Raw genomic sequence first — 144,179 nt, 5'->3', positions numbered from 1 at the left:
CTGAGTTCCACTCCATTTGTCACAATGATATACAGGACATATTTACTGTATGAAGAACTGTTTTAGCTCAAAAGATACTATATGTTCACCTCAGGGCTTTGTAGGCCTTTATGTCCAGACTACATGAGCCTTATGCATATTTTCTTGCATTCTTAAACCTATTCTTTTGAGGTCTCCATTACCTAATAAGTTACCTCTAATAAGAAAGAAAAAAAACAAAAGGTTTCCCCAGTGTGAACAATCTGCATGACTTGTCCATTCTTGCCCGTAATGTAAAAACCTCATTCAAGTCTGACAAGGCTCATTCTTGTTATGTTACCAATGGCAGTTCTAGTTACTGTAGAAAGTTTTTACAAGCAATGAATGTGTGCTTAAATGATTACTATGCTGACTACAAATTTATGTTTCTTTTTATATAGCACTTTTTTGTTGCACAAAGTAATTTAAATGGCCACAGACCATCCCTCAGCCGAGCTTCATAACTGCATATAATTTATCCCTTTATTTACTGCATGCATATGTTATAATGATGAAGGGTACACAGATTTAAAAATAACAACAAACTAAAGTAGGATGGAGGAGTGTGAATGCTCTCTATGATTAGGCTGGGCCTTCTGAGGATCTGGGGTCTATTTTGGGCCAACATTCTTGGGCAAGCCAATTGGTGCAAGTATGTTGGGGATAGAAATAGAAGCAAAACTAAAAGCTGCTGCCCAGCTGGGCCTACCTACATAACAGCTGCACCCTTGTCCAAATGGATGTATGGGCTCACCTACTTTCCCACCTATCAAATACCAGAAAGTATCCATTTTACCCACTTATGTCATTCCCTTATGGTTATTGGCCTCTTCCTCCCATCTGTAACAGCTTCTTCTTTGCTCACTTAATGACTCAAAGGTCCAAAAAGAGCTTCAAAACTTTTCCATGGGTAACTCCTTTTCAAGCCCTTTCATTACTTGTAAGGTCAGGTACACCAGACTAGAGCTCCCTTTACAGTACCTGTTTCAAGTGTCTCTATACCCCACAGTTGCAGTAGCCTTTAAAAGGGTCAGGAATCCAAGGCAGTTCCTCAAGTGGTCAATCCTTTAAAGGAACAACTGCATACCTCCATCCCCCTTGTATGCCTTCTTTCCAATTTTGCCTAAAGTTACCCATAAATAGCAAACCAGGCTGCAGGATCCCCAGCTAGGGATTCTGAGCTAAAGACGTCTTTTTGCAAATCCATTTTGAGAGTCTTTTCAATCCTTTGCAGTCTTGCTCTCTCCTTGAAGATAGGCTACCACTGGCACCTCAATACATTTTCACAGAGGCCAGCCCACTGGGGTACCACATTTTATATACCACATACTGGAGGTCCCCACCTTCTTACACAATCATATACAGGACTCCTCCATGTTCCATTATGGTTCACTCATTAGGTGCTTTCCAACTGAAGGAACTGTTTGTTTTCATGACCCTCTGAGCTACTGTACAATGAAGGTCCTGTGTCACGTGTGGTTGCTGGCCACTTTCATGTTCTGTGTTCCCACGGCACAACGGAAACTGTAACCTTTAGGCAAATTATGCGGTGCAAAGTGAGGTGCGTTTGGGACTTCACTGGGGACAAACCCCACAATCCAGATCTCCACCATTTATTGCCTAGATGCAGAAAATGCTGTGTTCCATTTACCTTGGAACTTGGAGCTGAGAATGATGTCAAAACCGAGCTGCACTGCTTTCCAGTTAAACATTCAGAAAATCAATATGGATGCGTCCAGGAAAACCTTTGTTATACTTGCTCTATCACAGTAAATTGCAGTTCATAACAAAGCAATATGCGGCATTTTGCATATTCAAACACAGCATCAACATGTCTACAGAAGTTGGATAGTACTGACTGATTTACTGAGACACAAAAAGACAGAAGTGCCAATAAACAATACAATACTAATACAGTGTATGTTGGCATTATTTGATTCATGTCATAATCCGAAGTCAGAAAACCTTGGGTTTGACAGACCAGCCCTTAGTATCCGACTTATGGGAACATTCCATTTGAAAATTCTGACTATTTCTCAGGACATCCTTCTACTACCTACAGAACACTGCTACAGTCTGACCCAAACATTGCTCTTGCGAAACAGAACACACGGTCACATTTTTGTATGAAATTGTGCCTTCACTGGTTTCAATATGGCCACTCTGCCCATGCGTATATACATATTTCAGGCCTTATAAAGGGAAAAGACAACTCTGGAATGCTCACCATAGAGGCAGTGTTTCAAAGGAAAACCTGTATCTGTGTCTGGGCAATAAAAAGAAAAGATTAAAATGGGCAAAAGATTTAAATCACACACAAATCCACAGCACAAAGTCTGAGTTCCTTAGCCCATGTTAACCTTTTCTTCTCTGTTGCAAATGATAATACTTTTAATTATTTAGGTGATGCATTTATCCAAGGTGACTTAAAACATTTATGACACAATTGATTATATTTCTTTTTGGTTTTCCAATTGGAGCACAGGCAGGTCAAGTGACTTCCTCATGGTCACACAGTGTCAGTAGCAGGATCTGATCCCACACCCTCAGGGTTTGAAGTCCAAAGCCTTAACTACTACACCACACTGGTCACTACTTGGTACATACTATTTAAGGTGTAGAAGCCATCTGAGAACCTGTAAGACATTTGTTTCTCACCCTACAGATTCTGATGTCCTTGCCCCCTTAACGTAGTTAGTTGTGCATCTAGGCTTTCCCAGTCTTTTTCTTTTTTGGTTAGATCCAGTATGTCCTCTTCCCCCAAGAAAGTAAAGAAACCTTTGTATGAAATCTTCAGTTTATTTGCAGTCTGTCAGCCTTCATTCTACAAAATACAAAATCAACAGACCGATGTGTTTCTGGGGAAAGAGGTTTTATTTTGGCCATTTGCAACATTAGCAATGTCTTTGCTATATGCCACTCCAGTGTTATCTTGGCTGTATGTTTTGAGTCACTGTCAAGTTAAACAGTGAACCACCTCCCCCGTATGAGTTCACATGCATTTTGAAGCAGATGTTCTTCAAGGATCTCTTTGTATTTGGCTGTATTCATTCTGTCCTTCAATCGTGACCAGGCAACTGAGAAGCAACACACAGCATGATACTGCTACCACCATAGGAATGATATTAGGCAGGTGATGAGCAGTGCCTGGTCTTCCTCAGACATAGTGCTGCCCAAAAAAGTTGAGTTTTTGTCTCAACAGAAAATCTTTTAAACAAACTCAAATCAGGCTGTCTTATGGTTTTTATTAAAGAGTCGCTCCCATCTAGCCATTCTAACAAACACCTGATTAATGGAGTGCTGCCTCAGATGGATGTCCATCAGACAGGTTCTTCCATTTCAGCAGAGGCCTTCTGAAGTTCTGTTAGAGTGACAATTGGGTTCTTGGACTCCAAGACCAGGGGTGGGCAAAGTCATTCCTGGAGGGCTACAGTGGCCACAGGCTTTTGTTCCAACCCAGCTGCCTAATTAGAAAACAATCCTTGCCAATAATTTAATTTCATGGCTTGTTAGTGCTTTAAATCTGCCATGTCAGGTCATTCTCATATTCTAGATTTTTTTATTCCTTTCTGAGGATATCAAACAAATGATTTGAAGTATAAAACGGATGAGTAATTTTCTCAGTCCTTTACTTTTTTCTCTTCACTTTCTTTCCAAGTATTTAATTAAATCAAACAGGTGTAAATGGAAACAAACAAAATGGAGAAATGCTGGTTGTTTTTGCCATTTGCATCGTATTGCTAATAATTAAAAAACAAAATACAGTTGTTTAAGACTAAAATAAGCAATAAGGGTTCAAAATCTTAACAAGCGAGACAACTAAAGCGAAGGAGAAGTGTTACTTGAGCAATAAGTGTTTCTTATTAAGCAACTGGGTTGGAACAGACCTGCAGCCATTGTGGCCCTCCAGGAACGACTTTGCCCACCCGTGTTCTAGACCAAGGCCCTTCTTATCCTGGTGCTTCCAAACTTCTTCCATGTCACAATTATTGAGACTGTTGTGTGCCTAAAACACTCTACCCTTGCCCTAATCTATGCCTCACCAGTTTGATCATGAAGGTCTACAGAGAGTTCCTCAAACTTCATGGCTTGGTTTTATCTTGACAATGTGCAGTGTGAATTGTGGGACCTTATATACACAGGCATGTGCCTTTCTAAATGATGTCCAGTCAATTCAGTTTGTCACAGGTGGATTCCTGTCAAGTTCTACACACTTCACAAGGTGAAATAAAGCAAATAGGAGGCATTTGATCATAAGTTGGAATCCAATACAAATGGTCTGAATACTTATATAAATGAAAGATTTCAGTTTTGGATTTTTAATAAATCTGCAGAATTTTCTGAAAGTGTTTTTTTCACTTTGTCTTTATGGGTTATGGAGTCTAAATTGATGGACAATGCCCCTTGTCACCACTGCTATTTCCAATCACCATTGAACCACTGGCGGTTCACTGTCAAAATGCTGAGAAGGGACTGGAACAGAAAATTTCTCTATATGCAGATGATATGGTACTGTATATATCAGAACCACAAAATTCAGTGCCTGCAGTCTTAACAGCACTCACAGAATTTCAGAAGATCTCTGGTCTCAGAATTAATCTGAATAAAAGTGTACTCTTTCCAGTGAATTCTCAAGCATATGATATTAGATTAGACACCCTACCTTTTATCGTTGCAGAACAGTTTAAATACCTCGGGGTAAACATCACAAGTAAACACAAAGCTCTTTATCAACAAAATTTTGCCATCTGCATGGAAAAAATTAAGCAAGACTTGCATAGATGGTCAACCCTTCATCTCACTCTAGCTGGAAGAATTAACACTGTTAAGATGAATATTCTTCCCAAGCTTCTTTTTTTATTTCAAAACATTCCAATATATATATCAATAAATCATTTTTTAAGCAATTAGATTCAACAATAATCTAATTTATTTGGAACTTAAAACATCCATGCATCCAAAGAGCAACCCTACAAAGACAAAAGGCAGAAGGTGGCATGGCTCTACCTAACTTCCAGTTTTATTACTGGGCAGCAAACATACAACCTTTAAAAACCTGGACACAAACAGATGAACATACACAGGCCTGGTCCGCAATAGAAATAAAATCCTGCAGTACTTCTTTATATTCCCTGCTTTGTGCCCCAATAAATACAAGTTATTGGCAATATACTCATAACCCAATTGTGCTTCACTCACTCAGAATATGGAACCAATGTAGAAAGCATTTTAAGATGGAGAAGTTTTTATCTGTGGCACCTCTGTAAGAGAACCACCTCTTTCAACCTTCACAAATATATGCAGTTTTTAATATCTGGAAAAAAATTGGGATTAACTTGCTTAGAGATCTTTATATAGACACGTCTTTGCATCCTATGAACAATTACATTCCAAATTTAACTTTCCAGCTACACATTTCTTTCACTATCTTCAAATTAGGAACTTTGTTAAACAGAACCTGCCGGATATTCCTCATCTTGCACCCTCATCCATGCTGGAAAAAATATTGCTCAATTTCAAGGACTTAGACACCATTTCTGCAATATATAAAAATTACTAGCCAACCCGCAGCACACCATACGCCGCATAATCAGGCCAGTTTTTTTAATGATTTTTAAGCACAGGGAGAAAATTAACATTTGAAAAATCGGTAATGTGATAAATCAGCAAGAAAAGCAACCTTGTAACAATGCACGGAACGAACCCAAACACAAACAATCGTCCGTGACTGAAAACTGGTGGACCGCAATCGCGCCTTCTCTTGCCAGAAGGAGGGATGGGGGTGCACGGCGCAGAGTGTGGAACGGGAGGAGAGGAGAAGGACGTCCATTCAGCTCCCTCCGTCATGCTAGTCTCCTGAATTCTTGTTCAGTATGTACTGCCCGCTCATGTGCCCACCTCCAACTCGTCACTTGAGTCGTTGGCTGCTTTTCTATATATAATCCAACAAGACACCCGACCACGGTAGTAGCGAGGTGGGAGAGGGGTGTGCATAAAGGGTAGGGACGCAACCAGTGGGAGCGTATGAGTCGCACTGAGTCGGTTTGCAACTCGAATGGGGTTCAACGGCTTACCCATGCCTCTCTGCGCCGGGTAGACACACGCTCAATCTCATGCATATTTATTGAATGCTAAACACTTCTGGAAAGATATGGTTGTCTAAAACTTGTTGGTGTGAGAATACAACAGTAAGTGAATGAAAAGATGGAACTCTAGAGAGAGCAAAATACAACACAATAGTGAACCCGCGGAATAACAAACGCCACATAATTATTTATTGATGATTGAACACTTCTGGAAAGACACAGTTGTCTAAAAAGGGAGGGTTTGAGGATACAACAGAAAGTGAATGAAAAGATGGAACTCTGGAGAGAGCAACATATAATTGTCCGTGAGTGAAGAAGACGCATGTTTGTCACGGATGTGAATTGCTGTATGTAGCGTGTAAAACAGTTTGCTATGGTGCACGCGGTTGTACATCGTAACCGAAAACTCGGTTTTTAAAGACTGCTTACTTCATTGTGTTTTAACCTCAGTTGTAAAGGATTGTTTTAAGGATCCCATGGGATACCCCTCGCAAACTGTTTTACATGCTGCATATGGCAACTCACCTCCGCGAGAAATATGCCTCTATGAACAGTCAAGGTGGCTCGGAGGTACATGAGGCCTCTACGACAGACGAACATAAATGACGCCGTTCTTTCTGTGTCATCGCAACCGAGTTGGTGGGCGTGGCTCTGCGAGTTGGCGTCGTATCCAATGGTCTTGGAGTTGGTGGGCGTTGCTCTCCTGCATGCCTATAGGTATCTTACTTGTCGGCGCTTAGTGAATCCACGCCCCTTCCGGCGTGCTTTCCATGGGTGTCTTGCCTTAGTGAATTATATATATATATTTTACAGTCCCTCCCTTTCAAAGATCCAAGAGGACACTGGGAAAAAGATCTCTTAATCAATATATCAGAAAAGGAGTGGAAAATAGCAATGCAGAGAATTCATTCAAGCTCCATATGCGCAAAGCATACAATTATTCAACTCAAAATTATACATCGAGCACATCTGTCTCACCTAAAACTCTCCAAAATGTTTCCAGGGCAGGATCCAACCTGTGAACGCTGCAATCAAGTCCCAGCCTCACTGGGTCACATGTTCTGGGCCAGCACCAAATTAACATCATTCTGGACCAAAGTTTTTAATTACCGTTCAGACAGCCATGGTGTCACAATCCCTCCTTAACCCATTAACAGCTGTGTTCTTGGGTTCTTCCAGATGGGTTTAAAGTGAAGAAGGACAAACAAACTGTGATTGCATTCACTACACTCTTAGCACGCAGACTTATTTTGCTGCCAAAGACATGCAAGTTAGGTGGATTGGCGATTCTAAATTGGCCCTAGTGTGTGCTTGGTGTTTGTGTGTGTCCTGCGGTGGGTTGGCACCCTGCCCAGGACTGGTTCCTGCCTTGTGCCCTGTGTTGGCTGGGATTGGCTCCAGCAGACCCCCGTGACCCTGTATTTGGATTCAGCGGGTTAGAAAATGGATGGATGGAAGAATCCTAACCCTCCTTGTTTTTTTAAGTCAGTGGGAAGCTGATGTGTTTTACTATTTGAAATTGGAAAAAATCAAATACTCAGAGGATCTGTACAGATTTTTTTCAAAACATGGCAGGATCTAATCAGTAATATTTTAGAATAAGGTCTCAAAGCACCGAGGAAGCAATTATTTCTGCATTTCTTTTTCTTCTCCATTCATCTCTATTGGCTTATCAAACTTATCAATTTAGGTATGTTTACAAGCCTTAAGTTTTACCCCGTTGGCTATGCTCTCTCTCAGGGGTAGGGGTCGACTTGTTCTCAATCCTATTTTTTGTAAAAATTTATCGATGTGTATGGAATGATTACAATAAAATTAATTAAAAAGAACTGATAGACAAAAATTTGGACATGATTGTCAGGCTTTGGGCCCTAGGAACAAAGTTCCCTGAACTATTCTATAAAAAGTCAGTAATTATTTACAGCTCTGGTGCTGATGTTTCTGATCATAAAACAAGTCATTATGATAGTAATTGACAAGAAGAATCCATAATTGCAGAATTATGGTATTTGAAGTTTCCTCTAGACTACCTCTTTTTCTTGGATGATTTGGGTCAAAAACTAATCAGCACATCGTCATCTCATACCAGGCTTAAGTTTGGAGTTTGGTATTTTTCCGTCCCGCTGTTTTAGGTGTAGATCTTCCTCAGGAAACTCTGAAACACAGACATACACACACACAGAGACAACAACACACCCAATTGAGACACCAATGTTTTCAGTATCAGGGGACCCTAAAACATTGAGATCTGTCAAAAAACACAGATTGAAATTTTTGACAAATCTTAAGCTTTCACTCTTCCCCCACAGACGATACGTTAGGGTTTGAGAGGGCACAAATGTGAATGATGTGAATCATGATGTGAATTTCCCCTTAGGATTAATAAAGTATCTATCTATCAAAGCAAATTAGGCAAATGTATCCAATTAAAATTAAGTCTACAACACAATAAAATGTGCAGAAAGTGAAGGGGTCTGAATACGTTCTGAATCCACTGTACTATGAATGAAAAACTGGTAAGATAAACACAGAAGATACTGCTATAACATAAGCAAAAAAACATCACGCAAGTGATACCAAATGTGAAAAATTATCCATTGTACTTTTTAAATCCAGATTCCAGCTGTGCTTAGTCACCTGCATTCTAAAATCAATTGCCCCACAGGCAAAGAAGTACCATTTCAAATGAATGCAGGTCTTGTGAAAACAGGTCTACCATTTGTGACTGTTCATCCATTCCATACCAGTGCCACCAGGAAATGAAACCATTTACTAAAATTAACATGTAATAAAAAAATGTTATTCTATCTTATTTAGCATTAGCTGCAAATCTGAACAAGTTGTTTGTTATATGTTTATCAAAATCCATCAATTTACTGAACCCATCAAATACAATTCAGGACACTTACTAACATTTTGACAAGCCACCTGTCCATTGCAAGGCATGCCCAAAGTTAATTTTAGTTTGCCTGATTTGCACATTTGGGTGTAGGGTCGTACAAAGGGCAAAACAGTGTGACCAGGCTCTAATTCAGACCCAGTCTCCTGAAAGTGTAAGGCAACAGCACTAACCCCTGTGCCACAGTGCCAACCATTTCTACCCAAATCCTTTCTGAATGTGAGTGGACTTTTAAAACTTTTTCAGATCCCCACTGACCAATTCAAGGTTGCAGAGGAGTAGTTACAGTGCTGATGCCTGCAGTCAAGGACCGGAAATCTGATGGAGATCATGATGCCCATTCAAAAGGCGTCAGCATTTTATGACCAAAAAGGATTACGGCTACCAGGAATTACAATCAAGTGCGGATGGCTACTTTTGAACCTTCTTAATTCAGAAAAGTCTTTGCCTTACTACTTGTTTCTTGCATTCATGCCAACCGTGCACTTATCTGAGCACCACACCCTCCATCTGTCTCTTGAATTAGACGACTGGTCTCTCAGCATTTCACTACTGACTACGAAAAAAACAATTATTAATTAAATATTATGGAAGATACAAATATAACAAATCAGTTTCGAAAAGGCGCAACCTCAATTCCTGATACGCTGCATCTTAAAGTATTGTATATAATACTGTCTACAATGACTGCCTCTTGCTCCTAAAGCAAACTGCCAAAAACGTCGCCTAACTTGCACACTTTCGTCAAACACACCCATGCAATTTGAGTGTCCGATTACTCCACACGGGTGCTCACACGTGCTTGGGCGCTGGCGGCTTCTCGAGGCTCCCTCTGGAGCGTCGTAATCTACACGTCGCAGCCGCTAGTCTGCCGCAGGCGGGTGGAGCGTCAGGGGACAGATAACGCGTTGATCTATGGGCCGCAGCACTGCCTGCTTGAATTATTTAGTTAGTTGTAAAGACTGCCACGATCTGGGAAAGGAAATGTATCTGATCCGCGCCCCCACTGTCCCAAGTCAGCCAAACGGGTTCGGCAAACCTTGACGTGGCGGTGCCTCCTATTTAAATGTACCTCAGAGTCAGACCGGTGGCCAAGTTTTGGGCATTCCGTCAGTTTGTAAGATGTAACTTTTTTTACGCCGAGCGTGTGTGTGTAAAACGTAAATTTTTTACATTTCTCAGCCTTGCCCCTTTGACTCATTAAATGCCCAAGTTACAACTAAGCCGCTGCCGAAATCATACGTCATAGACACGCCTACCTCAGGCCGAAGGCTAGTAGTTGAAAGGGAGCCCCGCCCTTACAAAAAATAAGTGAGTAGATACGCCCAACTAGTACGTGTTACAGAAAACTACGCTCACCTCTACTCGAAAATGTGCAAGGGGGGATTTCAATCACAGAGATCTTCCAACGGGCGAGGTTTTTCTGATGCGTATTAGGAGGAAGGATATTCAGTCTAAGCTCTTCCGACGAGGGAAGTAAGTTTGTAATGTGTGACAGAAGGAGACAAGACTTTATAGATGAAAGGTGGCATTAAAGCGCCTTGAGACAATATCATCCACTTGCAGGACCGTACCATCAAACATCCCCCCCCGGCATGTTGCTCCATGTGGTGCCTTTGGATTTATCACAAAGTGGACACTAAATTAAAAGATCAAGGTCGGCTTGCATCAGTTTCTTCTGGTTAATTTCCTGAAAGTGCTGTTGGCAAATGAAACGTAAAAAACCGGAATCCACAGTGAAGCCAAGGTTTTGCGCGTGTAACCAATGTTATTTTTTAATGCACGGGTCCTAAGTGTTAGTCATGGAGGGCGTGGCTACGGGCCCACCCAATGAAAAATCGCTTCAACTAACTTTAAGCTTATTTTGGTATTTAGTTGTGCTCCCTGCAAATCTACATGCCCACCCCGGGATGACGTTCTGTTTTTCAGTTCAATCAGTTTCTTAAAAAACTATCTGCGTTTAGGCTTAATTTTAGGATTCAAGATTTTTGTCACATACAGTCATAGACGTACAACGTACAGTGAAATGTCAACCCATCTCGCTACTCTGATTACGTAAAAGAGATTAGAAAGATAAGAAATGCGGAGAAGTACAAAAGTAAAGAACACTAAATTGAACAACTTACATTTTAATTACTATATAATACGGCTAAATAGAAACAAGTTAAACGATAAATGTAAACAATATAAAAGGTGTAACATAGAGTGGTAAATGACAGCATTATGTAAATTATTATATTATGATATTGTTTATACATCGTGCAAGGCAAAAGCATATCTATACAAGAAAACACACAGTCTTCTTCTGAATATCTATCAATCTATATATAGTACCATTACATATCTATTATATAGTAAATTTACATATCTAGCTATCTATTATATAGTACCTTTACATATCTATCTATTATATAGTGCCTTCCCCTATCTATCTATCTATCTATCTATCTATCAATCTATCTATCTATCTATCTAGAACCGTGAAATCATAAAAATGATGATTATAATATGATGAACTGATTGCCAATTCAGAAAATATGCATAGTAAAACAACCTGATGCATACTAAAAGAACCTGGAAAGCATCCTGACAGATGTTACAATAAATATAAAATTGAGCTATATATACTGTATTTAGTGGAGCTATGATATAAGATTGCAAAACAGGGTATAAAGTAATAGTGAAAGACAATGTAACATACAGTAAGAGTAACATAAGATTATATACGGCTCAGTCACAGCTCCTGGGCACAAAGTAACAGAACGGGCTAAGGGAGAGCTTTCACATCAAGTAGACCATGATGATATTGTATAGTAGGGTAGTGACAGTAGCATCACTTTGAATAGCAGGAACCAACAGGGACAGCAGTTAAAAAGCCAGGGAGAACAGGCAAATGTTCTGTCTGCGAGTGAATGGTGAAACAGATGGGAGCCAGCAAAAGAATTCCAGAAAATACGAATCTCAAAAAGTGCGAGTGCCTGCTGACTGTAAGAAGGCCAATATCAGAAATCTCTACTGAGTCAAGGTTTATATGATCTAAGCAACAAATTAAAAGTATTCTGAGGTTTTGGAACAGTTTTATATGTCAGTAAAATCCCTATGACGTGAGGTTAGCATAAGGTCACCATCCCTCCTATGTGTCGTAAAATGTGATTAAAGGATGATGGCATCAGGAAGGCCATCTGGCTGTAACAAATTATACTCCTGTACCCCCTCTGAGTAAGGCAACTGGGGTGAACCCAGAAAATGTCTGTTAAAGTGGAAGAGACAGAGAGAGAGACTTATATTAAGGCCTTTAATGTTTTTGTTTTTTGCACTGTGTAAAAAGAATGTATTTATTATAAAAAAAAAAAAAATCAATAATAGAGTTTTGAAGGTGAGACTATTTCCCCTCAGGGGTTAATAAAGTATATCAAATAAAAATATTTGATGGGAGAAGAGTGAAGAGTAAAATGAAGAGTAATGCACTTACAGCATTTTGTTTGTGTTAAGACACATACCGCAGCCTTCTGAGTCTGTTGCTATTTCTATCATGAAGACAATTAAAAAGAGAACTACAGTCCTACTAAGAGGTTATATGCCAAATAACAAACTGATTATTCTGTCCAGAGAACTAAGACTAAAACAGACTATGTTGATGCTTGATCCATCCATTTTCCATCCTGCAGGGTTATGGGGACGTTGGAGCCTATCCCAGCAAGCACGGGGTACAAGGCAGGAACAACCCCTGGACTGAGTGCCAGTCCATTACAGGGTGAACACACACACGCCAGTTTAGCATCACCAGTTCACCCATCCTGCATGTCTTTGGGCTGTGGGAGGAAACAGGAGCACCCAGTAAAAATCCACACAGAGAAGGCAAGAACATGCAAACTTTACACAGGGAGGACCAGGATGGGAATCTTGGTCTCCTTACTATGAGACAGCAACACTGCCAAAGTGCCATCCCAGTGATGATTTATAAGTAACAAAATGAAAACTTCCCTGAAGGATATAAATGAGATAATTTAGTAAAAGTTAGCCCTTCTGGGGGAATGGGGGTCTTTGGAGAAGTAATTTAGTTTTGTATCTACTTTAGAAACATTTGCAGATATCCTGACACTAAGGTCATTGAGGCAGGGAGCTATTTCATGGCTGACGTATACCCGGAGGAGATTTTCAAATCGTGCTGGTTGTTGTCAGCATAAACGTAGCACTTGAGATCACGCCGGCCAACCTAGTAGTCTCTTGGCAGCATATAGACATAAAAAAGTGCAGAAGATGGAGGGCAGCCACAGTAGAGAGCAACCAAGTTCATCATTGAAGACATTATCATATCCACACCCAAGGAGAGGAGACAAAATCCATGAGTAACAGGTTCTAGTCAGTCCCACATATAGGCAATTTTACAAATGTTCATTAAAACACAAGCAATAGACATCTGAGGATAAAAAAATGTGAATAAAAATGGCCAGGTTTGGCACATCTATGACAAGGGTCTAAGTAAAAGAGTGAATCTCACTCCCTGCTTCATATTGATGGCACTACATGGCCTTGAGAAAACAGAAAGACAGAGTAACATTTTATTTACATTTATGATTAGCAGGGCTGGCATTGCCTCCTCTTTAAACTTGACATGACCTATGAGCCCGAGGCCTTATTCAATAGCACATCAGCCCTGCATGAGCTTGACTCAGCTTGTGCTGGGCCTTGTGCTCCCTGTATCCTTAACTTCCAAGTTGATTTCTGTCACTCTTTCCTTTTCCCTTCCTCTTTTACCTCCAATATTTGTCCCCTCTTCTGAAGTTCCAATTTACGTAACTCTGGCTTGCCATTTTAAACTAAATCAGAAGTTCACTAACTGACTTCTGCTCAGGCTTACTTATTGGTTCATGGCCAACCCTTCAAAACTCTGGTAGCAGAGTCTCATCAGCCCTGAGCCCAGATACAGTCATATGAAAAAGTTTGGGAACCCCTCTTAATTCTTTGGATTTTTGTTTATCATTAGCTTAGCTTTCAAAGTAGTAACTTTCTTTTAATATATGACATGCCTTATGGAAACAGTAGTATTTCAGCAGTGACATTAAGTTTATTGGATTAACAGAAAATATGCAATATGCATCATAACAAAATTAGATAGGTGCATACATTTGGGCACCCCAACAGAGATATTACATCAATACTTAGTTGAGCCTCCTTTTGCAAATATAACAGCTTCAAGACACCTCCTATAGCCTTTGATGAGTGCCTGGATTCTGTATTGAGGTATTTCTCACCATTCTTCCATACAAAATCTCTCCAGTTCAGTTAAATCTGATGGCTGCCGAGCATGGACAGCCTGCTTTAAATCATCCCATAGATTTTCGATGATATTCAAGTCAGGGAACATGTGACGGCCATTCCAGAACATAGTACTTCTCCCTCTGCATGAATGCCTTTGTAGTTTTTGAACTGTGTTTTGGGTCATTGTCTTGTTAGAATATCCAACCCCTGTGTAGCTTCAACTTTGTGACTGATGCTTGAACATTATCCTAAAGAATTTGTTGATATTAGGTTGAATTCATCTGACGCTCGACTTTAACAAGGGCCCAGTCCCTGAACTAGCCACACAGCCCCACAGCATGATGGAACCTCCACCAAATTTAACAGTAGGTAGGTGTTTTTCTTGGAATGTGGTGATCTTCTTCCACCATGCAAAGCGCTTTTTGTTATGACCAAATAACCCAATTTTTGTCTCATCAGTCCAAAGCACTTTGTTTAAAAATGAATCTGGCTTGTCTAAATGAGCATTTGCATACAACAAGCGACTCTGTTTGTGACATGAGTGCAGAAAGGGCTTCTTTCTGCTTCTTTACCCTGCCATACAGATGTTCTTTGTGCAAATGGCACTGAATTTTAGAACGATGTACAGATACACCATCTGCAACAAGATGTTCCTGCAGGTCTTTGGAGGTGATCTGTTGGTTGTCTGTATCCATTCTCATAATCCTTTGCATATGCCACTCCTGTATTTTTCTTGGCCTGCCACACTTGGGTTTAACAGCAACTGTGCCTGTGGCCTTCCATTTCCTGATTTCATTCCTTACAGTTGAAACGTGACAGTTTAATTCTCTGAGACAGCTTTTTGTAGCCTTACCCTAAACCATGATACTGAACAATCTTTGTTTTCAGATTTTTTTAGAGTTGCTTTGCTCTCTTCAGAGGAGAGTCAAAGGAAAGCACAACTTGCAATTGACCACCTTAAATACCTTTTCTTATGATTGGACACATCTGTCTATGAAGTTCAAGGCTTAACGAGCTAATCCAACCAATTTGGTGTTGCAAGTAATCAGTATTGAGCAGTTACATGCATTCAAATCAGCAAAATAACAAGAGGACCCAAATTTTTGCACATCCAGTTTTTCACATTTGATTTAATTTCATACAACTAAATACTGCTTCACTAAAAATCTTTGTTCACAAAACACCCCAGTACTCAGATGTTCCTAGGAAATGAAAGACATACCACTGTTTATTTTTTGTTGAAAGTAGAGTAAATTATTATGCAGGCAGAGAGGGATTCCCAAACTTTTTCATATGACTGTATTCTCTAATCCTGGGCTGCATCTCCTCTTCAGTAAGCAGCAGGTCATCAATAGCTTACCCCTCAGTATATTGAACCCTAAGCTTCAAGCAATTATGTCTGGAGCATAGATGGGATGACTGTGACTACTGGACCATAATGAAATAGTCATCAGACCACATACTGGGGATCTCCCCCAATGGTGTCTTTTTCCTTCTTTCAGACCTGAAGTGTTCTGTCAGCGAAGTTAATATTGTGACTGGTCAACCAGTATAGGTGGGTGCAAAGGAAGGGCTGCATGGGGCCCTTTGAGGATAAGGTCCATGAAGAGCCAGAGGAGGGCACCTCCTTTCTTATTACCACTGACTGAAATACATCACTGTGTGGCAAGAAAACTAATCTTGCCTGCCAACTTCAAGGCAGCTTGTTGTGCCCCTGTATACAGTATGCATATAAAGATACAGGAGGGCATTAGCAAAGGCCTCATTCATCCTGGATAATATACCAAAAAGACTTACAAAATCTTAAAATGAGTAAAGTTAATTCTGTATAAATGATAAGGGGCATTGGGAGGGTTCAAAGCATGTAAAAACAAAACAGCAAAAGAACAGTTTGCTGCTCCACTTTGAAGCATTGTTGTCTGTAAGGTGGGTGGCATCTCCACTTTTCCTTATTCCCTTTGCCCTGGCTCTGAGGCTAGAGATCAGTGCCTTTAGTCAGAAGTTTGAAGTGATTCTACTTTGTTGGGCCCTTGCGCAAGGCCCTTAACCTGCAATTGCTTTGTCCTGGTTATGACGTTAATATGCATCCAGTCCTGCAAGCGGGTCCTTCCAACTTGCATGGAAAACTTGGAGGTTGGTGGCAGGATTGGCATTCCAGCCATTGCAGAAACCTCACACTGTTCTAGTGGGGTGCTAAGGTGTCACCCACTGCACTCGGGTCCCAATTCAGGTGGTTCAGCATGCGGTGGTAGTGGCAACGCGCTATCACCGCATGCTTCCCAACCTCACTTTCTCTCAAAGAAGCACAATCTCACCGCTTTCTTTATTTTGCTTCACTAAACTATATATACATTAACAATTGTAAGCTATGCCGTTGACACTAACTAGTTAACCAGTTCAATTTGAACTGAGAGGAAAGTTATGTTCAATGGGATGTGAAGCCATCTTAGGGCATTCCATCACAGCCACACTTCCTAGAAACCACAGTCTGCAAAGCCCAATGACCAACATTGCTTTATCACCATGTTTAACCATGTGTCAATGTTTGACACTTCCACAAGAATTTCATTTTCTTCTGCTTCTGTAGCAAATTTAATGATGGTTGGAAACCAACTTAAAGTTGGACTGTGATCAACTGGACTAGAGTGTTGTGCAAAGCTGTTGGGCAACAAGAGGGGTTAGGGGTCGTTTTATCTATGGGTCTATAAAAACTACTTAACATTTTATTGTTATACAACGCTCAATCACAAAGGATTTAGCTTGACTTTTTTGACTTTGAGAAACAGCAAAAGACTCTTTAATGTCAAAGTGAAAGAAATTCTGTGCAAAGTAGTCTAAGATAAATTACAAGTATAAAACCTCAAAATAGCTGATCAATTTGTGCACTAGAAGAAAGTAGCAGCTCTCCATCCTTCACTTTTTTCTGTTTCTTTCCATATATTTTACAATAACAGCTACTTCATGATGAACACGCAGGGGTACACAACTTATATGGTGAACTGCTGGGTCCTTTGCCATTTGCCTCTCATTGTTATTTTACTGAATAAAACAGGAAGCAATTAAACATTAGCATTCAGTTTGCCATTCAACCCCCATTAAGGGTTGAGAATCTTAACAAGCGAATCAACTAAAATGAAGAGCAAAAAATTTAGCTTGAACAGCTATAACTGGCTTCTAATTTTAAAACTGTGTTGGAACAAAAACCTGCACCCCAGTTCTGCGTCTCTGTTGTTGGGGAAGCCCTGCTTCAGGCTGAGCTTTCCTGGGAACTGAATCAGCTAAAAAGAACTGCAACAGCGCCATCTTGTGGCTTAACGTGGAATTCAAGTTCTTTTCATTTAATCCTCATGCTGCATACACATTTGCCAGGATTTGCTTAGCTGTAATTTGGAGTTCTGTAGCGTCAGCATCATTTTAAATATGTAGCACTGGATTAGATTTTGCAAGATCATCTTAATTCTACAACTGCAGGTGATGCATGTGGATGTGATGTTTTAAAGAAAAGCTACCTAATTCATGAATTTTACATTCCTTTTTCCCCTCCCGAATAGAAAGCAGTAACCATCCCAGGTTGGAAAACCAGTCCATATTAGGGAGAATCTGCACCAGGCTAGCTGAGAGTTTTCAGCTGAGGAATGTGTGGGGGGCTGAAGCTCACCCCTACTGCACTGGGCACAAGGCAGGAAACGGCCCTGGACAAGAACGTAAACTCTTATCTATAAACATAAAATAATACATAAAATGTATTCCTGTTGATTCAGACCCTTTACTTTGTGTAAAATTTATTGTGTTGTAGATTTAATTTTAAATAGATACATTTGCCATTTTTGCCCAATAAACTACACTCAAAAACCGATAATGACAAAGTGAAACCATATTTTCAGAAAGTTTTGAAAATTTTTTACAAATCAAAGACTGAAATGTATCATTATATACAGCTTCAAGTCTTCTTGGATAAGTCTTTACAAGCTTTGCACACCCAGATTTGGGAAGTTCATCCTGTTCTTCCTGGCAGATCTTTACAAGCTCAGTTAGATTGGATGGATGTCCTATTGTGATTTGCCCTGGGCTTTGGTTGGGCCACTCAAGTAGAGTCACAGACCTATCCTGAAGTCACTCAAACATTGTCTTGGCTATATGCTTTGTGTCATTGTCATAGTGAAAGAGGAACTGTCACTCCAGTCTGAGGTGACATGAACTCTGGAGCAGGTTTACTTCAGTGACCTCACTGTATCTGACTACATTCATTCTTCCCTCAGTTTTGACCAGTCTCTCTGTCCCACCACTGAGAAGGACCTCCATAGCAAGATTCTGACACCACTATGCTTCACCTTACAGATGATATTAGGAAGATGATGTGCAGTGCCTAGATCTTGACAGACATAGTGCTTAGAATTCTGCCAAAAGAGTTTCGGGTCTTGTTCAGAAAGCGGACACCATCTCCTTCTTGTTGTTTGTTTTAGACTGGCCTACCCCTACTACAAACCCTGAACTTAAGGTTCATGGGGGTAAGGCCAGGTACAACAGGGTTCCTAATCTTAATAATTTAGAGTAGGTGCCTAATCTTAAAAACAACTGGTGTCCACTTTTGGCTAAGTGGCGTCTGCTTTCTGAACAAAAGGCAGAGTTTCATTTTTGTCTCATCAGAATAGACACCTTTAAATGTTGTTTGGCAAACTTCATGGGGGAACATTCATATACCTTTACCTCAGGTGTGGCTTCTGTCTAGCCAGTCTACCATAAATGTTTGATTGATGGATTTGTGCTGAGAAGGTTTATCTCCTAACAGGTTCTTCTAATTCAGTAGAGGACTTCTGAAGTTCTGTTAGATTAACCATTGGGTTCCTGATCACCTCCCTGTTCAAGATTCTTCTTGTACTTCTGAATGGCAAACTCTGGGAAGAGTCATGGTTGTCCCAAACTTCTTCCATTTCACAATTAGCAAGGTTACTGTGCTTGTGGGAACATTAAAAACTTTGAAAATGGTTGAGTACCCTTGACCTGATCTGATCTGATTTCTGCCTAACCACAACCTGATCATGAAGGTCTACAGAGAGTTCCTTGGCCTTCATGACTTGGTTTTTGTCCTAACATGCAGTGTGAGTTGTGCAACCTTCTTTACACAGGTGTGTGCCTTTCCAAACAATGGCCAATCACATCAGTTTCCCACAAGTGGACTCCAATCAAGTTATAGAAACATCTCAAGGAGAATTAAACCAAACCAGAGGCACTTGACCACAATTTGGAAAAGGGTTTGAATACGTATAGGCATGAGAGACGTCAGTGTTTGATTTTTAAAAAATCTACACACCTTTCTGAAACATGCTTTCATTTTAGCATTATGTGTTATTGATTGTAAAGTGGGAAAAATGTCAAATGTATCATCAAATGTATCAATTTAAAATGAAATCTACAGCACAATAAAGTGTGCAGAACATGAAGGGGTCTGAAAACTTTCCGAATCCACTGTATGTTTTAAGATGCAAATGTTGCTCTACACTTCAGTAGCCATCTTTAGGAAGCTCTTAACAGAAACCGCTGTATTTTCTATTGATTCTTTATATTATCATTCTCTAACACACATTTGTTCTTTTAAAGATTTTTAGTCAAAACACATCTTTAAAAATATACTTTTTCCAATGGAAAGAACAAAGTAGCTGATATGATTAGGAGCCTCATTTAAGTAAACAATCTTATGAATGGAACAGATTTCTAAAAACAATCTCTAGTAAACATTTTTAAAACACATTTATAAAAATAATATCTAAAAATAAATATTTATGCAAGTAAGCACAAATATACAGTACATGAACATGCAATCTAGCATTTATGTGAAAGGTACTATATATTACATAAAACAGATTGACAGATGTGAAAGGCACTTCAATTACTATGCACAATAAAATAGATAGATAAACCGATATGAAAGGCACTATATACACACAGTATATGAGACAGATTTGTCTTCTTCATGCTGTATCTACAGAGCTTCATTGCCATAAGTTGAGTCAAATCATTTTATACACGATTTTACATTCACTATTCAGTATGAAACCTGAAGTTGTGTTGTCAATGAACTTACGCTGGTCTGTCTCTGCCAAATAAGCAAAAATAACTGCAGTATAATATTTTACAGTTCTACACACACATTTGTGTTTTGCCAAAACCATCGATATGGAATCAGTTAGTTCTGTGGTTGAATTTTGATTATGTGTTCTGCATAATTGAAATATTTAATTAATGGTTCAGATTAAATCAGAATTATTTAATGCAGTATAAAATATAAAACATGAATAAAAATTACAGAATGGTGACTGGTTTTATGCCAGAAGGGAACCACATTTTTAAAATAGGATTACATGTTTATTTTAATATATAGTATGTGCTACCATATAAATAAGCAAATATGGCGTTACAGATCATCTTAATTTTATGCAAACATTCTGATCTCAGAGCGCATGTTACCAATGACTGCATGATCAGTCAACTTTTATAAAGCATTTATTTTTTAATAATGTAACCACACCCATGTAATGTACACCATTGTTATTTAAAGAAGTAAAAGCTGAAATAAAGCAGTGTCTTAAATGTTTACGTCATGGTCCAAAATATCAAGTATTTCAGTAATCATTTCAACAACAATGTGCACCCCTGCAGCACAGAATAACCAGCCCTTCGTGTTTCTGTTGGCCATGCTAAGTTCAGCCCAGTGTGAGGTTTGCTGTGTCATTCGACAGAGACTGCTCTCCTGTCAGCTGCAGGGGCTTTTGGCTCTGCTGCAGCTGCTCACCTCTTCTGTGTCCTCCTCCATGCTAATCTTTCATCAGCTCTGGTACAGAATTTCTCCTTGCTTATCTCTTTCTTCTATAAACTTTGACTCGAGGGTTTAAAGCTGGAGTGGTTTAAGTCAAGGCTTTCTGAATGTTCCTTCTGTGTTTGATGACATACCTTTCCGTGCTCATCTTGAAAGCTCTCCCATGGTGTGGTGGAGATATTTTTGTATTTCTGTGTAGAACCAAGGGCTTCCTATAGCCTGCACTATTATCCAACATTATAATGGGGCAGGTATTTATTTACTCTTCTGAATTCCATTTGACAATAGGAATGTCAATCAAGATGACATCTACATAGTCCTAATTAATAAATATACAGTAGCCACACTAATTAATTATACTATTAGAAAGAAGTGTTAAGTTTTAATTAATCTACATTTTACACTGAGTCTTTTGCATAAAGTAATAACACAAGTAGAAATAAATGCATATAGTTTATTGCCATGTGCACTTAGCATAATGCAATTCTTACTTGTTATCTCAGAGCACTGACAATAATACAATACCAACAAAGACACACACACATAAAAAAGTATACACAGCAGGCAACATATGCCATATACAATATATGTCTATACATTCATTTGATATCTCACTACTTGGTCATTACTGAGTAAACCCCTTTTTGTTTGTTATTTCCCTATCAGCATAAGTCATGTCACTTTATTTTATTTTACTTTGACAATAAATCGCTTTAGTATTTGTCACTTTGATAATATGTGCCACCTGTCACTTAGGCAGTAGTATTATTTGCACCATTCTTGCTTCATTGCCATTATTGTACGTACCATCTTGTATATATACATATATATAAACCATTTCAGGTGACTACCTGTGGAAGCTCATCGAGAGAATGCCAAGAGTGTGCAAAGCAGTAATCTGATTAAAGGGTGGCTATTTTGAAGAAACTAGAATATAAAACATACTTTCAGTTATTTCACCTTTTTTTGTTAAGTACATAACTCCACATGCATTCATTCATAGTTTTGATGGCTTCAGTGAGAATCTACCAATGTAAATGGTCATGAAAATAAAGAAAACACATTGAATGAGGAGGTGTGTCCAAACTTTTGGCCTGTACTGTATGTATATATACATATATACATATATACATATATACATATATACATATATACATATATACATACACATATATTGTGGAGCCGACCTGGACACAGACAGGCGGACATGTTGTTTTTCACCACCACACGTATTTATTATAAACAATATTTACATATAATACTCCTCCTTGAACCGTCACCTTATCGTGGTGGAGGTGTTTGCGTGTCCCAATGATCCTAGGAGCTATGTTGTCCGGGGCTTTATGCCCCTGGTAGGGCCACCCAAGGCAAACTGGTCCTAGGTGAGGGATGAGACAAAGAGCGGTTCAATAAACCTCCAATGAAAATAAAACTTGGACGACGCTTTCCCTTGCCCGACGCTGGTCACCGGGCCCCCTCTGGAGCCAGGCCTGGAGGTGGGGCTCATGGCGCGCCTGGTGGCCGGGCCTGCACCCATGGGCTGCCGGGCACAGCCCAAGAGGTAACGGGGTCCTCCTCCCCATGGGCTCACCACCTATGGGAGGGGCCAAGGAGGTTGGGTGCAGTGTGAGTTGGGTGGTGGCCGAAGGCGGGGACCTTGGCGGTCTGATCCTCGGATACAGAAGCTGGCTCTTGGAACGTGGAATGTCACCTCTCTGAAGGGGAAGGAGCCTGAGCTAGTGCGAGGTCGAGAGGTTCCGCTAGATATAGTCGGACTCACCTCGACGCACAGCTTGGACTCTGGAACCAATCTCCTTGAGAGGGGCTGGACTCTCTACCACTCTGGAGTTGCCCCGTGAGAGGCCGAGCAGGTGTGGCCATACTTATTGCCCCCCGACTCGGAGCCTGTGCATTGGGGTTTACCCCGGTGGACGAGAGGGTGGCCTCCCTCCACCTTCGGGTGGGGAAGGGTCCTGACTGTTGTTTGTGCATATGCCAACAGCAGTTTGGAGTATCCACCCTTTTGGAGTCTCTGAGGGGTTGCTAGAGGGCATACCTTCTGGGATTCCCTCGTTTTGCTGGGAGACTTCAATGCTCACGGGCAATGACAGTGAGACCTGGAAGGGCGTGATTGGGAGGAATGGCCCCGATCTGAACCCGAGCGTGTTTTGTTATTGGACTTCTGTGCTCGCCACGGATTGTCCATAACAACACCATGTTCAAGCATAAGGGTGTTCATATGTGCACTTGGCACCAGGACACCCTAGGCCTCAGGTCGATGATCGACTTTGTGGTGTGTCGCCGGACTTGCGCCATATGTCTTGGACACTCGGGTGAAGAGAGGGGCGGAGCTGTCAACTGATCACCACCTGGTGGTGAGTTGGCTTCGATGGTGGGGGAAGATGCCGGTCAGACCTGGTAGGCCCAAACGTGTTGTGAGGGTCTGCTGGGAACGGCTGGCAGAGTCCCCTGTCAGAAGTAGCTTCAACTCCCACCTCCGCAGAACTTCAACCACGCCCCGAGGGAGGTGGGGACATTGAGTCCAATGGGCCATGTTCCGCGCCTCTATTGTTGAGGCGGCTGACCGGAGCTGTGGCCGCAAGGTGGTCGGTGCCTGTCGTGGCGGCAATCCCCAACCGCTGGTGGACACCGCGTGAGGGATGCCGCAAGCTGAAGAAGGAGTCCTATAGGACTTTTTGTCCTGTGGGTCTCTGGAGGCAGCTGATAGGTACCGCAGGCCAAGCGAACGCTGCTTCGTTGTTGCTGAGGCAAAACTCGGGCATGGGAGGAGTTTGGAGAGGCCATGGAGAACACTTTCGGACGGCTTCGAGGAGATTCTGGTCCACCGTCCGCGCCTCAGGAGGGGAAGCAGTGCAGTGTCAACACCGTATATAGTGGGATGGTGCGCTGCTGACCTCACTCGACGCTAGGGTCGGTGGGAGGAGTACTTCAAGACCTCCTCAATCCCACTAACATGCCTTCCACGAGGAAGCAGAGCCTGGGGACTCTGAGGTGGGCTCTCCCATCTCTGGGACTGAAGTCACCGAGGTGGTCAAAAACTCCTTGGTGGCAGGGCCCCGGGTGGATGAGATACCGAGTTCCTTAAGGCTCTGGATGTTGTAGGACTGTCTTGGTTGACACGCCTCTGCAACATCGCATGGACATCGGGACAGTGCCTCTGGATTGGCAGACGGGGTGGTGGTCCCCTCTTTAAAAGGGGACCGGAGGGTGTGTTCCAACTATAGAGGGATCACACTCCTCAGCCTCCCTGGAAAAGTCTATTCGGGGTTCTGGAGAGGAGGGTCCGCCGGATAGTCGAACCTCGGATTCAGGAGGAACAGTGTGGTTTTCGCCCTGGTCGCTGAACAGTGGACCAGCTCTTCACCCTTAGCAGAGTCCTGAGGGTGCATGGGAGTTTGCCCGACCGGTCTACATGTGTTTTGTGGACTTGGAAAAGGCATTGACCGTGTCCCTCGGGAATCCTGTGGGGTGCTCGGGAGTATGGGGTACCGGACCCCTGATAAGAGCTGTCTCTGTACAACCGTGTCAGAGCTTGGTCCGCATTGCCGCAGTAAGTCGAGCCCGCTTCCAGTGAGAGTTGGACTCGCCAGGGCTGCCCTTTGTCACCGATTCTGTTCATAACTTTTATGGACAGAATTTCTAGGCGCAGCCAGGGTGTTGAAGGGGTCCGGTTTGGTGGACTCAGGATTGGGTCACTGCTTTTTGCAGATGATGTTGTCCTGTTTGCTTCTCTCTCTGGATCGGTTCGCAGCTGAGTGTGAAGCGGCTGGGATGAGAATCCGCACCTTCAAATCCGAGAGCATGGTCCTCAGCTGGAAAAGGGTGGAGTGCCCTCTCAGGGTTGGGGGAGAGATCCTGCCCCAAGTGGAGGAGTTCAAGTATCTCGGGGTCTTGTTCACGAGTGAGGGAAGAATGGAGCGTGAGATCGACAGGCGGATCGGTGTGGCATCCGCAGTGATGCGGCTCTGCATCGGTCTGTCGTGGTGAAAAGGAGCTGAGCCGTAAGGCAAAGCTCTCAATTTACCAGTCGATCTACGCCCTACCCTCACCTATGGTCATGAGCTATGGGTAGTCACCGAAAGAACGAGATCGTGAATACAAGCGGCTGAAATGAGTTTCCTCCGCAGGGTGTCTTGGCTTTCCCTTAAAGATAGGGTGAGAAGCTCAGTCATCCGGGAGGGGCTCAGAGTAGAGCCGCTGCTCCTCCGCATCGAGAGGAGTCAGATGAGGTGGCTCGGCATCTGATCAGGATGCCTCCTGGACGCCTCCCTGGTGAGGTGTTCCGGCACGCCCAACCGGGAGGAGGCCCGGGAAGACCCAGGACACGCTGGAGGGACTATGTCTCCCGGCTGGCCTGGGAACGCCTTTGGGATTCTCCCGAAGAGCTGGAAGAAGTGGCCGGGAGAGGGAAGTCTGGGCCTCTGCTTGTTGCTGCCCCGCGACCCGACCTCGGATAAGCGGAAGAGGATGGATGGATGGATGGATGGATGGATGGATGGATATTTACAATAATGGTCACTCAGACCCAGTCCAAAATCAGTGCACAAACCCCAAACATACACAGTCCTGGCCAGAATATGCCTTTCTTCGGGCCGCCTCCACTCTCTTCTCTTGCCTTGTCCTGCCTCCACCGACTCCAGCGCTGAATGAATGGAGACGGCCCCTTTTATACAGTCCCCGGATGAGCCCCAGGTGTTCCCTGCATTCCTCCCTTGGCAACGCCCCAGCGTGGCGGAAGTGCCGGCTGTCCTCCCGGCAGCTCTCCGGGTGCCGTCCTAAATCTTCACCCCAGCACTTCCTGGTGTGGCGGAAGTGCTGGGGTAACAGGTCCCGAAGGCATTGGGGCGCCTCCTGGCAGTGACCACGGGCCCCTACAGGGTGGAGCTTCCATGCCCTGTACCCATGGCCCCCAGAGCAACCAGGAAGGCAGCCCCCACGTGATCCAGGGTGGGTGGGTCCCGGCCGGGTCGCTGCCCCTGGCATCCCTGACATATATATATATATATATATATATATATATATATATATATATATATATATATAGTCACAATAACGAGACATGAATAGATAAAGGTTTGGGGCAGTCACCCATGTAATATGGTATCCCGGCTGCAAAAGTCATTTTAGTCACAATAACCAGCACTGAAGTGCATACAACAAAGTCCAAAACAAGACTGAGGGAAAAGGGAAAAGGGGCAGGTTTTTAAAGGGGAAGACAGGAAGTGAGGTCATAAGGATCGAGCACGTGGTCTTCAACCATTGGATCACAGCCGGACGTGACATCAGAGGGGCCGGAGCTAGTGAGGTCGACTTCCATTGGCTCAGTCCCGGAAGTGATGTCAAGAGAGCCAGGTGGACTCCCCCGGGAATGGTCTACAGGCAAGGAAGAAAAAGAGTCAGTGTACTCTGCCACATCCCGGCATGCCTCCGAACTGCCTTCACTCAAGCCCTTTAGCTGCCTCCCATGCACACATGTGTGACAATATATATATATACACACACACACACACACACACACACATATATTGTGAAGGGAAGGGGACAGCAGAGAGTCCCTAACACCAAACACGAATATACCAAGACAGTCCCGAGTTCAAATGAATGGGTGGTTTAATATATAATATCTTGTATAAAGAAGCAGAAACGCAAGTTGTCCTGCTTTTTTTTCAATGACACCTGGTCCGTGGTGATTATTTTCCCTTTTGATGATTTCGAGAATGCAATCTTTACTTTCTTTTTTTTTTATACTTTCTAGTTTTCCTGCTTTCATATTCTTTAACTTTCTCTGCATTTGTATCGTGCCAACGTTTTTTTTGAGCCTTTCAAATTCCACTGCTTTCATAATCTCTAACTTGCTCTGCATGTGTATAGCACCAAAGTTTTTGAACGTTTTTATGAAGTTCTACTTTGTCTTTGTTCTACTTTGAAGTTCTACTTCGATATTTCATCTATAATGTATTGTCCTTATATGCTTTATATGCGCTGAGAGCCCTGGATCTGTGTGTGCTCAAAGCCTTTACATGACTGAGTGTTTTGCTGCCCGTGGTCTTATTTGATATTGGTTGTAAGTCGGGTGTGTCTTGCAAGAATCTCATGTTCTACGTCTTGCGAGAAGGTCCTGAGTCAATCTCTTGGCACAAAATCTCATGTTTAAGGTCCCAGCGAGACGCTCTGTGGCCAATTCGTCACGCGGGTCTTTTAAGTGTCTTCCGTGATATTCACGTGAAGATCATGTCTCGTCTTCCTAGTCTTTCTCTACCAGGATTTTTTTTTATAATAGAGTGATTTGTTTTGATTGACTGTTCAGTATCCTTATGGTTTGGGGACAGAAACTATTCCTGAGTCTATTGGTGCAAGGGCCAATGGTCATGTACCATTTGCCAGAAAGAAGCAATGAGGAAAGCAGCTATGAGGGATGGGAGAGATCTTTAATGATCCTGTTTATCTTAATTACACAACAGTGAATGTTGTGTATGTCCTGAACAGAAGACAACTCTGTGCTAATAATATTCAGTGCCACCTTCACCACATTCTACAGTGTTTTTCTTATATTGAACTGAGCTGGATGGACTCTGAGGTGCACCTATTTATGTTTTTTGAGATCAAATGGAGAAATTTGTGCTTTCCACAAAATGTCTGAAGAAGTTACGTTATTGGCAAGTCTTATAGACAAGAGCCAAAATATGCTGTGCCCACTTCAGTTCATCAGTGACAGTCGCTTCAAGAAATGTAATGCTGCTCACCCTTTCAACATTATCGCCTCGATTTAGATGGGAGTGTGGTTTGTCTTCAGCTTCGTGAAGGCTATGACTAGGTGAACAAGGAGTACAGAAGGGGGCTCAGCACATTCCCTTATGAAGTGTCTGTTTTGGGGGTGGAAGATGAGATGCTGCTACTTTGCACATGCTGTGGTCTGTTGGTTAGGAATTCCAAAATTTGATTGCACAAAGTGTTAAATGCTGAGCTGCAATCTACTGTATTATTGAAATATGGCAAGATGGTATGAAGTGCAAGGGATATGGCATTCTCTGTGGACCAGTTGTGATGACCTACAAACTGTTGGTAATCATGACTATCTGGCATTTTATTGAATGTTTTGATATGTCCTGGCACTAGTTTCTTAAGGACCTTCATCACAATTGGAATGAGTTACACACCAAATGAGGGACACGTCATGAAATTCCGGACTAGATGCCTTTAGAGGATTAATTCATCCATGCAAGACCTGCCCAGACCTCTGCATGTCAACTGTACACGCACACACGATTGTGAACACAGAGGACACAGAGGATGCACATAGCACAGGGTGTGTATCCTCTGTTATTGACCACATCCACAGGTGTCTGCGTCCGTTTAGTTTAAGAGTACAGTGGAACCTCGATTCACGACCATAATTCGTTCCAAAACTCTGGTCGTAAACCGATTTGGTCGTGAACCGAAGTAATTTCCCCCATAGGATTGTATGTAAATACAATGAATCCATTCCAGACTGTACGAACTGTATGTAAATATTTTTTTTTAAAGATGTTTAAGCACAAATATAGTTAATTATACCATAGAATGCACAGCGTAATAGTAAACTAAATGTAAAAACATTGAATAACACTGCATAGCGCTATGAACTGCTCGCTAAAAACACTTTTTTTTAATGAGTTTTAAGCACAGGGAAAAAAATGAACATTTGAAAAATCCGTAATTTAATAAACCACCAAGAAAAGTAACATTGCAACAATGCAGGCAATGAACCGATCGCTGTAAACAGAAGTAAAGTGGAGGTTAAAATCCAATAGAAAAAAGTGTTCATTAAATACAACGAGGGTAAAACAATGATCGGATCTATCTCTTTTCTACAATCGATCGCCTACTAAACCCAGGTAACTCAAAGGAATGCCTCCTAAGTACTTCCAGTAAAACCTGTGAGGCTATCGCTGTATTTTTTAATCAAAAAATTAATATTAGAAATAACATAATATATCCCTCCAACACTAAGGATCCTCCTAAACCCCAGCATTCTGTTATAAACAAATTAAACTCTTTCACTAGGATAGATTTACAAAAAATAATATCTCAATTAAAATCCTCCACCTGCATCCTTGATCCAATTCCAACAATGTTTTTCAAAGAAGTATCAGGCGTGCTAATTGACAATATTCTTGACATAGTAAATTTGTCATTAGATACGGGGGTCTTTCCAGACTGTCTTAAGACTGCTGTAGTTAAACCCCTTCTTAAGAAACATAATCTTCACCCCTCGGCTCTTGAAAATTTTAGACCCATCTCTAACCTGCCTTTCTTAAGTAAAGTTCTAGAGAAGGCAGTCATTAAGCAATTAAATGACCGCCTCAATAAACATGCTATTCTTGATAAATTTCAGTCGGGTTTTAGAACAAATCACAGCACAGAAACTGCACTCGTTAAAGTAGTAAATGACTTGTGAGTGAATGCAGACAGAGGCCATTTATCTGTTCTCATCCTCTTAGATCTGAGTGCTGCATTTGACACCATTGATCACAACATTCTTAGAAATCGCCTTAGTCAGTGGGTGGGCCTCTCTGGCAGTGTCTTAAATTGGTTTGAATCCTACCTGACAGGGAGAACATTTTTTGTTAGTTGTGGTAACTACAACGCGAAGACACATGATATCCGATATAGTGTTCCACAAGGCTCTATCCTGGGTCCGCTGTTATTCTCAATCTACATGCTTCCGTTAGGTCAGATTATCTCAGAGCACAACGTGAGCTACCACAGCTATGCTGATGACACACAGCTGTATTTATCAATAGCACCTGATGAGCCCGATTATCTTGATTCACTAACACAATGTCTGACATGTATCTCAGAATGGATGAATAGTAACTTTCTCAAGTTAAATAAAGAGAAAACTTACTGATTGGCAATAATGGATACAATGAGGCTATTAGAAATAAACTGGATACATTAGGATTAAAAGTCAAGACGGAGGTAAAAAGCTTAGGGGTAATTGTTGACTGTAACCTGAATTTTAAATCACATATTAATCAGATCACTAGGACAGCATTTTTTCACTTAAGAAACATAAGTAAAGTTAGACCTCTTATATCACTGAAAGATGCTGAGAAATTAGTTCACGCGTTTGTTTTCAGTCGACTAGATTACTGTAATGCACTCCTCTCTGGACTACCCAAAAAAGACATAAATCACTTGCAACGAGTGCAGAATGCAGCTGCTAGAATCCTAACTAGGAAAAGAAAATCCGAACACATTACTCCAGTTTTGATGTCACTACACTGGTTACCTGTGTCATTCAGGATTGACTTTAAAATTCTGCTTATGGTTTATAAAGCCTTAAATAATCTCGCCCCATCTTATATATCGGAATGTCTGACACCTTATATTCCAAATCGTAACCTCAGATCCTCAAATGAGTGTCTCCTTAGAATTCCAAGAACAAAGCTTAAAAGAAGTGGTGAGGCGGCCTTCTGCTGCTATGCACCTAAAATCTGGAATAGCCTGCCAATAGGAATTTGCCAGGCTGATACAGTAGAGCAGTTTAAAACACTGCTGAAAACATATTACTTTAACATGGCCTTTCTATAACTTCAATTTAATTTAATTTAACTTAATCCTGATACTCTGTATGTTCAATTTCCTTATAATAACTACTCATGGTGGCTCTAAAATCTGTACTGACCCCTACTCTCTTTTCTGTTTTTTTTTCCGGTTTCTTTGTGGTGGTGGCCTACCCCACCTCCACCTACTCAAAGCTTCATGATGCTCCAACAACGATGGATGGATTAAAAAGCAGAAGTCTACGTGACCATCATCATCATCAAGCCCTTCCGTGAGAACCCTAAATCCAAAGAGGACTGTTTCATTTATGTTAGGTAGAATGCCCAGAGGGGACTGGGCGGTCTCATGGTCTGGAATCCCTACAGATTTTATTTTTCTCCAGCCGTCTGGAGTTTTTGTTTTTCTGTCCCCCCTGGCCATTGGACCTTACTCTTATTCGATGTTAATTAATGTTGATTTATTTTGTTTTCTTATTGTGTCTTTTATTTTTCTATTCTTTATTATGTAAGGCACTTTGAGCTACTGTTTGTATGAAAATGTGCTATATAAATAAATGTTGTTGTTGTTTAAAAACAAGCCTGGTGCATTCTTTAACTGCCTTCTCGGCCTTATGCGTCCAGCTGTCTCTGTCACGCACACCCTTGTGTGTGTCTCTCTCATACGCGTGCGTGTGTGTGTGTGTGTGTGTCTCTCTCTCTCACTGCAAAGGGAATGCACAGGGAGAGACTGAACACGTGTGGAAATCATCGGTGCACACAAACCGAAAGGGAAATTGGCTTGTTCATATACCGAGTCTGTGGTCGTGAACAGATGCAAAAGTTTGGCAAACTTTTTGTTCGTAAACCGATTTGTATGTTTTCCGAGACGTTTGTGAACCGAGGTTCCACTGTATAAACATTCCTTTATGTTTTACTTTGTAATTTTCAAGAATTTCAAGCCCCTGCTTAAGTCTGTAAAAATTAGTACAGCGACTATACGGGACTGCTCATCTACTCTTGCACAGATGTTTATCTGTTTTGATTGCAGGTCTGAGTTCATTTCTGCGTATCAGTTTTGAAATGTGCTGCTGTAAACCTTTAGTAAATTCCTGATGTCATCAGTGATTTGTGGTTTCTTATTAGTAAATATGAGGATTGCTTTTGTAAGTACACAACCACCCACACATTTTTTGATGAATCCTGCTAGGAAGTTTGCATATTTATCCACATCTAATGAGGGGTCTTTAAACAACCTAAAAAATCAAAGCAGTTCTGTAGTTTTTCCTCAGTTTCTTTAATCCAACGCTGAAGTACTTTTTTATCTGCTTGTCAGTTGGCAACAGGAATATTGAAGGGTGATTGGACCACCTGAGGATGGGATGCAGTAGCATTTTTATGAAGGTGTAGCAGTGATGCAGAGTATTTACACCTTTCATGGGGCAGGCAACACACTGGTGATATATATATATACATTCTCTTTCCATAATACTATTATCATTAAATAATTCACTTTATTTGGAAAAGTATATCCATGTACAATATTGTACAGTATATTGCGTACTGTATATTGTACAAGTAAATCTTAAAATAAGAAAATTCGATAAATTGAAGGCAGCCTTTGATATGTGTACTGAATTGGATTGGCTTATGTTTCAACTGTTTTTCAATCTGTTGTTCTTCATAACGTAGACTGACATACTGTAGATTGTCATTTACCGAGTACATGAAATTTTATGTTTTTTGACAAAAAGGAATATTTGCTAAACTGGAAAATAAATGAATTGTATATGTCCTTAATGTTGTTTTGAGAATATAAAATAATGCCAAGTTTCCAGTCCTTAGGGATTTTTCTTGTTTATTAAAAAGTATTTAAAATTTTTGTTTATATTGTATTAATATTGTATTTTTAGTATCTAGGTTAAACGTCTTCTGCTTCCTAGTTATTTGTTATAAGCAATTATAATGTTTGCATCACCAAATATTCTATGTATTTACTAAGAGGGTGCTTACATCTTAAATGATAAAACTAAAATATATATATATTTGTTATTTTTTTGTGTGGGGTCATGGGTTCCAGTCCTGACCAAGTCTATGTCTGTGTGGATTTATTACTTTTTCCTAACATCTATGTGGGTTTGGCTGAAGTACTAGAACTTCCTTCCAAATCCCAAACATGTGCAGGTCAGACCAAAAAGCAGCTCTGATGCTGAGCGTGTGTGTTTGAGTTAATATACTTAGTTATTGACTAGTCCTTTGACTCAGTGCTCTCAAAAATGGCAAAGGTGTGAAACTTCCAGAACACATGCCAGAAAGCTAACTGGTCAGCTCAAAAATAAGTCTTACCTCAGGGAACTCTAACCATGGGAAACTGGGAGGCCTTGGACTACTATGCCCCAGATAAGGAGAGCTTACAAAGTCCTTAGAAATCTCCCAAAATGTAAAAATATCTTTTTATAGATAGAAAAACTTTAAAAGAAAAAACACTCTGGATATAAGACAGATCCAAAACAAGGTTCTTTATAACAGGTTTCTTTAGTAAAAGATATATAATAAAACAGATCAAAAGATCAAGAGGGGTTGCCAACAAGGCGAGCTGAAAGCAAACAAATTTCAAAAAAATTCTTAATTAAAATTCCTTAACAGAGGCAAAAAGAGCTCACAAAACCAGTAATCCAAAGAAACAAAGTAATACTCACAGACAATATTCAACACTCCACCAAAGCGCTTTAAATGAACTACAAGGATCCCACTGTGCCAGCTTGATTTTAAATGCTGAGGGCAGTTTTTTGAGGTGAGGTATTGGTGGTTCTGACTCTGGGGGCACATACAGAAACTAAATAATTGATAAATACAATAATACTGACATAGAATACAGAATTAGCCAACAAATAAATATTATTAACAAAAACAATTGCAATCACAGATTCAAAAGTTAACAAAAATACATAAGACAAAAGAAATTTAAACATAAACCACAGGCTTTTTTCCTGCCTTACATCAGGTGCTATGGTACATAAAGGCATTAATCCCTGAAACGCTGTACAGAAATAAGCAGGTTTGGGAAAAGAACTAATGATGTTATTTTTCTTATTAGTAAATTGTAATTTCTCAATGCTGTTCTTAATATATTTCGGTTCTTCCTTCATTATTCTCTTACTGCTTTAACACTTGATAAAACCGTTTACTGTCAGCTTCTGAAATAATATCTTTCTGATACATTTTGCCATTTATAATTTTGCTTTTAACTGTTGATCTAATTTAATTTAAAAAAGTAATTTTTTTAAACAAGTATAGTAATGAGTTGCCAGGCAACAATAGACAAAGAACAGGACATAACAACACCGTAACAAACTGAAAGAAGTGCATGCTGAGGTGTGGTAGGCCCCCAGATGTGATGTACAAGAGGACATCCAGGAGGGACAGTATGAGATGTAGCCTGGGATTGAAGCATGCAATATTCTACAGGAAATTAGAGGGCAAGCAACCAGCAGTTCCCAAGAATATCTTACTTTGTTTTAAAATAAAGAGTAAGACCACAGAGGCATCTGGTTGGTTCTGCTTTAGACTGGTTCAAGTCCTATGTTTCAGACTAATCTTTCATCTCCACATGTGTGTTTCAAGGATCAGTTTGTATGTACTAAAACTTGCTTTGTAAGTCATCTTTGATAAAGACATCTGCTAAATAAACAACAACAACAATAATAATAAATAAGTAGAATAAAGATGGCTGAAAGAGGCTGGAAGGCCAAAGACCAAGATGATCCTTTAACAGGGCAGGTAGCAGTAGGGCCGCCTTTTAGTCATGGCCTTTAAAAAGTAGATAGTGGAGCCCCAACCCAGTGTTACTGTAGGAAAAACAAAGCATCTCCTCACCCCAAAATTAATTCCAGGGCTTAGAGTGAACTCGATGCCAGGATGGGATTTAAAGTGAACTCAAAACTACAGCTTCTATGAGCCAGGAGTTAAACTGGGGCAAGGCCTCTCTGGCAGATGAGATAAAGACCTAATATTTCAAGGTAATCTGCAGAAAGTTATTGGGGAAGGAATGAAAAATTCCAGATGCCCCAGAGTCTATTTGGCTACATGAAAAAATACAACTGGTTCTAAAGACCCATCTCTTTTGGCAACACCCAAAAAACAGATAGATAGATAGATAGATAGATAGATAGATAGATAGATAGATAGATAGATAGATAGATAGATAGATAGATAGATAGATAGTTTTCTTTAAACTGCTGTACACTTGTTCAACAACATATCTGGTTAAAGTTTTTTGAAATGTCTCTGGATCATCAAAAAGGCAATAAACTGGCAAGTGCATCTTCACAATACTTATTATTTTAACATTTCAATAAAATATAAACATATTTTGTTAAAACTGTTTCTGGAAAAACGTAAGATTTTTTTCCACGACAACTTACTGTCAAAATGATTCAATTTATTAGGTCAGGAGAATTAATTTAAGTCAAGATATCATTCCACTGAGGAAAGAGGCTTCTTTACAATCCATTAGCCATCAAGTATTCCACTCTGTCTTAATCTCATTTCCATTTCAGCACTGGCCATTTAAAAGCATATTGACAACAGATGCTGGTAATGTTTCAGTTTCTGTGGTCTAAGCGGTTGCTGTATTTTAATGGAGGAATGATATTTAGCAAATCTGTCCCACACAGTTGGAGTCTGAAGTTAAAATAAAGCAACTGGAATGTTCATGTTTTCCTCATGTTTATGCAGCTTCTTCAGAAGATCATGTTTAGCTCAACTGACCATTAAAATCCTCACAGTTTTATCAAAAGAAAAAAGTACTGTACCATTAAAATACTGGTTTGGACATTATAATGTCCAGTCCCATTATTGACTAACTACAAAACCCAAGGCAATTTCTGTATACTGGTACACCAGTTGTTGAAGTATGAAATAATTCACATTTAATTTGTAAAATTCTTTGGATTATAGTTTGATACCAGGCAATACCTTTTCATTTTATAGATGTTTTTATTCCACAGAAGCTCAATGGTTTCCATCCCTGTCTTACATCCCAGGGATAGTGGGTTTGAATTCCAGCCCAATCAGTGTCTGTGTAGAGTTTTCACGTTCTCTCCATGTCTGTGTGTTTTTACTTTGGACACTCTGGTTTATTCTCTCAATCCAAAGAAGTGTTTTTGTAGGTTGATATGCACCTTTATACTGGTAGAGTATGAGTGAGAGTGATGGTGTTCAGGTCTGGTTACTGCCTTTTGCTGTATTGTACTGTGCATACCTGAATTGGAGTTTTTGGGCTCAGAAAAATCAGTTAAGGTAAAGTCTTTTCTTATGCAAATCTCTGCCAGAAATTGCATAAACTTGGCGACCCCTGCTAGAGGTTAGTGAGTATGTACTGTAATGGGATGATTAATTAAATATTGCACTTAGATTATAACAGTATTAAAGAACTGTACATTTTTAGATTTCGAGCTAGACATTTTATCTTAAAATAACTAAACATTACAATTTACAGCCTATCCTTACAGTAGAGCTTATTACAGCAATACCTGCATCCTAAAATCAAATAGCAGAAGATGTTAGTCATCTCTGGAATGGATTTTAAATCACAACAGGACACAATCATGAACAAATCTTTGAAATGTTGAGGAAAACTGAGAACACCTGAAGAAAACTAAAGCAGACTGGAGAGAACAAGTAGCTCCACAGAGAATAAGGTCTCTGGAGCTGTGAGGAGGTGGGAAGTACCATGTTGCCCTTAGTAGCATTCTGCGAAAGAAATTTTAAAAAATGTGGATAGAAATACTTTTCAAAGATTTAATAATTTATTGCAACCTCAATTAAATATTTTGTTGAATATTCAAGACAGATTCAGGAATTCCTCTAAATATGGTGATTGAGCACAGCATGTTTGTCTACTTTACTTTAGTACCTGATGACCCTGATGCTCTGGCCTCTCTGATCCAATGTCTTCCTAGTATTTCTGAACGGATGAGTAGTAAATTTCTCTAGCTAAATAAAGAAAACCCAGAAATCCTAGTGATAGGCAAAAATGGATTTAATGAGGGTATTAGAAGTAAACTTGATGCCATAGCATTACAAGTCAAGGTGGAGGTGAAGAATTTAGGTGCAATCATGAATTCTGACCTAAGCTTTACTTAAGAAACTTTGCAAATATTAGACCACTTAAAACACTGCAAGACGCTCAGAAATTAATTTGCACTTTTCATTTTAGTCAACTAGATTACTGTGATGCACTCCTAACAGGGCTATCTAAGAAAGACATCTTTCAGCAAGAACCTTAACCAGAAAAAGAAAACCACAGCACATCTCACCAGTCTTAGCATTGTTACATTTGTTACCCATGTCCTTTAAAATTGACTTTAAAAAACTACTAATTGTATATAAAACTTTAAATAATTTTGCTCCTTCCTATATTTTGGAATATACTTGTCCCCCTACATTCCAAGTCATAACCATATATTTTCCAATAAAGTTCTGCTTATTAATCCAAGTGCTAAGGATAAAAGAAGTGGTGAGGTGTCCTTTTCCAGTATTGCACCAAAAATCTGAAAAAAAAACTCCCAAAAAACACTTTTAAATTGGCTTTTTGTAGCTACGTTTTAGCTGTACTTCTAATAGAATATACAGTACAGGCATAGAATTATCATATTATTCATGAATTTACAATCATTACTAATCTATATTTATTTTATCTCTGTTAATCTCTATGCTTTCTTTTCAGTTTCTCAGTGGTGGCATTTTGTTTCCACATCCACCTGATCGAAGCACTGTGCAGCCACCAGTAATGCTTGAATGAAGCTGAGTGCTCCAGATCTCCACGAGGCCCACTGCCTCATATCTTCTGGGACAAAGCCTGTAAACAATGAGAACAACTTAAGGACATTTATGCTAGGTTGAATACCCAGTTGGGGCGGCACGGTGGCGCAGTGGTAGCGGTGCTGCCTCGCAGTTAGGAGACCCGGGTTCGCTACCCGGGTTTGCTTCCCGGGTCCTCCCTGCGTGGAGTTTGCATGTTCTCCCCGTGTCTGTGTGGGTTTCCTCCCACAATCCAAAGACATGCAGGTTAGGTGGATTGGCGATTCTAAATTGGCCCTAGTGTGTGCTTGGTGTGTGGGTGTGTTTGTGTGTGTCCTGCGGTGGGTTGGCACCCTGCCCAGGATTGGTTCCTGCCTTGTGCCCTGTGTTGGCTGGGATTGGCTCCAGCAGACCCCCGTGACCCTGTATTCGGATTCAGCGGGTTAGAAAATGGATGGATGGATGGATGAATACCCAGTTGGGGATGGCTGGTCTTGTGACCTTGGAAAACCTGCAAATTTTGATTTTTTTTGTCCTCCTGGCCATCTGACCTTATCATTGTACTCAACATTGGAGCCTTTCAATATAATGTTATATTTAGATTCTATTCTAACCCTAACCCTAACCCTAAATTAACTTGTTTTCTTTTCTTGTGGCTATTTCTTTGACATCTTTAAAAAAATTTGAGCTACTTTCTGTATATGAAAAATTCCTATAGTAATAAATGTTATTGTTGTTGTCTTGAATTAGATGATAGAATTTAATTTAAGTTGTCACAATCAACCACAGTAACAGGCGACAGTAATCACTAACTTGCTCTTCTGTCACTCCTGCAAACCAAAGGACGATTCCCAGGATGGACTGTGACATCACTTGCGGTATAACCTTCGATGTCCTGCGTCTCTCACCCCACGACCAATTTATAGAATGAATCCATGACAGAGAAGTGTGTTTCTAGATGGAAAACACACAGGAGAAAAGACATCCATCTTATCTAGAACCTTTTTTCATTTTATCTCATTCCTTCAATTAAACTGGTCCCCAACCATTTTTCACTTTTTGTTCTCATTTACTGTATTAATAGAATTACAGCATATGTAAAGGCAATTATTACAATAAATGACAGAGGTCACTGTATTAAAATGAAAAATATTACTCTGTTAAAACAAAACAAAAAATCCTGGCTAAAGAGAAGAAGTTTTGCTAGTTGATTTTGTATACTGTATATACAGTAAGCAGCAAATAATAATAAAGGACATCAAGGTATTGATGATTGTTAATTAATTAGTTTGAATCATAAAATGCTAGAACATATCCAGCAGCAACTTGTGGAATTAAGAATTACATTTAAAAAATTAAAAGTACAGAAAACGCACTTGAAATTAGAGACAGTTATATGCAAAGGTCCTATGTTTCAGCAGCAAACATAATACATACAGAACTGTGTAGCACACAGAATATGACTTATGCACTAGTATCAAGAAGAATTAGTGACTGATCACCGTATTTGGCGTAAAAATAAAGAAGCTCTATAGTTCTATTGTTGCACAAAGCAATGTAAAGGGTCATAATAAAAATATTAATTATAAAAAACATATTAATTATCACTCCATCAGTTCTTTAATTCAGATCAAATTCTCATGTTCAGGCAGACCATCAAAAATAAACAAAATTGAGGTTTTTTTTCCTACATCTTTTAGATTGCCAGGTGAGAGGCGAGTTGGGACAAAAGTTCAACTGGCATGGAGGTAATACAGCCAGAGTGGAAAGAGTGTGGCAGGTAATTAGAAAACATTTGGTGCCTGAGGCTGTATTTTGAATGGTGAGAAAGTTGGATATGCAACAGCATCTTATAGTTAGGAGCTGGATCATATTTAGTTAGAGAAAGGGAGAGAGAGTTGTTTTCTTCTATGTATTTCATTGGTGTTTTGCCTTTATCATTTGAACATTTCACCCTTGTGTGTTTTGGTTCAATATGTCATCAGTTAATGATATCAGTCTGGATTTGGAATCAGCTCATCACTACCACCACGCCCCCATGTTTAATACATGCTTTAATGTATTTCATCATGAAAATTATATCAAGTATACATCTTAGTATTCCAAAATGTTCAGAGAACTGAATGTAATGTATTCTGTGTGGCGGTCAATGCCTACACGCTCCTGTCAGCATAAGGGAAAGCTCGTTTAAGAAGCAGGTAGTGATTCACACACATAGAATTCAAAGCATTTAACATGCTACTTTAGTTATGATGTGATTTGAGAAATTCTAGTAAATTAAACGGGCGGCACGGTGGCGCAGTGGTAGCGCTGCTGCCTCGCAGTTAGGAGACCCGGGTTCGCTTCCCGGGTCCTCCCTGCGTGGAGTTTGCATGTTCTCCCGTGTCTGCGTGGGTTTCCTCCGGGCGCTCGGTTTCCTCCCACAATCCAAAGACATGCAGGTTAGGTGGATTGGCAATTCTAAATTGGCCCTAGTGTGTGCTTGGTGTGTGGGTGTGGGTGTGTTTGTGTGTGTCCTGTGGTGGGTTGGCACCCTGCCCTGGATTGGTTCCTGCCTTGTGCCCTGTGTTGGCTGGGATTGGCTCCAGCAGACCCCCGTGACCCTGTATTCGGATTCAGCGGGTTAGAAAATGGATGGATGGATAGTAAATTAAACATCAATTTTAAGATGAAGTTTTCAACATTCTATTTTTATGACAAATTATGAGATTAAAGTGGACATTTCAAGAGAAAAGTTGACATTTTGACCTTTGTTCTTCACTGTGTCCCTCTTTTTTTTTTTCTTTTCTCTGTGCCCTAATACACTTCCGCATGACTTTTTCATGTCAACTTGTTTTTTTTTTTTTTTCCAGGCACTGTGTGACTTTCTGAACTTGAAATTTTGAGTGTAATTCCATCAAATTCCTTTTGTGGCTCATACCATTGCCTAAGCTACCAAAACATATGTTTTTCCTTGCCTCCACTCCACTGAGTAGGAGCTCCACTTTGCATTTGGTGAAATTGTTCTTTTTTTATACCTGCTTTTGCCATTGTCTTTTAACAAAACACTCAACTGATAGGGCTATTTATATTGATTCACATATTCAAATATGTGAAATTCTGGGAGGAGACAGAGTGGGGTGGCAGGAATTTATGGAGCTGAAGTGTGTGGAAATTGGTTTACACAAGATTTTGTGCATCTGATTTTTTTTTTTTTGTGCGTACGCACATTTACATTTTTCTCTGTATGCCATGTTTTAGTGTGACTTCTATGCACAGCATTATACATGAGGTCCCAGAAATGCAAATATCCAGATGCAGTCTCACTAGTCAATTTATTTTCAACAGTTCTAACATTTTATTTGCCTTTTTTTTTTTTAATTGCTTCTGCATTCTGTTTTGATGCAAATGTTGCATCGACATAAATCCCCAAATCCTTTTCAAAGGTTGCTTCTTTTAAAGCACCGTTTCCTATCTTGTATTTATAATTGATGTTCCTTTTACCCATATGTAGCACTTAGTACTTTTCTTCATTCAACTATATTTTCCAAGTGTTTGCCCACTTCTGTAGCTTGTCCAAGTCTTCAGTTGTTTTTGCCACCTTTGTGGCGTCTGCTATTCCTCCAATTGTTATAAATTTCACAAGTTTACCAACTATGCTTAAATCTATGTCAGTCTATAAACCAGAAAAAGCACCAGCCCCAGGACTGACCTCTGAGGGACTGCTCTGATGGCTTTACTCCACTGATGACCACATTCTCCTCTCACCTGTGCTCTTTCTCTTGCCGGTTAACTAACTTGAAATACCTATTTTGCAGATCACCTCTGATGCTTTTGGTGTGGGACTTTTCGAAATTCTAAATTGTATGCTTTGCTTTTGTCAACTATTGCAGTTGCCTGTTCAACAAAATTTCAAAGTTTGGTTTCAGAAAATCTTCTTCCTCTCTCAAACTCATGTTGGCTATTATTTAGTGTATTATCTTCATATCTAAAGAGCACTAGTGTTGCCATAGACGTGAATAGGCAAAAATAAAACATTCTCAATTCTTCCAACAAAAATTTACTTGAAAATCTGCATGCCATGTTGCTGAACAGTTCAACTAAAACAAAAAGTCTTCACAATTGAAAATGCTGTTTACAGGTTTGTAAACATGTATTATGTCACAGGGAGCCAAAGGCCATAACGTTTGCTGTTTTTTATCAGCATGTTTTGTGCAAGTCATAGTGTACTGAAAGAGACTGTGCAGGTACAAACACTTTTATACTTAGTAAATCATTCAACTGGCAGCTAAATTTATGGAACAAATGCAAAAGTGCCTTGAAACTGCACTTTGAGCTACACAACAAATAAATCTATTAAATCCTTTCATTGCACTTCAAACCCAGTTTAGTGAATGAACTTCTTTTGTATTTAAAGATCTGAGATTTCAGTGGTTAACACCCTCTTCCCTCCTCCTAGGTACTTGCCCATCTCGGGCAAAGCAAGTTTCACTGCTTATTAGACAGACTGACGACAGAGCGTGAGTAGCAAATATTTGCCAACTGAATTTACGAAACACTCATGTCAAAAATATCTGCATTAACGCTTTATCAGTGCTGAAAGGTACACTTGCTAATGTGTTGAACCTCTGCTAACTTTTTGGACGCCTGATTTACTTTGAGTGGTAGATTCATAAAAAATCTTTTTTGCTTTAACTGACTTGTATCTCTGCCATTGTAATGCAGAACAGAAACAGAAAAGTAGTTAAAGAAAAACATAACACTTTGTGATAGAAATGGTTTAAAGCTTTTATTTACTATCTAAAATTTCATGCCTATGGTTTGATTGTAAGAAGAAATGATCCAAGTCAAAGATTGCGCCAGAGGGTGTGGCATGTCGTCTATCATTCTCTGCTTTTGCTTATGTTTTTGTTGTTCTTTTTGTGTGTGTCATGCAAAATGTCAACTCACTAATGATGTATGATCGCCAAACACTTCTGGATCTTCGCTTGTCTGCTGTAAAACGTATGCAGTCCGTAAATGGAGGACGAGATTATCCTGTTCCCCAGCTCCTATCTGGAATACCGGCATTCCTTTACCTCGCTGGAGGAAGCGCCACAAACGCCGAGGTAAACGCGGCGGGCGGTTAGTGAAGTTAAGGACCTGTTTGGCTCGATCTCCCAAAGCCTTTCTAGCTCAACATTGATCGGCTCCTCACCTTTTTGCGTCATGGTGTTCTCGGGACCGTGTGGACTCCTGGCTTGTACCTATTTTTGGTTCGGATCAGGCGATGTCACCGTCGCGGCCCTGCCAACTTCACTTGCGCTGGCAAGGAGTGAATGTCCAGAATTTGCGGCCTCTGCCGCGCGCTCCGCTCGCTATTGCGGCTTCGGACTCGGCTCCTATCAAGATGGGTCCAGTGAATGCTAGATCTGTAACGAACAAAACTTTTATCATAAAGGATTTCCTCTGTATTACTGAAACCTGGTTGTCTCCCGGTGAGTCCAGCGTCTTCTGTGAATTGTTGCCGTGTGGCTGCTCGTATTTTAATTCCCCGCGGCTCTCGGGTCGTGGTGGAGGTTTAACGACTGCCTTCAAATCCAATTTCAATTGTAAACAGCGGTTTCTAGCTGTTTCTTTCTCCGGCTTTGAATTGAGTCTTTTTGAGTTGGGTCGTTCTCCTATGCTGCTTTGCGCGGTGGTTTATCGTCCACCAAAGTATAATAAGGATTTCATAAGTGACTTTTCTGACTTCTTGGCAGAATTTATGCCAAAATAGGACCAAGTTTTAATTGTTGGGGGGATTTTAATATTCATGTCTGTTGTACTGAGAAGCCTTTGGTGAAAGACTTTTTAGAGTTAATGGATTCTTTTTGTCTAATTCAGTCCAACAGGTCCCATTCAGGAATGTGGGCATATGCTGGATCGTGTCTTTTCTCACGGTGCCTGTTCTTACTCTATTGGTGATGCAGTATTTTCAAACCATATGTCCGTTTTATTTGATTTTGTTCTTGTCTGTCAATTTGCTAAACCGTATGCACCTGTTCGGCGTTGCCGTGTTCTTAAACCTTCCACTCCTGCTCAGTTTTCTGCTGTTTTTAATTACGAAGTGACCTCACAGCCCTCGGTGTCTTCCAATACTGAGGAGCTAACACTTCAGTTTAATTCTGCTTGCCAAACTGCGCTGGACTCTGTGGCACCATTAAAAAGCGGTCAATTAAAGCCCTGCTCCGAGCCGTGCTTAAATGCTAATACCCGTGCATATAGACGGGAGTGCAGGAGAGCTGAGCGGAGGTGGAAAAAGGACAGGTTGCAAGTTTCTTTTGAAATATTGAGAGAAAGTTGGTTATGTTATCAGAAAGTTTTGAAAGCTGCAAGATCAAAATTTTTTTCTGAAGTTATTGGCGCCAACTCTCACAACCCCCGTGTACTTTTTAACGCATTGAGATCTGTACTTAATGTTCGGGAACCTGTCTTTCTGGAAGCCTCTAGGGAATCTTGCTACAAATTTCTTTACTTTTTTTTTGGAGAAGGTTGTAAGCACTAGGGCCCTCACTTCACCACCTTCTCGTGATCCATCCATTTTAATACCGTTTGGCTGTGTTTGACCATTTTGAGCCTGTCACTCTCCCCTTTGTACAGCAGCTCGTTTTCAGTATGAAGCCGTCTGGCACCCCCCTTGATGTTGTCCCTTCTCGACTTCTTAAGGAGGTCTTTTCTACTTTGGGTCCTTCTATTCATACAATTATTAATAGTAGTTTAACCTCTAGTGTGGTGCCTAAAAATTTTAAACATGCTGTTGTGCAACCACTGCTGAAAAAAAACGGGTCTGGACCATTCGGTTATGTCTAACTTTAGGCCTATTTCCAAACTACCTTTTTTGTCCAAACTCTTGGAAAAGGTCATCTACACCCAACTGAAGTCCTTTCTGGACGAACATGCAATTCTGGTAGTGTTCCAGTCTGGGTTTAAAACTCGCCACAGCACTGAGTCCTCTCTGTTAAGGGTTTTTAATGATATTCTTTTAACCGTGCACTCTGGTGACTGTGTACTACTTATGCTTTTGGATTTAACAGTTCTGTCCAGCCGCTGCTTGACTGCCTTATTAACATAAGGAGTTGGATGGCATTAAATTTTCTAAATTTTAATGAGAACAAAACAGAAGTCATGCTATTTAGACCCAATAGCACCAGCGGGACCCCCTGCATCGACCTGGCTCAATTTGAGAAAACCATGATCACAAATTTAGGTGTGAAAATGGATCCGACTTTAAAACTTGATAGCAATGTGAACGCAGTGGTAAAATCTTGCTGTTTCTAGTTGAGGCAACTGTCAAAAATCAAGCCTGTCTTGTCTAACCGCAACCTTGAAACAGTGATACATGCTTTTATAACATCTCGTCTAGATTACTGCAATGCACTTCTTTTTGGAATTAGTCTGGCCTCCATTGCTTGCCTACAGTTGGTACAAAACGCTACTGCTTGATTTTTAAGTGGCACAAGAAAGCATGAGCATGTTAGCCCAATTTTGGCTTCCCTTCACTGGCTTCCAATTTGTTTTCGAATTCATTTTAAGATCCTTGTATTTGATTTTTAAATCCTGTAATGGTTGTGCCCCTCTTTATTTGTCAGAACTGCTGTACCCTAATGTGCTGTCTCGTTCTCTCAAGTCAGCAGACCAGATGCTTTTATGTGTTCCCAAGGCATGATGCGAACTCCGAGGTGATCGAGCTTTTTCAGTTGCAGCCCCAAAACTCTGGAACAATTTGCCATTGCACGTTAGGCAGGCTCCTTCGCTAGCTGCATTTAAATCGTTTTTAAAAACACATTTTTACTCTCTGGCTTTTAACCGAGTATGAGATGTTGGCTAACTGTATACTTTTAATTAAGAATCTCTTCAGTGCTTGTGTTTATGTGTTTCTGTTTCATTTACCCTTTGGTTTTGTGTGTCTGATATGCTGGGTTTTTATTGTACAGAACTTTGTTCAGCCTTGATGTTGTTTTTAAAGTGCTTTATAAATAAATAAATAAATGTTGAAAATGCTGTATGTTGCCTTGAATGAAGACGTTAGTTAAGTAATAATATTCTCTTACTCTTGAATATACTATACACAATTCTACAGGAGTAAAACATTACTGCATTAGGTTCATTTTTACTTTTCCACGCGACTTGGCTTTTGTTGATGGTCAAAGTGCATTCTTTTTCAATTAAAAGGGTAATCACTAGGAATAACTGCGTATATCTGCGTATATTACCCATATTAGATGTGAGCGATATTTATATATTTTTTTTAAGTTGTTACTTAAATATTTCTTTTGGTGTTTCTTGTCCGAGATATGTGGACCCTTTGATGTTCACAAATGCTAATGTATATGGTAAGAATATCAGTGAGTGGGGGAGAGTGGAGAATCCTTATTCAAGGGAAGCAGACATTCATGTAAATGTAAACCAGTTCAGAAGGTGGAATCGGGGTAAGGGTGCCAACCATCCAAAAATTTACTGACACTCAACAAACAATATGTAAAATTGAAGCCTGTTTGTAATTCCGTAAATGCATTTGACTGCCTGTATAAAAATTTAGTTAAAGACAAACGCCACAAATCGGTCTCCATGTATATTACACATTAGAGCAAACCATGCATGGCCTAGATGTAAGTATATATGTTGCTGTTCACATTATAAAAAATTGGATTAAAAGAACAGAGCAGTACATGATGAACAAAGGGGAAGACCATCAACCACATAAAATCCAGTATTGCTCTCTGATAACAGCTTCGACTAAAGAGTTAAGAGTTTTTTGAATTGGATACAGACAAATAAAAAAGTGGGACAAATACATATCGTTTGTGGTGCAAAACCTTTTTTAATTTTTTTTTTTTTTTTGGGGGTTACGGATGTAGAGTCATGCTAGTGGCGTGAAGCATGGTGATATTGCTGAAGCTACAGGACACATTAGTGGAGTAGGCCGAGTGTAAAACCTTTTTTATATGTTGCTTCACCAAGTATAAAACGTTTTGTACATGTTGATTTAAGAGTGTTAGTAAAATAAAGTATATGTCGGTAAAAAAATGCCAGAGCTTCAAAAAGTGTTGTCTGGGAAAAGCAGAGCAAGGAAGGATGCCATTTGTGGTGGCTCCCTTTTATATTCTGTAGCTGCGAATATATATTTCAATGAAGTAGCTCGTGGTAGACCTATTAAATTTAAATAGAGCCAGATTGTGTTGGATCCGAAAACCCCGCTTTCTCTTCTGCTTCTCCATAACTTGCTTTTTACTTCTACCAGTGCAGCACCAAAATTGACAACCATCTCACCCTGATTCTGTCACTCAGCTTTCTCACACTCTGATGTCACAAAGTGCTTTCCTCCCAAGACTCCATTCTGCCCACAGCCCATGCAGTATTGAGACACATCACAATATCAACTCATGTACAGTGTATCCGGAAAGTATTCACAGCGCATCACTTTTTCCACATTTTGTTATGTTACCGCCTTATTCCAAAATGGATTCAATTCATTTTTTTTCCTCAGAATTCTACACACAACACCCCATAATGACAATGTGAAAAATGTTTACTTGAGGTTTTTGCAAATTTGTTAAAAAATAAAAAATCATATGCATCATATTCAAAAAGACTTGAGGCTGTAATTGCTGCCAAAGGTGCATTGACAAAGTATTGAGCAAAGGCTGTGAATACTTTTGTACATGTGATTTCTCCGTTTTTTTATCATCCTCTTTAATAAAACCCCTGTGTGCGTCCAGGTGTCCGTGTGTGTGTGCCGTCTGGTGAAGTGCGCATGCGCGGGGCCGTGCCGTGCCGTGCATCGCACCGTGCCCCGCCCATGTGCACGGCACCGTGGACACACACACACTGTAAGCTGGGCACACAGTGAATGGCCTAGCCACGGCCGCGCATGATAAGAAATAAAGGACACCATTGCTGGGGAGAGTGCTGATTGGGTAGTCACGGCCGCGCACATAAAATCCGTTACTGGGGAGATGCCACACATACAATAATCAGCTGCACGCCAGCACAGATTAAAATATTTGATGGGAAACTAGACAGTACTTGCTGGGGAGACACCACGGGCACGATTATCAGCTACACACCACACATTACATCATTTGCTCGGGACACTCTGCTGATTGCCCACTGTTGTGACAGAAAATTAAAGTCATATTACGGACATCAAAGCCAGAATTACTGTAAGAGAAAATTACAGGCATTTTATGGAAATACAAACCAGTATTACTGCAAGAGAAAATTAAAGACACACAATACAGTGACGCATATTACAGCCACATACAAGCCAGTATTGCTGTAACAGAAAATGTAAGAAAAATTTATATAGGCAGGTGATGACAGCTTTTAATAATTACGAACATTAATTTCCTAGATCCTCATCATGATATGTAGGCACCTCCTGAATTTTTCCCTTTTTGGACTTCCCTGCTGCAAGCTTCCTAAAATGCGGCACACCTGGACCTTATCTTTCCCAGACAGTGTTATCAGAGGTTTCATCATTTTGATTTTGACCTGATTTTAACTTGTGCATTCTTACTTTTTTAAATACAGTATTGTTTGAATGTTTTATTTCAAAAAAATAATTAAAATTGAAATATTTTTTACAGCTAATGTTTAATGTTTTTAATAATTCTCATTACTACTAGTCACATCCATATTGTATTCATACTACATAAGATTTGTTCAATATGGTTTCTCGAATTGTTTCACTGTATAAATGGAAAATTCCCATTTTTTCTTCAATATTTGTCCTTTTTTTGTTTTCCTTGTTTGTTAGTAATAAATGTTTTCATGTTTACCTTCACATTTTTATTTCACAGAGTCTTGATTTTTCCTTTCATATGTCCTTCTTTAGTTAATTTGACCATTTTAGGTCAGTCCCTTGAATGGTCACTATAAGCAGGTTTTACTGTATGTACCTCTTTCTCTCTCTAATAATGTGTTGTGACAGAAAGGCACTATATGGGCACTGACCCAACACAGACAGACAAGGGAGGCACACTTATAAAACAAAGTATTTATTTTCTTCGTCTGTGGGCTATGCCTTCCCCGTACCCACAGACACAACAGTCCCCACAAGCACGACACAAAAGCAAAACACAAATCAAATCTTCTTTCCTCCAATCCTCCTGGCAGCTTTGTCTCCCTCCTCCCAACTCTGGGTCCCAGAGTAGTGGCTGCTGGCTCCTTTTATAATGCACCTGGAAGTGCTCCAGGTGCTTGATTACTCATTTCCGGCAGCACTTCCAGGTGTGGAGGAAGGACTGCCCATAAGAGCTCAGCAACAAAAGCTGCAGCACCTACTGGCGGTGCCTGCGGATCCCAACAGGGCTGCAACAAACTCCAACTCCCATGAGGCCCTGCGGGAATCCAAAGCACCGCTGAAGCCCAGGGGGGTTGCCATCCAGCGTCCCGGGGAAGGTAACGCACTGGCCACGCTTGTTCCCCTGGTCCTCTCAGCGTGGCTACACTGCCCCTCCCTCAGCTGAACCATGTGGGGCGAATTGGCCCGTCCAACGCTGTTGGGTCCAGGGCTCCTCCCTGTAACAAAATCAGACAAGTATGGGGAGGTACCTACAGATGTGGCCCCGATAATATACACACAACCCCCCATGCCCCAGATTTTAGACTTTATATGTTAGAGGATTGACTTATGGTTGTGGCCAAGTGGCTTTCCTACGTGCTGGTGCAGCAAGTGTCTTGAAATCTTATTGGGGCAAAAAAGCTTCACAGGTATTCTGCAGCATAAATATGACAAGAGATTTCAGTTTGTGTTTCTTGCTTTTCCACTTTCTTATTCAGTACTAATCAGCCTTTATGCATTCCTGTCAACTGGAGTTAGACAACTAGTCTTAGTGTGTAATGTGGATGAGTACTTAATTTAAAAAATGATAATGCTTACAAAATGTGTGTTTCCGTTATTTTTTTTTTTATTGCTGTAACGCTGAAAAACAAACTGAACCCAAACACATAATTTAAGTGTACACACAGAAATTGTCACAGTATGTGAATCAGTGGCAGCAAACCATTTGCTCGCTAAATATCAATTAATTGCTTTTCATTTGTTGTGGGGTGCAAAATCTGTAAATTTTGTTCTGTATTTTCATTATATTTTGCTCATGACAACATATGAATTAAATTCGGGACACATCAAAGGATATCATCTTCCCAGTTGTACCTCACTTTTAAAAAGAAAGGAAGACCTGCTGGTGCCTAAGGCTATTAATTAGTTTAAAACCTTGGCATCTGGGACAACAAGTAGATAAATTAGTTTACAGCCTGGAAAAGGAAGACCTGCCAGTAGTACTAAGCAACATCAAATGTTTTATTGGTTGTGAAAAACGGATGTACTCAAGATTAAAGAATCTGAGCAAAATTGATCCATATTGACAGCTAGCCAATCAGGTGTATGCAACAATCATGTGTTGTGAAATCCCTGACATGAAATCTTACAATAAATATGCCTCATCTGAGGAGCGACATCAGAAGAAGGGACGAAGACGTCAGGAAAAGGGAACAAAACAACATCAGAAGTGGGCACCGGCAACGTGTAGCCGTTTCCATCTGATTGTCAGAAAAGCATCTCATGAACAACTACGAGTGCTAGATCACAAGTCATCTGCGACATTCATCCTTGTCATTTTTAACTATACGTAAGCTTTTTCTAAAGAGTATATATATCCAGACTTTACTATCAGTACTATTTTCTATTCTTTATTCTATTGGTATTATTATTCCTGTAATAAATCTCATGCTGCTTTTAACTTTCTATGCTTTGTCTTAATGTCTAGAGTGATTGGAGTAATAAGGTAGATTTCTTTGAGCACCTGGTGCAGCTGGAGATTTGCCATTACCTCTGTGCAGCAAGGTTTATTAAGACTGCTGGTGACAGCTCCACCCAAAAGTAGGGCACAGTACGTAAAGTAAGGCACTCTTAGTTGATAAATGGCCTTTAGTCAAGGATGCTGAGACTTTGTATGTTTAAATGTATTCTTGGAGACCAAAAGTAATATTTAGGTCTGAGATATCTTTAAAACATCGTATTTTGTTCGTGCTGATAATAAGTAAGTCTCTTGAAGTGCTGAGGGAGTGACAGGTTGTGTTATTCCTAAAGCACTTGTGTGGTTTTAAAGTGCTAGAGGTTAACCAGTTATGTGTGTGTCATTCATAGGGCACTGTTGAGTTTCTGTGTGTATGCGTATAACTATGTATGTGTGTGTTAAGTGCAACAGTAGACGAACCCGGTAACGCATCTGAGCACACTTACCCCTAGGAAAAGGCCACATAGAGGGCAATACCGTGATAATACAGCATTTAAATTCTGCAAGATGAATTCCACCGTGATGCCTGCTGAGTTACTGCATGTTGGTCACTGGTTTGTGGAGAGTATGGTCAATGCATTCCAAGCGCCTCGTTGGTATTTCATCTTCTGCAGGTAGCTGGTTAGTCCTCTGCCTTAGCCTCTTGCTGATCGTGTTTGTCCAGTATATTGTGGTGTTATGGGTCCACAGCTCACTGAGCAAAGGCCGTTTTTAAATCACCGCACCCGAGGCGGCTTCGTGAGGGGGGGCGATGTTTTAGCGAGCCGCGGGGCAGTCGTCGATGTGGGCGTTTCTCACCGTGTGCACAGGTGAGGAACTGCCCACATTTGTGATTGCTCCCGTGGCTAATGCTACAGCTGTGATGGCCCCTCACGTTTTAAAAAGAAGTGCGAGTCGGTTGGGTGGAGGGGTAAAAAAATGGAGAGAGGAGAAAAAAAGAGGACGGAGGTTACAGGGAGCGAGGAAGCATGCGGTGCAGGAGAGACAGACACGCGGTGTGTGCGTGTGGTGAGCGCGCGATCGAGCGCTCTAGGGCAGCTGTAAGGAAGCTGGGTGTTGGGCCAACACCCAGACGTTTCAGTTGGATGTTGCTCCTGCTGAGCGATCAGGTAGTGGGAGTGACCAGGGAAGGCGATTGGCCGCAGAGAGGCCATGGAAAGGCAGCGGAAGTCGGGAGACTTGGTGGTTGGAATCCCCAACGTGGGCGACCTGGCCGTTGGTGGAAACCAAGTTCTCCGAGGCTGGGATGAATGCCAGACCGAAGCCAGGGTTCGGGAGGTCTCCAGTCTCATGCGTGTGTTTCAGGAGGGCAGCTGCAGAGAGTGTCTTGCCTGCTGCTTGGCCCAAACGGGATAGGCAGGTGAGACGCTAACAGAGACGTTACACCGGATTTATTGTTTTAAAGACAGCTTCCATAAGAAGATTTTAACCTCTGGTTTTAAAGGATTGTTTTTTCTTAATATTTTAACCTCCACGTTTTACCTTTTTATTGGATTATTTAATGAAGAACTTTTGGAGCACTGCACTTTACATGAACACTGTTTATTTTGTTGACTGTTTTTAATAAAAGCACTGTTGCACCTTTTGTATACCTTCCCCTTGCTCAGTAATTTGCCTCCATTGACTAGCTCACTCTGTTTCATTATCGACGGTGTTGGGTTCAAGGGTTCCCAAACAGCCATGGGAGCGTGGAGCCAGAACCCATATCGTCACATATATCCATAGCATCTTCCTTAGGCAGCTGTTATTGAAACCTTGCACTCTCCTGACTAAAGCTGCTGTAATTCTTCAAGTCTCTGTGCTATACAATAGCACCACCTTAACATCAGAGTTAAACAGACTAACTTTAGTTTGGACTAAGAGAGTGCCTGTGATTTCCATATGTTCTTTAATTGCACAAATGCTGTTCTTGCTTTACCAGTTCTTGCTCTTACTTCTGCATTTATCCCACCTTCTTTGTTATGTTTCCAGTTCTTCCAAAGATTCCCCTTCCAGTATCACCTGGTTCAGGTTGCTTGTATTGATCTTCAGCATCTTGGTCTTCCTTCTGTGTATATTGGGCCCTACTTGTGCTGAGGTAGCTGCTACCTGGTTCGTTTTCTCCTGGATCTGCTGCTGTGTGTGCGATAGTAGTGGCAGATTTTCAGTGTAATCCATATCTTACAGTTGATCCAGGGTGTGTCCTGAATTCCTGTTTGCCTCGGTGCTGTTCATGTCCTCATAATCCAATCCATTGCCAACAGAAAGAGAAATGGTGATTGCAGGCTCCTTTGCCTTACCCCAGTTCTCATTTTGAAAGCCTCCGTAGGCTGCCCACCGCAGCAATATAATATACTGTTTGAGTATATTGGTTGGGAAAAACAGTCTGCCAGGGGTTTGCCTACACCTTTTAAATGATTAAGGATTGCAGCCCCTGGGGTCACTAGAAGAAGCAATAGGAGAGCAGCTCCAGGGATAACAGAACCTGACCTCAGAAGTGACCCAAGGGATGGGCCTTGAAGTCACTCCAGGGTTATAGGATTATAGATCTTGGAGTTGGGTGGTCAGTCAGTCACGTTGTTTATCCTGCCTTATTTATTCATTTATTTTTTGTTTAATAAACTTTATATCTTTTGATCTCCTTGATGTTGGATTCAGGAAATGCTACAAGAATGCCCCCTATCTTTCACAAGAAGCTTGGAGTACTTGTTTACTAATAGGGTACTTTTCAAGTGATTCAGACTATTTTAAAATAGTGGAATATCTCCTAGAATTTGGCAAAATTACAATTAAATGCAAAATTTTATTGGGGGTGTAAGAGAAATATAACCTTGCATATTCACTGAAAAAAGTTTTGATGAGATACAATTCCATACACATCTGGTAATTCTTGTTCACCTGACAGGTCCCCTAGGTGCTGGTATACTGCTAGGCAACCAAGTGCTTTACCTGTACATTGCAGCTTAATGTCAGAGTTATCTGAGCACTGAGATTTTCATTACACAAGGCTCGGCTGGAGCAAATGCTTATTTCAGTTAAGGACCATGGGCTTTTACAGGCAAATTATGGTTAATCTGGAACTCTCTCAGTGGCTCTAACTTTTGTCCCTCTTTGTTCTTCACCCTCTCAGATCATTTAATTTGAACTTATTTTTCTAATACTACTTCAACCAAAGGGCATGGCCTCCATTTACTTTTTATTCCACTGGTGTGGTGCTGATTCTGGCAGTCCCTGTGAGATTAGATGAAAGAGTTGTCTCAAGCTGCTGCATTTGTTGAGTGATTACAGGTTATCACTGCACAAGTGGTCCTCCTCTAAGGTGTTTACTGCTTTAAGAGTGCTTTACATTTCTTGTCCTCTACCTACCAGATGTTTTGATTTGCTTGTTGTTCACATTGTTATTGTTTTTGAACAGCTGGAATTTTTGGAGATATTGTCTTGTTTGTTAAAATGTTTTGGTTTGTCTTCTTGAGTTCTGATTTTGTATTTGCTTCGTTTTGTTCCTCTTTTGTATTTATTGTAATAATTTTCAGATGAATACTTGCTTTGTTTATAATTCTATTTCTTTAATTCGTTATTTGATTTGTTTGTAATTTTTTTTTTTTTTTTAGGCAATTTTAGTCCTTGTGGGTATGGCCATATTATACCAATTCTGATATACAGTGGTCCATAATCAGGATTATAAAAATAGAGGCATAAATTTGTGTCAATTGGCAGAAGAGGTGACACTTTATTTGAAATTTATTTTTAGAACTGTTTTTTAATAATACTGTATGTTTTTTATAGATAAATGGAAATGGCCCTGACAGGGAAAGTTGCCCTCGTAACTGGAGCTGCACAAGGACTGGGAAGAGCCTTTTCAGAAATTCTGCTAAATAATGGGGCAAAGGTATTGTAACTATTTTTTATTAACATGCAGCTTGTCTCCTGTGGCAGTGGGACATATGCACCTAATGGATAGTATGCGATCTGGAGCTTTGTGCTCTTGGTAGGGTGTCCCTTGGCGAAAACAGGTTTCAGGTTTGGCCTGAAAGGTCAGACAAAGAATGGTTCACAATGACCCTCATGATAGAACAAATCACAAAAACCGTGTACCCTGCCCAGCACAGGGTTGCAGAGACCCAGCCTGGGATTGCCCGATAGTTGGGCAACTCATGTAACGTGGCCAGGCTCAGCCCAAAATGGCAATGTGGGGCCATTTTGTGGGCTCATCAACTGCAAGATGAAGAGTGAGGGTCAAGTGCAATGCCAGTTTAGTGCCAGGCAAAGGCAGAAAAGACCTACACTGACTAGGTCCTGGCAATGAAGCCTTGCTTTGGGTACTTGGAACATTACCTGTTGTGGAAATTACAAAAGTACCAGCTGGATATATAGTAGTTCGTATCACATCCATACTAAGTATGGATTCAGGAACTGAACTTCTTGATCAGGGGTGACCTTTTTTCTACCCTGGAGCTACAATGTGGGTGGTGAAGAAGCAGCCGAGTCTAATGAGAAAACTCTGTTTACCGTTCAATATACAGTATATTCCTGTTCTCAACTATCATCATGAGCTGTGGTTAATGACTGAAAGATTAAAAGCTTTGCAGAGCCACTGGGCTGACACTCTGTGACAGGATTAAAACTCGGTAGTTTGTGAAAACCTCAGTTGCTGCTCCTCCAAATTCAGAGGAGTCAGTTTAGGTGGTTTGGGCATGTTTATTGCATAACACTGCATGCTAAAAGCCTAAATGCATCCAACCATTTTGTGCACTCTATAAAAATACCTTGCAGTATCTAGGGTTGTTGAAGTCTCTCCAGTGTACTTTTTGTTGTGTTCTTCGGTTCAAAGTAAGGCCAAAGACTAACTTCACAACATCTTCAGCCAACAACAATAGCTCATGCCTGCAGTTGGGCCACTTCAGTATCTTGCCTTGGTGACACATGGCAATGAATTAAATACTACTGTCCTGCTGAGCCATATTTTGATAGGCAAAATCTGTCCAGAAAAAGGTACAAGTAGTCACACATTGCTAATTGAAAAAACAATGATTATGTATATTTTGTTTTCTCACTATGAATACCTGTATGAAACAAATATATGATTTCATTTTTCCAATTGTTCTTCAGGTGTGCCTTCTGGATATCAATGTTTCAAAAGGGAATGACGTTAAATCTTTCTTTGACAAAACATATGGCAGTGAATCAACTACATTCATTCCATGTGATGTGTCTTCAGAGACTATGCTCAAGGGTACAGTAACAGTGATTTTTGTTTTATAAAAATATATCAATTTTTACTAAAATGTAATTAGTGCTACGTGAATCCTATTCGTTCAATCACCTTTCATATGACAGGCTATAAAATTCTCAGGCCAAGTGCATTTGTGAATAAAACCAAAGAAAGTGAATTTATCAGTTTACCCTGGTTAAGACTTAGAATAATTCCAAGGAATGTCCTGGGTTACCAACATTTCATAGCTCATGTCCACAGATGTTGGACACTGGACAATTTCTGGATACCTTTTAGAATCCTACTGACTGTAGGATTTTGTTTTTGCATTCACAAAGAATGTATTGTAACCTGTAACAGTTTGGTCTCCCTTTCTTTCATTATAATTTCAAATATTTTATTATGCAATCATTTGATTTTCTGAACCTGTTAATCCAGCCTTTGGGTCATGGGTAAGCAGAACCCAGCAGCATCAGACACAAGGCAGGAACCAACTGTTTACCTGGACCAGCTCCATGGGAGGCCAAAAGAGGACATCTCCATCTCAATGTAACTGTTTCCACTCTGTTTTTTTAATGAGTTTGCATGCTTGCACCATGTGAATTGAGCAGAGTCACATTGACTCTGATTAAATTCCCATTCAACACTGAAATAGAAGATGAAATAGCAGTTTTTGTAGAATATGCAGGGTGAACATAGCCATGGAGATTGCAGCAGCATGAAAGTAGCTGTGCTGAAGCGAGTGATAAGTTGGACTGGAAAATAATACAAAGAAAGTGAAGAGCACTCTGGAGATGGCAGTCCCTTTGAGGAGTTTAAAGTACCTCACAGGGTGTCTGCTCTGGCCAGCAGTACAAATTATGCAGGGTACCCGCCACAAAAGATCTAATCAATGGTCTTTCAAGGACTTGTGTCTGTGTGTCAGTCCTTTCTCCACTATATCTAAAGCTGTTCCAGTGTGTTGAATCTGTCAAGGTAAAAATGTTTTCTCTAAACAAAGAACATTTAATAGCATAATGAAATATCAGTTAACTAATCTGACTCATTTTATAATACAGTATCAATGACATCTGTTGCTGGTCATGAGATGTAGATGGCCAGATGTATCAGTGACTGAATGTCCCCCACAGTGAACTGGTGTTCCATCCTGTGCTAGTTAGTTCCTGCATTGCTCTCATGCTGCTGGTCCTCTTTCTTCGACTTTTAATAGAGACGAAATGGGTACAGATAATGGCAGGATTAATGACATTGAAAAAGTACTACAGACTTTATGAAGAGCTCAAACTTAACTTAATGTCTTCCATTTGTATTTCAGATGCCTTTAATAAAGTAAAAGAGACTTACGGAAGGTTGGACATCATGTGCAATAATGCAGGGATAATAAATGAGAGTGACTGGGAAAAAACTGTCGCCTTGAACTTGGTACTATGAAATTTGCTCATTTTAGGCACTGGCTTTTAACTTTAGTCACAACATGTAATGTAAATGATAGCCTGCCATGTTACACAAAGATCACTTGCATAATGAATTTCCTTTTGAAACATTTCTGTTTTTGTTCTGACTGACAAAATGCTCTACCCAGGAACAGAATTCACAAAAATACTTGGTTGACTGATTCAAAAAAATAGATGCACAATAGGCATGAAACAACATTTCAATATATTGAATTTTAAGATACAAAAAACTGCTAGAAGAAAAACTGGGCACCTGTATTGTGTATTTCTGACATTACCACGTGACTAAAATCAAACACTAAGGCAAACAAAAATGTCTTTTGTCAAAAGTAGGGGATTTAAAAATCTGATTGAAAAACTAGAACTATATAAAATACCATTCTGATTGCACTTTAGTAAATTCACTGTCTGTATAATGTGACGGTAAAAGTTGTTGGTGCATAACATAGACATAACCATTGCCATAGATGGCTGGGCCCTTGTCCGGCCAGGACACCTCTACTATGGAGGGACCAGGGCAGCCAATGTGTACAGAAAAGTACTTCTCCCGAAACACAAGATGACACCCCCCCGGGTGGCACCCGTACCTCGTACTCCTGCAAGGTTTCATGGGAGATGGAGTCTGATAGTCCTGTTGGGATGCGGTGGCACCGCCAGGGGTCACTGTAGCTGTTCCTGAGCCCGTGTGGGCCTTATATATGGGACCAGTGGACAATACTCTGTGAGCCAGAGTCAGGTGGAATGTGGACAGTGGACAAAGCATGCCGAGGAGGAGTGGAGGAGTAAAAGAGAAGAAGAATTATAAGTATTGTGTGCTTTTGTGTTTGTGGGACTGAGTTGTGCCCGTGAGAAACGGCAAAGGCGTTTCCCACCTGGTGGAGAAAATAAAAGTATCTTTTCTTTTAAAAGTGTGCCTCTAGTGTCTGCCTGTGTTGGGTTGGGTGGCTGGCACACCTACTAGAGTTGTTACACCATACTGTATGTGAAAGTGGGCTGAGACCACAAGCTAAGTGTTTTGCACACAATTTAGTTAGTTGTATTCGCAACATTTGCTTCACAGATGCACCACTGCATCCACAGGCTTGTTTTCAAATTGGTTGGGACTGTCAAAGCCCAAACCTATCATACTGGAACAACTCTCATGGTATACTTAAACACTATTAGGAGCAGCAAGCTCTAGTTACTGTGGCTGTTGTAAGCCACAGAATGTATTCTTGAGACATTGATTTGCCTTTTACTGATACTGATTCAGAAATAGGGGTACATTACAGCAAGGAGGAATTTATACAAGAGTGAATCTTGCATTGTTCTCAATAGCTGGCTTCTAGCATGTTTAAGAAAGAAAGCCGCCAAATTCTCAATGCTTGCCTTTCCAGACAATTCACATGTGTGTCCTTGCTACATCTGTACCCAGTGAGTGTTCTGGACTTGCAGTCCCAAAACACCTAAATAGCAATAAGCTCTAAAAACACTTTCAAAAATCCACAATAGATGGGGGTGAACAGCCCAGCCCTGGCTAGCATAAGGGCAAGAACAGTCTTTATAAATAAAGAAAGATGTATTTATCAAAATGTTCTGTGACAAAAGCCACTTAACCAAAACATAAAAGGCAAAAAGGAGTTGCCTAAAAAACTAGGTAATCCAAGTAAACACTATCCCAATACAGAATCAAAAGACATAATCAAATGGAACAGAGCAGAAGATCAAAAAATCTTTAAATCACAACAAAACACAATCAAACACAAGTAAACTCGCCACTCCCAGACATTATTCAAAATGAACTGCCAGGAACTGTGGGAGACCCTCTGGGTTTATTGGGCGAAGGGCAATTCCTGGCAGTAATTGACAGGTGGCCCCCACAACTTGGGGGACCACCCACAAAACACACTGAACAGAACAGAGGCGACTTACATAAACAAAATTGCACCTAAAGAATAATGCACATACACAACATAAATCAAAAATGAATAAAAGAGACATAAAACTTGAAAATGGAACCCTAGGTGAGATATGACAATGAGTAAGTGTTGTCAAGTGCCTGGGATATTGTGGAGAGGTCTCATAATCATGCATAGTGATGATATTCATATCTTTCTTTTTTTTTTTGGAAATCTTAAATTATATATATTCATCATAGATCTAATAAGGAACCACAGTTGACAGATTTATAAGGAAGTCCAGCAGGAGTTAAAAGAGCAGCCATTTGTGGAGTAATATTTGATGTTAACTCAGAAAACAAAGATTCCTTTATATATGAATAGTTTTGCACTGCAGTAACTTTATAGGGTTATTATCACATTTGCAATCTGCAGTGAAAGTCTTACTTGCCTGCACTAATCAACATGCCTCATGTTACTACAGTGCAAATATTTATTTTAATATTTAAGAATGTTCTATTTTAATAAAAAATAAAATGTTTATAAAAACTGGTTTAAAACTTTTGCAGTGATTTGATTTAAACGTGCCTCATAACACTAAACACTCCAGTACATTCCTGTACAAGTACATTTATAAAAAAAAATGATATCATGGGCTAAGTGTATTGTCTCATGCCTAATAGAGAATATATAAACACTAAATACTGTAATATTTAAACTAAACAATACTGACAAAAAAAATTAAAATAGTGATTAAAAGACAATAAAAATTACAATCACAGGAAAATATACTTAAGGGACCAGATCTGGGCTGAAACATAACTCGACTTTCACCTTTTATTGGAAGGAAAGTAGAAGGAACTGAGAATGTACCTTTTTAACTAGTCCTCCTTATATGCTTTGCTCTGTGCAGCAGTCATCACTAATTATTGTGAATGTACAAGCAATAGGATTCTGCTTTACTTTTCTAAAATAAGGGCGGTACGGTGGCACAGTGGTAGCGCTGCTGCCTTGCAGTAAGGTCCCCGTGTCTGCGTGGGTTTCCTCCGGGTGCTCCGGTTTGGTGCATTGGTGATTCTAAATTGTCCCTAGTGTGTGTGTGTGCGTGTGCCCTGTGGTGGGGTGGCGCCCTGCCTGGGGTTGGTTCCTGCCTTGCGCCCTGTGTTGGCTGGGATTGACTCCAGCAGACTGCCGTGACCCTGTGTTAGGAAATTGCGGGATGGACAATGACTTACTGACTGTCTAAAATAAGGAACAAATGAAGAGAACAATTTAGAGAAGGCACTGCTATCTGCTACTCCATTACAGGATCATTTTCTATTTGAGCCCCTTCGTAATTTCCTGTCTTAAGTTTATAAAAGTTATGTATCTTGACCTGCAAAGATCATATTTTATTAATAATATGGCTGCATATTTTGATCAACCCTTATAAACTTGAGATTCTCACAATACACTTGTAACAAATTTCTGACTTGTAAATAATAGAATCTGCCGAATTTCCCTAATCATCGATTAATGTTTATACTTAAATGCAATAGCTAATAATGAGAATATAAGTACTTCCAGACTTAACAAGTAATGTCATGTTGCTCACTGATGATAATATTAGGCAACACAAAAAAAGGGACCTTTCTATTAATATCTCCGGAAAGGATCAGAATTTACTTATTTACAACATTCATTCTTTTTCAATCTGTGCAAGACAAACTGCAGTTTATCTCACAATTGACACCAGATACATCACTCCAGAATAAAAGATTGGACCTTAACGATTAGCAGTGCCATGTGGCTCGTTATGTTTAGACTGTCCCAAATGAATACCTTTCTAGGTGAAGATATGTGCTTACTGTATCTATCAGATAGCGTCAGATTCACAATCATCCTAAATCCTTTCACAGAAGTGTTAACAGTAATACCAGATGAGACTGGACTGTCTAGTAATAAACCCGCTATGATTTTTCTACACTACATTACTAGGGTGTTGACAGATCTTGCTCAGCTGGAAGAAACTTAATGCACTATGTATAGGTCAGCAGGAAAAATGATATCTTAAATAAATGTCATTTTTTTTGTTTGGAACTGAGCAGAGCTTCTTTAGAATCTGGCAAGAATTCAATAATGTTACTCTAGAAGGAATCTGCTTGGCTCCTGCCAACAGTTCTGTTTAACCTTTGTAGTTTTAATCAGCAGAAGTAGGTATGACAGAATGTTCTGTTCATTACTAATTATCTCTCTGTATTGGATACGAGTAGGGTTTTTGGTGTTCTTTAAAATAAATTAATCCTAATTCATTCTGTGATTTACTAGATTGATCGTTGGACTGGATGACATGGCCTATAAATAATTTTGCAATATATATATTTTTTTATTTCACAATACATGATATATCTCAGTATTTTAAAATATCCTCTAAAGTGCTTTATAAATGCTTGATTTAAGCCTTTGATTCATATAACCACACCAATATGATGATTAAAATAATTCCTGAAGGCTGCAGCATATGTCTGCATTAAATCATTCTTGTTTATGTTCATTAGTGGTTTCAATTACAATTTTAAACTTGTACACAAAACAGGGGGAAGTCTCAACCAAGTTAAATTTAACAAAACATTATTTATTCAAACAAGGTAACTGAACGCAACAAACATTTCAAAACAATACAGATTAAAGTGCACTTTTTGTGGAACATGTCATTTCACTGTGACAAACCACTCTACAGAACAATAATAGTCACATTAATGGTAATATGATAAGCCACAATGTTAGAACAGTGGATTGATACTATAGAACAGGGGTGCCCAATACGACGATTGCGATCGACTGGTAGATCAGTAAGGTAGATTGCGCTGCATTCAAAAAAAAAATTTTTTTTGAAATGTTAGTCTATCATATATCCTCTCTATGGCATTTGCCACTTGAGTGACATACAGGGCGGCCAGTCTGAGATCTCTTTTCTTCTAACACACTGGTCATCCCGCACGCACAATCAAACGCGCGAGCTACTGCAAAACTCCAGCTATCTAAGTGATCTAGTTAGCCTTCCAGTTTATATCGACTAAAGAAGGGATTAAAAAAAAATTGTTGGTTATGGGCTGGATGTGGAATTGGAAGAGGATTTTTTTTCTCACAATGTCACAATCGAAGTGTGTTTGTCTGATCTGTCAATCTATCATTGCTACTCCAAAGAAAGAAAATGTGGAAAGGCACTTTCGAACTGTTCATAAAAACTATATATATAGCATTTTTAATGTAGGTAGATCATTTTGACCTGGTCATTTTAAAAGTAGCTCGCAAGCCGAAAAAGTGTGGGCACCCCTGCTATAAATCAAGCTGTATCACTTTCAGTCTCGCAGTTTTCATCATTTTCTACAGTGCATTATATAAGGACCTAACACTAAAACTGCACCTTAGAGTAATATGCTTCTCATCAATTTTTAGTGCCAGAAGCAATGCACAAGAACACTTGACATGATTTTCGCTGCCTTCCTATCAATCGCACTGAAACTCCCCTTCAATGCAGTGCTCTTGCTTCCGGTGTCAAACGCCCAGACTCCCTCAGGTACAGTGCAACCCGCTCCGGGAGACAGCAATAGGTGAGGAGTTTGACTGCAGTGGCACACTATTTACACCGTAACACAGATGTCCCAAGGTGAGCTCAGGGAAGAAACAAACTTCCTGAGGAGCAGAAGGACAAAAAGTCTCTTTGCCTGCTTGTACTTATTTGCACACACTAAGCATCTATTGTTTTCAGTTGATCCATGCTAAAGTACAACTGAAATCCTTTCCATTTTTTTCTTGAAATCTATGAGGAAAAAATGAAACAAAAAACCTATTAGCATAACTTGCACAAGAAGTGTAAATAGACAGCGGTACAGGCATATTTTTTGTGTAGTCTAATACTGTGAAGACTGGTACTCTGGTTAGCCAGTTTATGACAGAACAGAGGTGTAGCGGCTTTACAAGAATATGTCTCTATATGGGTGTAGACTGCAAGATTTAGAGAGTAGAGTAGCGTAACAGATATGCACAGGCTGTTCGATATTCAGGCCAGCAGGGTTAGGACGATCGACAGGCGAGCCGTTTATACCAGCTGAATGGGTTCAAATGGTTAAAAAATCGTGCCACTATTTGTACTCGATATTCGTAAGATATAGTCATTTATTGCATCCCACGTAGAATAAGCTATGATGTATCAAGTATATTCGATCTATCACCCAGCTCTAATTTGTAATCAAGTTCAACTTTGTCATTGGTGCACAGTACTTCGCCTACATCATACAAAGAAATTCTTACTTAAACAAAACAGTTGACAATAATACAATACCAAAAAAACGATAAACACAAAATCCAAGTTCATAGCGTCATTATTGTTACATGTACTTGCAACATGCAAAATATCGCCAGTCTTTGGCACCATGATCAGTGATTATTACTAATTAACCACAAAGCCCCCTTTTTCCTTCTGTAAAATATCTTCCTTAACTCGAAGACAGCATTTCATTATAACCACTTCTTTGATATTCAGTCGTTTTAGAATCTTTCATTTTTAGAAAATCATTTCTGTGGCACTATGCTGCAATGTAAAAATATTACATCCATCCATTCTCTTTGTGAACATGCTTTAATACTTTAAAATAAGATGTCAATTTATCTGTAGCTATGTTTTTTAGGTATTATTATTCATAAGTGTATAAATAATTAAAACAAGGAGAGTATTCTAACTGGTAATGTTATTTTGTGCAGACTGCAGATTTGTGCTTTAGGTGGTAGATGCATCTGTAGACAAGTAAACTGAATTCCGCAGGATTTAGAGTAATAAATGCAGAGTTTGGTGCTGATATTTAGTTTTACCCTCTTATTTCTTAAAGGTTTACAATTCTTTTTTGGCATCAAACTTTTTTTTTCACTTCTGTCCAGTTTCCTCCATGCACTGAATAACACCATAAAATTAACAGTAACACCATTACATCCTGTGAAGAAACAGGAAATATTATGAAGTAGTTTCAGAATAGAGATGGATGGATTATTGGCAAATATCACAAATTAGCACAACAGTAGAAGGTAAATTCTTTTCTGATGGGAGTATTTTAGTTTAAATCTGAGTGGTCAGCTTTTATTGTTAAGGATTGGGAGGTATAGCCCAAAAACAAAACTGAAAACGTGTGACCATTAGATGGAGCTGTTATGTTTAAAGTACAAATGTTAATGCTAGAATTTCAAAACTAAAATTTAAAATGATTTCCATTTCCTTGCTTTTAGAATGCAGTGATCAGAGGTACATATTTGGCTTTAGACCACATGAAGAATCAAAAAGGAGGTGGCGTCATTGTGAATGTAGCATCAGCAGCAGGTTCGTTCAGCTTTCTGTTTTCAATTGAGTTTAACATTTCTTAAATGAAACATGAGTTTAGAATATTTCTGCAGAGACTTTTGATCATTGTATTGTTCTCATATGATTTATTTTTATCTCATGGTGAATGTCCAATCTGTGTTGGGCTCCTTGTTTATGGTAAAGCCAATCTGGAGCCTATTACTTGGCACTTGTTGGTTTGATTTGACTTAATAATATAAAAGTGTTTAATTTAAAAAAATAGAGTGAGGGAAAAAAAGGATTCGGCAACTGCTTGTGTGAACAGAGCAATAACACATTGTAAAGTGTATCCTATTTATTTATTTATCATTTATATTTTATTTAGTTTATAAATAATACATTTTGGAAGTATTAAACTTTATGTGAATAAAGAATAATACCAGCACTAACAACATGACAATCAATATACTGTAGATTTTCTCCTGACAGCCCTTAAAATGAGACCACCAACACCACATATAGTGTCTGGTTTTCCCATTTGCAAATGATTCCATTTTGTTTTTTACTCATTTCCTTCTGCCAGGTTTGGTTCCATTTATATCTGTCCCAGTCTACACGGCGACTAAATATGGAGTTATTGGATTCTCTCAAGCAACAGCTGTGAGTGACCTAACGAAACAAAGATATATGTATCCTCTTTCTATAGATTTTAGTTATGTTAAAATCCATTCTGAAAACTTTTAATAATGCAGAAAATCTGATATGGAAAATTTGCTTTTTCAAAGCACTGCTGATGCATCAATACACATCTTCAAAAAAAGAAAAAAACCTAACCAATTTTCATGAACCTCTGTCTGTCTATAACTAAATAACTGTCTTTCTACATAACCTGTTCTCTAATCTCTCATTCTCCATTTAAATGTGTTTATTTTTTATATTATACTGTATATTTCTCCAATGTATATTGTATCTGTTGTCACAGATGAGCGGGGACACTGCCCTGCCGGGACGCCTGGATAGTCCCCGAGTTGGACGATACTTCTCCTCGGCCACGAGAGGGCAGCCGCCCGGGTCTATTTGGGGGCCACAGGGACGGAGCTGGGATGCTCATTATGAAAAAACGTGGCCACCGCCATGGGGCACCTGGACTATTAGGGAATCCTGGATGGCAGCACTTCCGCCACACCAGGAAGTGCTGCCGGAAGCAATTCCAAGGACACCTGGAGTGCTTCCAGGTGCTTTCCTGACACTTCCGCCACACCAGGAAGTGATGTCAAGGGGAGCACCTGGGGCTCATCCGGGTCAAGATAAAAGGGGCCGCCTCCCTCCAGTAGACGAGCTAGAGTTGGGAGGATGTGGACGAAGCTTGAGAGGAGGTCGAGAGAGAGATTAAAGAAGAGAAAGAAGAAGAGAGTTGGTGAAAGAAGGTGTTGTGGTACTGAAAATATTAATAAACAAGTGTGTCTTGGACATTCTGGTGTCGGTCTGTCTGTGTTCGGGGGTATGCTTTCCACAATGGCACCCAACGTGGGCCCTACCTCCTGCTAAAAGGGGGGGACCCTGTTTTATAAAAAATAATTTTGTGGAGGCAACCCACACAGCAGACGAAGGCGCACTTCTATCGCGGCACGCATTCCTGCGCCAACGCCTCAGAAAATGCTCACCGAGGACCACGCCTGATGGACGTTTAAAATTATGGGGAAGAAGAAGGGCAAACGCGCCCTGAAGGTAGCAACGCCTCTACCCAACGTCGTCTGTGCGGACGCACGGGTCTGCGGAAGAGGCCGTCCAGCAGCAACACATTCAAGAAGACGGGATTCGGGAGGTAAGTCTCGCGTATGATGGCGATACGCTTGGCAGGGCTTACCCTACTGTCCCCTGGTCTTGTTTTTTAGTAGGAGACTGCCCGAATCCACGTCTGTGGCCGAAGCACGCCGACCCGTGGAGTGATGGCGACAAGAGATGAAGAGGAGCCGCCGCTGACTGCAGAAGGGCTGCGGGGCGGAAGCTGCCTGGAAGACTCTTCCCCGACTGAGTCCGCTCATAGGGTGGAGGGAGCGTCGGATGACCGGAAGTTCCTCCCAGAGACGGGCACAGGATTGGATGGAGTGTGTTGTGTTGGTGAAAGAAGGCATTGTGGTGCTGAAAATATTAATAAAGAAGTGTGGTTTGGACATTCTGGTGTCGGTCTGTCTGTGTTCGGGGGTATGCTTTCCACACTGTATATACTGTAAGTCTCTCTCTCTATCCCAAATTATTTATATATGGTGATATTGATATAAGGGTGACGCAGTGGTAGTGCTGCTGCCTCACAGTAAGGAGACATGGGTTCGCTTCCCAGGTCATCCCTGTTTGGAGTATGCATGTTCTCCCTGTGGGTGGGTTTCCTCCCACAGTCCAAAGACATGCAGGTTAGGTGCATTGGCGATCCTAAATTGTCCATAGTGTGTGTGTGTGTGTGCATGCCCTGCGGTGGGCTGGCGCCCTGCCCAGGGTTTGTTCCTGCTTTGCGCCCTATGCTGGCTGGGATTGGCTCCAGCAGACCCCCGTGACCCTGTGTTAGGATATAGTGTGTTGGATGATGGATGGATATTAATATATATGTAAAATATGCATACACACACCCCATTCTGACATATGCTGTAAGCCTACATCTCTCTCTCTGTCTCATATATATATTGCCTCCTGCTTGCTTCGCTCACCAACCCCCCGTCTGCGCTACGCGCTATCCTCTTTGCGGTACTGTCTCTCATGTATGGGGATGCGGATGTACAATTTTAAAAGATTTTTATTTTCATGGGAATTGCTACATATGCATAGTAGAACTACTTTACATTACAGCAAGTAATTAAGCATATTAAAAAAGAGTAAAATGTAATAATTTGAAAGTAAATTATGTTTCATGTTGTGTTAATTATTCATTGCATAATACAATTTTGTTCTGTTTGGCATTGAGATTAACACACAAATACTTTTTAAACTTACACTTTTACTGTAAAACTTAATTAAAAACATTTTTTAAATTAAATTTTCATCAATATTGCATTGAATTTTGATTCTGTGTTTGGACTTTCATCATGACAACACAGCGTATAACTGCCCGTTACTGAATTTCTTTTCTTTCTCTCTATTAAATAAAACTACTTTTTTGAATGTTTGGCTCTGAGATTTGTTAATTGTCTTTGTAAAAGCTATTCTAACGGGAAACTGTTAATGTCTTAATACTGTGGCAGCCGGCTGGCGTCCATGCCCAGCCGGGGACGCCCCTGCACACTACATTCAGGGGGAGCAGCCCTGGACAGTGCAATACCTCCCCATGGATGCTAGGTGGGCGCCCCCCTGGCCTGGAGTAGTGCCTCAGTTTCCTACAGGGCTCCCTGGGAATTGGAGTTTGGTGCAGCCCTGTTGGTTCCTGCAGGTACCGCCAGTCCGTGCTTTGTTTGGGACTCCTGAGCCTGTGTGGGCAACAGATTCGTCACACCTGGAAGTGCAGCCGGATATCGGTGATCAAACACCTGGAGCACTTCCAGGTGACCTATAAAAGGGACCCAGCAACCACCACTCATCGGCCAGAGTCGGGTGGAGGAGGACAAGGGTGCTTGTGCTTTACTGGGGAGTAATAGTGCTTGGAACTGTGTTGTGGCTGGAGGGATTACGGTGAAGACTTGCCCTCCAGCTGAAGAACTAATAAAGTCTGGATATTTTACACGTGCCTCCATTGTCCAATCTGTGCCGGGTCAGGTGCTATATAGTGTCTTCTTACAATACGAATGGCATATCAAGATCTCCTTTGTTGTGTAATGTTATCCGCAGAAGATGTACTACATTACCTTTCTTGGATACATCCTTCTTCCTACATGCATTGGAAGAGCGGATGGTGTTAATGCTTGGGATATTGTAAGCTGATGTTTCCATCACCACCAACTGTTTCAGCATAGTCTATTGATACACATTTAACCAATTTGCTGTGTAACTGATCGACATTTTTACCGTTAATTTATTTGACTTCATCGTTTCTCGGTGCTAGGATTGCCCATGTACTCATTTTTTCTGTTGATAACACTTCATGATCAAATTCTTCAATAAGATTTGGACATATTTCTTCTTTAATTGGGAACCTAAAGTAAGGAAAACGTTAAAATGTATAAGAGCTGAGAGAGCAGAAACTGTCAAAATCATTCACATGGATGAGAGGTGAGATTACCGTGTACACGGTTTAAAATGGTTGAGAGGAGGGCATGACTTGAAAAAATGTCATGGCCAAGGTCTCAACTCGAGGGACTTGAAAAAATCATCAAAGTATCATCAAGTCACAGGATCTTTTTATATAATATATATATACACACACACACAAGCACCTCATTCTAATAAAGAGTGTCAAACCACAAGAACAAAATGTTTTAAGGATCAGGAGATGGAATTACAAAGTCAAAAGGCAGACAAGATCAGTTAAAATGTAGGGTCAAAATTAATTATTTAACAAAGCCAAATTACTAATCATAACTCACTGCAAGAGGTTCAGTAAACTTTGATTTTTTGAAACCCAGTGACACTTACAAGTGGATTTTGTAAATGTAATCCTTATCCTTGAATGCCAGTTACGATACAACCTTGGCTTGTAAACTATATAATTGACAAATGTCTTTCATACAAATGCTAAAACACTCATGTACACACACACACTTTTTATATACACTCACCTAAAGGACTATTAGGAAAACCTGTTCAATTTCTCATTAATGCAATTATCTAATCAACCAATCACATGGCAGTTGCTTCAATGCATTTAGGGGTGTGGTCCTCGTCAAGACAATCTCCTGAACTCCAAACTGAATGTCAGAATGGGAAAGAAAGGTGATTTAAGCAATTTTGAGCGTGGCATGGTTGTTGGTGCCAGACGGGCCGGTCTGAGTATTTCAAAATCTGCTCAGTTACTGGGATTTTCACGCACAACCATTTCTAGGGTTTACAAAGAATGGTGTGAAAAGGGAAAACATCCAGTATGCGGCAGTCCTGTGGGCGAAAATGCCTTGTTGATGCTAGAGGTCAGAGGAGAATGGGCCGACTGATTCAAGCTGATAGAAGAGCAACTTTGACTGAAATAACCACTCGTTACAACCGAGGTATGCAGCAAAGCATTTGTGAAGCCACAACACGCACAACCTTGAGGCGGATGGGCTACAACAGCAGAAGACCCCACCGGGTACCACTCGTCTCCACTACAAATAGGAAAAAGGGGCTACAATTTGCATGAGCTCACCAAAATTGGACAGCTGAAGACTGGAAAAATGTTGCCTGGTCTGATGAGTCTCGATTTCTGTTGAGACATTCAAATGGTAGAGTCAGAATTTGGTGTAAACAGAATGAGAACATGGATCCATCATGCCTTGTTACCACTGTGCAGGCTGGTGGTGGTGGTGTAATAGTGTGGGGGATGTTTTCTTGGCACACTTTAGGCCCCTTAGTGCCAACTGGGCATCGTTTAAATGCCATGGGCTACCTGAGCATTGTTTCTGACCATGTCCATCCCTTCATGACCACCATGTACCCATCCTCTGATGGCTACTTCCAGCAGGATAATGCACCATGTCACAAAGCTCGAATCATTTTAAATTGGTTTCTTGAACATGACAATGAGTTCACTGTACTAAAATGGCCCCCACAGTCACCAGATCTCAACCCAATAGAGCATCTTTGGGATGTGGTGGAACGGGAGCTTCGTGCCCTGGATGTGCATCCCACAAATCTCCATCAACTGCAAGATGCTATCCTATCAATATGGGCCAACATTTCTAAAGAATGCTTTCAGCACCTTGTTGAATCAATGCCACGTAGAATTAAGGCAGTTCTGAAGGCGAAAGGGGGTCAAACACCGTATTAGTATGGTGTTCCTAATAATCCTTTAGGTGAGTGTATCTATATGCTGTTTCTTTACACACTTCTACTGAATAGTTTTGATGTCTGAAAGTATATAAAAACACTGTGTCAGAAAGAGAATGTGCAGCATTGTTCATAATGGCCATCAGAGTTGTCTTCATTCTCTCCTCTGCTACGACCTTCAGCGAGTCGTGAGTACATCCCATAACAAAGCCAGCTTTTCTAATCAGCTTGTAGATTTGGTGGGCCTCCCTTGAAGTGATGATACTGGCCCAGCATTCTACAGCATAGAAAATTGCCCCGGCCATCACAGAGTTGTAGGACATGTACATAGTAAAGGATATCACTACCCACATTAAAGGAAAGCAGTCTGCTAAGAGAGAAAAAAAAATAAAAAGGTTCTGTTCTGCCCTTTCTTCTATAGTTTCACTGTATTATGTGGTCACTACAACCTGTCATTGATGTGGATACCTCAAGAACTTGTGGCATTTACACCAGTTCTACATCCATTCCATGAATAGTGACCGGACCATAAAGGCTCTTTGGTGCAGTGAAAAATCAATAATATAAGCAAAAACCAGGAATGGTTATGCTGCAGACAATTACTCCACCTGACTCTTATACTCTGTCTCATCTGCCTTATCAATACAGTCCATAAGTGCAGAATCATCTGAGAATTTCTGCAACTGACTTGACCTGCTGTTATATTTATAGGTATACAAAGCAAAGGAAAAAGGAAACAGGACTGCTGCTTGCAGTGCTTGAGTGTTGCTCACATCTACATCAGAGACATGGTCCTTGAACCTCACAAACTGCAGTCTGTCTAACAGATAGTTCGTAACCCAGGACATCATAGTCTGCATGTACCTAAGTTTACCCCTTAACAGGGATGACTGGAATGTATTGAAGTCACTGTAGAAATCAAAAAACATATTTCTCAGAAATACAGTACTCAGTTTGTGATGACAGCGCAGATCATTGGTGGATTTAAAATCCATTAATATAATTTCTAGTAGATAACATCAGTGCCAAGCCAGAAACCTGATCAAATCTAGTCCTAAAATCAAAACTAGTAACTAGTAAAAAGTTCAAAAAACACAAAGAAAACAAACTGAACGCAGAGCTTCTGTAAAAGGCTGTTTTCCGCACAGATTCTGAAAGCATTTAAATAAAGATCTGTAATGGGAAAAAAAAAATACTGGAGTCCTTTCCTGTCACATGGAGACATTTTGTTGAGCCAACAGATGTGTTTTCAGTAGCACAATCCTAAATCCTAGCTGCAATCCTAAAGGTGCATTAGAGACAGGAAAGAAACTCAAAACTCCATGATGTGTGGAGAGGGCATATTCTCAACCTCTTCTGCAGAAATTAATGGAGCAGATAAGGGTCGTTGCTAGGAATTAGTATAGTGATTTTTTCTTCTTTTTTTTATTTATTTTTATTTTATTTGAAGCAAAACATTTCATACAATCAAATCAAACTTAATGAACCAAAATTCAGCCCAAGGACAGTGAGCTTTTCTGTGGAGTAAACAAGAGTAATGAGCATGATAATGAGTCTTCATGAGCAACTCGTTTTTTTGTTTTTGTTATTAAATATGTCTTTTGTGATATAGAACTTATTGGTGTGATACAGATTAGTGCATTACAAATGTGTGGAAAAGAACACAGGTAAATATAGAAGTGTAAATTAGGCTTTAGAGAGCAATTTTGTTTTCCATCCCAACAAAACTTTAAAAATGTTTTTTAATAACAACTGAATTTAGTATCAATTTTTTTGGAGCTGTAAGGTCAATTGAAACTACCTATGATAATTAGAAACTCTTAAACCAGAAATACTGAAGTGCAAAAATCAATAATACCAAGTAATGACACATGATATATTTAAAATGTAATGAATGTTCAGTGATACTGAAATGAATTTAAGATCTTTCACATTGCTAGAAAAGATTCTCTGAATTCCTTATGTCTTTAAAAGTCACAGGCATATTTTATGTAAATGTTCTGCAATTTCTAAATGACTTTATTCCACAACCAACATTTTATTAGCAGGTTCATAAAGGAATGTACAATATGAACAGATGGATTTTACACTCTTAACAGAAAGTTGCTAAGAATAGGGAATATATGCAGTACTCATTTGAGACATTACTGTGTATTTATGGTGGGGAGTTTATTTTTCTTTACCACACAGGTCAGATTAAGCTCCCATTTAACATTAAGACTGCACTACCCTCGTGTAAGGCAGCAAGGAGATGCAGTAGTCCATTCTAGGTTCATGTCCCATGCCTGGTTGCTGTTGTCTATGTGGAGCATGCATGTACATTTTTCTCTTTATCTTTTTGCTTTACTCTCTTATTCCCAAAGCCATGCATGTTAGGTGAATTTTGGGGGACAATACTATTTCCTGTTTTGTACTCAGCGCTGTTAAGAGAGGTTTTGGTCCCCTACAACCCTGCATTAGATTAAACAGATCTATATATATATATATATATATATATATATATATATATATATGTCACATTGTCACACGCGAGTTGGAGGCAGTCAAAGAGCCCAAAGGTGAGTGAAATCTCATGAGACAAGAATTTATCACGTGGTACTTACCTGAATCTCTTTCTACCTACAGAAAACTGGAAGAAAAATAAACCCATCCATTTTCAGTTCCAAAATGGCCGCGATGACATCACTTCCGGTTCCCATCCAATGACATCACTTCCGGTTCCACACTCAACTACTCCTGTCTGCTCACGATGGCGTTGGTTCCGTGGTCCCGCCTCCAATCGTCACTTCCTGCCAACCATTTCCTCTCCCATCATCCCATCTGTTATTTAAACGCCATTTTGTTACCATGTATTCATTCATTCTGTACTGAAAAGTCATTCTGAATCAACCATTTTTCACTTTGTCTGACGACAATATATGGGGACGATCCCCAAATCTTTTCTATTTTTGAAAGACTCTTTATTTATTACATTGGCGTAGTCGGCAGGATACTTGTTCAACATGACAGAAGAACAGGACCTCAACGCTGTACTAAGTACAATTGTGGGAGATCTACAAACTCTGAAAATTCAGATGGGGGAAACCAGGACCCAATTGGCGGAAGCCGAGGCTCGTTCCCGTGCTGGTGTACGGACGGAGGTAGCTCGGTCACAGCCAATTCAGTTAACCCCCTTGACTGAATCTGATGACATTGAGTCTTATTTTTGATTTTTGAGCGTGCGCTAAGCGAACGCTGCGGCGAGGTCGGAGTGGGCGTACCTACTGGCTCCCTATTTGAAGGAACAGCGCAGAGGGCTTACTACGACTTAACTGAGGAGCAGGCGGCCAATTATGATGCGCTAAAATTGAGGTGTTCAAACGCTACGGCGCTTCACCAGAACAACAGGCGAGAGAGTGGAGGGAGTGGCAATTCGATCCAGAAAGGCCGTTAAGATCGCAGGGCTTTGAAGCCTGGGGCAAGGTGTGTCGCTGGCTACGCCCGACATCAACTCCTCCCACAAAATGGCTGAGCTCCTTGCCTGCGAGACATTTGTACATGCCCTCCCTGACCACATCGCCCAACAAGTAAGAAAGCACAGTTACGAAGATATGGACACCTTAATCCAAATAGTGGAACGTCATTGGGCAGCCTGTAAATCAGGGCGGTCGGAAAGGTCCTCTCCGAACCCAACAGATACGTGGGGCAGCTCCTGAGCCCCCTCGACAAACTCCCGAACCTGCCGTTCGTAGAAGGGACAGACTAGCCGGTCCCCCTCGCTGTTTCAAGTGTGGGGAGATCGGACATCTGTCCCGAACTGTGCCTACGAGCCTATGGATTGCTCGGTAGTAAGGGGAGAAAGGTACTGTGCCACAGTGATTAATCCTCTGTCTCTTCCATATACAGGTGCAGTTATTATAAATGGCAGAAAGGTAAGGGCAATGTTTGATTCCGGGAGTAACATTTCCATTGTTGCTACCCGATACGTATACGCAACAGTGGACTCAAGGGAAAACCAGTCTAAAATGTATACATGGGGATATTAAATATTATAAACAGCCAGGTGTGTAATATCAGTAGCTCATAAATTAACCAGTATGGCTATGGCTGTATTACCCGATCCCCCTTTTCCAGTCATATTAGGAAGAGATTGGAATAAAATTAACAGCGTAATAACGTAACTGCATCTAATAAGAATTTGGGCTTAGTGATGGAGAATAATGCTCCGACTGCCTCCACGCCGTGTCCCTCAGTAGCACGGATCCATACGGGTACCCAGTGCGAAAGTTTTGATGTCCCATCGTCCTCTGCGGGAGCTGATACAGTCGACGCAGAAGGCGTAGACACAGTAGCCCCTCCCATTGAACTCGAAAGAGATCCTATACAAAACTTAACGTCCCAGTTCCTATTAACTCCATCGTCATTTAAAAGAGAACAATGGAATGACGATTCATTAAAAAATGCTAGAAATGCAGTAGTATCTACTGACGGTTATACAAACCTAGATCCCATGCCACCGATGCCGTTCTTTGTAATTAAAAATGATTTATTATATAGAGTGGCAGAACACGAGGGTGAAGTGCGGGCTTTGTTGTTAATTCCACGTACTTTTCGAAAGGTATGTGAATTAGCACATGCCCACCTTCTAGGAGCCCATTTAGGCTCGAAAAACTTTGGAGAGGATAAAACTCAGATTTTATTGGCGGGAGTTAATGAGGAGGTCAGGCGATTTTGCACTTCATGCCCGGAGTGTCAACTTCGCCAGATACCCAGAAGGTCTAAAGCTCCTCTTATTCCCCTTCCCCTGATTGACATCCCGTTTGAACGAGTTGGTATTGATCTCGTTGGTCCATTAGAACCCTCGTTAAAAGGTTTTAAATATATTCTAGTTCTAGTAGATTATGCCACTCGCTTTCCAGAAGCTGTTCCGTTGCGCTCAGCTAATTCAAAAAATATCGCACGGGAATTAGTAGGGATATTCGCGTGTTGGGATCCCCAAGGAGGTCTTAACAGATCAAGGGACTCCTTTCACTTCAGAAACGTTCAGGAAGTGGCCAAATTACTCAGGATAAAACATCTGAAAACATCGGTTTATCATCCCCAAACTGATGGATTGGTTGAACGTTTTAATCAGACGTTAAAACAGATGTTACGCAAGGTAGTTAACGAGGACGGAAGAAACTGGGATCAGTTGCTTCCTCTCGCTTTGTTTGCCTATCGGAAGTCCCTCAAACCTCAACAGGATTTTCTCCTTTTGAATTATTGTATGGAAGGCAACCCAGGGGCTTTTGGACATGTTAAAAGAAGGATGGGAGGAGGAGGTACTCCCTACTTCAAATATTCTTGAATATATCGCAATTACGCGATAGACTAGAGAAGATCAGACCTATCCTAAAAGAGAATTTAGAAAAGCGCAAGCAGCACAGTCACGTTATTATAATAGAAACACCACCATTCGGAATTTGTCCCGGTGATCGTGTTATGGTATTAGTCCCAACCTCTCATTATAAATTATTAGCTCATTGGCAAGGACCGTATGAAATTAAAGAAAGAAAAGGTCTCTCGACTATTTAGTTAAACAACCTAATCGTCGACCGACCGAAAGAGTATACCATATTAATTTGCTGAAACCGTGGAAGGAAAGGGAACCCGATCCCTCCTCCGGACAGCCTAGTTCACTTTTATGTCCTGTGCCAAACTTAATTTTGGTTCCAATTTGACTCCAGAACAGCGACAAGATCTCGAAAAGGCTATCTTGTCTGTACCGAGGTGGTGGATGAATTACCTGGGCGTACTGCGTTGATTGCGCGATATTATTACGGACCCTGGAGTGATTGTCAGGGAGAGACCTTACAGACTCCGGAGGCAAAGAAAGGAAGTGGAATTGGAAATTAGGCGAATGCTGGATTTAGGGGTTATCAAGAAAGCTATAGCCCTTTGGTCTAGTCCAATTGTTCTAGTTTCTAAGCCCGATGGGTCTTGGAGGTTCTGTAATGACTTTCGGCGACTCAATCGGGTCTCCAAATTTGATGCGTATCCGATGCGCGAGTGGATGATCTGCTCGATCGGCTAGGAAGCGCTCAATTCTAACTACCCTTGACATGACAAAGGGTATTGGCAAATTCCTTTAACGGATTCTGCAAAAGAAAAACGCATTTAGCACTCCCAGCGGACATTGGCAATACCGGTCCTTCCTTTTGGTTTGCACGGGCCAGCTACTTTCAACGCCTGGTAGACACACTGCTACGGTCCCACAATTCCTATTGTGCGCCTACCTAGATGACGTTGTCATCTATTCCAGCACGTGGAAGGATCATGTATGGCAGGTGAAAACGGTACTTTCCACACTGGCAGCTGCAGGACTTCGTATTAACCCAAAAAAATGTTTCTTTGGATTAAGAGAAGCCAAATATTTGGGCTACCTAGTGGGGGTGTCGTGAAACCACAATGTCTTAAAATTGATGCCATCATAAATTGGCCCCGTCCGATAAATAAGCGGCAAGTACAGGCATTTTTGGGATTAGCTGGTTACTATCCACGCTTTGTGCCACATTTCTCAGAAATTGCTGCCCTTATCTAATTTGACAAAGAAACGGGCACCTATAAAAGTGGTATGGGATGATACAGTAGATAAAGCATTTTGTGACTTGAAATTGGCCCTTACATCAGCACCTTTATTAAAATCCCTGATTTTTCTCTTCCTTTTATTCTCCAGACCGATGCATCGCCACAGGATTGGGTGCCGTGTTGAGCCAATGTGTCGAGGGTGCTGAACACCCCAATATGTATCTGAGCCGGAAACTGCTGGACCGTGAGATGAAGTATGCTGCGGTGGAGCGAGAGGCCCTGGCGATTAAGTGGGCTATTACATCGTTGAGGTACTACCTATTGGGGCGGGAATTCACTCTGGTGACAGACCATGCCGCTTTACAGTGGATGTCCCTTCATCGGGAGTCGAATCCTCGTGTCACTAGGTGGTTTTTGGATCTCCAACCATATCGTTTTAGCGTTACTTATCGTAAGGGTTCCTTGCAGGCCAACGCAGATGCTCTCTCCCGGATTCACGACCTCTCGGTGCAGGTCGCCCGACCGGATGGGTCTGGGCTGAGGGGGTCATGTCACACACGTGCGAGTTGGAGGCAGTCAAAGAGCCCAAAGGTGAGTGAAATCTCGCGAGACAAGAATTTATCACGTGGTACTTACCTGAATCTCTTTCTACCTACAGAAAACTGGAAGAAAAATAAACCCATCCATTTTCAGTTCCAAAATGGCGCGATGACATCACTTCCGGTTCCCATCCAATGACATCACTTCCGGTTCCACACTCAACTACTCCTGTCTGCTCACGATGGCGTTGGTTCCGTGGTCCCGCCTCAACCGTCACTTCCTGCCAACCATTTCCTCTCCCATCATCCCATCTGTTATTTAAACGCCATTTTGTTACCATGTATTCATTCATTCTGTACTGAAAAGTCATTCTGAATCAACCATTTTTCACTTTGTCTGACGACAATATATGGGGACGATCCCCAAATCTTTTCTATTTTGAAAGACTCTTTATTTATTATATATATATATATATATATATATATATATATATATATATATATAATATGGCCTACTGCAAAGTACAGTATATTCTCGGCAAACCAAATTAAATGAAGTAAAGAACTAATCAGCCTCTCTATAGGTATTCAGTTGGTTCAGTCTTTCTATAATAGTTTCCAGTTAATAAATATTAAAATATGCAAAAATAGGAAAAAGAAGCAATACAATGTTGTCTTTTACAATGAAAGGCAGTAAACAACAATCACTAACCATACATACAGGATATTAAATAGTATCCACTGAAGTATATAGAACATAATATACAAAGTACAAAGAACATCTTCAAATATCCATATGGTCATGTCTTAACAAATTTCCAAATTAATCAAAACCCACTAGACGGTAATTCACCCAGGAATCAATTTTCTAACATGCTGACTCAGTTTATAGATGCAGACTTATTATCGTAATAAGAAAAACAATATTTAGGCATCTTTACGGCACTTGGGGGTAAGCCACTGATAAAAGCAGACTTTAATAGCGAAACATGCTTGCTTTATTCCCCCTTACTGGTATTTCAAATGTCTCAACCTCATCTTTCTTTTGCCTCCAGATAAAGTTTCTCACCAGTGACAGAAGTCGCCATCCTAAATGCAGAGGCCAATAAGTGGAGTGAACTCCAGGGTGTTAATGTGCTACCCAGTGCCAGTTTCAGGCACAAAGCAGCATAGGTAAATGCCTAGGATGAAAATGACTGGCTGCAGTAGGCTGGCACCCTGCCCGGGGTTTGTTTCCTGCCTTGTGCCTTGTGTTGGGTGGGATTGGCTCCAACAGACCCCTGTGACCCTGTAGTTAGGATATAGTGGGTTGGATAATGGATGGATGGATAGATGGAGAATGACTGGGGTTGCATGAACACCCCTTCATCTCCATTTCACTGATACACACTGTAACAAAATGCCACTCATCTTCAAAGTGGTAGATGGACACCTTTTTCACTTTCTGCACTCCCTAACCCACTACTTCCTGGGGATGTAAAAAAAAAAGGATAAAAACATAATAATAATAAAACAGTTTCTGCTTGTTAACCAGAACAGTCCCCAATAAGGGGTTGTAGCAGCTGTCAAGGAGCGCCTTTTTTAAACTCCCTTGATGTACAACTCAGAGAAATCAAGGCTAGCAAAATGCACACAAAGTTACAGAATAGTACCCCAGAAAATGATATACTGTGCAAAGCTTGTCATTTTTATAATTAAATAGATTAATCAACAAATGAAATAACATAAATAATGAACTCTACATTTGTAGCATGTTGAGTGGGTTTAGTCTTTCATTAGGTTTTAGGCCTTATAAGCAATAGTTATAGTATCAGTTTATGTAATTTTGTTTATTTTTATACTTTGCTGTTAAATTTTGTATGTGCAATATTTTTCTAATTTCAGTCTTGTATTATTTATTTTAAGACTACAACAAAGACTGTTTTTTAATACATAACTGAAATTTGCTGTTTCAAATTTCTTACAATAAACTGGTTGCTAATGGCACAGGATTCCAACATCTGTGAGTATACTTTGTCTTCACAAAACACTTAGGCTACATCCACACTTTTGCGTTTTCATTAAAAATGCAGACATCTGACTTTCATCCACACTTCCCAGGGTGTTTTTAACCCCCAAATATGGAGACTTTTGAAACGCTCTCTTGAGCTGTATAACTCTAAAACCATCAACTTGGCATTGCAATGTGTATGGGAGAAAATGCAGACTTTTGAAAATGCAGACTCTATCCATACTCTGGTTTGTTCATATTTATGTCCCTACCCTGATTTTATCCTGCTCATTACAATGTCTCACTCCGTAACTGGTCACCCTTCATGGAAGAAAACCACGACCGACAACGCAGACACTGAGGAGTTGCTTTCCATGGTGCTTGTTGTGTTTGCCTGTATACATCTAAGTTGCATTTTGTACAGTTTGAAAGTGTGGTACAAATGTGAATAAGGCAAATTATTTACCAGTGTGCTTAAAAGTCAGTGTTCTAAGTAAAAATTAAGAAGCCTGGGCAGTGGCTGATGGTTCAATTGCATCATTGCTGAGCATTACAGCATACTTGGCTAGTATTCTCTTTTCAATTTATCCATCCATCAATTCATTTTTTGCGCCTGCTTTTTCCATTAGCGGGTCACAAGTAGCCAGAGCTATTCTAGCTAAAATGAATCATAAGGCAAGAATGAACCCATGACGAGCCAGTGCTCCACCATTTGGCAAATTCATTACCATGCTCACTTACTTTCACAGATGTGGATCAAAATGGGCTAAGCAAAGATTGAACTCTGGTTTCTGTTAAGGTAGCAGTACTAAACATGAAACTAGCACTGTGGTATACTTGTCACATTTGTACTCCATGTACTGTATTTCTTGATTTTTTTTTCCTGCTGTTTTTGCAAGGCAATACAAACATGATTCCTGATCAGTCCTTCTAGAAACCTCCTCAAAAATCTAAAAGTCTCTTTAAAGTCTCTTTATATGTTTTATAGGGCCTTATGGAATCAGTTTTATTTCTTCACACTTTGCACTTTTCTGTTTAATTAATTTTTTTTTTTTTTGGTTTCACCATTTTATTTTTCCTCGATTCAGATTTTTTTTTTTTTTTCTTCACTGTATGTAACAACAAAACAAACAATAATGAAATGGAACTTTACATTCCTTTTAATGAAGAAGCACACTAGCACAACTGAACCTTATTTTGCAGTTCCATTCATCAGGTAGGAGCCCATATCCTCCATGATGCTGTATGCGGAGACTGCAGTAGGACAGTGAGTGTCCTCCAGAATTGTAAAAGCTGTTACCAGCTTGATGCATCCTTCTGAGATGGAGGTGAACTTCACTTTTAGGGTCTAGGATATTTGTTACAGCCTGTGCTGATGTGTTCTCAGCCAGAGAAAACTCTTTGCAGAGGTGAATATGTTCAGTGAGGTACCCTACTGATTCAAAACAGCTATTCCACCTTTTGTTTCCTGCCTTGGGGGTTCCTGGCAGGCTTCTTGGAAGAGGGCAGACTTTGTCCACATCACTAGTGATACAACTTCATTAAAGTATTTATAGTGCTGTCAGGTCTCTCCCACCAAACTGAAGACATGGTACAAATAGGCTGAATGTACAATTTTAGGCATAACCCCTTTTAAAACTTCCTGGTTTGCTTTCAGACAGTATGGTGCACTGTCTGTAACCACTGCTAAAATGACATTAGGAATCAGCTGGTTGTTGTGAAGGGATTGAAGTGCTGCCTGTGAAAAGGTGGAAAAGTTGCAGCTGTCTATAAAGATAAAATCTGCCAAAAAATACTGGTCTTCAGTACCATCCATCCATCCATTTCCCAACCCGTGGAATCCGAACACAGGGTCACGGGGGTCTGCTGGAGCCAATCCCAGCCAATACAGGGCACAGGGCAGGAACCAATCCCGGGCAGGGCGCCAACCCGCCGCAGGACACACACACACACAGGACAATTTAGAATCGCCAATCCACCTAACTTGCATGTCTGGACTGTGGGGGGTAACCGTAGCACTGGGAGGAAATCCACGCAGACATGGGGAGAACATGCAAACTCCACGCAGGGAGGACCCGGGAAGCGAACTGCGCCTCTTTAGTATTCGTAATTGTAATTATGTAAATTATTTCTAATGATTCTTAAACCTTTAATGTTTACAGATTGAAAACGTGCATCATTGCATCTGTAGCTTCATCTACTGAATATCTTAAAACAATTAATTACAAAGCAAAAGCAAACTAATCTAGAAGATGCTAAATCCAGGAATTAAACAGAAAAAAGTAAGAGAGACCCGCATCGTTGCATCGATGCAACGATGGGATTGTTGCATCTGAGGAGAAGCCTGCTCTTCCGCCCAGGTTTGTAGGTGCCGTGTTTATAACGGATGAGTCAAATGTGAACCTTGTGTGCCTCGTCACCGCGAGACAAAACATTTATTAAACACAGAAACATAGTTGATACTTTTTAAAAGGGAACCCGTTAACAACCAGTGCCGTTCACTATTTAACATTTTCTACGCGAAAGACTATAAATATCGGTTAAATATAATTTCATGTACAATCAGAATTGCCTACATAAAAGAATTACCATACAGCCAAATGTTTACTCACCTATCACTATCCTGAGAACTGTGTGGTCTTGGCTATCAGTGGTTTCAACTACAACATAAATTTTGTTGCCAATAATCTTTCGAAGAACGGCGTCCGTATGTTGTTCAAAGACATGGGTCAAATGAGTTTGATGAAGACTACTCTCATTTTCTGGCAGCGCACCTCCTTGTTTCCAATGCTTAATAAAGAAAGGACGTATTTTCATCATTTTTTCTAGCGGTATGTCCCGACTCGCATGGCCACCGAGTCCTCCACTAAATGGTGTCTTGCATCTGATGATTTCTTATTTCCTCAATTGCTACCTGAAGGGAAGCACTTTTTGATCTTAATTTCTCCTTGTTCTTGAGAGGTTTTAGATTTGACGTGGTCATGTTTTCGTGTCCTGTCTGTGGTATGCTGGCAAAACTTGCAGAGAAGTTGTTGTCCAGATTCGTAAAAGATATCGTAGTGCCCCTCAATTCTGCAGTTACACTCGTGTCTCTTAGTTTTTCCAATGTAATTAGGGTATCCGATACTGCTCGGTTCGACATTTCTGTCTCGTGCAGCTAGCTAATTCGTGTGCGTTTAACGACAGATAAATGCAAGGCTACATTTCTACGAAGGATTGCGTTTGCTTCAAAAGCAACAAATTAGAAAATAGTATATGTAAAATAGAACTACACATTATTCAATCGTTTAATTTATTGGAAAGGTTTGTAACAGTCACCCCTTCAGTCTCTAAATTCCACACATACCTGTTTTTATGAGTTAATTCCGTTATTTCCGTACGTGTTTTCCGCATCTCGGAAGTTTTATTGGGTGAACTGTGTATAAATTGTTATTACTGATAACATTTTAAAACTACCTGTCGTGTTGTGGGTGCGGCGACACGCTATCTTCGCATGCCTCCAACCCCCTCTCCATCCCCGCCCTCTCCCTCTCTCTCTCTCTGTGTTTCACAAACTTGTATTATTTAGCCTTTGTTATGAAATCTCTTTTTAAGTCAGTTGAAATAGTCCTAACCTTATTAAAGGACATAAATTGGTGTATTTCATAAATTTACATCTGGTTTGTGCTTTTGTTTTTCAGATGGCTTCAGAAGCTTGCAAGTTTGGTGTGCGAATAAATGTCTTGTGCCCAATTTTTGTCCAGACGGATATACTTAATGATGTGAAAGAGCCTCGTCTTTTGGGGATACTGCCTGAATTAATTCCAATTACGGAAAAGCTGATAGAACATACTGGAATAATAAAGTGAGTTATTGTTAACACTGTTAATGCAATTAACTTCAGTTATTGTGTAATAAGTAAATCAGTCAAGTGTTTCAAAAACACATCTTTAGTCCAACGTGGACTTGACTCATTGGGACAGCAAACATTTGAAAAAGTGTGTCATTTATTGTGGGAATTGGTAATGTGCTGGGGTCTGTTGTTTTCAAGTGATTTCAAAATGAGTAAGCAGGGCCTAGCATTCCAACAATAACATACTGAAAAGTAAAAGAAAACAATCAGTTAGGGGAATGATTACAAAACTACATGCAGTGACTAGAAAATGGTTCAATGTAACCAGCCTTACAGTTATATTAACTCAATGGTTTTGTAAGCCTTAATAATAAATTTTACTTATATAGCACCTTTTCCATGCTTAAAGCTCTTCACTTCAAACTGAACTATAGGGCATATTCAACATCGGAAACAAATAATATCATCATAAAACACTAAATATAAACTAGCAATGGTATCTAGCAAAGACAAGTATTATATCAATCAAAAAATGTTATCTCTTGCCCTACATGTACTGTACCTTCAGCACCATTCTCTGTATTTTACTCTGTAAAGCTTGCTTCTGACACTCCATTATTTTCAAGAAGCTTTTCTCACCTCCTGTTTTATACTTTGTCTTCAAAGGCAACAGTCTGTGCCTTTACTCCTCAGTGTTTCTCCTAAATTTCCTCTTTTCTCACTTCACCAAAGTCAAACTGATCAATCAGATTACTCTGAGGGATTGGACACAGATGTTAGTGTTTTATTATATAATACACTAGCAAAATACCCGCGCTTTGCAGCGGAGAAGTAGTGTGTTAAAGAAGTTATGAAAAAGAAAAGGAAACATTTTGAAAATAATGTAACATGAGTGTTAAAGTAATTGTTTTGTGTATTTGGCCGCAGCGTCACGAAGTTGTTTTCGAGTGTAGTATTTTTGCAGTGCAAGAAACGCCACTTTTTGCAGACACGTTCACGTAAGCAAAACTCTGCACGCTCTTTAGAGGTCTTGCTTTCTCTGCGCACTGCACTCATAGTCAGTTCATGTGAGCTGCTCGGAGTACATGCATCGAAGCTTTTGAGCTGTGCCTGTGCGATCTTGCGATGTCCGCGGCGTTATTTAATGTTAGCTAAGACCCGGCACTTAAAGTTTCGCTACAGCAAGTTTAACTCCGTTACAAAGTGATCCAAAGTCTCGTTTATACCTCGTGTCTTCTCATTAAACTTGTATCTCGCGAATAAAGTATTTGGCGTTTTTCTTCAGCGCTCTTTGGGGGCTCTTCCTTTTTTTCTAGGTACTGCGGTCACAGTCAGTTCACGTGATTACGTGGGAGGCGTGATGATGTCACACGCAGCTCCGCCCCCCACGGCCATCGGGCTAATATCCATTACAGTAGAGTTGAGCTGGGTGGAAGGGTGGCAATGCGTCTGGGAGTGGTGGAGAGTTTATTGATTAGTTATTGTATTGTATTTGATGAGTATTGTGGATAGGAGGGTGCTTTGTGCACTGTGCAGTAGTAATAAAGTCAACATTTGGACTTTTACCTCGTGTCTGGTGTCTTGGACAAGGGTTCAAGGGGACGATAGCGCCCCCAATCTGTCACAATAGACATATAGATTTATTTTCTACCTGGCTTTGCCTGGAAGACAGATAAAATGTACATTACATATAAAATAAATAAAAAGCAGATCTGATACTTATGACTTCCTTGGCATGGCAGAAAAACATGCATATTTTACTATTATTTAGTATTTAGTGCTTCTCAGCCTATTAAGCCCTTGTAAAATTTTGCTGTGAAACCAAGTGTAAGACTTGGAGAAATGGAATTACATGGATGGATGAATTAATGGAACACATTTGTAGAGCAGTACTATTAATTATCTCAAGCTCAGTAATATTGAAATGTTACAAAATGTGTAGAATGCACCAAAGTTGTAAAGTACAACTCACTCACTGCAAGACAAACAGGCATTGAGCCGCACACATACCCTCTTCATCATTGAGCAGCTCTCCTCATGGATTTCCACAAAGGATCTGCCACCCGTCACTATCATCATTTTGAAGACTTGTTTTTACTCTATCCATTTATGACAAAATCTGTGCTTGAGGTGATTTGCTCACTTAATATTTGGTCTAGACAAAAATTGAATATAACCTTTCTTCTTCAAAATAAAATGAGCATTCACGTAAGAGGGAACAGATTAAAGGGTTACTCAGTGGCAAACATAAAAATCTCTTATTCTTTTTCACACTCTTAAATATTTAAAAATTTTCAAAAATGAATGAGGTCAACATAAACAATGGAAATTGGTGTTTTGTAATTCTTCGGAAGTAAAAATCATGTTTATCATATTGTGTGCAGGAGATATTAAGGTTTAAAGGCCTAAAGATCCAGCAAAAATGACAACATTTAGTAATATTTATATGTATAAAAATGTCAAATTTTATTAGCATATATTCAAAGATAAACTATTCCAGAAATAACTGCAAGGTTTTGTAGAAATAGTTGTAGTGTTTTTTGTGTGATGGGATACAAGATAATGCAGATTCAAAATAAACAAAGTGCCATTTATTCTGATCAGTTTCAATAGCAACTGCACACTATATTGACCTGTGGCAGTCCTCCTCTAGTGGATATGTAATGTTAATAATTTACTAGTATTTCAGCTGATAATGGCAGCCTCTAGTGAGATTATCTCCGTTTTTAGTTTTTTTGTTTATATATTTACACATAGAAAATCTAAAATTTTATTAACCTATATCAGTGGTTCTCAAACTGTGAGATGGGCCCCGTGGGAGGTGCGGCTGTGAAAAAAGAAAACAAGAATCAAAAATATGAAAAATGCATCTATTGAAACCAAAACAAATCAACTTAAACTACATTCTGATAACTAGAAAAATAAATATAGAGTTAGATAAATGTTGATAAAAGTTCAGTAGGTATAATAAAATATGCATCTATGATATATCATTAATTAAAAACGAACAAATTGGTATTACTGGGCTCCATTCAAAAAAATGTTAGGGGGGCACGATTAAAACTGTTATGAAAACTTGGGTGGCAAATACTTAACGGTTGAGAAACACTGGCCTATATGCCAACTGGCCGTTCCTCTAAGAGACATAATGAGAGTGAGGCCAGAGAGGACTGGGAGGAAAAAAGGTAAAAGGTTTCTGGGATGACAAAAGCTAACATGCTGTATTGTCCCAGGTTAGAGCAGGGAGAGACAGGTTGCCACTTTAACAGAGCAGGCAATATGGTTTATAAATGAGAGACTTGGGAGAGCTACTACTTTATAGGTAACAGAAGGCTGCATGATGTGGGCACATAAGGGGCTGCTAAAGAGAGTTCAAGTTTTGTGCCCCCTATCAAAATTAAGGCTACCCTTTAACCCAAAATTAATTCCATGGTATGAATTTACTCTAGAAGAGTTGTAAAGTCACTTTGAGCTTAGTAGGACATTAGGTCAGGAGTGGAGTTTGGACAAAGACTCAACTGATGGGAGAGAGAGAGATGGCAGTTGGAAATTGGTGTGCTCATTGCTACTGTGATGAGTAAGTGTTAGCCACACCACCAAGAGGAAGGGGATCAACACAGCCGAGTCTATTCTTCAGAATTATAATTTGTATTCCCTCCCTAGCAGTTTTTTCTTTGCTGTTTTAACTTATCTATTTGGCCTTCTTGGAATTAATCAAGGCAAATTCTACAAAATAGCATTTGTAGCACTCCATCCATCCATCCATCCTCTTCCGCTTATCCGGGGTCGGGTCGCAGGTACAACAGCTTGAGCAGAGAGGCCCAGACTTCCTTCTCCCCGGCCTCTTCTTCTAGCTCTTCCGGGAGAATCCCAAGGTGTTCCCAGTCCAGCCGGGAGACATAGTCCCTCCAGCATGTCCTGGGTCTTCCCCGGGGCCTCCTCCCGGTTGGACGTGCCCGGAACACCTCACCAGGGAGGCATCCAGGAGGCATCCTGATCAGATGCCCGAGCCACCTCATCTGACTCCTCTCGATGCAGAGCAGTGGCTCTACTCTGATCTCCTTCCAGGTGACTGAGCTTCTCACCCTATCTTTAAGCCCAGACACCCTGCAGAGGAAACTCATTTCATCCGCTTGTATTCGCGATCTCGTTCTTTCGGTCACTACCCATAGCTCATGACCATAGGTGAGGGTAGGAACGTAGATCGACTGGTAAATTGAGAGCTTTGCCTTACGGCTCAGCTCCTTTTTCACCACGACAGACCGATGCAGAGCCCGCATCACTGTGGACGCCGTACCGATCCGCCTGTCAATCTCACGCTCCATTCTTCCCTTACTCATGAACAAGACCCCGAGATACTTGAACTCCTCCACTTGGGGCAGGATCTCTCCCCCAACCCTGAGAGGGCACTCCACCCTTTTCCGGCTGAGGACCATGGTCTTGGATTTGGAGGTGCTGATTCCCATGCCAGCTGCTTCACACTCAGCTGTGAACCGATTCAGAGAGAGCTGAAGATCACGGCCTGATAAAGCAAACAGGATAACATCATCTGCAAAAAGCAGTGACCCAATCCTGAGTCCACCAAGCCGGACCCCCTCAACACCCTGGCTGCACCTAGAAATTCTGTCCATAAAAGTTATGAACAGAATTGGTGACAAAGGGCAGCCCTGGTGGAGTCCAACTATCACTGGGAACGGGTTCAACTTACTGCCAGCAACGCTGACCAAGCTCTGACACCAGTTGTACAGGGACCGAACAGCTCTTATCAGGGGGTCCAGTAGCCCATACTCCCGGAGCACCCCCCACAGGATTCCCCGAGGGACACAGTCGAATGCCTTTTCCAAGTCCGCAAAACACATGTAGACTGGTTGGTCAAACTCCCATGCACCCTCCAGGATCCTGCTAAGGGTGTAGAGCTGGTCCACTGTTCCGCGACCAGGACAAAAACCACACTGTTCCTCCTGAATCCGAGGTTCGATTATCCGACGGACCCTCCTCTCCAGAACCCCCAAATAGACTTTTCCAGGGTGGCTGAGGAGTGTGATCCCTCTGTAGTTGGAACACACCCTCCGTCCCCTTTTAAAGAGGGGGACCACCACCCCGGTCTGCCAATCCAGAGGCACTGTCCCTGATGTCCATGCGATGTTGCAGAGACGTGTCAACCAAGACAGTCCTACAACATCCAGAGCCTTGAGGAACTCCGGGTGTATCTCATCCACCCCCGGGGCCCTGCCACCAAGGAGTTTTTTGACCACCTCAGTGACTTCAGTCCCAGAGATGGGAGAGCCCACCTCAGAGTCCCCAGGCTCTGCTTCCTCATTGGAAGGCATGTTAGTGGGATTGAGGAGGTCTTGAAGTACTCCCCCACCGACCCATTAACGCCCCGAAGTCGAGGTCAGCAGCGCACCATCCCCACCATATACGGTGTTGACACTGCACTGTTTCCCCCTCCTGAGACGCCGGACGGTGGACCAGAATCTCCTCGAAGCTGTCCGAAAGTCGTTCTCCATGGCCTTCACAAACTCCTCCTACGCCCGAGTTTTTGCCTCAGCAACCACTGAAGCCACATTCCGCTTGGCCTGTCGGTACCTATCAGCTGCCTCCAGAGACCCACAGGACAAAAGGGTCCGTAGGACTCCTTCTTCAGCTTGACGGTATCCCTCACCGCCGGTGTCCACCAACGGGTTCGGGGATTGCTGCAACGAAATGCACCGACCACTTTACAGCCACAGCTCCGGTCAGCCGCCTCAACAATAGAGGCATGGAACATGGCCCATTCGGACTCCATGTCCTCCACCTCCCTCGGGACGTGGTTGAAGTTCTGCCGGAGGTGGGAGTTGAAGCTACTTCTGACAGGGGACTCTGCCAGCCGTTCCCAGCAGACCCTCACAACACGTTTGGGCCTACCAGGTCTGACCAGCATCTTCCCCCACCATCGATGCCAACTCACCACCAGGTGGTAATCAGTTGACAGCTCTACCCCTCTCTTCACCCGAGTGTCCAAGACATGTGGCCGCAAGTTCCGACGACACGACCACAAAGTCTATCATCAAACTGAGGCCTAGGGTGTCCTGGTGCCAAGTGCACATATGAACACCCCTATGCTTGAACTTGGTGTTCGTTATGGACAATCCGCGATGAGCACAGAAGTCCAATAACAAAACACCGCTCGGGTTCAGATCGGGGGGGGCCATTCCTCCCAATCATGCCCTTCCAGGTCTCACTGTCATTGCCCATGTGAGCATTGAAGTCTCCCAGCAAAACGAGGGAGTCCCCAGAAGGTATGCCCTCTAGCACCCCCTCCAGGGACTCCAAATAGGGTGGGTACTCCAAACTGCTGTTCAGTGCATACGTACAAACAACAGTCAGGACCCGTCCCCCCCACCCGAAGGCGGAGGGAGGCTACCCTCCCATCCTCTGGGGTAAACCCCAATATACAGGCTCCAAGTTGGGGGGCAATAAGTATGCCTACTCCTACTCTGCGCCTCTCACCGCTGGCAACTCCAGAGTAGTAGAGAGTCCAGCCCCTCTCAAGAAGATTGGTTCCAGAGTCCAAGCTGTGCGTTGAGATGAGACCAACTATATCTAGCCAGAACCTCTCGACCTCATGCACTAGCTCAGGCTCCTTCCCCTTCAGAGAGGTGACATTCCACGTCCCAAGAGCCAGCTTCTGTAGCCGAGGATCGGACCACCAAGGTCCCCGCCTTCAGCCACCACCCGACCTCCTTGGCCCCTCTCATAGGTGGTGAGCCCATGAGAAGGGGGACACACGTTGCCTCTTTGGGCTGTGCCTGGCCGTGCCCCATGGGTGCAGGCCCGGCCACCAGGTGCTCGCCATCGAGCCCTACCTCCAGGCCTGGCTCCAGAGGGGGGCCCCGATGACCCATGTCCGGGCAAGGGAAAATGCCATCCAAATTTTTTATTCGTCATAGAAGGTCTATTTGTAGCACTAGTAGTGGTATTGTCACAAGTACAGTGCAATTCTAAGTTGTTTCTCTGACCGCACAACAAGTCATCACTCTTTAGTGTTATGATAAACAAGAATGTGTTCAAATAAATTGGCTTACTTCAGGTGCTCCATAACCCTGTTTCCATTCTGTTAGTTCAGTTATGCTTTCAGTTCATGAAACCTTGTGGAAAAATCCTGATTAAAATGCTAATATATAGTTATATACACGGGTAGCACGTTGCTGCAGTGGTAGCACTGCTGCCTCACAGTTCGGAGATCCGGGTTCGCTTCCCGGGTCCTCCCTGCGTGGAGTTTGCATGTTCTCCGTGTGTCTGCGTGGGTTTCCTCCGGGTGCTCTGGTTTCCTCCCACAGTCCAAAGACATGCAGGTTAGGTGCATTGGCGATTCTAAATTGTCCCTAGTGTCTGCTTTGTGTATGGGTGTGTATGCCCTGTGGTGGGCTGGCGCTATGCCCGGGGTTTGTTTCCTGCCTTGCGCCCTGTGTTGGCTCCAGCAGACCCTCGGGACCCTGTAGTTAGGATATAGCAGGTGGGAAAATACACACACACACTCTTTAACATAAAAAAACTAGTGGCACTCAGAAGCAGAGAGAGAAAACATGACATGTGTTTTAATTAAAACCATCATTGAAAATCATATATATGTAAATTAAAATCATACGTATATATGTAAATTAAAACATTTGCAACTCTGAATTTTTAAAAGTAAAAAAGTGAAAGAAAATTCTATGCTTGCATTTCTTTATGTATTTGTATTGATTTATATGGAATTATATTAAATTTACATATATGACAAATCCATGCAGTTTAATGACTATTTTTTTTTCTCCCTGTTTAGAACTTCAGATGTCGCTAAAGCCTTCCTGCAGTTGGTCACAGATGAAAGCAAAAATGGAGAAGTTTTGAAGATTGAAAAGGAAGGTGCGGCAACATATGTGGATTTTCCATACAGGGATATGTTTAAAAAGCTAGGACTCTTATAGTTTTGTCTAAGGAATGAAAAGTAAGAAATTTTGATACCAATGAAATGTATCTGCAGCATAACTATAAGAAGGCACCTATGAAATAGTAGTCCTACAATAAAACTACTTTCCTATCCAATGCTTACTTCCCTGGTTTAATTATTGGTGTTTAGTTGAGTGTGTTTTTATGAGGGAATGTCCTCATTAACTTTTTTTTTTTAACAAAACAGTGCTAGTAGAGTTTTAAATTTACATATTGTAATCATTCATCCAGTGCATTTTTAGAACCCCATTCCAATATTTTCAGGGGCTTCAAGGGACAGTATACTCATGTGTCAATGTGCACAAGACAGGAATCTGTGCTAAATGGGATAGCAGCGCCTTCCAGAGCTTAGATAAACATGCAGGTATAGCGCGCAAAAAATGTTGCTGAGTCATTTTAAATCTTTATTAACAATGAAATGACCCCCAAAACAGGAATGGTTTAACAGGTGGAGTCCACTGACATTTTTCCCTCCTCATCTTTTCTGACTGTTTTTTCACTAGATTAGCATTTGACTACGGTCAGTGTCACTACTGGTAGCATGAGGCCATACCTGGACCCTACAGAGGTGGCACAGGTTGTCCAACTTCTCCAGGATGGCACATCAATATGTGCCATTGCCAGAAGGTTTGCTGTGTCTCCCAGAACAGTCTCACTGGCATGGAGGAGATTCCAGGAGATGGGCTGTTACTCTAGGAGGGCTGGACAGGGCCGCAGAAGGTCTTTAACCCATTAGCAGGATCAATATCTGCTCCTTTGGGCAAGGAGGAACAGGATGAGCACTGCCAGAGCCCTACAAAATGACCTCCAGCAGGCCATTGGTGTGAATGTCTTTGACCAAACAATAAGAAATTGACTTCATGAGGGTGTCCTGAGGGCCCAACATCCTCTAGTGGGCCCTGTGCTCACTGCCCGGCACCATGGAGCTTGATTGGCATTTGCTACAGAATACCAGAATTGGCAGGTCCATCTCTGGCATATGCTGGTGCAGTGAGTCCTGGGTTCGCCTTGGTGCATGACAATACCCGGCCACATGTTGCGAGAGTATGCAGGCAGTTCCTGGAGGATGAAGGAATTAATACCATTGAATGGCCCTCACGCTTGCCTGACCTAAATCCAATAGAACACCTCTGTTTCGATCCATCCAATGACACCAGGTTGCACCTCAGTCTTTCTAGGAGCTCAGATCTGGGAGGAGATCCCATCCCCCAGGACACCATCTGTCATCTCATTAGGAGAATGCCCCGATGTTGTCAGGTACTGTATGCATACAAGCACATGGGGGCCATACAAACTACTTAGTACAATTTTTGAGTTGGTTCAGTGAAATTTTGGCAAAATGGATGGCATTATGATGCTCACACTGTTTTCTTCACTACCAACTTTATGTGAATAAGGCACACAGCATAGATTTGCGTCGTGTAGCGTGTCTTTTCAGGCATAAACAATTAATGGTATGTCAAAATGTTTTGTGGATGGGAGTGGATCAACATTTCTGAGACCTTTAGCTTTCATTATTTTCAGATATTGTATGATGGACACAGGTTAGCTGGTCATATGTTGACTCATTTTATATCTCATTATTGTTTGGCTATTAATTAAATAAAAAAGAAACAATTGAAGAAACTGTGTCTTAAATAGCAAGTCAATTACAATTAAAGTAAAAAGAGTTAAGAGTTAATTAGCAGCCAAAACTGGTCACTACTTGATCGGCGTTGGACACCCCTATATCACTAGGTGGCACCCTACTTTCCTGCTGAAAATGTCAATAATAAATTCAACATTCATCATATTTGTTACTTTTTTCTTGATAATGTAATATAATAGAGATAATTGGTGACTTTATGGCTTGTCCATTTTAAATATTTGGCAAACTTGCCTTCTGTTCCTTGTTTCATAAGACTGAACTGCCAAGTTTTGAATTATATCCTCAATTAAAAGCAATAATTGGCTTGATTTAAAATGGATGAATTATTTTTTTTATTCTTCTCCCAGCTGAGTCAAATGTGGTAAAGGTAATCACCCACTCTCCTATTATTTGAGGTTTATAAACTAGATAGATCGAACACGCAAAAGAGCTTGGGGCCATGATAAAAAATAGTGCAGAAAAATGTTTAATGCAATGAGTAGTAATCAATTCCTGGCTGTAAAACAAGTGTGTGAACCATCACACTGCCAATACAAGTTGTGTTGCATTGGTTATCTGTTCATAGATCACACTGTAGTAATTCATATCATTACTTCTGATCCTGAGCTGCCCCCTGGGGATTGGGCCAAAAGTATAAATGATAAACCTGACTAATAAACGTGAACATGATTATGATTAGATGCAAGTAGATCATAGGTGTTGTGAAACTGGTTATACCTTTTTAGAAGCAGATAAGCCAATGGTGGACAGATTCCACAGATAGCGAGGATTTACTGTAATTCAAGTCTATCATACTATGTAAATCATCACCCTGGGGTTCCTCCATATGACCCTCCTTACCATCTTTAGCCTGAGATTGAAAAGTGCAAAAATTAATAAATACTTTATGGTTACTTCCCTTGACAAAGTGTTTTAGATCTTAGCTCTGCATCTTGTATCTCTAAGGGCCATCTGATCTAGCCTAACCAGTTTATCTAGTATGCTAATACTGTATTTACATGCTATCGGACAGACGGTAAATATGAATTTCCAGGTATGGAATTCCACAGTAATGCCCTATAACTGTAAGCTAGGAGTTGACAATTTGGAGAAAACAAAGCTACACAAAATCTCAAAGTTGTGACGCAAAGTTGAGCTTTCACCTGAGTCAGTGATCAGAAAAGCCATTTTTGTGGTCAAACTGCTTTTGGAGCAAAGTGATACACATTTAATATGTTTATTAAATATGTTCCATATTTTCATAAAAAAAACTCACCTTATGTGTAATTGAGTTTTTTGCAGAATAAGAAACAAATCAAGAGTGACCTGGGGCCTCATGTATAAACGGTACGTATGCACAAGAATGTTGTGTACACCCATTTCCTCACAAACTTTGAGATGTATAAAAACTAAACTTGGCGAAAAGCCACACACATTTTCACGGTAGCCCCCTACCTTGCGTACGCACGTTCCTGCTCAGTTTTGCAAACTGGCGGCTCCCAACATCAAAGCAATGCTACTGTTTCTGTGTCATTTACCTTTTCTTTTCATATTCATATCAATGGCATGGGATTTATCAAATACACCAAAATTAATTGCATGTCGTTTACAAGTTTAATGATTGTAATCATTCAAAATATAAAGGTGCATTGAATGGCCAAACTTTTCCAAATACCATAGCTGCTTTAGTGGTGTTATGGAAGAATTAGAAGAGTGCAAATTTATAGATGATAATGATGACTGGCTTCTAAATAGATTTCGAGCGGTGTGCTGAACTGACACTGGTTTTACAAAGGCAGACTTTGAAGACTTGTGCTGTACCTGCTCCTTGGCAAGTTCTGTCCACTCTCAGGTTTTTAACCACAGGAGCTTTTCAATGTGACCTTGCTGACTGATTGGGTATTTCACAAACATCACCGAGTCACGCCATGCCAGCTATATAGGATGGTACTATCCTCTTGTCATCCAGATATATAAGCTTTCCTTACACTGTGGCTGAACTGTGAAATATCAAAGTGCAATTCGCAGCAACAGCTAGTTTTCCAAATGTAATTGGAGTGGTCAGCAGCATGCACATTGCTACTGCAACAGCGCTGGACAAGTTACATCAGCCATGGATGAATCACCAAAAGTATGAGTTGGCATTACATCATATATAGCTGGAGAACCTACAAAAATGTCAGCTCCGTACAGTCACAGGTGCATTTTACGAGTGCAGCAAAAGGCAAGCATTTCTTCTAAGGGTGAGTCACCTTAATTAGCCATGTAAAGAGAAGAGAATCAATCCATTGTGCTGCTCTAACCCTTCAGAGAATGCATTTCCACTGTGCTGCTTTAATGTGCTGCCCTATAGTCCACAGAAAATGTGTTGCATTGCGCAGGCATGTAGTGTCCTGCATAATGTGCCACAATCGTGGCTTTCCCATACCTGAAGAGATGCGGTATTATGAATCTGACTCTGACCCACCAAATGATCAGCCAATTCGGACAGTGTTACAACTTTGTTTGAATGTAATTAGCATAATGTAAAAACAGGTAATCAGATTCAGTATTTATTTTTTAACAAATTCATTTAAATTGTCATTAATATCACATAGTGCAGCCCTTATATTACTTAGTTCATTGACCACATCTCTTACAGCATCCACTATTGCATTTCTTGACTCCAGAATAGTGTTTGTCAGCACACGAGGCAGAGGTGTGTGTGCAGCCAGCATCTGAAGAGGTGCTCGGCACGGCACAGCAGCACCATCACCACATGGAGTTGCATCATCAGCACGGGGGTCAGCATTTGTAATATTGTCCGAAACAGAATAAACAGGCGGGTGGGCTGTCTCTCACCTTTTCACATCAACTTTGACATCTGACCCCTTCTTTTTTATTTTGGGAACTGCGCAACTTTCTGAACTTTTGAGTGTCTCTGCCATGCTGTATCACTTGATAGCTTCCTTTTCTTGCTCATACCACTGCTTAACCCAACAAATAGTACATTTGTCCTTGCCTCCACTTCACATTCGCTGAAATTCTTTATATATTGTGATTTTGCCATTGTCTTTTAACAAAACAAATAGAAGGTGATATTTATATTGATTTGCATATTAAAATAAGCAAAATTCTTGGAGTGGGGCTGTGGGCACATGCATGTGTGTTAAATTTCACGTTCATTGGGATTTATAAAGGGGAAGTGCATGGAACTTGGCGTACGCACAGTTTTATGCATCTGGAGTTTTTTGTGTGTATTCACACCATGTTTTAGTGTGAATTCTACTCACAGTGTTATAAATGAGGCCCCTGGTGTTTCTCTGAAACGTCTGATTGGAAGTTCATGTGAATGCAGTGAAATGGGATGGTAAAAAATGTCACATGTTGGAGCAAGTGAGCCTAGTATTAGGGCCAAAATACCTCTACCAGCAGCTCTATTTCTTTGGATGTGCCAGTCTAATTCTATATTCTATGACTATAAATTATAAATAAAGTTCAGATCTACATTATATTCTCCCACAGTGGTAGAATATAATCAATAGTAAATTTCCCTGGCTTGTAGCCACTCTATTACTCCAACCAGTCTTTCAATCCAATAGATAACTCTTCTGTTGATTGCAATGCATAGCTGAAAGCAGAGCTATGCCTCAATAATTTGCACAGGCTAACTTGTTACTTTTCTTATATAATGGGCACAACACTGTGGCATTACATTCCTCTGGCATTATCATGAAGAAGATGTAAGCTCCACACAGTGCCAGAATTCTAACCCAGTATTCTGGATCTAAGAGGCAACAGAGCAAAGCATTGGGCCACCATACTGATCGCAAATTTTAAGTACAATGACCAAAAATGTCAAAAAACGCCTGCAGCAACAAATACAAAACTTGTTTCTGCTACAGAGGCAGGAAATGTCTCTATTTCAGACACTTTTTGGAGAACTTAGTGAATGAAACCATTCATTATAAAAAAGGCTTTGGCAGACACTGCAGAAATAGCAACAGATATTGTCACGAGTGCTAATCCACAATAATGTACCTACACTGGGTGTGCTGCTCATGTTTCCACAATTAGACGGTAACCAGTGTTGTTTACATGCTAAGACACCGGATCTTCAAGCTATAATATCAGTGGTTCAATATTTACCTCTGGCTAACTCTCTGATCATGAGCAAGTTAGCTGTGTTCCAATTAAAACCTGTATACAGCACTGAAATTGTGTTTATTATAGGAAGCACTATATAAAACTAACATGTAAAATAACTGTAAGAAACGGGAGGAAGTGGCAAGCACAGAAGGCAGTAGAGAGCAAAAATGTCACAATGCCCTAGTGGGCACAGTGGCATCTGGATTAGTCAGACTTCAGAATTCCAAGACCTTCCTACAGCAAAGCTTGGAGACAAGAGAGGTATATACTCATTCAGGAGGAGGCTTGGGCAGAGACTGAGGAAGAGTGTTCCAGCAGGATAGTGGGCATGTTCAAACAAGGTGCTTGAACCAACTGGGATCATGCAGTTCAGTAATACATCTGGAAGGCAGAGCCATTATGGATCAAGTCTGACATCCTCCCCAGCCTTTCAAACTTCTTCTATTGAGGTCTGGCAGATTCACCAGCATGCCAATTACGCTAGAAGAGAGGATCCCTGAAACATATCCTAAGATCTTGCCCAAAGGCGTAGGCAGAGGGTGAGGTATTGCTAGCATCATAACCAAATGCTAAGGGCAGTGGCATTTGCCATTTGCAAACAAATCCTCCAAAGAAAGTAACATCTAGCTAGGCTGATCATTCCTTTTTTTAAAGTTAGGGAGAAGCTAAGGTAAAACCTATGGCATCAGGTGGCCTGCTGACAACAGCAAAAGAATGTTAGCTCCAGGCTGACCTAAGTAGACACTTGGAATTTTCAGACACCATTTTGGCAACCACACTTAAGTCAAATTTGGTCCTTACATCTCTAACAACTAAGCAGGTGATTTTGCTGGAGCACACCGTCTCTTGGGAAGACTGAATTGAAGAAACAAACAAAACAAAGTAGACCAAGTATGAACAGCTGGTGGTACAGTGCCTGAGCTAGCATGTGGAAGCAGGCTATAGGGGCTTCTCAGGCTAGTCAAGGCTAAACCCTGGTGTAGCATGCTACCTAGACATAAGCCCCCCGCTTGACCATCCACTATTGAGATACCAGGGAGAAGGTGTTTGATGATCAAATACCAGAAATACCCTGAGACTCGGGGTTCATCACTGATTATGTGTCCAAGTTGCACCACAACCTTTCTGAAAACATATTTTCACTTTGTCATGAACGGTTATTGAGTGTAGATAAATTGGCCAAAATGTCAAATGTTTCTATTTAAAATTAAATCTATAGTACAATAAAGTGTGCAGAAAGTGAAGGGTTCTGAATACTATCTGAATGCACAGCCTTGTACACTTCATGTTAGCTGAAGTACACCAGAGTCTTTACCTTACAACAGAGAGAATAAGACAATATGGATCTGGCAGAGGCCTGAAAAAAACTCCAAAGCAGCAAGTAGGAGCAGGACATCTCCAGCTACGACTGATTGTGCCCTAGAAAGATCACACAGGAGAATATCTTAGAGAGCTAGGCCTTTAGCATCCACTGCAAGATCAACAGTGTAGGAACAGAAAGTGACATTACACAGAGCTCTGACCTGGAACATTTGTAGCCAAGGATGGTCTCCCTGGATTTTCGAAAAGACTCTGGGGCATGATGAAGAAATTATTCTGATTTGAGATTTTAAGTCCTCTCAAGAAATTAACAAAATGAACCTGGGCACGAGAATGATTCAAAGATCCATTGCCAATTGGGGGAAGTTGGCATGTGAGTAACATCTGAAGGAGTGTCATGTATCTGGAACTGTGCAAGTGAAATAACCACCCCATTGAAGATTGAGAGAGAGAGAGAAAGATCTTTGGATATATTTAGGCAGGCCTGAGAAAGGCACTCCCTATACAGTAGGTATTTATCTTATGTTTGTGTGCATCGTGTCATTCGTATTATTATTTATAACAAAAGCTCTCAGTCATGTCATTAGTTTGTAAAGTAACAGAGTAACACATACTGCAATACTCTGTTTGAAAAAGATCTGATATGGACATTGCTATGAAAACGTCACATGTAAAATATATTTTGTTCAGGTAACAAAAATGAGGAAAATGATGACAATATCATCGAGAATGTTAAGGGCTGTTGTCATCTTCTAAAAAATTAAGACTGAGGGCTCGAGAGGCTAAGGCGGGGCTTTACAGAAAGGGGTAGGGAGGGATTCTTTTGTTTTTAGTGTCAGACGTCTAGTAGCAAGAATCTGCCTTCCTATGAAAAGTTCGCATCGCTTTAATCTCCGCCAGAATTTGACGATCGATGTAAAGGTTCTTTGATTTTTTTTTTTTCGAAGATTTTATTTGTTCTGCGGACCGAAATGGACTTGAATGGGAAAGTTGCTCTCGTAACAGGATCCGCGCAAGGACTTGGGAGAGCTTTCGCCGAAATTCTACTTAAAAACGGCGCAAAGGTATCTTCGTTACTTTAAATTACTTTGGTTATCTTGCGAATTGCTTAAGGGTTTCTGATTAAAAGGCATTTTGTTAATTGTGCTGGATTTGTGTAAGTTGTGCAGCCTCGCCATTTGATTATCAAAGTTCTGGCGCACATGAGTCGTTGCTTGTCTCGCCATGTCTGCATAAACGTAGTCCATGCGGGTGGTTAGGTTGCATAGACACTTCAAAGCGACCGGGTGAGTGTGTCTTGAGACTAGCTGGTTCAAACAGCGAATGAATGAAAATATATTTTTCTCTCTTCTGACATTGCATACATATTTTCTTACTGCTGAAAGTCTGATTCTACAGGGATAAACTCCTGCTTCCTGCAACCCTCATAAAAATGCGGACTCGAGAACATAATATATATGAAGAATTACTCGGATGTGAAGCAAGCTGCACGTGAATCGAAAGCTCTGACATCCGTCTAAGATCAACGGACTGCATATGTGCTTTGGCAGCAGTGCCTATATTTCGATTTGCAGATGTTTCCCTAATGTGCATAATGTCTTCGCATGCTTTTCCTTGGCATCCTTCAAAGCACAATATCCAGAGCGAAGTTGTTCTGAAGTGAATTACATTATTCAATAATGTCATTTAGCGTAAATTAACGTTATTAATTTAAAGTACGTGTTATGAATGGGAGGACTTTAACGCTGGAAGATATATACTATGTATAGTAACAGGAAACTGGTATATTTTCACTTTCAACTTACATTCAACGACGAGCTCAAGATGTCGGGGTTCAGTTTTATGTAATGAAGGTGTCTGGAACAATATTGAGAGGGGGTGAAAAGTTCACATCATAGCACATCACTTTAATTTAAATGCTGTGCATAAACACTTCTCATGATTTGCAACCTAAAGACAGAATGGACACAATATTATTGAGCGCTATCACTGTATAATTCTTCCAGTTGCCACATTGGTCAATTTTGCCTCTATATTACTATATCAAATTTAGCAAATGCAGTTAGGTCCATAAATATTTGGACAGAGACAACTTTTTTCTAATTTTGGTTCTGTACATTACCACAATGAATTTTAAATGAAACAACTCAGATGCAGTTGAAGTGCAGACTTTCAGCTTTAATTCCGTGGGTTGAACAAAAAGATTGCATAAAAATGTGAGGCAACTAAAGCATTTTTTAACACAATCCCTTCATTTCAGGGGCTCAGAAGTAATTGAACAAATTAAATAACTGGAAATAAAATGTTCATTTCTAATACTTGGTTGAAAACCCTTTGCTGGCAATGACAGCCTGAAGTCTTGAACTCATGGGCATCACCAGATGCTGGCTTTCCTCCTTTTTAATTCTCTGCCAGGCCTTTACTGCAGAGGCTTTCAGTTGCTGTTTGTTTGTGGGCCTTTCTGTCTGAAGTTTGGTCTTCAACAAGTGAAATGCACGCTCAATTGGGTTAAGATCAGGTGACTGACTTGGCCATTCAAGAATTTTCCACTTCTTTGCTTTAATAAACTCCTGGATTGCTTTGGCTGTATGTTTTGGGTCATTGTCCATCTGTATCATGAAACACCGCCCAATCAATTTGACTGCATTTAGCTGGATTTGAGCAGACAGTACGTCTCTGAACACCTCAGAATTCATTCGGCTGCTTCTGTCCTGTGTCACATCATCAATAAACACTAGTGTCCCAGTGCCACTGGCAGCCATCACACTGCCTCCACCGTGTTTTTCAGGTGATGTGGTATACTTTGGATAATGAGCTATTCCACACCTTCTCCATACTTTTTTCTTGCCATCATTCTGGTAGAGGTTGATCTTGGTTTCATCTGTCCAAAGAATGTTTTTCCAGAACTGTGCTGGCTTTTTTAGATGTTCTTTAGCAAAGTCCAATCTAGCCTTTCTATTCTTGAGGCTTATGAGTGACTTGGACCTTGCAGTGCACCCTCTGTATTTACTTTCATGCAGTCTTCTCTTTATGGTAGACTTGGATATCAATACGCCTACCCCTGGAGAGTGCTGTTCACTTGGTTGGCTGTTGTGAAGGGGTTTCTCTTCACCATTCTGCGATCATCCACCACTGTTGTCTTCTGTGGACGTCCAGGTCTTTTTGCGTTGCTGAGTTCACCAGTGCTTGCTTTTTTTCTCAGAATGTACCAAACTGTAGATTTTGCCACTCGTAATGTCGTAGCAATTTCTCGGATGGGTTTTTTCTGTTTTCGAAGCTTAAGGATGGCTTCTTTCACCTGCATGGAGAGCTCTTTTGACCGGATGTTGTCTGTTCACAGCAAAATCTTCCACATGCAAGCACCACACCTCAAATCAACTCCAGGCCTTTTATCTGCTTAATTGATAAGACATAACGACAGACTTGCCCACACCTCCACATGAAATAGCCTTTGAGTCAATTGTCCAATTACTTTTGAGCCCCTGAAATGAAGGGATTGTGTTAAAAAAATGCTTTAGTTGCCTCACATTTTTATGCAATCGTTTCGTTCACCCCACTGAATTAAAGCTGAAAGTCTGCACTTCAACTGCATCTGAGTTGTTTCATTTAAAATTCATTGTGGTAATGTACAGAACCAAAATTAGAAAAAAGTTGTCTCTGTCCAAATATTTATGGGCCTAACTGTATGTCTACTACTTTGTGTGTAGCTATCAATAATGGAAAGAGAAGACATAACTAAACACCAGTCCTCATTGTGTAGTTTACTGCTTAATCTGGATAAGTACTTTTATAATCTTGTCAGCAATCTAGTGTTTTTTCATCAGTTTTTGATTTGATTTCATGCACTTTATTAATCCCCAAGGGAAAATGGTCTTTTCACATGACCTTTAGAGATCAGAGCACAGGGACGGCCATTGTACAGTGCCCCTGGAGCAATTGTCAGGTTAGGAGTCTTGCTGAAGGGCCCACCCAACAGAGCAGGATCCCTTCTGGCAGTAACAGAATCTTACTAATCAAAGAAACCCAATAATATCCACAAACCTAATTATAATAGGCAGCCGTGGTATGAAATGTCTGCTGTCTCATAATGTACTTGCAAAACAAAAAAAAAAAGTTTTAATGTTTTGACATCATCCTTGAACCCTTCAGTACACACAAAAAAGTAGTTTGTTAACAATCTTTAAGTTTTTGTTTCCCACTGCATGTGCAAAGGTTTAGGGTCATCGTGAACAATTTGCAGCATGATGCAATGGGGGAAGGGTTCCTTATGCAAATATATGGAAATATAACAATCTATATGTAATGTATAAAATAGAATTTCTGTATGTCTGCGTGATCCATATAAATCCTAAACCATTGAACTGATCTGGACCAGATTTTTTCATAGTACTCTCTAGATCCATATGGACATGACATGGTACCATGAAACCTGGACACCTCACCCCCTCCCCCTGATTTCATCCCCTTGACACATGAAAAATGGAGGTAGTTTCTTTATAAACACATTTTAACCAAAACTGGTACCTGGGGGTTTTCTGAGTTGCAGATTATGTCAGAAATTTTTTTCAATATTGAAGATGACAGATCCAATATGGTGGACCAAACTTTTTGAACCTGAAAAATGTAGGTATTGTGTTATGGGTCATTAGTTTTTTTTAATTTCACAACTATTTTATGTAGAGAAAAGCCAAGCAAAATGACACCTTTTATTGGCTGACTAAAAATATTACAATATGCAAGCTTTCGAGGCAACTCAGGCCCCTTCTTCAGGCAAAATGTTGCCTGGAAAGCTTGCATATTGTAATCTTTTTAGTCAGCCAATAAAAGGTGTCTTTTTTTTATTTATTAATTTTATTACAATCAATACATAGCAATCAAGTTTTTACAAAAAAAAAGAATTATGTTAAGAACAGATCGATCCCCACCCCTGAGAGAGAGAGCAAGCCAAACGGCGTAAAATTTAAGGCTTGTAAAAATACCTAAATTAATAAATTCTCTGTGCCTTATAAACTTATTTTAAAATATTACTGATTAGATCCTGCATGTTTTGAAAAAAAGTCTGTACAGATCCTCTAACTGAGTATTTGATTTTTTCCAATTTTAAATAGTATAACACATCAGTTTCCCACTGACTTAAAAGAGGAGAGTTTGGGTTCTTCCAGTTTATCAGAATAAGTCTGCGTGCCAACAGTGTAGTGAATGCAATCACAATTAGTTTGTCCTTCTCCACTTAAGCCCCTCTGGAAGAACCCCAAACACAGCTGTTAATGGGTTAGGAGGGATTGTGAGTCCAAGGCTGTCTGAGAGGTAATTAAAAATTTTTGTCCAGAATAATGTTAATTTGGTGCAGGACCAGAACTTGTGACCTAGTGAGGCTGGGACTTGGTTGCAACGTTCGCAGGTTGGATCATGCCAGGTGTCATTTTGCTTGGCTTTTCTCTACATTCATAATGGCTAACACGGTACAACACCCTAGTACTACAACTATTTTATTAAAATATTTCTTTCATCAAGTGTTTTTATCCTTCACACCATCACAAATAAACATTAGAAATGTGTTTTAGCTGTCTGTCTCGGCCTTTTCCCTATACTGCCCACTTTACACCATAGTTTGCAATGAATCCAAAGGTTCGCTTCTGTACTGATTATTAAGATATGAATGTAGGCGACATTCAGGTCATCGATACTTCTCTCTTTAATGCTTCAGATCAAATGGTACTCTCATAAATAGTAAGCAAGCTGTATTTTATCCCATTGAGTTCTTAAACTCTTTGGAAACAGCTAGAATCTTCCCACACAGGTTAATCTTGAAATACTGAAACACCAAAACTGTAAAATGGAACAAGTCTATCCATGAAGAAACACATGTCAAATATGATAAAAGTGACAATTTTAACTGGCAATGCTAAAGAAGGAGATGTGTTCATTGCACATATTCCTGTCGTACCCACTGACAAGTCTTTCAGTTTTAAGCAACTGCAATATTCAATATGACTTACACTTGCTATGACTATAAATAAGGTTCAAGGACAGTGACTCAAGGTAGCAGGCATTAACTTAGAAAGTCCATTCTTTTCCCATGGTCAACTACATTATATGTTGCTTGCTCCACAGTGGGCACGGCAGAACATTTATACATTTACACACCAGAGGGAAAAACCAAAAATAGTGTATATCTCAATGCCTTAGATTAATTAATTAGCCATATTGCAATAATACATGTAGGTGCTCAGTATGGAAGAACAAAATGTTGCCCTATATAAATTTGTAAACTTAATATCACTGAATTAGTCGGAATATGTTTTTGTTTTATTTTCACAAATGCTAACATTCGAGATATTAGAAGCCCCATTAACACCTGGTATTTTAAGCTCGTTACTCATAAAATAACTTTGCACATGAAACAGTTGATGATAGCTAAAACACTGCTTAAAAGTAAATTTACATGCGTTTACCTTTCATTGTTTTAATCATTTATTATATTTTTGTACTGTGAAAATATATGGTTAATGTAATGCATTTTAACAGGATTTTTTTAAAATGTGGAATACCAAAGGTAAATGCACGAGGGCTCAGAGGAAAATATACAAATTCTGCACAGAAACTGACTGGCCCAGAATTTGAAGCGTCTCTCCCGGAGCGAAGAGACTGACGGACTTAATAATGTGTCGATGTGCTATTTAGGTTACAATAATATTACATGTAGTTTATGCTGCTTATTGTATTTATCCTGTTAGGAACTGAATCAAATTTGCAATTTGTTGACACATTTTCATTTTCATTGTAGAAATGAGGAATCAAAACCATATTGCCTGCGGCTGCTTCAAGATCAAAAGCACATTTAAAGGAAATGCTTTAGAATGAGTGTGTGCATGTAATTTCCTGGCTCTTGAAATGTAACTTCACAAAAAATACATGTAATCACTCTTTAGATAAATTTACAGTGTAATTAGTGCAAATAACAGTATATACATTTTAATCTACACCTAAATCGAGTAATTAAATTTGGGAGGAATTTGCATTTTATCTCTGCATTTAAAATGAATGTCCACAGAATCATTATTATTTCCTTATTTTCTGTGCTAGGTTAGGAGATGACAAATTGCTTAAACAGTTCCCCTCGAGATATGCAACACAATCTTTACAGTAGCTCTATGCTAATTTTAACAAAGTTGAACTGCATGGTGGTGCAGTAGTTGGAGCTACTGCCCATACTGGGTTCAAATCCTTGATATATTTTACTTGTGTGAGGTCTACAAGTCCTCTTTGTGTCTGTTTGCATTTTGCTCTGGGATCTCAAGTTTTCCCCCCACAGACGTATGCATTAGGTTAATTGTCATTTTCTAACCTGCTTGATCTAACAAGGTTCATTGGTGTTGGGTTGGGCTGGAGTCTATCCCAGCAAGCATAGGGTGCAGGGCACGAACAAACCCTGGACAGGGCGCCAGTCCAATGCAGGGTGAACACACACACACATACATACACATCAAACATACAAATTAGGGTCAATTGGGCATTGCCAATTCATCTAACCTGCATGTCTTTGGACAGTGGGAGGAAACTGGAATGGCAGAAGGAAACCCATACAGACGTTGGGAGAACATGTACAATCCATGCAGGTGGACACTTGATGCAAACTCTACTCTTCTTCCTGTGAGGGCTACATCTTCAGGAGATGCCAGCTGAGCCAGCACCTCAAGCTCAGGGTTGCTGTTGGTTGGCTTGCGCTCTAGCATAGAATTGGTGGACCTGGCCCATGTGTCCTTTAGTAAGATAGTGTGCACCCCTAAGGTGGCTTGGGAGGAGATTCCAGACCAGACTAGGTGGAGATAGATGGGTCACGGTCATAAGGCGTAAGGTAAAGGGTGTTCTCTGTCCGGGGGTGTCAAATCATTTTCAGGTCCTTGCAGAGCTGGATGGTGTCCCTGATGATTCTGAGCTGGTAGGCAGGGATAAGGAGGTCCAATGGACCACCTCAAAACCATTTCCCAGAAAGACTAGGTAGTGATAGTTTGGGACTTAATGATTAGGGGGATTGTAGAACAGATTTGCTTCAGAGACAGAGAATCTCACGTGGTGTGTTGCCATCTAGGTGCACAGGAGGAAGACCTCCCTTGAAGAGTAAGCGATGTGAAGCTCTTTGCACATCTCTATTACACATGCCAAGTTTGGCCTACAAGTGATGACCATGAATACAATGGTACAATTTTTAAACTTGTATGGACGCTTGTAATTGGATAACAGTGGTTTGGGTGCCATCAGGAAATCATCACGTCAGCTAGAATTCTGCTCCACTATGATCCGCTAAAAATAGCCAACACACTGACACACACACACAGAATTTTGTTATTGCAAGTTTTATCTGTTTATAAGATACTTTAGTAACAGATTTGTGCAGCTTTGAGAGTGCAATCAGATGTGCTCAGCCTCAGTATATGAGTTATAACTGTTTAACTTATAGTGTCACACATTTATTACAGCAGATAACATGATGGGGGGAATAATTGCTTTTGATACAGTGTCCTACACAGTCCTGAGAAAGGGACAGAAGCTTTGCATTTGTTCCTTGATTGTACTGAGCACATCTACACATGTTTGTCCACGCATCTATTTGTTTTGTAACTGGTGGATACAGTTCAGGGTTGGGAGTGAAACCACCTCACATGCATCCACTTACACGTATGGGCACAATGGCAGTGATGAGAACAATGGTAGCAATTAAAAATCAAGGCAAGTTTCAAACGATGTGGCTATTTGGCTTGTCTACACCATCGATGAAATGAGCTGCTCCATCTGTTAATACTAACATAAATTGTAGTTAGGTTTTCAACGTTTGAAGCATCTCCCAATTAATACGATATGTACAATACAGTACAGCAAAACAGCATTGCTGAATACAAATATGGAAACATTAAATTTCTGTTATTTGTTTGGTTTTTGAGGGCAAATTAAACTTTATGAGCATAACCCCTAAAATGTAAAGAACACAGTTAAAACATTTATGTAATTTATTCGAGTGGTACATTAGTGAATGTAATGCAGTCTCTCGGTTACAATTATTTGTCTACAGGTAACTTTTGTAATTGTGGATTTGCACACAGGCTAGTGTTCAAAGTCTGATCACGTGTGAGAGACACAGCACAGCAAATCCTCTTTTACAAGAGATCTGAAATATTGGACTAATGTAAAAAAGTTTACTCATACGTTAAATGTTACTCTTTAGTGAGTTTTTTTAACACGTTAATGATTAAAACATAAATCTTACAGCAGCAAATGTTGTAAACCTAACGAAGTGATTCTCTGACACACCAGATTTTAAAAGTATTTTGCTATGAAAAAAGCTTTTAAGGGTTTGTTTAAATGTAAGTATCCTAAATTATTTTGGAATCCACTAATTCAACAGTACAGATATAATAATGTTTGAATTTTTATTTTTAGTATTATTTTAAGCAGTATTTTTCATTTGCTGGAGAAAAATATCAGAGAATATATATTTATAATGTGCACATGATTTCATTCTTTATAAATGCTACACTGAAATTAAATGTGTGCTGCTTGGTCTAACCTTTTTTGGTAAAATCTTACAGCAGCATAGCTAAGGCATGTTGAAGGTCAGAAAACTGTGATGACAGAGTTGACATTATCTGAACAACATCTTTTGGAGTAAATCCTTTCTAACACTTACTCTTTATTTTATGTTCAATAATTACTACTGTACATGTGGTTTTTCTAATTATTGTACATATTAATATAACAGTTTAGAGGTACAGTATATTCTGCTTATATTCCTATATTAAACAAGATCTCTATCTGATTTTGACTGTTTGAGCAGTTTACTTTAACTGTTAGTCAACTAAAGCCGATTTACTTGTTCTCGACTAAAATTAATTAATTTTTTTCGACTAAAACTGACAATAATTAATTGAATAAAATGTGACTAAAACTAAAATGCAATTTAGTCAGAGAACTAAGCCTAAACAAAATCAAAATGTATTGTCAAATTTGCAAGTAGAAGTTGAACTTACTTATGTACAATGGTTAACTATGAAGGTGAAATTATTTTATAAAAGTAGCTATCAGTGTACTGATCAGTGTGTTGGTGTTTCTGGTAAGAGGCAGCTCATTTAATCTCTCAGTTTGCTTTGCAGGCATGTTGTAACTTGTGTGTTTGTGTGTCTGTAATAGTAGTGTTTCCTGTTTTTGCTCAATCACACTGTAATAGGTAGTTACAAGTTTAATTTTTCCTAACAACTTTTGCCCTTGAAATCAAACTGGTCTGCCACAACAGCAGTGAAGGAATTTGAATTAGTATAGTGTATCAGTCACTCTTTTTGATGAAGTTAATTAGTGACCGGGAATCAATAATAATCTGTAAATAGGTTTTAGTTCTTCTGTATAAGGACGCAATTGCTACTTGTGGTTGAAGCTTTTTAGCCCAATCCAGACAAATACAGCGTCACTATAGCCCATTAAACATTTACCCTGAAGCAACCATATATGGCTAAGACCGGCCTCTCGTTTGACTTACAGCGAAAATGAATGGACATCTTCTTTAGTCCTGGGCACAAAACAAGAACCAACAATGGGAAGAGCACAATTCCATCACAGGAATTCACAGTAGTAATCTGAGTTATGGATCTTTGGGAACCCATTTTTGAATTATTTGTTTGTACATATTTGCTTTCAATATATTACACATTTTTTAGTTATCTTGGTGCCATCAATTTGTGAGTTCTTCTACAAGATTGTTGCAATGTTGTTTATGGTTACTATGCCTATTGCTGGTTACATGACTTGGCGGTCCCATAAGATGTTGAGCCTTCACTGTCCACCTGTTGCAGGTCCACATTTGCTTGGTTTAATACATTTTTCATTTTGACTATTAAACGTGGCACTGTTACAGGATGCCACCTTTGCCATATGTGAGTATGTGCAATTTCTGCTGTGCTAGATCTGCTTCCATCAACTGAAAATACTATTATTGTGAAGTGGGTGAATCAAGGATCAATAACAATAACGTAAGTGGAAGGCCACACAAATTTGCAGCTCAGGGAAACCAAGTGCTGAAGCATATAGCACATAAAACTTAAAATCTCTCCTTTCTGCATAAAAAAAATGAAATTAAAAAATTTTCACTGCCACCTTTACAAAGTTCATGGGGACGTAACATATATATATATAAAAAAAAATTCAGGTAGAGTATTACTTTAAGTAATTGCCCTGCTTTAGTCCTCACCCAAGTCTAAGAGATTATAATAGGTTATCCTCCAGGATTTTTGAGAACTTTGCTGTGTCCATTTTGCCCTCTTCGTTTATGTGCGAAATAGCATAATTTGCTACCACCATGTTCAATGATAGACTGATGTCTGTTGTTACTCATTTGTCAGAGTGTTTAGCAGTGAGGCTATAAAACTTTAAACTATTCTTGGCATCTCCTAAATGTGAAGTTCATTTTTATTACTTCCCATGAAGTCAGGAATTGTTAGTCACTCTGGAATATTGCTTTAGGCACAGTTTCTCATATTTCAGCCAAACAAAACTGTAATAGAAGGCCATTTCTTTTCTTTTTCTTTTTGTTTTTTTTTCTTCTACTCCAAATGTTAAACTGTACATACATACAGACCTTTATTTTCAAACCTTCTTAAGCCAATTCATAGCCACAAGGTGCTGGAGTAGTAATGCTGTGCGAAATGCAGGAAATTATCTTAAAAGTAGGCAGTAGTGAACAGAGGGCACAGACTTGGAACACCCACACAGGATTGAGCCAAAGTTACCAAATAACTCACTGTCGGCACATCTTACACAATACAGTATAGGAGGTAAATTTGCTGAGGAGGACAAGTAAATTCAACATGGGCAACAACCAGGATGCTGCATGAAAGGAGCATCATTGCTAACCATTTCACATTTCACAGGTCCGCTACGCCCTCGACCCTCTGCAGTTCGCATACCAGGAGAAGGTGGGAGCGGAGGATGCCATCATCTATATGCTACACCGATCCCTCTCCCACCTGGACAGAGGCAGTGGTGCTGTAAGAATTATGTTTTTGGACTTCTCTAGCGCCTTCAACACCATCCAACCTCTGCTCCTTAGGGATAAGCTGACTGAGATGGGAGTAGATTCACACCTTGTGGCATGGATTGTGGACTATCTTACAGACAGACCTCAATATGTGCGTCTCGGGAACTGCAGGTCTGACATTGTGTGCAGCAATACAGGGGCACCACAGGGGACTGTACTTTCTCCGGTCCTGTTCAATCTACAGTATATACATCAGACTTCCAATATGACTCGGATTCCTGCCACGTGCAAAAGTTCGCTGATGACACTGCTATTGTGGGCTGCATCAGGAGTGGGCAGGAGGAGGAGTACAGAAAGTTAATCAAGGACTTTGTTAAATGGTGCGACTCAAACCACTTACACCTTAACACCAGCAAGATCAAGGAGCTGGTGGTGAATTTTAGGAGGCCCAGGCCCCTCATGGACCCTGTGATCATCAGAGGTGACTGTGTGCAGAGGGTGCAGACCTATAAATATCTGGGAGTGCAGCTGGATGACAAATTGGACTGGACTGCCAATACTGATGCTCTATGTAAGAAAGCTCAGAGCAGACTTTACTTTCTGAGAAGGTTGGCATCCTTCAACATCTGCAGTAAGATGCTGCAGATGTTCTACCAGACGGTTGTGGCGAGTGCCCTGTTCTACGCGGTGGTGTGCTGGGGTGGCAGCATAAAGATGAAAGACGCCTCACGCCTGGACAAACTTGTTAAGAAGGCAGGCTCCATTGTAGGATTAAAGTTGGACAGTTTAACATCTGTGGAAGAGCGACGGGCACTAAGCAAACTGGACATTCTACCTAACATAAATGACCAGTCCTCTTTGTATTTAGGGTTCTCAAGGAAGGACTTGATGATGATGGTCATGTAGACTTCTGGCCTTTAATCCATCAATGTAGGAACACCTTTGATAAGGTGGTGATGGCGCAGGTCGACACCACAGAAAACCGGGAAAAGAACAGAAGAGAGAGTAGGAGTTAGTATGGATTTTGGTGCCACCATTAATAGTTTTGATAATTAATCTATACTGATAAAAGGCAAAGCACGCATGCACTGACTGACTGACTGACTCACTGACTCACTCACCGTGTAGGTAGAAGGCTGAAATGTGGCAGGCTCATTCCTTACAGCTTACTTACAAAAGTTGGGCAGGTTTCATTTCGAAATTCTACGCGTAATGGTCATAACTGGAAGCTATTTTTCTCCATATACTGTAACGGAGTTGAGCTGGATGGCCGTGAGGGGCGGAATTTCATGTGACGTCATCACGCCTCCCACATAATCACGTGAACTGACTATCAATGCAGTACGTAGAAAACCAGGAAGAGCTCCAAAAAGCGCTGAAGAAAACATGCATTATATAATTGAGAAGGCAGCGAAACAATAAGAAGCGAGCGACTGACATATACAACCATATTCATTAGTGCTGCTACTTCGGAAACAAAGCACGGTGTAAACCTAAAGTTTAAATTAAGTTCATAGACAGGCTGGCGTTTGTAATTTAGTGCCTGCCCATATAAGGCCGTCCGTCAGTGGCAATCCAATAGAAACACTGCTGCTAAATATTCACGGGTGAAGGACTGTGCTTATGCAGAGGAAGATGAGATGGTCAGGGTGGTGTTTGGCACAAACTCAGCGAAACTGCGAGAGAAACTTTTAAGTGTCAGGTCTTAGCTAACATTACATACAGCCGTGGACATCACACGAGATGGCACCAGCACAGCTGGGAACCTTCGATACAAGAACACCAAACGGCTCACGTGAACTGACGCAGTGCACAGACAAAAAGCAACAGTTCCAAAGAGTGCTGAACAAAAACCGAATTACACAATCTTTTTCATAACTTCTTTAACACACTACTTCTCCACTGCGAATAAATATATATTATATATATATATATATACCTGATCTACATACTCTCAAATAGACAAGCCACACGCCGTGCGCAATTGTAGAGGCTTCGCCTCTAGCGCCGACATCCAAGGTTCGATTCCCGAGAGGGGATGCACGGAGTATGTATGCGCGCTTCCCGATTCATTTTACCCTCGCATCTCCTTGGTTTGGGACGTATGAAAAAATATGCGGTTAACGCAGAATCATGTTACGTTATTTTTAAAATGTTTCCTTTTCTTAGCACAAGCACAGCTGAGAAGCTTCGATGCATGTACTCCATAACAAAAAATAACGCATTTAATCACACTTTCAATTCCAAGCAAAGGGGAACTTTTGTCAATGCATGATTTCCTGGTACATCGATTACACTGATGCACACATCACAGCTACAAAAATGTTAGAGTCGGAATAAAGCGCGTTCCTACGACTGATCAGAGGAAATTTTCATTTCAAAAGACTACTACTACTGGTTTTGTGCACACTGAAAAGCAAGCAAAATTAGATGCATTACAGAAAGCGGACTTTGTGGCTCTTACTGTGGATCATTGGACTTCCGTGACCGTTAGTAATTCTAATTACATCTAATTACAAAATGTTCAATGATCACACTGTTTTAGCCTAATGTACAAAATAATTTTGGCTAAGGTTACTCAGAGTTTAAAGATTAAGTTGGTCAAATTACCTTTTATGTTTCTGACTTATTTTTTAAGAAGAAAAACTGCACTTTATGTTGAAATTTTGGTTATTATTATTTAAAGACAATACCATTCTGAAAATGTACTTAAAGTAATTAAACTACCACTTTATTTTTAAGTCTGCCCAATTTTAACCAGGGATGATATTTTTGTTTCTGTTTTGAATTCAAATGCAGTTTAAAATCATTTTTTTTTTCAGAAATTAAAAGAGCTTGAGTTTACAATATTCATGTCCATGTCTATTATTTGATTCTGTAAGCCCACTAAAACCCTTTTAAATTAAAAAAAAACATTTGCGATTTGGGGCAAATTTACGTGTGCTATTACATACGATTAATCAAGATTAATTATTACACAGCCTCTAATTAATTGGATTAATTTTTTTAATCAAGTCCCACCCCAATATATACATGTAGATATATATATATATGTAGATTTGTGTATATATGTGTATATACAGTACATATGTTGATATGTATATGTGTATATATACAGTATGTGTGTGTGTATATATATATATATATATATATATATATATATATATATATATGTGTATATAACTGTATATATATATATATATGTGTGTATACAGTGGGATGCAAAAGTTTGGGCAACCTTGTTAATAGTCATTATTTTCCTGTATAAATCGTTGGTTGTTACGATAAAAAATGTCAGTTAAATATATCATATAGGAGACACACACAGTGATATTTGAGAAGTGAAATGAAGTTTATTGGATTTACAGCCAGTGTGCAATAATTGTTCAAACAAAATCAGGCAGGTGCATAAATTTGGGCACCACAAAAAAGAAATGAAATCAATATTTAGTAGATCGGCCTTTTGCAGAAATTACAGCCTCTAAACGCTTCCTGTAGGTTCCAATGAGAGTCTGGATTGTGGTTGAAGGTATTTTGGACCATTCCTCTTTACAAAACATCTCTAGTTCATTCAGGTTTGATGGCTTCTGACCATGGACAGCTCTCTTTAACTCACACCACAGATTTTCAATTATATTCAGGTCTGGAGACTGAGATGGCCATTCCAGAACGTTGTACTTGTTCCTCTGCATGAATGCCTTAGTGGATTTTGAGCAGTGTTTCGGGTCGTTGTCTTGTTGAAAGATCCAGCCCGCACAGCTTCAGCTTTGTCACTGATTCCTGGACATTGGTCTCCAGAATCTGCTGATACTGAGTGGAATCCATGTGTCCCTCAACTTTGACAAGATTCCCAGTCCCTGCACTGGCCACACAGCCCCACAGCATGATGGAACCACCACCATATTTTACTGTAGGTAGCAGGTGTTTTTCTTGGAATGCTGTGTTCTTTTTCCTCCATGCATAACGCCCCTTGTTATGCCCAAATAACTCAATTTTAGTTTCATCAGTTCACAGCACCTTATTCCAAAATGAAGCTGGCTTGTCCAAATGTGCTTGAGCATACCTCAAGCGGCTCTGTTTGTGCTGTGGGTGGAGAAAAGGCTTCCTCTGCATCACTCTCGCATACAGCATCTCCTTGTGTAAAGTGAGCCGAATGGTTGAACGATGCACAGTGACTCCATCTGCTGCAAGATGATGTTGTAGGTCTTTGGTGCTGGTCTGTGGGTTGACTCTGACTGTTCTCACCATTCGCCGCTTCTGTCTATCCGAAATCTTTCTTGGTCTGCCACTTGAGCCTTAACTTGAACTGAGCCTGTGGTCTTCCATTTCCTCAATATGTTCCTAACTGTGGAAACAGACAGCTTAAATCTCTGGGACAGCTTTCTGTATCCTTCCCCTAAACCATGATGGTGAACAATCTTTGTCTTCAGGTCATTTGAGAGTTGTTTTGTGACCCCTATGTTGCTACTCTTCAGAAAAAATTAAAGGAGGAGGGAAACTTACAATTGACCCCTTAAATACTCTTTCTCATTATAGGATTCACCTGTGTATGTAGGTCAGGGGTCACTGAGCTTACCAAGCCAATTTGAGTTCCAATAATTAGTTCTAAAAGTTTTGGAATCAATAAAATGACAACGGTGCCCAAATTTATGCACCTGCCTGATTTTGTTTGAACAATTATTGCACACTTTCTGTAAATCCAATAAACTTCATTTCACTTCTCAAATATCACTGTGTGTGTCTCCTATATGATATATTTAACTGACATTTTTATCGTAACAACCAACGATTTATACAGGAAAATAATGACTATTAACAAGGTTGCCCAAACTTTTGCATCCCACTGTATATATATATATATACATATATATACATATATATATATATATATATATATATATATATATATATATACATACATATATATATATATATATATATATACATATATATATATATATGTATATATATATATATATATATATATATATATATATATATATATATATGTATATATATACATATATATATATATTGTGAACGCTGGCCCCGGCACAGACAGACGGACAGCATATTTTTGCCCAACACACTGTTTATTTACACTATTTACAATGACAAGTTCAAATCACGTGCACTCACAACCCCAGCCTTGGCACTGAATCCCCAAAGTCCAGGGCCCACAGTCTCTGTGCCTATGTCCTGGCCGCCTCCTGTCCTCGCTCTCCAGCTCCGTCTGCTTCCTCCCGACTTCCACCAATGACTGGAGGGAGGCGCCCTAAATAAGGCTCCCGGATGAGCCCCAGGTCTTCCCCCGTTTAGCCACGCCCAAGCGTGGCGGAAGTGTCGGCTGTCTTCCTGGCAGTTCTCCGGGTGCCACACAAAGTCTTCCCCCCGGCACTTCCTGGTGTGGCGGAAGTGCCGGGCTCCCGGGATAATTAGGCACCGGGGCGCCGCCTGGTGGTGGCCGGGTCCCTACAGGGCTGGGCTTCAAAGCCCTGTACCCGAGGCCCCCTGCCTAACCAGGACGGACGCCCCCACTCTGTCTGGAGGAGGCACTCGCCCTCCTCCGGTCCTCCAAGGCGCCCCGCCGGGCTCCAGCCCCGACCGGCAACCGCACGGGATAAACCGGCATCGGGGCGCCGCCTGGCGGTGACCACGGGCCCCTACAGGGAAGGGCTTCCATGCCCTCAACCCGTGGCCCCAACAGAACCAGGACGGACGCCTCGCGGTCTGGAGGAGGCACAAGCCCTCCTCACGCCCACCTGGGCGTCCCGCCGGGGCCACAGTGCCCCACCGCTAGCGAGGACACGTGGGTCCGAACGGCACAACCCGAAAGGCAGCACGCCCCAGCGAGGGTCCTACTATGTCCCCAGGGTCCAACACGGCACCCTGGGACATCCGTCTCGCACCCCGCCCGCGCAACGCGCCCTGTGGTCTGCGCCGCCTCGCCCCGCTGTTCCCCGCAGTTGGGACACTATTGGCCTCTCGGCGTGGAGCCCTCCGAGCGCCCGCTTCAGGAGGGCAGGTCCCTGACGCGTCATCCTCAGCGCCGTCGGGGCTTCGGGCCTGTGGAAAAAAGGAAAAGAGGGCCAGAAGCACAGCCAGGACACTCTCCCCGAGTGCCCCGTCGGTCTCCGTATCGACCGTGCTCCTGCCCCCCTCCGACAGCCCCCAACTTGCCTGCTGAAGTCCTCCGCCGCAGGTTCCATGCCCGCCCGCCGGCCTCGGCACCGCTCGCAGGCAGCTCGCCCAGCCGCCCAGGGGATCTCCTCTGTCCATCCAGAGGACGGCCCTTCTCCGGACGCGCACCCAGCGCGCGTCCTTCCTATCGGAGGAACCGGCATTCACCCTTTGGTTCCTCCTTCTTTTCTTGGACGCTGACGGTCTGGGTCTGAGCACAGCAAAGCTCAAATCCAGCCCGTCTGCGTCCAGGCAGAGCGACAGGAGACAGCTGCAGGCTTGAGCGCAGGGCGCTAGGACCCAGGGCACTCAGCAGCCCCGATCCTACCAGCCCCTGCATATTGAGCTCCTCGCCGCTAGCCGCCTGCACGCGGCGTCTGCTGTCGGGAGGTTGCTTACTTGGAGCTGATCGTCCCGAACGGTCACAGCCATGTTCGCAAACCTCCCCACTTGCTCTACGGAACGGCAACACTCACCACTCCCGCCGTGTTCTGCCTGCCTCCGGTTCCAGCGCCGCGCCGATCCTCCGTCTCACGCGGTGTCTCTCTCGACGCGACCGCCATCTCCATCAGCTGCTCACACTGAGCGGCGAGAACACGCAGCAATTCCTCTAAAGACGGCTTGGCGGGCCGAAGGGACTCCTCCGACACGCCGAGCCGCTGGTGGAGAGAGAGAGACAGACGTCGGTGGGCTTACCTGTCCATCAGCTCCACGCGACGCCTGCCTCCTCTGGGCCACTCCCTCTGGCCCAATCGGGTCTCGGTTTGGCACGAGACTGGCGTTCCTTGGGCCCGCCTCTTTCCAATCATCGGCGGCACGCAAGACACACCGCCAATCCGTGCCTGTCAGCGGGCGGGACCTCCGCCCGCTGCCATCTTGCCTCCCCTGCTCCGAGTGCGGAGCGTGCCTCTCGCCGCGTTGTGGCTGCGGCGATTCCTTGAGCTGCAGCGCTCCGCTTCCGCAGCCTTCTTTGCTGCCGCCCGCCGCCGCTGCCGACAGCCCGTGGCGCGGCGCGTGCTCCTGCCACGGACGCGGATCCGTTCGTCCCTCCCTGTAGAAATGAAGGTAAGACCGACCCCGAGGGGCCGATGAATGCAGGGCAGGGCACTTACCTCCCGGATCCCGTCATGCCGAGGCCCCCGCCTCGGTGTGGCCTTCTGTGCTGCCACGCCGGCCTGGCTGTCTGTCTCGACAGCGCGACTGGAGCCCGCTGCGCTCCGGCGATGTCCGGTTCTCCTCCGCACCCGGGGAAAGCATTCCGCTGTCCGGTGGCGGTTTCTGGGGCGAACGCCGCTGGTTGTGCACGGGCCGCTCCCGCGGCCAGTGTGTGGGGTCCGCTGCTGCGCCGGGCCGTTCACAGAATATTTTTGATTTAATAACACAGGTCCCCGCCTTGAACCAGGCGGAGCATCCTGCCGACTACGCCACTGTGAACGCTGGCCCCGGCACAGACAGACGGACAGCATATTTTTGCCCAACACACTGTTTATTTACACTATTTACAATGACAAGTTCAAATCACGCACTCACAACCCCAGCCTTGGCACTGAATCCCCCAAAGTCCAGGGCCCACAGTCTCTGTGCCTATGTCCTGGCCGCCTCCTGTCCTCGCTCTCCAGCTCCGTCTGCTTCCTCCCGACTTCCACCAATGACTGGAGGGAGGCGGCCCTTAAATAAGGCTCCCGGATGAGCCCCAGGTGTTCCGTCCTTAGCCACGCCCAAGCGTGGCGGAAGTGTCGGCTGTCTTCCTGGCAGCTCTCCGGGTGCCACACAAAGTCTTCCCCCCGGCACTTCCTGGTGTGGCGGAAGTGCCGGGCTCCCGGGATAATTAGGCACCGGGGCGCCGCCTGGTGGTGGCCGCGGGTCCCTACAGGGCTGGGCTTCAAAGCCCTGTACCCGAGGCCCCCTGCCTAACCAGGACGGACGCCCCACTCTGTCTGGAGGAGGCACTCGCCCTCCTCCGGTCCTCCAAGCGCCCCGCCGGGCTCCAGCCCCGACCGGCAACCGCGACGGATAAACCGGCATCGGCGCCGCCTGGCGGTGACCACGGGCCCCTACAGGAAGGGCTTCCATGCCTCAACCCGTGGCCCCAACAGAACCAGGGACGGACGCCCTCGCGGTCTGGAGGAGGCACAAGCCCTCCTCACGCCCACCTGGGGCCATATATATATATATATATATATATATATATATATATATATATATACATACACACACACACACATATATATATATATATATATATATATATATATACACATACACACACACACACACACACACTATATATATATATATATATATATATATATATATATATATATATATATATGCCAGCAACACTCATGACAATGACAAAACAATTACATTGTCAATCATGTTACGTTATTATTAAAATGTTTCCTTTTCTTTTTACTTCTCCGCTGCCAAGCGCGGGTATTTTGATATATATATAGATAGATAGATATGACAACAACACTCATATCAATGACAAAACAATTACATTAACAATCATCTTACGTTATTTTTAAAATGTTTCATAACTTCTTTAACACACTACTTCTCCGCTGCGAAGCGCGGGTATTCTGCTAGTTGAATATACAGAGCATCAGGATTAAACTAAAATGAAGTTATGAGAAAGCCATGTTAAAGTAATGTGTTTTAGCAGTTTTTTTTTTTTTTAAAGTGCTCTACTGTATTTGCCTGGTGAATTCCTATTGGCAGGCTATTCCAGATTTTAGGTGCAAAACAGCAGAAGGCTGCCTCACCACTTTTTACGTTTAGCTCTTGGAATTCTAAGCAGACACTCATTTGAAGATCTAAGGTTATGATTTAGAATATAAAGTGTCAGACATTCCGATATATAAGATGGTGCAAGATTATTTAAGGCTTTGTAAACCATAAGCAGTATTTTAAAGTCAATTCTGAATGACACAGGTAACCAGTGTAGTGACATCAAGACTGGAGAAATGTGCTCGGATTTTCTTTTCCTGGTTAGGATTTTAGCAGCTGCATTCTGCACTAGTTGCAAACAATTTATGTCTTTTTTGGGTAGTCCTGAGAGGAGTGCGTTACAGTAATGTAGACGACTAAAAACAAAAGTGTGAACTAATTTCTCAGCATCTTTCAATGATATAAGAGGTCTAACTTAATTTCTTAAGTGAAAAAATGTTGTCCTAGTGGTCTGATTAATTTGCGATTTAAAATTCAGGTCACAGTCAACAGTTAATCCGAAAATTCTTTACCTCTGTCTTGACTTTTAATCCTAATGCATTAAGTTTATTTTTAATAACCTCATTATATCAATTATTGCCAATTACTAAAATTTCTGTTTTCTTTTTATTTTGCTTGAGAAAATTACTATTCATCCATTTAGAAACACAAGTAAGACGCTGTGTAAGTGAAACAACAGAGTCAGGGTCATCAGGTGCTATTGATAAATACAGCTGTGTGTCATCAGCATAGCTGTGGTAACTCACATTATGCCCTGAGATAATCTGACCTAACGGAAGCATGTAAATCGAAAAGAGCAGTGAACCCAGGATAGAGCCTTGTGGAACACCATATAGAATATCATGTGTCTTTGAGTTATAATTACCACAACTAACAAAGAATTTTCTATCTGCTAGGTAGGATTCAAACTAATTTAAGACACTGCCAGAGAGGCCCACCCATTGACTAAGGCGATTTCTAAGAATATTGTGATCAGTGGTATCAAATGCGACACTCAGATCTAAGAGGATGAGAACAGATAAATGGCTTCTGTCTGCATTTACCCGCAAGTCATTTACTACTTTAACTAGTGCAGTTTTGTTCTGAAACCCGACTGAAACTTATCAAGAATAGCATGTTTATTGATGTAGTCATTTAGCTGCATAGTGACTACCTTCTCTAGAATTTTACTTAAGAAAGGCAGGTTAGAAATGGGTCTAAAATTCTAAAAAAGCTAAAAGCTAAAAAGCAGAGGGGTCAAGATTATTTTTCTTGAGTAGGAGTTTAACTACAGCAGTCTTAAGACAGTCTGGGAAGACCCCCGTATCTAATGACAAGTTTACTATGTCAAGAATACTATCAGTTAGCACTCCCGATACTTCTTTGAAAAAACTTGGTACTGGGTCAAGGACGCAGGTGGAAGGTCTCAGTTGAGAAATTCTTTTATGTAAATCAGGTAAATCTATCCTGGTGAAAGAGTTAAATTTGTGTTTAACGGAGTAATGGGGCTTAACAGGATCAGCAGTGTTGGGGAGATATACTATATTATTTCTAATATCATTAAGTTTTTGATTGAAAAATACAGCAATAGCCTCACAAGTTTCACTGGAAGTATTTTGGAGGCATTTCTTTGAGTTACCTGGGTTTAGCAGACAATCGTTTGTAGAGAATAAGACTCTGGGATTACTAGCATTGTTATTTATAATCTTAGAGAAATAGCAGCGCCTCTCAAGACGGACTGTGTTATTGTATTCTGTTATTTTAACCTTCAATATCTCATAGTGGATTGTTAGTTTAGTTTTTCTCCATTTATGCTCAGCTCTCCGGCATGTAGGGAGAAAAGGTAATCAAAAGGTAATAATCAATAGGTAAGCAGTCCCTGAACATTTAATACTGAGAAAAAGACTAGCATGTACAAACAGGGAGCACTTATTAACTCAAATAAAAACAAGATATGGAATGCATAAATATAGTGAAAAAAAGTACAAAATAATAAGCAAACAACAAACCTGGTTCCCCTCTATGTCAAAAAATCTACAGTTCTCATTACTCCTTTCCTCCATCCTCTGGCCATATTTTACCCTGCCAACAGAGCATTTGCATTGACTCACCTACAAATTCCTGGCTCTCTGTTTTGAGCCAGATGGGAGCTTTTAAATTCCAGCCCAGGACCACTTCTGGCATTAGCATTGCTCCCTGACTCCCCTGGGACTGTTTGTCTATAGTTTCTTTAAAGAGCTCCAAGTGTTCCTGTAGACCCTGATGTCCAGCTCTCTTTTAAATCGGCAGACAACTCATAGGTAGCCTGTAAATTACTCTGTCTCTTTTGCTTATTTTTTGTGTTGTTGTTAATGAGCTTTCTTTTATTTAACTATCTTTACTAATTAATGTCCATAACTTCTTCCCCAAACCCTGCCCACAATCTGCATGAGCCTGCCTGTGCTATCACTAGGATGGTCAGCTGCGGCTACGGTTTTCCTGGCCCCAGACTTTTTTTTTTTGCCTGTGGCTCTCCTTCTCTAAGTACATTGCCTGTCTTTGGTTTAGGTTTATTGTTATTATTGTTAAAAGAAATATAATTCCTCGTAATATTCTGGGTTTTGCCTTTTGTTCTAAAGACTCACCATTTCTTCTGTATTTCTTTTAAGTAAATATATATATATATACTGTATTAATTTAAGTATTAGAATTTCACATTTTTGGGCATGTAAGGCCTTATGCTTGTTTTATGAATATTCAATTTTTCTTTCAACTATACTTTAATTTAGAGTTGTCATTTGTTTCCAATAATGTCTGATTGTCACTCTTACTTTTCTGCTAATAATAAATTTAACAGAACTTTTAAATTACTGATTCAAGGTTTTTTAAAGTATTTCATGGTCTTTAGCTTTCATCCTTCTTGCCAATAATAACAGTAGCATGGAGGCCATGTATAGCATAACAGGCCTTTCTGCTTTATCTGCTAGTCTGAGGGACTTCTATTATGCATTATCCCCCATTGTCATTCCTCCACTTGAACTCCTGGAAAAATATACTTATAAAATATATATATATATATATTAGGGCTGCCAAATAATTAAAAATTTGAATCACAATCAATCCTAAAAGAGCAATCAATTATTCATGATTAATTGCATTTTTAGCTAAGGTCGTTCAGCAATGTCCAGCAGTCCCCCATGGATGCCACTGCTGTACAAATTCTTTGCTGCTCAAACTTGCCATCACTGTCACGTAGGCAAAATAAGCAGCTGCTCAAAACAGCATGATTTTGTATAAAAGCAGACATGTTAATCACAGCAAATGCTTAACTATAGCAGACTATTGATACACATGTAATTCATTGTCGTACAGTATCTCTAGACCAGGGGTTTTCAGTCTTTTTTCTTGGCATACTACCTCCAGAAACTGAAAGAAAATGGTAGTACTTCAAAATATTTCAGTCTTAAATTATTAAATTTTGAAAATTTTCCAGGCATAACTAAAAGTGTCATTACTATACTCCTACCACTCTCTCTAATTTTGCATTTATGGGTGTTAGGCAGCAATTACAAAGAGTTTTTTGTGTAATTTTGTATGTCTTTTAGTTTTTCTTATGCATATCAAATGCTGTTTTAATGCACATAAGATTAGTAGCATGTATTGATATGGAATAAAAAAATAAAAAGCCTAACATTTATATTTTTTGATTTACAAAAATTATGCAGTTACATATGACTCCAGATCATAAGAAGGAGAGAAATAACCCAAGTTACATATAACTATGGGTCAATTAAAAAAGGAAAAATAATTCAAAGTCAGTTGTGAAGGCTGAGTGTCTTTATGTTTTATAGGGTCATTATGGTCAATGTCAGGTTTGATAACTTTTAAGCAGAGTTCGGCTTATAACGTCAGCTTGTTCATGTATTTTTTTTAAAGGAAGAATGAAGATTACCAAATACTGGAAACTATCCAAAACAATAGCTTTCTGCTGATGATTAATATTAACATGGATAAAATTAAATATTTGATATGTTTTTATTTTATTAATAATAATAAAATGTGACTTTGTTCTTTATTGTATTTTCTTCTGCCAATTTCTAAAACTGTTTTACAAGATATGGAGCAAAAATCAAATTCACTGAAACTAAAAATTTTGTAACATTGGAGGACTGGACCTGTGAGAAAGAGAGATAGACATGCTGTGCAGCCTGCTTGTGCGGCTGGCGGTGGGGGAAGAAAGCACTCACCTGAAATGCTCTTTGTCACAAAATCCATTGTGGTTCCCGAGCAGTCTCCATCTGGCATGGATCAACTCAAAAGGTGTGGAAGCGAGAGAGAGCTTTTCCCTCTGAGCCAATGTGAGCACTGGAAGACTTCAATTTGGTGTGGGTGGTGGACACAAAAAAGGAGAATGAGGGTGGAGTGGAGTCTCACAGCAGGGGCACCATGAGACTGAGTGAAGAAATGGAAGCACAACTAAACATGAAGACTTTTCCATTTACGTCGCACTTTTTAACCCCCCATTTTTTTTGTTCCCTCGTGTACGACCTGACAGTTGTTTGTGAACTGCACAGTTTAAGAACCGCGTATCTTGTGTATATCTATATTGATATAGGACTACTTTCAATGAGGTGGCACATAATTTGAAACCAAAGATTTAGATTGCAAAGGGTATCTAACAATGCATGTGATAAATGCAATTAAGGAACAATAACATGTTATACCTTTAAAATTAACCACATGCTTTAACTTTGACAGTCCATATCTATGTAAAATAATAAAACTCTTCCACAGATCAGCACTAAAGTCACTCTTTTCAACTGTTCATTGCAAAACATCATATCAGTTTTCCTTGATTTTTTCACAACTAAATTCACTTGTTGAGGTTGGGTGTTTCTAGGCCTCAGACCCATGAGAATGATATATTGAACAGTTTATTTTAGACTATCTGCAAATAAACATTAATTTCTTGTTAGTGAGTATGTGAGTCAATAAGGGACATGTAGTGTAAAGTTATATACAGTCATTCAACTAAAGAAAAAAACAAGGTTAGAGTTGCAGTGTTTTTGTTGTGTAGCTTTTGTCAGGTATGTGACTTGAAAGTAAAATCAGATTACAGCAAGGGAAGGGAAGGGAAGGAGAGAACAAACATTCAGTGATTAAAAACACAAGTAAGCAAGATTGGACCTGTTTGTTGGAATGAGAGATTTTACTCTCTGTAGCATCCATTTGCCATTCTGCCAATATCCTAGCACCAGGTGACATTAGATAGTGAGTGTTCTTCCTGTGCACCACAAATGACACCTATCCATCCATCCATTCATTGATATTTTGCACCATTTCAAAATTGTGGAGAACTAATATTTACTCGTCAGCTATGGGCATAAGCCAGAAAACAGCCTTGTTTGGGGCAAATTTATTCTAAAATAAGCATGTTTGCCTAAAGAAACATTAATTTATAAGCAATTAAGAATGACTGAAAAATTTTAATTTCACTTTAACACTATAGACTTTTTCATGCTTTTTAGCAGCACAATGACACCTCATGATTAAACAGTCACTTTCATATTAAGAGGATAAGCTCTGAGTGACCCATCACACCAAACTCCAATGGGAACAAGGCTGAGGAGTCAGTGGAGCAGGACTGTAAACAGATCGGAAGGGCCCTCCACAGGCCATATGTACTTTAGGCTAATTGATTGTGGGTTTATCTGTCTTATGAACCTCCCAAAGCAAGGCCTCTAGAACTATGAAAAAAATAAATTAATAATATATTAAGTTTCACCGGACAACTTTAATCACTAAATTTTCCTTCGTAGGTGAGTCTTCTGGATATCAATGTTCCTAAGGGTGAAGAAATGAAAGCTGTTTTTGACCAAACATATGGTCCTGAACAGACTACTTTTATCCCCTGCGATGTTACTTCCGAGGTTCAATTAAAAGGTAATACATGTTTTTTTGTGCCTAGTAAAGTGGTATTAATTTAGTCAAAAGATTAAACAAGGATAAATAATTTTGCTGGTACCTGTAAAGGAGAGGCGTCCCAATCAATGTTGGCACATGTGTTGAGCGTTACGTAGGCTTTAGCAACCTGTTTCCCTCAATTGGATAGTCACTTTTAAGTAAAGAACCCATTTTGTGCCAGGAATATATCATGAGGTAACAAGACACGTTTTTGAAATTTTCAAGTGAAATTGTGTGATGGAGTCCACCTGTTACTTTAAAATGACTCCATCTATAAAATGGAGTGCAGAATAAAATTAACTAAATTTGGGTAAATTTCACTCAAGCATCTGATTTTTTCTCTACACACAAAGAAATAAAGATAATTTGAAAAAAGTAGTTGCCAAGCATTGCGTTAAATAAGCAGTGGTATTCTGAAGGTATAGGAGAGTAGGAATTCATAAGCTACTGCATGTTGGATTGAATGAACTGTTCTAGTCATAAATGCTTATACTGCATGTTGTTGCATGAGAAACAAAAATTGAATGCTGATTTGGCCCTGTTGGGGGGTGTGACCAGTGACTGCTGTGATAGGATACCTTGTAAGGTATCTGCCTTGTAAGCCTGGCCTAGATAAGCAGGTTAGATGGTTGGATTAATGATGGATAGGTAGAGTGTTTCATGAGCAGTACCATAAAGCATTCCAATACACTGTTATACATCCATTACCTGGTAGCATTTTATTCAGTAAATTGTCATGGGAAATCCTAACTTCAGGAGTATGGCAGGAACTAAACACTCGATGTGACACCAGTTGATTGCATGCTGTCATCACCAATAAAAGCAACTCCATCTTTGCGATGGGAGGTTTTGGGGAGACTCTAGTAGCCAGAGAAAACCCTTGTGGTTGGTGATGGCAGAATTGTTTTTGGATCACTGTGACCCAGAATTTGGATTAAGTGTAGCCTATAAATGGTGTATTATCATCTAGTTTTATGTCAGTTAAGTCAAAATATTTTCATTGACTAGTTTTTCTCAAGCAAGGAATTATGTTAATGTACTTTCCCACTATTTTAAGATAAGGGAGGAATGTTATTAGGAAAACAGATGTTATCTTACTTGTGAGGTCGTTAAAGAAAATTATCAGTCCAAGGTGTCATTAAGCAAGGCTCTTAGGTCCTGGATGTTTTGTCCTTGTTCTTCTGCAGAGGGTAATTTATAGTATTAATTTATTGTTTACTGCATATTTTCCAATGAAACACATACTTCCCTTTTTAATGTTATATTTTTAGATGCATTTCACAAAACAAAAGAGAAGTTTGGAAAATTGGACATTGTATGCAATAATGCTGGCATAGCCAATGAACAAGACTGGGAAAAGACTATCACTGTTAATCTGGTATGTTGTATTTTCTAATTTTAAAAACCCTGTGTCAAGTGTGCTTACAGATATATGTCTCTTATTTACTGTGTAGTATTATTTTTTATTTTAAACATTTATTAATAATATAGCATCACCATTTAAATTATTGGTTTATTACAGTCAAAACCATGTTGTTTATGTTAGTTGTCACATCAGTTGCTAGTCATGTGATCAATGATGTTTGATATCATTATCCTATATCTATATTATATACGATGTTAACATCAGAGTGTTTGGAGCTTTGTCTTATAAATTATTTAGGGGAAGTCTTAATAGATTTAGGACCTTGATCTGATTTCTAACATTGGCTCAGCCATTAAATTGTAACTATGACAATCAGTATTTTGATGTTTCTCTGTTTTTAGACTTTGTACTGCCTTTAGACTTTTCTCATGTTTTTCCTCTATTAAAAAAAGCTATCATTTACCACTCAATTGTCCTTTCTGATAATCTAACCTAATCATCAGTCATGGTCAAATATTCTTTTGCTGCTTTATAAATGCCCCTAAAGTTGCATCCAAAATGTCCTATGAATTTGAAAACACTGAAGTAAAAGTGTACACTAATTTGTATTCAGAATTAAAATGTAACAAAACCTGTTCCTTAAAGTGCCAGTTCTCCCCCCCAAAAGGTCAGTGCATGCCCACTACAGGTAATAGTTCAAACTAACATTTTGCTTTTTATGAATACAAATGTAATTATTCTATACAGCCAAACTCAGTGCTATTTTTTGAACTGTCATACACAAATTTTAATTTGTAGAAATCACTTATCTTCAGACTTGACCAATGTCACTTTGCACAGAAGGAGTTGGATTTATTAGTGCAAGTGCCAGAACAGCATCAATGCCTCTTCCTTGTCTTTTTTCCTTCTGATTTCTTTTTTTACTTAATTTATCTTTTTTAAGGTCTAAGCCTATGGAGGAATATTTCGGACATACAGTACATACACACATATATACATAAATAACAAGTACTGTGAAATGTTAGAATTAACAACAACATAATGTGAGCATAAATAATTAAATGTGTCAAAAATAGTTTTTTGTTGCTTATTTCGATATATATTAATTTATTATTTCTTCAATTTTTTATTTCTGTGACACGGCATGCAACATGAAAGAAGCCTTAAAATGAAAATTGAAATTTTCACCTAGCAAAGTTAAAAGGGTGGACTCTAGTTATTACTCTTTTTTGGCTTGTGACTTGTCACTTGAGTGGACGTATGCACTTTGTATGATTTGGGAATCCAGTGTGTCATGTATATGCTCAAACCTTTCAAGGATTATTTCATGTTGCATGCATTGTCACTAAAATAAATAAAATAATTAAACAAAAACAAAAAGAAATAAGCAACAAACATTTTGAGACACATTTAATTATTAATGGTCATATATTATATTATTATTGCATTTCACTGTACTTTATTTGTTTTTGCCCAAAATATTCTCTATATAAGCTAGCAGTGACTTGGCCTAATGCTCAATTAGGAGCCCCAAGTGTTGCAGTTAAGCCCACAGTTACCTGATAGAACTAGGAATGAATCCAGAGGGCCACAGTGATTATGCTTTTGCTTCTGTGCTTTCTGTACTTTTGCTGCTTAAGTTTTATGATTTTGCTTGTCTCCTTTACAAATGTGTCTCTTCTAAGGCTTTTGTACTTGCAGATTCTTTAGATCTATTTTCAGGATTAAGGATATTGCTTTGGTATTTTGTCTTTGGCTCTATTAACTGAGAATTCTTTGTGAATAAATTCTTACTCTGTTGACTATGTTCCTCTGTTCTTGATTTTGATCTAGTTCTAATTAAGTATTTATGATTATTTATGTGTGTATTGTTTTCGAAGTCCTTGGTAGTAATATATTTTTCATTAGTTATTTTGTGATTCAATTTTTCAGTTTAATTATTTCAGCAGTTACTGAAACTCTGGCTCTTGGGAAAACCATAATAGCAAAGAGCTTGAATTGTACAAGAAATACAACAAAACAGGAAATTAACAATTGTAATACAAAGACAATGAATAATGAGAAATAAACAATTCCATGCTTTGTAAAATTTGGAAACCTCAGGCCAAATTACGTATTTTGTTGGAATTTGAAACATAAAATAGTAAATGCAAGTGCAGCAGCAAACAAAAACAACTGTATTTTTATGAAAATTGTGTTGTACAATTTCGATTTACTTGATGAACTAAACATTGCATAAAAAAGTAGTAAATATAGCATTTGCAAAAACACATACTTGTAAACATTTTTGCAGCCAACTATGAAACTGAATTCTTCTTTTGGAAATTTTCCCCCTTTGTCCTTGCAGATCAGTCCTAGCTGCGAGATATTCTTGGGCTGCCTTGCGTTCACAGCACATTTAAAATCTATTCACAGAATTTCAATATTCAAGTCTAAGTACTGCAAGTGTCATTTCAAAACCTTCTTCTTGTGTTTCTTGAGGTACTCCATGGTAGATTTCAAAGTGTGTTTTGGAAAATTGTCTTGTTGTATAAGCCATCCTTTTTTCAGTTTTCTTACTGGCTGGCTCACATTATCCTTAAGGATTTGTTCATGTTTACTGTAATCCATTCTTCCCTGTACTTGCACAGTGTTTCCTGTGCCACTAGCTGTAACACAACCCCAAAGCATAACAGATCAATTCCTATATTTCACAGTTTGCAAGGTGTTCTTTTTTTCAAATGCCAAACAATCCTTCTATGGTTGTGGCTAAAATAATACATTATTTATATCATCTCATCATCTAAGACCTCTTGTCCTGGTGAGAATCATGGTGGAAACAGTCAAGCAGTTCAGCCCAGCCTTCTTTGTTCCCCTTTTCAAATTCTGGCTCTTCCATGGGAACTTCCAGATGTTCAAATTTGTCATTTATTACACACTGAAAATAGAGGCGCTGTATGTAATAAGAGAATAAGATCATATATAACAATTAATTTTATTTTTTGTTCTCTGATAACAGTTTACACAAGTTTTTATTTCTTTTATCCAGGTATTTACCCACAACTCTTAATAATTAACTTTTTTGGGACTTTACATAATACATAACGGCAGAGGGCTATTTCTACAATATACTGTACTATTTATCTGTATGCTAGTTAGTCTAATTGAAATATTTTGTAGTCATTTTATGTAAATGAATAAATAAGGGAAAAAGGGTTTATTTAAAAAGCTAACCAGTACTGTGCGTAATCTAGTAGTCAGAAAACAAAAGATAAAAGCAACAATCCACAAAAGACCAGAAAAACCATTACAATACACACTATACAGTGATCACTCGCTATATCACACTTCGACTTTCGCGGCTTCACTCCATCACGGATTTTAAATGTAAGCATATCTAAATATATATCACGGATTTTTCGGTGGTTCGCGGATTTCTGCGGACAATGGGTCTTTCAATTTATGGTACATGCTTCCTCAGTTTGTTTGCCCAGTTGATTTCATACAAGGGACTCTATTGGCGGGTGGCTGAGAAGCTACGCAATCACTGCATGTATTACATATTAAATAAAACTCCTCAATGATATACAATATGCTTCCTGCGCAACACAGGAACATATGTTGGTGTAAAAGTATAACAAAACAACGGGCAGATGGGGAGTGTCTGATGATTGCATATAGCACCGAAGTTACTGCTCTTTACCATTCTTTCCTCTGCATTTCCTGGAGTACAAAAGAAACAGCATACAGCAACATGCAGGGGACTGGCAGGGACACTCAATAAAACTGAATAAAAAGAAAAGCAAGTGACGGTGAGATATGAAGAAGGCAGCTTCGCCAGCGTTTGTGTGTCAGAACCTTTGGGGGTTATGCATTAGTATGCATCATGGTACACTGCAGAGCTATAGCGCGTCTTTATGTGAAAACAGCCGTGTCAGATGGGGTTGTATGGATTGATTCTGAACGCGACTGAGAGAATGAAAAGTGAATTAAAAAAAAAAAAAGCTAACCTTTACAAGGATCATAAATTGCACCGGCTGTTACAGACTGAAATCCAATGTATGCTTTTACTCAAAAATAGTAAGACTAAGAGCAGTTTACTTCTCAAAACGGACTGGTGCAGGATTGAACTCGCGACCTTTTGATTCTCAGGCAGGAACTGATTCTAATGCACCACGGAGGCAGTTACAATAAATGGATGTCAATGTTGCATGTTAAGGCGGCTTTTTGTTTCTGCGGTTATGTTTTTGAATAAAAGCGCAATTGTTGTGTTATATTTGTATCTTTTGTGAAAATGTTTCTTTGATGTTTGGACTTCAGGCTTCATACATTATATAGTTTATGCCTACATTTTGTCATCTACTAGTAGAATATAAAAAACGTTTCTGTTTTAACATTGTGTTTACACAGATTACTGTAGAAACGGAACAGACATGAAATGCGTGTGTTCCAAATAACGATCTATTATTTCCACTCTAAAACTCCACTTCACTCCCAGATACTCAATCAAGGCATGAGCTGAGAGAAGTTCGTGCACGTTCTAAATTGGTGGGGGGATGGAATAGCCGGCTGCTCCTAGCTTCTCTTTATTAGCACATTTAGAGGACACTGGCGGAGAGGTGTGAAGTGATTTAAGAAGCAATTTAAGGTGGGACGGAATTACGAGTTTTTTCGTAGGCTCTGGTAATTCGAGTGTTAAAAAGGATAATGTGGCAAAATGCGGCACAGCTTGCAGCTTTCTTTGTTACAATTACTTAGAGTCACTAAACATACAGCTGAGGCTGCAGTAACAGTGATTTTAATTGCACATGGTGCCAGACCAGTCCACACCAGCTTCAGCTTTGCTGTTAATGCAATTGGTGCATGCTGGCAAAATTACCTTAGAGCCTGACTGAGCTTCATTCTGGAAAATGTTATCATACAATACAATTTATTTTTGTATAGCCCAAAATCACACAAGAAGTGCTGCAATGGGCTTTAATAGGCCCTGCCTCTTTACAGACCCCAGCCTTGACTCTCTAAGAAGACAAGGAATAACTCCCAGAAAAACCCTTGTAAGGAAAAAAATGGAAGAAAACTTGGGAAAGGCAGTTCAAAGAGAGACCCCTTTCCAGGTAGGTTGGGCGTGCAGTGGGTGCCAAAAGAAGGGGGTCAATACAATACAATACAGAGAGCAAATCCTCAATGCAGTATAAAAATAAAAACAGTAGATGATATCACATAATATGATTTAGATTTGTTTAGAGTCCGGGAGACCTCATCCATCAAGCTGCCTCCCCCATTTGGCCATTACACAGCTAAAACAGCGCCGGGCCAGCCAATCTGACAAAAGGAGCACTCTTTCCCACGTTTCCTGCGATCCTCCATCAGGTATGACTTTACCTTAGGCAGGCAAAACAACTTGGCAGGTGGGCCGTGGCACCAAGTGCCACATTTAAATACCAAGAGGAGAAACAGAATAGGTGAGGGTTAGTATCCATTTATAACTATCATGTTACTTATGTTTTAGTGCTAATGACTGACAACAGAGGTGCAGTCTGTACAGTTAACCAGCAGCTCTAGTCAGGATATGCTAAACTGAAGTAGTGAGTCTTCAGCCGGGATTTAAAAGCGGAGACCGATGGGGCATCTTATAGTAGCACCACTGTACTAATTCCCTTCATAATTTTAAACACTTCAATCATGTCACCTCTTAATCTTCTTTTGCTTAAACTGTAAAGGCCCAGCTCTTTTAATCTTTCCTCATAATTCAACCCCTGTAGACCTGGAATCAGCCTAGTCGCTCTTCTCTGGACCTTTTCTAGTGCTGCTATGTCCTTTTGTAGCCTGGAGACCAAAACTGCACACAGTACTCAAGATGAGGCCTCACCAGTGCATTATAAAGGTTGAGCATAACCTCCTTGGACTTGTACTCCACAGATCGTATATATAACCTAACATTCTGTTAGCCTTCTTAATGGCTTCTGAACACTGTTTGAAGTTGATAGCTTGGAGTCCACTATGACTCCTAAATCCTTCTCATAAGGTGTACTCTCGATTTTTCGACCGCCCATTGTGTATTCAAACCTAATATTTTTACTTCCTATGTGTAATACTTTACATTTACTGACATTAAATTTCATCTGCCACAAATCTGCCCAAGCCTGTATGCTATCCAAGTCCTTCTGTAATGATATAACGGATTCCAAATTATCTGCTAATCCACCTATCTTGGTATCATCTGCAAACTTAACCAGCTTGTTACTTATATTCCTATCTAAATCATTTATATATATTAAAAATAGCAGCGCCCTAGCACTGACCCCTGTGGAACACCACTCTTAACATCAGCCAGTTCTGATGAGGTTCCTCGCACCATCACCCTCTGCTTCCTGTGTCTGAGCCAATTCTGCACCCATCTAAAAACATCACCCTGAATTCCCACTTCTTTTAACTTGATGCCCAACCTCTCATGTGGCACCTTATCAAATGCTTTCTGAAAGTCCAGATAAATAATATCATAAGCTCCACTTTGATCGTATCCTTTGTTGCCTCCTCATAGAATTCCAACATGTTAGTAAAACACGACCTCCCCTTCTGAACCCATGCTGACTGTTCAGAATAACTCCTGTCCTTGTCATGTGTTGCTCAATCTTATCCTTAATAATGGCACGCCATTGCACAGTTTAGGGGCCCTCATAAATCATTACTGATTTTTACGAAATATTTTTCATTATTTTTTTTTGTATATTATAGCCTTTATTAAAAAAAACTGCATTATTTTTCTAATTTTCAGAATGGAGTCATCAGAGGAACTTATTTGGCAATGGAAATCATGAAACAACAAAAAGAGGGTGGTGTTATTGTCAATACTGCATCCCTTGCAGGTAAATGGAGTTTTAGTAATTAAACACTAGTGAAAACATGTCTATCATATGGGATCCTTAAACTTTTTCAGTAAAAATATATGCAACGTTTTACTAATTTTTGCGTTGCTTTCAGCATTTAGAGAAGTGCTCTTTTGACCATATAAAACCAACCTTCCAGCTAAGCCAGTATTTGAGATACTAATAATTAAGTATGCAAAAAATGTTGTGAAACAGACTAGTGTGTATGTTACAAAAGTACATTTTTCTCCATTGCCTATGACAAAGTCATGTTGATGGTGTGAATCCTGTGTCTTTGGTTTGAATCCAGTGTTCTGTTGCTGCCTATGTGGAACTTACATAGTCTCTCTGTGTTCTCCTTTCACATCTCCAAAGATGTGCACATTAGGTTAATTGGCGAGGAGGGGTAGGTGTGTGCTTGAGTAGACACTGCAAAGACAGGTGCCCTTCTAGAGTGGTAATCTGCCTTTAGCCGTATGCTGGCAAATTGCCTTCAATGCCCTGTAAACATGAATTTAGAAAGCTGGAGAATTTGTCATGTTATGCTATGCAATAGACCAAGTTATTTCCTAGCAGTGTTTTTTAAATACACATATTCATTGAGGCATTTTTTTGTCCAGTTGTATGATCCCAACAGCAATATGTGCAGAATAGGAAGAAGCCATGGCCTTATGCCAAAGCTTGTAGGGACTTGGCCATGAAGACTCGAACCTGTAATTTCTGCCAAAGGGGCTTCTACAAAGTACTCAATTAAGCATCTGCATGCTTATATGAATGAAAGAGTTAAGTTTTTGATTTTTAATTAATTTGCAAACTTTTCCAAAAACATTGACTTTATGGGTTATTGTGATCTGATGAGTAAAATGGTAAGTATATCCTTCTAAAATTAATTCTTCACAATAAAGTGTGCAGAAATTTGATGGGTCTTCATTCTTTATGTATCCACTGTGTGTATATTAGGTACTATAAAGAAACCCTAAAATTTACATCTTGCCAGAAGAGGGGCTTGAGTTGACTCAAAAGCTTGCATATTGTAATCGTTTCAGTTGACTTGACTTCTCATTACATCCATAGTGGCTAACAAGGTACAACACCCTAGTCCTAAAGAAATAACACATAAAAAGAAAATAAAGACATGATTATGTTTTAGCTACAACTCTAGGCTGACGAAAACAGGCAGGAACAACCAGGCATTTCTAAGGCCATCTGGGACCCTGGGAGTGACTCCCACCAGGTACTCAGAAGCTGTCAAATTTTTAGGTTTAAATAGGCCATTGCTCCTTTGGTCCTGGAGACCTTGGAGTTGAGAGGAAGTGGCAGACAAGAGCTATGCTTCTGGCAAAAAAGATGTTGATGGAAAGATGGAAAGTGGTATTTAGGAAAGTGAGCAGGGTATTACAGTTATATAGGAAGGGCAAAGGCCATCGTTATTTTTTATTTCTTTGGTATTGCATGCAATTATGATAAATATCAAATGGATAGCATAATAAATATCCATATATATAAGATATAGCGGGTTGGACAATGGATGGATGGAGATATATATATATATATATCTTCTTGGGTTTGTAAGAGTTGTGCTACTTACAAATCATGAAAATTATTCTTTCAAATATTCTTTCTACAAGGTTTGGAACCACTTACATTGATGCCAGTGTACTCGGCTACCAAACATGGAATTATTGGATTCACTCGGGCCATGGCAGTAAGTGATCAAGATTTTAAGTTATAAAGTTCTTTTATACATAGTATCCTTCTATTGATGATATGGTGCAATAGGTCTTGGAGTAATGTTTTGTCTAAGGTCTTGTGTTGCTCATTGCATTTCTGAGCAGATCAGGAGCTAGTATTTCAGCGGTGGTCCAACAATATTATTTCTTATGTCTTCAGCCTTACCCCGAAAGCTGCTAGAAACCCCACAAGCTGTGAAACAAAACCAATCCGGATATAAAAAAGGAGACGCAAGGTCAATACAAGCACTCACATACACTAGCTTCATTTTAGCATCACCAAATCCCCAAACCTGCATACAGTCATATGAATAAGTTTGGGAACCCCTCTTAATTCTTTGGATTTTTGTTTATCATTGGCTGAGCTTTCAAAGTAGTAACTTCCTTTTAATATATGACATGCCTTATGGAAACAGTAGTATTTCAGCAGTGACATTAAGTTTATTGGATTAACAGAAAATATGCAATATGCATCATAACAAAATTAGATAGGTGCATAAATTTGGGCACCCCAATAGAGATATTACATCAGTACTTAGTTGAGCCTCATTTTGCTCCTTTGAGCCTCTAGACGCCTCCTATAGCCTTTGATGAGTGTCTGGATTCTGGATGGAGGTATTTTTGACCATTCCTCCATACAAAATCTCTCCAGTTCAGTTAAATTTGATGTCTGCTGAGCATGGACAACCTGCTTCAAATCATCCCATAGATTTTCGATGATATTCAAGTCAGGGAAATGTGACGGCCATTCCAGAACATTGTACTTCTCCCTCTGCATGAATGCCTTTATAGATTTCAAACTGTGTTTTGGGTCATTGTCTTGTTGGAATATCCAACCCCTGCATAACTTCAACTTTGTGACTGATGCTAGACCATTATCCTGAAGAATTTGTTGATATTGGGTTGAATTCATCCGGCCCTCGACTTTAACAAGGGCCCCAGTCCCTGAACTAGCCACACAGCCCCACAGCATGATGGAATCTCCACCAAATTTGACAGTAGGTAACAGGTGTTTTTCTTGGAATGCGGTGTTCTTCCGCCATGTAAAGCGCTTTTTGTTATGACCAAATAAGTAAATTTTTGTCTCATCAGTCCAAAGCACTTTGTTCCAAAATTAATCTGGCTTGTCTAAATGAGCATTTGCATACAACAAGCGACTCTGTTTGTGGCGTGAATACAGAAAGGGCTTCTTTCTCATCACCCTGCCAGATGTTCTTTGTGCAAATTGCGCTGAATTGTAGAATGATGTACAGATATACCATCTGCAGCAAGATGTTCTTGCATGTCTTTGGAGGTGATCTGTGAGTTGTCTGTAGCCATTCTCACAATCCTGTGCATATGCCACTCCTGTATTTTTCTTGGCCTGCCAGACCTGCTGGGTTTAACAGCAACTGTGCCTGTGGCCTTCCATTTCCTGATTCCATTCCTTACAGTTGAAACTGACAGTTTAAACCTCTGAGATAGCTTTTTGTAGCCTTCCCCTAAACCATGATACTGAACAATCTTTGTTTTCAGATCTTATGAGAGTCGCTTTGAGAATCCCATGCTGTCGCTCTTCAGAGGAGAGTCAAAGGAAAGCACAACTTGCAATTGACCACCTTAAATACCTTTTCTTATGATTGGACACACTTGTCTATGAAGTTCAAGGCTTAACGAGCTAATCAAACCAATTTGGTGTTGCAAGTAATCAGTATTGAGCAGTTACATGCATTCAAATCAGCAAAATTACAAGTGTACCCAAATTTTTGCAGTTTTTTCACATTTGATTTAATTTCATACAACTAAATACTGCTTCACTAAAAATCTTTGTTTGGAAAACACCCCAGTACTCAGATGGTCCTAGGAAATGAAAGTAGAGTAAATTATTTTGCAGGCAGAGAGGGGTTCCCAAACTTTTTCATATGACTGTATCTTTGGAAGGAAACTGTAGCACACTGTGGAACCCACCAGAAAAGCATGCAGTCACCAGGCAGGGAACACCAGGGACATGACTCCCTGCGAGACAGCAGTACTACCACTCCGCCACTGTTTCATCCCCATGTGTGTAATTATTAACAGTATTCATTATTTAAATGAAATTAACCATTTATCTGTAAAATGTAATATACATACTTTAATGCATTTCATCATGAAAGTGATATCAAGTATAAATCTTAGGATTCTAAATGTGCAGAGAGTTGGAACATCATACATTTAATGTGTTCCGTGTGGTGATCTATTGCTGTTTGCCGCTGCTGTCAGGTCAGGAGGAAGACACAGGGAAAAAAAGACGGCATCAAAGATGGTATGTGAGACTTTTAAAATTTATCGTGTCATTACGATTGGGAATATGCAACACTTGAATATAAAAGCACCACAAATGCATTTGTATGTCAGTATTTTGCTTCACCACATCGAACCATTCATCAAACATCGCAGCGCGCATATCGATCCCGTGGGATCTGCCTAGTGGCTTTCTGTCACACGTAGATAGTAAACAGAGACTCTGACGTCACATTCCGACTTTTATCACACTGCACACCCTGACTTTCTGCTGGTACTGCAACTTGCGCACGTGTCGCGTTAATTTATGAGGAACTGCTCATAGGACGCATCATATGAACGCTGGGCACACGTGGCAGCCAAGATGTGTGGGCGTACACGTTCTGAGCGTGAAGTATAAATGAGCCATAAGAACCATTGTGTTAAACATTTTTTTAACTTAATAGCATCAAGTGAATATGACAATAGCACTCCGCCTTTTCCATTCAGCATCATTTGCACCTGTCTCTGCACTGCGCCTCACTTAAATGTTAGTATTTGTGTACAATTAAAGGATGAGACTCCACAGAAAGAAATGGTAAAAGAAAGTACAGTGTTTAAAGCTATGGAAAAATAAAATGTCTGAATTGTCTTTAAAATGTAAATACTGTATCATGCTAAATCTAATTTCTGAAAGCAAAATGAAAAAAGGACAGCTAATTAAACAATTAAATCAAATACAGTGGTGTGAAAACTATTTGCCCCTTCCTGATTTCTTATTCTTTTGCATGTTTGTCACACAAAATGTTTCTGATCATCAAACACATTTAACCATTAGTCAAATATAACACAAGTAAACACAAAATGCAGTTTTTAAATGATGGTTTTATTATTTAGGAGAAAAATCCAAACCTACATGGCCCTGTGTGAAAAAGTAATTTGAACCTAATAACTGGTTGGGCCACCCTTAACAGCAATAACTGCAATAAATAACTTGCAATGAGTCTTTTATCTGGAGGAATTTTGGCCCACTCATCTTTGCAGAATTGTTGTAATTCAGCTTTATTTGAGGGTTTTCTAGATGAACCGCTTTTTAAGGTCATGCCATAGCATCTCAATTGGATTCAGGTCAGGACTTTGACTAGGCTCCAAAGTCTTCATTTTGTTTTTCTTCAGCCATTCAGAGGTGGATTTGCTGGTGTGTTTTGGGTCATTGTCCTGTTGCAGCACCCAAGATCGCTTCAGCTTGAGTTCGAACAGATATTCTCCTTCAGGATTTTTGGTAGACAGTAGAATTCATGGTTCCATCTATCACAGCAAGCCTTCCAGGTCCTGAAGCAGCAAAACAACCCCAGACTATCACACTACCACCACCATATTTTACTGTTGGTATGAACTGAAATGCTGTGTTCCTTTTACGCCAGATGTAACGGGCATTTGCCTTCCAAAAGTTCAACTTTTGTCTCATCAGTCCACAAGGTATTTTCCCAAAAGTCTTGGCAATCATTGAGATGTAGCAAAATTGAGACGAGCCCTAATGTTCTTTTGCTTAACAACTTGAAATCTGCCATGCAGGCCGCTTTTGCCCAGTCTCCCTGTGAACACTGACCTTAATTGAGGCAAGTGAGGCCTGCAGTTCACGTTGTCCTGGGGTCTTTGTGACCTCTCGGATGAGTCGCCTCTACTTGGGGTAAGCCACTCCTGGGAAGGTTCACCACTGTTCCATGTTTTTGCCATTTGTAGATAATGGCTCTCACATCCCAAAGCTTTAGAAATGGCTTTATAACCTTTACCAGACTGATAGATCTCAATTACTTCTGTTCTCATTTGTTCCTGAATTTCTTTGGATCTTGGCATGATGTCTAGCTTTTGAGGTGCTTTTGGTCTACTTCTCTGTGTCAGGCAGCTCCTATTTAAGTGATTTCTTGATTGAAACAGGTGTGGCAGTAATCAGGCCTGGGGTGGCTTGAAATTGAACTCAGGTGTGATACACCACAGTTAGGTTATTTTTAGGGGACTTTTTCACACATTTTTTTCTCCCTAAATAATAAAACCATAAGTTAAAAAGCATGTTGTGTTTACTTGTGTTATATTTGACTAATGGTTAAATGTGTTTGATGATCAGAAACATTTTGTGTGACAAACATGCAAAAGAATAAGAAATCAGGAAGGGGCAAATAGTTTTTCACACCACACATGTGACTCAATGTTTGGCGAAACTGATTGGAATATAAAACCCCACAGCCATAGCAGTACCTCAGGACTGAACTTGTGAACCCTGTTGTAGAATATGCCAGTGAGAATACAGTATATCACCACACGAACATACTATAGTACAAAAAATCTTCTTTGGTCAGTTGTAAAATGTCATTAGGATACACTTAAGTGAGCAAACTGTACAGAAAACAGTGAAATAACACAAAAAAATTGAACAAACAGAGCTAAGAACGTAAAACTGGCAAAAATACAAAAAAATTGTTAAATTCTTATTAATATAACTCTCACATCTCTGCTCTTTTCTAAATGCAGAAAAAGACCAGCTAACAATTAGATCAATTAGAGGTGAAATAACTCAATGGATGTGAAAGTAGTTAGACCAAAAACCAGCAGCCACAGAGGGACCCCAGGACTTGGTTTGTAAATAACTGTATTAAATACTTCTGTATAACAAAACCTTAACAAAAAGGTTTTGTTCAGTTAATGCACAAATTGATTATTTTAAGTCATATGTGATGTTGAATTAAAGCAATGTTAAAAACCAAGCCAACCTGGCATAAACAGAAAACAGAGAGAGCCTAAATGATGTTTGAACTAATGAATCTCATAAGAAAGGTGCAGCTCCCCAAAGTGATATAAGCATAGCATGGGTTTTAAAAGAGGAAGGTAACTGAGAAGACTAGCGCTGACTACTCTGTGGTATGCAGTTTCAATGGTGCCTGCAGAGGTTGATTGAGCAAGGACAGAGCAAGATTACATTAAGCCCCACACTGAAAGAATTACTTAGTGGTCTAACATACAACAGACTAGTTATTCTATTTTACTATTCGTTAATAGTTATTTTTCATTTTGTAATTGTTAGGTACAACTCAATTGGGTATACTTTAAAAATGTTACAGTGTGTTTAAGAAGCAACTGAAAACCCATCTGTTCTGTGAATATCTGTGTGATTGAAGAAAAAAAAATTTGCTCTGTGATTGTTCATATTTTTGGTCAATTTGTTGTTACATTAACATTTGATAAAGTAATCAAACTTAATCTAGGGCGGCACGGTGGCGCAGTGGTAGCACTGCTGCCTCGCAGTTAGGAGACCCGGGTTCGCTTCCCGGGTCCTTCCTGCGTGGAGTTTGCATGTTCTCCCGTGTCTCGCGTGGGTTTCCTCCGGGCGCTCGGTTTCCTCCCACAATCCAAAGACATGCAGGTTAGGTGGATTGGCAATTCTAAATTGGCCCTAGTGTGTGCTTGGTGTGTTTGTGTGTGTCCTGCGGTGGGTTGGCACCCTGCCCAGGATTGGTTCCTGCCTTGTGCCCTGTGTTGCCTGGGATTGGCTCCAGCAGACCCCCGTGACCCTGTATTTGGATTCAGCGGGTTAGACAATGGATGGATGGATGGATGTTAATCTATCATTGTACATTTATTAATCATTATATGTTTCCACTTGTGGCAATGAACTTACATTACCTGTCCTACTTCACTTGCTGTACAAACAGGCCCTAGCCTAATGTTACTTGATTATGTTTACCGCTTTTGTAAGTCACTTTGGATAAAAGCATCTGACAAACAAATAAATATAAATGTTTAAGAAAACTGAAAAACAATTCGTTACTGACCCTTCTCTCTTAAAAACACACCAGTCAATGGCATTTCTACATTACTTGAATTGGAATGCTGAGTATAAAAACTTTAGAGCTACCACAAGCCTATTTAAGCTACTTTTTTAACTACACAGCATTGTAAAGTACTATTAAAAAGTATTCATTTAAAATATGGTACTAACATGTAATTCTGTTCTGTTATCACTGTTAGTTTTAAATATGACTCAGTCACAAAAATATAAACAAAAATGTGATAACTACTCTTGGATGAAGTAACTAAACATAATGTGAAATGCTCCAACTTTTGTATCAATTAACCTTAGCCACCAAACACCTGCGTGCCTTATTTTCTAAATTGTTCTAAAGTGTTATCATTACATTTTCATATTATAGTATTTGGTATTAAATGTCTACTATTTTGAAAGAAATCTTAATATCCAATTTCTATTACAGCAATTTATTGTTAAAAACTAAGCTATTCTGGCGTATACTGTACAGCTGGTTTACTGACTAAGACATTGGACAGTTACAGTAAATATTTAGTTGCTGGTTCAATTCCTACCTCTGCCTCACAGTGTAATTTTGTCAAGTCGTTTCCTGTGCTCCTTGTTAGACATCCTGACAAAGTTTTTGGTTAAATATACAATAATAACAAAAACTAAAATGTTCTAGCCCTTGTAGTGCATCCAGTAATACATTCCTTGGGCTAGACCAGTCATAATCCTGAAATATACTCACAGTGATTACAAACTAATTCAGAATTCCATGTTGTATGAAAGTAATAAGTTATGTTTTGGTTTTGTTTTTCTAGAAGGCTTCCACCATTTGCAAATCTGGGGTACGGCTTAATGCCTTGTGTCCTGCATTTGTACAGACCAATTTGATGGACAATGTAATAGATAATGATCAACTGGCTGGAGTAGTGAAGTCTATGACACTCGATATCATGAAAAGAATTGGTCCACTAAAGTGAGTTGCTTACATTTTTTTTCTTTGAATTATATAGGCTTACAATTAATGGTGTGTTTAGAGGATAGTTAAGTAATCACAAGACCCTCTCAGAAGAGACCTAATGATAAAAGACAGTCCTCCCTCCATCTTGGAGGACTGCCCTACCCACCAGTGACCCAGTGAGTGAGTTCAGATGGTGGTTCAATGCTTGCCAGAGTAGCTTACCTCAACAGAAATGATATAGTGTCTTGTAATAGCAGTAGGAAAGGAGAGATGAATTAACAGAGAACATCAAAATCATACATGGCAACAAAATATGGAAAGGAGTTTAATGTTTTGATACTGATGCCTCAAGCAAAAGTACAATATGACAGCAAGAAAAAAAATGAAGCCTCCTACTAGTGCAGGTTTGTAGCAGTCATCTGCCTTTATTCAAAATAGTTCAGCCACCAGCTTTAGTCTCCAGCTCATATCTCTTGTGCATGGGTTCTTACTATTTATATTGCAATGAGCTCTAGGACCTGAGCTCAGAAGGACATGATCCTCAGCGGGTGGCGGACTGTCTGAAAGGGCAGGAATATCTGGAGAACCCAGTTATAAAGCAGCAGTTAAGGGAGGTGCACAGCACTTAAAGAGCACTTTGGTCAGACGACTCTCCTGGCTTTTGAAGCCCTTCAGCTCAAATGTGTCACCGGTGATGAGGCCTGGATTGGACCCTGCACTTGGGTCGGTTCGCAGAGAACCAGGGGAATAGTGTGGCATACAGGTTGCCACTGACCCCAGGTGAATCGGAGTCGGGCGGCCTTTTTTAGTGCCACTCATCAGCAATCAGTGGTAACAAGCTAATTCCATTTTTCCACTTCTATTAAAGGTCAATGGTAGCTGCTATTATCATAAGGATAATTTGGAAGAAATCTTTGAAATGAATTGCAAGCACTTATGCTACTCGGAATAAATTGCTACCTGAACACATTATGGAAGGCAACACAAGAAAGTTTGCACTGTGTCTGCCCTATGAAAAACCAAGTACAAAGTGTAAATTTACAGTACAGTGTACTTCCATGGTTAGTGCATGCTACTAATGACAACAGGCTTTTTGGGCCAGTTCCATCCGGCATCCATTATTCTTATATGCACATGAAGGGCCACCCATTCGTCTGAGCTGTCAGACAACACATACACACACACACACACACATAAACCACATGAATACAACTATTTTCTTTTGCATCATGCAAACGAGAATATGTACAAGAACCCTTTGCATCCTGACAAGGCAAGACAGCGACTCAAGGTGGGGTTTCACTACAGAGGCAGGAAGGTTTTTCAGTCTACATTATTAAGAATCCCATAGTCCACTTCTGTTTATATAACTGCAGATACCATGGAAATTCAGTGTCTGAACTGAGGTACTCTCTGTTAACGAAGAAGACCTGATAGGCAAGATATGTTGGATCTTTATTTCTGGTTTCAAGGTGCCTCTTTCATTTTTCTCTAGATATTCCTGTTTATACATACTGCAAACCCACTTCCTGGTCCACAGTTAAACATGCAGGATGTGATATGCCATGATCTTCAATTTGAACAACTTCAATTGGTCACCTGGGTCTAATGAAGCACCGTCCGTTAACAGAGAGTACTTCAGTTCAGACACTGAATCTCCATGGTAAAAAAAATGGATTGCTCTGCACTATTACCTTGAATGATTATGGATTTCTCTTTTTGTTTAGTGTTTCAGAGGTGGCTGAAGCCTTCCTGCAACTGGTAACAGACGAAAGCAAAAATGGAGCTGTTATGAAAATAGAAAAGCAAGGAGGAGCAAATTATGTACAATTTCAACTTAATACTGAGCTTAAAATAGCCCCTTAATAAACTCAATGAACCCCTGTTAATGCAATCTTGTTGATAGAAAAGGCAACTTTTCAAATTTGTAAAAAAAAAAAAATATATTGTTAATTGCTAAGAACTAACAATGACTTTTGCTTTATATATATATATATATATATATATATATATATATATATATACTGTATATACACATACTCACACAAACAAGCAGAATACGTTAGCTATGAAGTTCCATTTGCATACAGAAAAAAGACACATAGTTTATAAATGAACTTGCTATTAAAATTTTAAACTCTTTATTATAAAATACTAGCATATTACCCAGTAGCTTCGCTCACTGAGTGGAAGTGAAAAATTTGTGGCTGTCATGAGGCAACGGCATTAATGTCATCTGAACAACACATCCCACGTGATTCAAATGTAACCCTCTGTGCTTGGCAGTACTCACACATGATGTCAATTTCTCCTATTGTAACTTCTGGATGTAGGCAATAATCTTTTTCAATGTTATAATTGAATCCCTCCACATACAGACCCTGACGCCTGTGTGACATGGTAGCCTGTGAATACTGCATCCGTCGAATTCGATACTGTTCAGTACGTTGTTCGGGTGATTGTGAGGCCCTCAA

At 40.3% G+C, this 144,179-nt stretch overlaps 2 protein-coding genes across 6 annotated transcripts; both read left to right on the top strand.

Moving 5' to 3' along the window:
- The first annotated feature begins 41,794 nt into the window (after positions 1-41,794).
- On the top strand, positions 41,795-90,927 carry LOC120542290 (15-hydroxyprostaglandin dehydrogenase [NAD(+)]-like). Of its 4 annotated transcripts, none has more exons than XM_039774628.1 (8): positions 41,795-41,927; positions 53,997-54,099; positions 55,320-55,443; positions 56,738-56,844; positions 64,013-64,103; positions 64,648-64,724; positions 82,700-82,863; positions 90,659-90,927. In XM_039774628.1, exons 2-8 carry the CDS (start codon positions 54,001-54,003, stop codon positions 90,801-90,803), a joined length of 807 nt encoding a protein of 268 aa, XP_039630562.1. In that variant the 5' UTR covers positions 41,795-41,927; positions 53,997-54,000; the 3' UTR covers positions 90,804-90,927. The 4 variants fall into 4 exon arrangements, with proteins under 4 accessions (XP_039630562.1, XP_039630561.1, XP_039630564.1 ...); XM_039774627.1 differs by having other exon boundaries at positions 41,915-42,010; XM_039774630.1 differs by lacking the exon at positions 41,795-41,927 and adding an exon at positions 42,330-42,515.
- Positions 90,928-98,711: 7,784 nt separating this feature from the next.
- On the top strand, positions 98,712-143,596 carry LOC120542225 (15-hydroxyprostaglandin dehydrogenase [NAD(+)]-like). 2 transcript variants are annotated; one of them, XM_039774530.1, is made up of 7 exons: positions 98,712-98,964; positions 124,613-124,736; positions 126,029-126,135; positions 132,878-132,968; positions 134,597-134,673; positions 141,563-141,720; positions 143,201-143,400. In XM_039774530.1, exons 1-7 carry the CDS (start codon positions 98,872-98,874, stop codon positions 143,247-143,249), a joined length of 699 nt encoding a protein of 232 aa, XP_039630464.1. In that variant the 5' UTR covers positions 98,712-98,871; the 3' UTR covers positions 143,250-143,400. The 2 variants fall into 2 exon arrangements, with proteins under 2 accessions (XP_039630464.1, XP_039630463.1); XM_039774529.1 differs by lacking the exon at positions 143,201-143,400 and adding an exon at positions 143,433-143,596 and having other exon boundaries at positions 98,718-98,964.
- Positions 143,597-144,179: the final 583 nt, after the last annotated feature.

The sequence above is a fragment of the Polypterus senegalus genome, chromosome 13, assembly GCF_016835505.1.
Source record: "Polypterus senegalus isolate Bchr_013 chromosome 13, ASM1683550v1, whole genome shotgun sequence".
In the NCBI taxonomy this organism is placed as follows: Eukaryota; Metazoa; Chordata; class Cladistia; order Polypteriformes; family Polypteridae; genus Polypterus; species Polypterus senegalus.
Note: the sequence above shows the minus strand (reverse complement) of the source record. Positions and strands in the feature narration are given on the sequence as shown.

What these genes read in the sequence shown, in the direction of transcription:
- LOC120542290 (XM_039774628.1), top strand. Translation starts at nt 54,001, where the DNA reads ATGGAAATGGCCCTGACAGGGAAAGTTGCCCTCGTAACTGGAGCTGCA. An exon ending in GAATGTAGCATCAGCAGCAG is followed by an intron (nt 64,104 to 64,647) that starts GTTCGTTCAGCT and finishes TCCTTCTGCCAG; the next exon opens with GTTTGGTTCCATTTATATCT. An exon ending in GAACATACTGGAATAATAAA is followed by an intron (nt 82,864 to 90,658) that starts GTGAGTTATTGT and finishes CTCCCTGTTTAG; the next exon opens with AACTTCAGATGTCGCTAAAG.
- LOC120542225 (XM_039774529.1), top strand. Translation starts at nt 98,872, where the DNA reads ATGGACTTGAATGGGAAAGTTGCTCTCGTAACAGGATCCGCGCAAGGA. An exon ending in CAATACTGCATCCCTTGCAG is followed by an intron (nt 132,969 to 134,596) that starts GTAAATGGAGTT and finishes TCTTTCTACAAG; the next exon opens with GTTTGGAACCACTTACATTG. An exon ending in GATTCACTCGGGCCATGGCA is followed by an intron (nt 134,674 to 141,562) that starts GTAAGTGATCAA and finishes TTGTTTTTCTAG; the next exon opens with AAGGCTTCCACCATTTGCAA.